The sequence below is a fragment of the Pantherophis guttatus genome, chromosome 10 (genome assembly GCF_059756535.1).
Source record: "Pantherophis guttatus breed Tessera chromosome 10, ASM5975653v1, whole genome shotgun sequence".
In the NCBI taxonomy this organism is placed as follows: Eukaryota; Metazoa; Chordata; class Lepidosauria; order Squamata; family Colubridae; genus Pantherophis; species Pantherophis guttatus.
This window is the reverse complement of record NC_142072.1, coordinates 12592261-12729332: the sequence shown is the minus strand read 5'-3', so window position 1 is coordinate 12729332 and position 137072 is coordinate 12592261. Positions and strand designations below refer to the sequence as shown.

At 42.6% G+C, this 137072-nt stretch overlaps 2 protein-coding genes and 2 non-coding genes across 49 annotated transcripts; all 4 read right to left on the bottom strand.

Annotated features, from left to right (window-relative positions):
• Positions 1-23893: 23893 nt before the first annotated feature.
• PUM1 (pumilio RNA binding family member 1) lies at positions 23894-81180 on the bottom strand. Of its 46 annotated transcripts, none has more exons than XM_034413700.3 (23): positions 80942-81161; positions 73167-73540; positions 63571-63639; positions 51839-51947; positions 50157-50335; positions 49006-49172; positions 48581-48637; positions 47357-47627; positions 45405-45498; positions 44538-44654; positions 42915-43063; positions 41454-41592; positions 41204-41347; positions 39044-39334; positions 36252-36488; positions 34428-34695; positions 32822-32951; positions 31998-32132; positions 30972-31109; positions 29564-29689; positions 28578-28699; positions 26979-27171; positions 23894-25717 (listed from the first exon to the last, which is right to left on the bottom strand). In XM_034413700.3, the coding sequence occupies exons 2-23, from the start codon at positions 73527-73529 to the stop codon at positions 25586-25588; spliced, it is 3630 nt and encodes a 1209-aa protein (XP_034269591.1). In that variant the 5' UTR covers positions 73530-73540; positions 80942-81161; the 3' UTR covers positions 23894-25585. The 46 variants fall into 46 exon arrangements, with proteins under 46 accessions (XP_034269591.1, XP_034269594.1, XP_034269595.1 ...); XM_034413703.3 differs by having other exon boundaries at positions 32004-32132; XM_034413704.3 differs by having other exon boundaries at positions 44538-44642.
• On the bottom strand, positions 42019-42104 carry LOC117663534 (small nucleolar RNA SNORD103/SNORD85). The gene has a single exon (XR_004590729.1). It is a non-coding gene; the product is annotated as a small nucleolar RNA SNORD103/SNORD85 (small nucleolar RNA).
• LOC117663535 (small nucleolar RNA SNORD103/SNORD85) lies at positions 45147-45235 on the bottom strand. Its single transcript, XR_004590730.1, has one exon. It is a non-coding gene; the product is annotated as a small nucleolar RNA SNORD103/SNORD85 (small nucleolar RNA).
• Positions 81181-92697: 11517 nt separating the features above from the next.
• NKAIN1 (sodium/potassium transporting ATPase interacting 1) lies at positions 92698-132218 on the bottom strand. The gene is made up of 7 exons (XM_034413716.3): positions 131114-132218; positions 108096-108233; positions 106313-106393; positions 102377-102574; positions 101158-101218; positions 96089-96170; positions 92698-93352 (listed from the first exon to the last, which is right to left on the bottom strand). The coding sequence occupies exons 1-7, from the start codon at positions 131165-131167 to the stop codon at positions 93343-93345; spliced, it is 624 nt and encodes a 207-aa protein (XP_034269607.1). The 5' UTR covers positions 131168-132218; the 3' UTR covers positions 92698-93342.
• Between the last annotated feature and the right edge of the window lie 4854 nt (positions 132219-137072).

Genomic DNA, 137072 nt, shown 5'->3' with positions numbered 1-137072 from the left:
CATAAAATAAAATATACTAGGGATTCGAACCGCCAAACTTCTGACCTTTCTGATCAGTAACAGAGTTGGAAGGGACCTTGGAGGTCATCTAGTCCAACCCCACCTTGCTCACGCAGGAGACCTATATATGCTTATACTCTTTTATACATTTTATAACTTTCATCCTGTTTATGATGTTACTTTCCCCACGTTCTTTTGCAATTATATTTGTATTTTGGTCTGTGACCGCAAATAAAAAGTTATTATACTGTATATATACTTTTATCCATGTTTATACTTTTATCTGTTATCTTATATATGCTTGGCAAAATAAATAAAATAAAATAAAATAAAATATACTAGGGATTCGAACCACTGAATTGTTGACCTTTCTGATCAGTAACAGTAACAGTTGGAAGGGACTTTAGAGGTCATCTAGTCCAACTCTCCCTGCTCACTCAGGAGACCTATATATGCTTATACTCTTTTATACATTTTATAACCTTTATCCATGTTTATACTTTTATCTGTTATCTTATATATGCTTGGCAAAATAAATAAAATAAAATAAAATATACTAGGGATTCGAACCGCCGAACTTCTGACCTTTCTGATCAGTAACAGAGTTGGAAGGGACCTTGGAGGTCATCTTGTTCCACCAACCCCCTGCTCACGCAGGAGACCTACGGATTCGAACCGCCAACCTTTCTGATCGACAAACTCAGCGTCTTGGCCACTGAGCCACCTAGCCAAAAAAAACACTTCCCAGTTTTGTGTGATTTAGGAGGAGCCCTTGACTTATGACCACAATCGAGCCCAGCGTTTCTGTTGCTAAGCGAGACGTTTGTTCGGTGGGGTTTTTTGCCCCGTTTGGTAAAAGTTGTCCAGGTTAGTGACAGGCTTGTTAAGTCAATCGAGCTTTCCCCGCTGACTTGGCTTGTCAGGAGGTCGGGATGCTGCAAGCGTCATAACTATGAATCAGTTGCATGATCAAAATTCAGACTCTTGGCAATTGATTCATATTTATGACGATTATTGCAGTGTCCTGACCTTCTGACTGATGCTGCAGTGTTCCTAAGTGTGAAAAAGGGTCATAAGACTGTTTTTTCCCCGTGCTGTGATAACTTTGAACGGTTACTAAATGAAGGGTTGTAAGTCGAGGACTACCTATATTGGAATAGATTGGAAGATGCCAAGGGATAAAGAGGAGACTTCCTGCTGCAGCTCTTCAGATCCACCCCGCAAGTGCCAAGTATTCCTTTGGGGGAGACTCCGATTGCTACTGGGGAATTTAGCACTACAATTGGAACCGTGTTCAACTTTGGGGTCTGATATTTGCTAGGAAGTGTTTCCAACACTGAGGTCTATGAGTACTTTAAAGCAGGGGTGTCAAACTCAAGGCCCGGGGGCCAGATCCGGCCCATAGGGTGCTTAGATCTAGTCAATGGGACCACCCTGGAAACAGCGAAGGATTGTGCACGCAATCCTCCCAAGCTCTATTTTCACGGGCAGAGGGTTGCAGGAGGCCGTCGCAGCCTAAAACAGAGCTCGAGAGCCCGTTTTCGCTGGCAGAGTGCTCAGGCCACCAAAGGTGTCCCTGACATGCGTGAGGTTGAACTGGCCACGCCCACCCTGGCCATGCCCACCCCGGCCCCCCGAGGTCAAACAGAACCCTGATGCGGCCCTCAATGAAATCGAGTTTGACACAGTGGTGGGATTCAACATTTTTTACTACCGGTTCTGTGGGCGTGGCTTGGTGAGGGTGGCATGGCTTGGTGGGCATGGCAGAGAAAGGATACTGTAAAATCTCCATTCCCACCCCACTCCAAGGGGAGGATACTGCAAAATCCCCATTTCCTTCTCATGAACTGGGACTTGGGAGGCAGAGAATAGATGGGGGTGGGGCCAGTCAGAGGTGCTATTTACCGGTTTTCCAAACTACTCATAATTTCCGCTACCGGTTCTCCAGATCTGGTCAGAACCTGGTGAATGCTACCTCTGGTTTCACACCCCTGCTTTAAAGGAATATCTGCTTCTAATTCACAGAAGGGCTTTTGCCATCATGTAATTTTTTTTTTTTTAATTTGATTTATATGCCGCCCTTCTCCGGAGACTCAGGGCGGCTTACAATGCACTCATCCTTTTGTATATTTATACAAAGTCAGCTTATTGCCCCCACAACTGGGTCCTCAATTTACCTACCTTAGAAAAGATGGAAGACTGAGTCAACCTTGAGCCTTGGCGAAATTCGAACCTGCAGTAATTGCAGGCAGCTGTTCTTAATAACAGGGTGCTTTAGACCACTGTACTACCAAGGCCCTTTATGTCCCAGGAATTGGGGATGGTGGAGGAAAGGAAGAAACTGGCCATTTTGAGACCCAATTCTCACTGTTTTTAATGCCAGAATGGTGGAAACGATGACTGGTGGAATCCGATTCTAGAATCAAAGAGGAAGCAATCCATCCACTTGTGATCCTAATCGCATCTCCTTTCTTCTTACAGCTTTTCAGTGGTTGACTATTGATGGAGCTCATCCTTGGAAGAAAAGGCTCAGTGGGTCTTTATTCCCAAGCAGGTTGATGGAGTGGGACTGGATGTCGGTTCAATCTGTACCAGACTGGGGCTTGAAGTGGTCCTAGCTGCTTCTCCTTCTCTTTGGAAGAACTAACAGGCTTAACGGCTATTGGTAGACTGTGATTTTTGGGGAAGGAACCTGATGCGTTGGGATGGGTTTCCTGTCTGTCTGTCTTGGTCTGGCAACTGCCAGGTGGAATGGACACTAACGGAGTCTTTAAGAGTGGGGTAAAAGTGACTGGTAGTTCCTCCCAGTTAGTCTTATGAAGTGGACCTAAGTATCTCCCTCCGTACACTTGACTGTTGCTGGGTTCCTTGGGTGGTAATGGAATCTGCTTTGACTGGGAGGAATGTGAAGACTGCTCAGGATGAGAATCTGTCTCGTTCATCTTTTCTTGCGTGGAAGTTGGAATGGCAACAGATGGATACTGTATTAGAAAGGAAGAACCCAGTGATGGTTCCAGGACAGGCTGCTCCCAAGTGGCCTCGTGAAGAGGGCCTGGGTACCTCCCCTTCTCCTTCTTAGAACTTCCAGATTGATTTATATTGGATGAGCTTTGTTCCAGAGGGACAGATCCAGAGATCTTTGAGTTCATATCATACAATGTTTTGGGCGCTTTCTCCTCTTCTTTCTGATAGCCAGAGGTTGATGTAAGCACTGGGGGAAAAGCATCTGGAAGGGAGGTGTTCAAGAGTGGTTGCTCCCAGATTTGTTCGTGAAGAGGACCTGGATAATTTCCTTTCTTCTTCTTCTTTGAGTTTTCTTCTTTTCCTGAGGAATCTGGTGGCCTTTGGCCCAAGCCAGAAGTTACTGACTTTTGCTCCTTTTGACAAATCCAAGGAGGAATAACAATTGGTGACACCAATTCTGGAGAGAAAGCATCCGATGGTTGGTTCCAGACAGGCTCGTGAAGAGGGCTTATCTGTTTGTTCATCCAGTCCTGACATCTCTGCTGTGCCATGACTCCTGGAGTCCATTCTGGACTGGGAAAGTCCAAAGGGACTTCAGAAAGTTGCTGTTCCCAAACAGCTTCATGGAGCGGACCTGGCTCTTTAGCAATCCGTGTTGGATTCCCACGGGGTGGAAAAATTACTGAAGGAACATGTTCTAGGGAGTTAGAATCCAACGATGGTTTCTCCCAGACAGGTTCATGAAGAGCTCCCAGATTTCTGTTCATCCCCTGCCTGACAGCTTCCAAAAAGAATGATTGCAGGTGGTGTCTAATGAAGATGGGTGAATCCCCCTAATAATGTATAGCAAGGTCTTCAGCAGCCTTCATCTCTCTTTTTTTCTCCATTCTGGCAACTCAGCTATGGAATCATCTCAGCTGTGGAATCATCTTCTAACAATCATTGTGTGTCTCACCTTCAAATGGTTACATCGTGTGAGCAGTATGATTAGTGCAGTTTGGACATCTCTGGGTTTTTGTTGTTGCTGTTGTTGGTACTGGTTTTATTGTTGCATGGGAAGCTGTGTCATCCTTGGGATGAAGGCCTTTGTTATGGTGCAAGATGACCAATGAGCAGAAATTACAGCACATCTAGTTTTTAAACTAAGAAGCTAATAGATCCTGGGTGATCACCATTTTCCTTGACTTCCTTCCTTTGGGAGCCACGATAACTATATCTGATGTGGTGGTTCTGAACCTATTTCATATAGTTGACATTTGTTTCTGATCCATGGTAAGATGCACTGTTTCTTGTAGAACTGGTAGCATATTGACTCCCTTCTGCAAAGCGGTACCTCAAAAGGAAGGAAGAGGTATGCAGGTACTTCGTTGATAGTGCTCAGAGATGCACATTAAACACGTGAAGCACAAAAATAGCAATAGCAGTAGCACTTAGACTTATATACTGCTTCACAGTACTTTACAGCCCCTCTCTAAGCGGTTTACAGAGTTAGCATATTGCCCCCAACAATCTGAGTCCTCATTCTGCCCACCTCGGAAGGATGGAAGGTTGACCTTGAGCCGGTGAGATTCGATCTGCTGAACTGCAGTTAGCAGTCAGCTGAAATAGCCTGTAGTACTGCACTCTAACCACTGTGCCACCTCGGCTCTATCATGCATTTAGCCAGAAGCAATGTTGCACCATTGCATTTTGCATCCTTTCTATTAACTTTACCTTTGAAGCACATCAGGGGTGTCAAACTCAATTTCATTGAGGGCCGCATCAGGGCTGTGGTTGACCTCAGGGAGCCGGGTGGGCGTGGTTGACTGGGTGGGTGTGGCCAACTGGGTGAGCATGACCAGCTTGACACCACTCACTGGGCATGGCCGACTGGGTGGGCGTAGCCAGCTTGACACCACTCCCCAAACTGCTGGCATGTTTCCTCTTCACACTGGGTAGACCGGGCTGAAGCCACACTCGCCCGATGTTTCATCTTTGCATTGGGTAGACTGGGCCAAAGCGACATGGGTAGACTGGGCTGAGGCAATGCAGGACGGCCCCTTACATTTTCCAGGACGGCCCCACAGGCCAGATCCGACCACATCATGGGACAGATCCGGCCCGCGGGCCTTATGTTTGACCCCCCGACTTACATAGTTAATGCAATGACTTCCATCAGAATGGTTTGCAAGCCAATGTAGGTAATACTGTGTTTCCCTGAAAATAAGACCGGGTCTTAAATTAATTTTTGCTCCAAAAGATGCATTAGGGCCGTGATGGCGAACCTATGGCATGCGTGCCACAGGTGGCACACGGAGCCATATTGGTGGGCACGCGAGTGTTGCCCTAGCTCAGCTCCAGCACGCATGTGGGCACTGGCCAACTGATTTTCAGGCCTTCCGGTCCCACCAGAAGTCGGGAAACTGGCTGTTTCTGGCCTCCGAAGGGCCTCCTGGGGGATGAGTAAGGCTGTTTTTGCCATCCCCAGGCTCTTAGAAAGCTTCTGGAGCCTGGGGAGGGCGAAAAACAGGCCTACCGGGCCCACCAGGCCATCACGTTCCAAAAGCAGGGGGAAGCGTGGGGGGGTCACGTGCACATGTGTGGGAGGGTGGGGCGCATTGAATTATGGATGTGGGCACCCGCACCCGCGACCCCCCCCCACTCCACCCGCTTTTGACACGTGACAGCAAAAAGGTTAGCCATCACTGCATTAGGGCTTATTTTCTGGTTAGGTCTTATTTTGGGGGAAGTATGGTACTAAGTGCATCCATCTGGCTGACAATCTTAACGGGCTTATTTTGGGGAGGGTTGGGCTTATATTACAAGCATTCTGAAAAATCATGCTAGGACTTATTTTCCGGTTGGGTCTTATTTTTGGGAAAACAGGGTATTAAAAGGAACAGAACCAAGCATTTGAAGAAAAGGACACATTCGGTACTTGGGAATGCTGTTTTTTAATGAGACCTGGTGGAACTGATAGAACTTGTTCTAGAAGGGAAGAGACCTCATCACACATTCTTCTAGCCAGCTAATAGGAAATACCTGTTTCTCCCACTTCAAAGTCTCAGAGGAGTCCATTCTAGAAAAAGAAGGACCTAATGATTTTAATCCCAGGCAGGCTCATGGAGAGCTCCTGGATGCCTATTCAGTCTGTACCAGACCGGTGCCTGAAGAGGGCCTGTCTTCATTTCTTTCTGAGAGCCATCCTCTTTAATAGCTATAGAGGAATTTTGCTTTGGAAAGGAGGAGCCCGGCCCAGTGAGAGACTTTTCCTGCCTCTGAAACTTCTTCTGACCATGGACAGGTGGAATAGATGCTAAAGGAGTTGCAAGGAAGACGGGAGAACCCATAGTTATTTTCCTTAAGGCAGTCTCGGGAAGAGAAGTTATGTGTTGCTCCTTCCCTTTGGGAAAGCTGCTTGATTCAACAGCCCCTGGAGAAGTCTGCTTTGATTGGGAGGAATCCAATGGCTGCCCCCAGAAAGAATCTTTTTCCCCTTCCTTCTGAAAGGTAACGGCCAAAGCCGTCGACGGTGGGATCTGTGCTTGAGAAGAATCTAGTGGTGGTTGCTTCCAAACAGTCTCTTGGAGAAGGACTGGAGGACTCTCCTTTTCTTTGACAGATTTTACAGGTGTAAATGACGTTTGTCCTGACAAGACAAGGCCCAAGGGTGATTGGCCCCCCAAGCCCTGGACAGCATCGGACCCTCTCTCTCTCACCTTCTGAGAGCTACCTGGTGATAAATTCCCTGATGGCTTCGATTCTGCAGGTCCGGAATCCAGTGTTGGTGGTTTCCAAACAGGTTCAGAAAGAGGGCTTGAAGGTTTCTCTTTATAACTTTCAAGCGTGGTGGCTCCTGAGAACGATTGTCCTGATGAAACATGGCCCAACGGCTGGTACAAAGTTTCTCTTGGCTTCTCCGTCTCCTTCTGAAAGCTACATGACGGCACAGATACTTGTTGCTCATTGACAGGCTCATGTAATGGACTTATCAGTTTGTCCATCCACTTTTGACATCTGTCCTGTGCTATGGCCAGTGATGGAGTACTCTCTTCTGGCTTGGAAGATTCCAAGGGGATTCCATGAAGCTGTTTCTCCCTACCATCCTCACGAAGAGGGTCTGGTTTTTTGTCAAATTCCAGGTGGCCATGAGTAGGAATCGGAGTCAATGATGGGATGTCCCAGTCAGCTTCATGAAGTGGACCTGACTTTTTGCTCATCCCCTTCCCACCTACCAGGGAGAGCAACAAGTGAGAGAACTTCTTTTAACTGATGTGGCCCTTCCAGGACTTGGGTAGTAAAATAGCCCACTTGAAGAGATCTGTCTCTGGAGTTATTGCGACTTCTTAAATGACGTTTTCATCAATTGCCAACATGGTGATGTTATATGATTGAAGATGATGTGGGTTGGATTTGGGCAACCCCAGTTTTTCTTCACCTTGGTCATTATTGCATGATAGATGTGTCATCATGGGAGAAGGAGGGCTACTTGGTAGTCTTTTGTTATGATGTAGCATGTCCATCTAGCTTGCAATGGGAAGGCTTGAGGACCATACCATTTAGGAGACTCCGGAACTATTTGCCCTGGGAATTCTGGTAACAGCATCTGAAACTATGGGTGATGTCATATGGGTAAAAACCAATCATGTCCAAAGATTGCCAACATCATTCTTCATAGCACTGAGAGAATATTGACCAACTGTGCGATGCAATGGACAAAACACATATGTACACACATGTACACACACAGAGGAAAGCAGTACTTTCTCTCACTTCACTGATGTCTACAAGTCCTGTATACTGTAGGATATTCATAGGGGGAAAAGCACCACTGTATTGCTTGCTTCATTTGAAAAAGAATATCTTTGGGTTAGTTCCACACTTGATATCTGTCCTTTGAGTATGGAGATTACTTTATAATAAGCAACTTATACATAAAAGGTAAAGGTTCCCCTCGCACATATGTGCTAGTCGTTCCCGACTCTAGGAGGCGATGCTCATCTCCGTTTCAAAGTTGAAGAGCCAACTCTGTCCAAAGACGTCTCCGTGGTCATGTGGCCGGCATGACTCAACGCCAAAGGCGCACGGAACGCTGTTACCTTCCCACCAAAGATGGCCCCTATTTTTCGACTTGCATTTTTTACCTGCTTTCGAGCTGCTAGGTTGGCAGAAGCTGGGACAAGGAACGGGAGCTCACCCCATTACGCAGCACTAGGGATTCGAACCGCCGAACTGCCGACCTTTTGATCGACAAGCTCAGCATCTTAACCACTGAGCCACCATGTCCCTTAACATATACATAGGTGTCCCTTTAAAGAAACCCACTCATAGACTTTGGATGCCTAGGATGATTAATGAACTTGAATCAATTTCACCATAAGTACCTAATATTTGTATATGAAAGGTTGGGTTGCACTTCAAATTTTGAAGAAACTGACTCTGATTTCGAAGAAGAGGCTACAGAACCACCCACGGAATGTCAGCCTCAGGAGACACAAAGCCAAGAATCACATGGGCTGATCAAAACCAGGCACTACCTGGACAGTTGGAGCCATCAGATGAGGATGACTAAGGCCTCCCAACCTTCTCACCTGGTGACTAGAGAGGTGAACAGAGCAGAGATGTTCCATGAGACTCCTTGCCAAGCAAAGGAGTACGTCAACAGCATGCCCTGCCCACCAACATCAGAAATTAAGAGTAAATCTCTTGATTAAAGAAATCAAAACTTGCTGCAGTTTGATTTAAGAGGCAGCCCTGGTCCATGTTCCTCTGTTGGAAACAGCCATCTGATCTCCAGTGCTTGCATCATGTTCTTGTGGATTCTACTGATGAAACTCTGACCATTCCCTGACCCGGCTCTCAGTACCTTGAACTGATTTTGCAGCATTCTTCTGCATCTTCTTGTTTAAAAGCTAACCATTCAGGCCAGCATCTGTCAGAGACTCTGTTTTGGTTTGCATACTTAAGATGTTATCTCTTTGACCTTGAGTAAACTGTGAACTACCATAGCAACTGTGTGTGAGTTAGTATTTGAAATCAGAAGCAGGGCATGGGCAACCTGAGAAAGGATTGGTACCCTTTTTCCATCTGGGGAAGAAACATCCTTTGCCTCTTTGTGAGGGAGTTGTAGTGACTTTGTGATGTCATGGGTGGGTGGAGCCAAATTCTTCAAATCTCTTCTGGTTTTTAGTTGCCATGGGCACCTTTGTTCTTTATAAAGCTTGTTGGCCATTTTGGCCAAAAGACAACTGCAATTTGTATAGGCATGATTACTACATTACATTTTAAAGATATTTTGGGTTTTCCGTTTCATTTGGTTTTGCCACTGGTTTTGAAATCCCAGAGGTGACGTCGAACTGTCTGGAGCTAAAGGAAGCATTCAGATGAAGTACAGGATCACTAATACTTCCGTTGGGTTGGTTTGAAAGGAATCTCTAGTTGGATTGTTTCTGCAAGAACCCAGAAGCGCATCTTATTCCTTCTCTGGATTGGTTGTCCTTTGTATCAGTCCTGGAACACTTAGGTTTATCCAGAAGAAATAATTGATAAAATCAGATTAGTCATTGGAGAACATACCGATGCATCTAATTATCTAAATTAATAGTTCATCCATTTCAAACACAATTTCCACACTATCGTTTTTATATAAAGCATTTGCTTTTTTGCTGTGTTTATATTTAGTTAGAACCTAGGAAGCGGACTTCTCTTGAAGTGGACAATTGGTCCATTTAGCTGAGTATTGTTCATGTGTCTGGAAGAACATTCAATTCAATCCAGACACAAAATTCAAAGGCGATTTAATCAACTCTCTACTTTTGAACCGAATTGTCAGACTGAATTGGATTTGAATGAATTTGACTTGTCTAGCAAAATCAAGCAACTCTGAATTAATTGGAGGATTCACCAGGCACTGGCAGAGTTTACTTTTTTTTCCCCAATTCCAATGGCTGATTTGAACACAATTAATTCCATTTGATGATTCAAATTAGTTTGAGTCAATTGACTTGACTCCGCAAATAAAATTGTCTCCTTGACTTGACTCATTGGATCGACAGGACAAATGGAATCTTAAGGGATTGGTAGATTTGCAACTGTCCACGTTGATTTTCCAGGATTTCAGAGAGAGAGATCTTTTTCATGCTCTCTTTGGACATGCTAGGTTTGAACCTGGAGCCTTCTGAAAACTTTTCGAGTTATAGAAATAATCTTGTGGGAGGAATTGGGCATCGAGATTTCTACAGGCAACTTCTCTTGTGAGATTTGCCAGGAAGGAGATAATGCCTGACGTTACAGTTTGCCTTAAGGGATATATATGATAATATTCAATGGTCTGGTCATATTCTTAACACATTGAGGGATTTTTAATCTTTAAAATTATGTTACCTTTTCTATCACACTAAGAAGAACATGTTTCTTCCAATCTATTGAGATCAGCTTTTATAGAATAGAATCACAGTGTTGGAAAAGACCTTTTAGTAATAATTTATTTCTGGAACTCTGCACTTTGATATGGCTCAAGGGCTAATCCATAAAAAAAAAAAATTAAAAAAATTAATTAGAGACCTTGGAGGTCTTCTAGTCGAACCTTCTGCCCATGGCAGGAGACATTATTTAATCCCAGACAAGTGGTTGTCCAATCTTTTCTTGAAAACCTCCAGCGATGTTGCACCCGTACCTCCAAGTGGCAAGCTGTTCTATTGATTATTGGTTCTCACTGTCAAAAAATTTCTCCTTAGTTCCAGGTTGGATCTCTCTTTGATGAGCATCCATCCGTTACTTCTTGACCTACCCTCAGGTGCTTTGGAGAATAAGCTGACCCCAACTTTCTCTGGGTGAGAGCCCCTCAAGTATCGGAAGACAACTTTGTCACTGCGTTATTTTATTTACCAGCTGAGCTCATTATTTCTGGACTATCAGACTTTTCGTACCTTGCCAAGAATTGTTATCAGTAAGCTACGTGTTTCCGTATCCGCCCACATTCTTCACTTGCTTCACACTCTTTCCTTTGTTCTCTTGCCACGGTGCCGGTTGCTGGAAAGCAACTGGCCCGAATTACTTTCAAAAATGTAGCAATTAATTTTCTTAGTTAGTGAGGTGTTTTATTTTCTTTATAACAAATAAATGAGTTTTATTAGAGAACTTTTCTTCGTGTTTCTTTTTCAGAATATTGCAAACAAGGAGGAGCCACGATCCATCTCCTCTAAACCAGGGTGATTTTTCCCAGAGCCAAACATGGGATTAATAAATGCCCTGACAAACTTTCATGTCACCCCTAAACCTTCTCTTCATTAGGCTAGACATACCTAGTTCCCTTAACTGTTCATTGTATGATTTAGCTTCCAGACCCCTATCATTTTGCTTACTCTTCTCTACTCTCTTTCTGGGGCAGTATGGCTGGCAGTGTAGACATTTTTAAAAGAAATGTATGCTTGCAGTGTGAAGTTTGTTCTTCACAGATTGCTTGTAATCTAATAAACATACCCTGTTTCCCCAAAAATAAGACCCAACTGGAAAATAAGGCCTAGCATGATTTTTCAGGATGCTCATAATATAAGCCCGACCCCAAAAATAAGCCCAGTTAAGATTGTCAGCAGATGGAGGTGTTTAGTACTGTATTTCCCACAAAATAAGACCTAACCAGAAAATAAGCCATAATGTTTCTTTTGGAGCAAAAATTAATATAAGACTCAGTCTTAATTTGGGGAAAACAAGCAAGGCTAATGAACGTGAGAGAACAAAAAAAGTCAAGCCTCAGTTATGTTCCCTTTTTTTTTAATTGAAGCCAATTAAAACAATTGATGGAATTCTCTGAAGGAGACGTATCTCATGGGAAAAGTCTGACTTTTCTCCCCAAAATTTCCAGCAGTTCCCCAATGGCATAGTCATTGATAGTATTCTTTTAAACAAGTAGACGTTCAATGACCATGATTCCCTAGAAGATTCATAGAGAGGGATTCGGCCACTCTGAGACCATAGCCAGAAGACGGAGTTGATGTTTCTCCATTTTTCCTAGCTTGACCAGGAGAAACTTGGCAAATTGACCTGTCGGTCTGTTGTACTCCAGCATTTGGCAGAATCATCACTACTGGAGTTTACAGAAGGTGAATGGAGACCAAGGATGATTCCTCAGTCTCCTCCCTTTTTGAGAGTTGCTGGCTGTGACCGGTTGAGTAGAAGGCAATTGCTCCTCGTTGTGAGAGTCTTTCTCCCACTCCCTTTGAAAGTTGACAGCTGGAACAGCCACCACTGGATTCTGCACTAGTAAGGAAGAGTCTAAAGGTGGTTGCTCCCAAATGGGCTCATGAAGAGGTCCTAGGTGATGTCTTTTCTTATGGCTTTCAGGTGCAGTGATTCCTGGTGACGGTTGATTCAGGAGAACAAGGCCAAAAGGCTTTTGGTTCAAATTATTAATAGATGCTGGTTCTTTCTTCTGTCCTTTCTGACAACTTGGTAGCGACATAACTACAGGTAGAAATGGTTTCGAAGACGAAGATTCTAACGGTATATTCCAGATCGGTTCATGGAGAGGACCTTGATAATCCCGTTTCCTGTTTTTTGAGCTTCCAAATGAAGTAACCCCTGACAAAGTTTGTCCTGAGACCACTGGTGGTGGAGGTGGTAGAGGTGGAGGTGGTGGAGGAGGCAATGGTGGTGCCAAGCCAACCTTGCAGAATGTATCTGGTCGTTTCTTCTTCTCCAGATGACCACTGCGCAATGGGATAAATAGTTCTGGAGAAGAGGGATGCACTGTTGGCTGATCCAAGGCGCTCTCAGGCCTAGGATTTTTCATGTTGTCCATCCACCTCTGACATTTGCATTGTGCCTCGATCACTGGGGGGATCCAATCTCGTTTGGAAGGGTTCAAAGGGAGTCCAGGAGGCTGTTGCTCCAAAACAGCCTCGTGAAGAGCACCCGGCTCCTTGTCACTTTGGGTTGGATTGCCATGAGTTGAAAGAACCTCTGGCGAATCACATTCCAAGGACGAAGAGCTGAGTGAAGCTTGTTCCCAGGCCGGCACAGGAAAAAAAACTGTTTTTTTGCTCATTTCCTGCTGCTAGTTTCCAGAGAGAGAGTGACAGTTGGTAGTATCTCTTGTGGGTAGGTAATACTCACTGACAATCTCCATCAAGCTTATGAGCTGACCTGATCTGCCTCTTAATTCTTTCAAGAGTGGGTTTTAGAATAGAACACCTGCTGGAGAATCTGCTGAGATTTAGCGTGGCTTCCTATCCAGGATTTGTATCACTCGCTACCATGTTGATGTTGTATGAGTGTGGCTGATAATGAGATAGAGTTGGACATCTCAATTTTTTTTTGCTGACTCTGGTCATTGTTGCATGGATATATGCGTTGTCATGGGTGCTGGAGGAGTCATCATCCTCCTCCTCCATCACTGATGAGCAGGAACCATAGCAATTACAGTGATAATAATTGGTTACTGATGAGATGGTCCCTGTTTTCCCTTGACTTTCTTGTGTGGGGAGCCGTGGTAATTAGTACTAGAAAAAGGGTCCCTGGATAGGTTTACCAATAGTTAACTATAGGAGGTGATTCGTTCAAGAAACAATATTACTTGTGAAATGCGTGTTTTGATTGGCTCACTGAAGAGTGCATTTGATCGAAAGAGTATAGATGTCAGCACTTCAACCTGCATTTACTCTAGTGCTGACATAAGAAGGAGAAGCGAAGGCGTCTGGAAAGGGACGTTTGACTTTTCACCTACTTATTTTCCCTGGAGATAATATCCCCTAGGAGATGAGATGGGAGGGGGGAAATTCCTTTGAGCTGGAGTAGATTAGGGGTAGAGTGACTTGGAAGATGGCCAATGAGTGCAGGGGAGTGGGGAACGGAAAGGGAGGGTTTTGGGGGCTGGAAGTCAGTGTTGGCTTCGTTTGGAGTCAGGTTAGAATGTCGTGCTTAATAAATAGGAGTTTTTTCTTCAAAGACTTTGTTTGAAATGCAATTTATTTGAGACAGCCTCGAAACTTGACAATATGCATAGTATATTCTTCATGCTCTTATGAAATCATGGAGTTGGAAAAGGCCTTATAATTCAAATTTTCACCCAAGCAAGAATTTCAGTTTAAAGCATATCCGGCCAGATAAGCTTCCAACACCACAGAGGGAAATTTTAATCAATACGGGAAGTTCATCCCCTGTATTCACTGTCCAATAGTTCTTTTTACTGTAGTTAGATTTCCCCCCCTCCTAATATTCAACGAGACTCTACCTTCCGGTTGCTTGAAATAAGGATCCTGTGTCCCGCATTCTGCATTCTTCAGGTTCTCCTGTGTGACTTCTATTTAGCTACAATATTTGCAGAGTGTTATTAGCCCTCTCACACCAGTGGTGGGATTCAAAATTTTTTACTACCAGTTCTGTGGGTGTGGCATGGCTTGGTGGGCGTGGCATGGCTTGGTGGGCATGGCTTGGTGGGCGTGGCAGGGGGAGGATACTGTAAAATCTCCATTCCCTCCCCACTCCAGAGGAAAGATACTGTAAAATCTCCATTCCCTCCCCACTCCAGGGGAAAGATACTGTAAAATCTCCATTCCCTCCCCATTCCAGAGGAAGGATACTGTAAAATCCCCATTTCCTCCTGATCAGCTGGGACTCAGGAGGCAGAGGGCGGGGCCGGACTCGGGAGGATGGGGGCGGGGCCGGTCAGAGGTGGTATTTACCGGTTTTCCGAACTACTCAAAATTTCCTCTACTGGTTCTCCAGAACTGCTCAGAACCTGCTGAAACCCACCTCTGTCTCACACCCCACCTCCAGTCATCTTCTCTTAAGACTAAAGGACCTTGGTTCCTTCAGCCTTTCCTTGTTAAATTTATTTTCCATCTCCTTTACTACTGTATCTTCATTACTCTTTTTTGCACCTTCTCCAGTTTCTCCCCAAATCTCTCTCAAAATGAGTGTCCGGAAATAGAGACAATATTTAAGCTAGAGTCTGACCAAAGCAAAATAACAGGGAAACTATTAATTCCCACAACTGTGAAACTATACTTTTATTGAAACCATCCAAAATTGCATTATTATTATTATTATTTTTGCAGCTATGCCTCACAACTGACACATATTCAGCTAGTAATCAAATACAACTATGAGATTCTTTGCATAAGTTTTTTTCCTGTATACCAACCATCTATGCTTAAATGGAAAGTGGAAAAAAAGTTCGTGCATAGGCATTATTGTACGGAATTCTGCTCAACACTTGTTGGAGGACATCTGAAATATATCTGATATAGAACACTGGTGCATTTAGTCACTATTGCTTGTATTTCAGATAAGAAGAATATTACTGAACCTTGGTGAAATTGCTGAATATTCAACAACTGATGCACATGCTCTGCAAATGAGCTGCTACCCAGCACATAGGAAGCTGCACTCTAACAAGGCAAACTCTTATGAGAGTTCTACATTGAATGGTAAGCCCTCTCCATCAGAGGTGGTATTCAGCTGGTTCAGACCGGTTAGCCCGAACTGGTAGCAGAAATTGTGGGCCGCCCACCCACCCCAGCTCTCTGCCGTCCTATTTAGGCATATTTTGAAGCCGCGCGCATGGGTGCAAGCCATGCGCACAAGTAAAGCCCATGCGTGGAACACCGTGTGCATCAGAGTGGGTTTCAGCAGGTTCTGACCAGTTCTGGAGAACCGGTAGCGGAAATTTTGAGTAGTTCGGAGAACCGGTAGCAAAAATTCTGACTGGCCCCACCCCCATCTATTCTCTGCCTCCCAAGTCCCAGATGATCAGGAAGAAATGGGGATTTTGCAGTATCCTTCCCCTGGAGTGGGGTGGGAATGGAGATTTTACAGTTTCCTTCCCCTGCCATGCCCACCAAGCCATGCCACGCCCGCCAAGCCACACCCACAGAACCGGTAGTAAAAAAATTTGAAACCCACCACTGGTGTGCATGCACACATACTCACATTTGCAAGTCTCTGCTCTCCATGTTTTCAGAAGTATGTTCTCCTGCTAAAGCTGGTGTCTTCTGCTACAAAGAATATATTTCACCACTAAGTTACAGAGATTGCTTTGGGGGAAACCTTTAATAGCCAGTGGGTATTTGACTTCCCAAAAAAAGACCCAATTTACTATGTTGTGGTTGGAGATTAGCAAGCCTGCATTCGAGATCCGAGGGCTGCCATGGAGCGTGGTCTCTCGTCCGTCACTCCAGCTTCTACCGGGGACATAAAAGGAGCCCCCAAATTGGCATCTCCCAGGCAACGGTGATGTTGCCAGCTAATCCTTTCAACCCAGAAGTGCCTTGATAACTTCTGACATGAGTGCAATTTACCGAGTTTCTTAAATTTGCAAGCTATCTAATGGGACAGCGAGAATCCTTAATACTTTTCAAGGCTGTATCATCTTGGAAAAGTAGTGGCAATGCTACATGTTCATCGTTGTGATCATGCTAGTTTCTGTGACAGTCTACTTATTACACAGAGAAATCTGCTTCAAGCACTACTGTTGTGGTCCCCCAGGAGCCCGCAGAGCTGGCGGCGGAGTCGGACAGTGAGGCGGCTGGGGAGGAACATGGGCCAGTCCTGGAGTCTGGGGAAGGCCTGGATGAGAGCTCTGCGTTGGAGGCAGAGATGGGGCCAGGGCCATCTGGGAGTGATGCGTGGACGCCAGAGCCTCCAGAGTTGGACAGCAAAGAGACAGAGGAACAGGAGCAGCCTGTTCCTAGTGCGTGCATGCGCAGAGCTGCCAGAAGGCATGAACAGTTAAAACAAAAGGGACAACTCGGGAGTAAGGCATGGAGATGATTGGCCTCTCCCATAAGGCTTAAAAGAGGAGCAAAGGCACATGGGCACTTTGCAGGAAAGCAACGTTGTTAATTCTGTTCCCAGTCGGCATCTCTGTTTGGTTCTGGAATCCGTGTGGCTTTGCCAAGTAGGTCTTTGGCAGAGTGTCAAGGGAGATAAAGATTGGTGATTATCCCGAATGGCTTCTCCCAACTAATTGGGACTCAGCTGTGAATGCACGTAATTCACAGCTGTTGCAATAAAAGAGATTTTTGGGACTACTCGTGTGTTTTAATGACTCAGGAAGCCTAGGTCACAACAACTACACAGTAGAGTTCTTATGGTGATTTTAACTGTTAAAATATGATAGAAACCTTGGGGATGAAACCTTGGTGGTACAGGGGTTTAAGGCACCCTGTTATTAAGCTTATTAAGACCAGCTGCCTGCAATTACTGCAGGGTTCGAATCTCGCCAAGGCTCAAGGTTGACTCAGCCTTCCATCCTTTCTAAGGTAGGTAAATTGAGGACCCAGTTTGTGGGGGCAATAAGCAGACTTTGTATAAATATACAAAAGTATGAAGGCTATTGCTGAGCACATTGTAAGCCGCCCTGAGTCTTCGGAGAAGGGCGGCATATAAATTAAATTAAATTAAAAAAAAAAAAGTTACCAATCTCATAAAAGTGGAACGAAAAATATGAGTGGTGGAGGAAAAATAAGAAAACAAGCCAAGTCACTGCTTCGGTAACTTCATTTTTTTTTTTTTTACCAAAACAGGCCCAGATGTAATGGCTACTGGTAATATTGGAAGGAGTAAGAGAACTCACGGCAAGTGATTACAATGAGGCTTTTGAGAAAGGCCTTATTGTATCTAGATTCTCTTTTTGACAGAGATGGCTACCAATGGACACCATTTTAAGGAAAGAGGATTCCAATCATTCCCAGAGAGTCTCATGGAGGGGACCTAAGGGTCTTCCCCCTACTTCTTGACCTTTACCAGGTATGATGCCTACAGATGATGCCCGTTCTAGGCAGGGGGAGCCTATTGGCAGTCGGCCCCATATAGGCTCATGGAGATTGCCAAGATGACTTCTACAACGTGGAATGGTCACCGAAGTAGTGTGTTGAGGTTGGGAGGTATCAGGCACAGACAGTGGATCTAGCTGGCCCTGCCCCTTCTTGTGACCATTATCTGGTTGAATTGGCTCAGGTGGAGTCTGCAGGAAGAGGGAAGAGCCCAATGGTGGTTGATCCCAGAGAGGCTCATGCAGAGGTCCTAAATGTCTCTTCATCCCTTTCTGGCAGCTGTGAGGTGCAATAGTCACTGATGGTGACTGTTCGTGTTGAGAAGAACTTGATGCATCAATGGGATCTGGTTGCCTTTCTGTCCTCTTCTGATAGAGGAGATTTGGAAAGTTCAGTGGTGATGGAACTCGTTGCAGGAGGTAGGAAACAAATGGCATTCGACACCATACGGGCTCGTGGAGAGGGGTAAAATGCTGCCTCTTCCCTTTTTCATGATTGCCAGATGCAACAGCCACTGGTGGAGTTTGATCTGGGAAAGTGGAGGAGCCCAATGACTGTTGGGTCAAAGTAGGTCCATAAATATGACTCAGATGACTTGGCCTTATCTTCTGATAGTTGTCAGATTCAATGGGTTCTGGTGGTGTCTGGAATAGAAAGGTCTCCAACGGTGGCTGATTCCAAACAGGTTCATGAAGTGGGCCTAACGATCTCATTACACTCTTCTTGGAGGTCCTTGGATCAGCTACTTCTGTGGGGGTTTTCCCTGGAAAGGAGGCAGCTGATGGCTGTTGCTTCACGCTAGGATCGTGAAGATACAACGGTCCGTCTTTCTCTTTATGAGAACTGTCAAATTCAATAGGTACTGCAGGGGTCTGCAAGAAGAGAGAGGTGCCCAAAGGTGGCTGTTCCCAGACGGGCTCATGGAGGGGACCTAGACATCTATTCATCCATTTCCTACACTTGCGTGGAGGAATGACCACAGGTGGAGTCGGTTCTATCTCAATGGAATTCACTGGCAGTTGGTCCAAGATGGGCTCATGGAGAAGACCTGGTTCTTTGTCAATCCCCAGATGATAGCCATGAGGAGGAACAATTACTGATGGAATCTTTTCTACAGAGGGAGAGTCCAATGAGGGTTGTTTCCAGACAGGTTCATGGAGAGGGCTTGCTTCATTGGTTATTCCATTCTGATATTTGTCATAGGGATTTGCCATGGATGTTGTCTCTTCTGGGTGGGAGGAGCCCAGCAACCATTACCCCCAGCTAGTCTCATGAAGAAAGCCCATCTATCTTTCTCTCCATGGTGCTGGATGTGTGGTGGAATGGCCACTGGTGGAGATGTTTGCTGAGATTAATTTCTTGCAGTTTCCTGTTAAAACTTCGCAGCCTGGGCCTGCATGGTGAAGTTGCATGAATGGGGTTGATGAGTTGATAGATTGGACATCCCAGACTTTTGTTGCCATTAATCATTATTGCATGGCTAGATGTGTCATCATGGGGGATGGAGAGTAGCCCTTTCCTATGATGCAACAGCCCCAGTTGCAATGTATGGCTGTGAAAGTTGGACCACAAGAAAGGTTGAGTGCCAAAGAATTGAGACCTTTGATCTATGGTGCTGCAGAAGACTCGTGCGAGTCCCTTGGACTGCAAGGCGATCAAACCGGTCAGTTCTAGAGGAGATCAACCCTGACTGCTCTTTAGAAGGCCAGGTCCTGAAGATGAAACTCAAATATTTTGGCTATCTAATGAGAAGGAAGGCCTCACCGGAGAAGAGCTTAATGCTGGGAACGATTGAGGGCAAAAGAAGAATGGGACGGCAGAGAACGAGGTGGATGGATGGAGTCACTGAAGCAGTAGGCGTGAGCTTAAATGGACTCCAGAGGATGGTAAAGGACAGGAAGGCCTGGAGGAACATTGTCCATGGGGTCGCGATGGATCAGACACGACTTCGCAACTAACATCATCATCATAGAGGACCCGTGGTGGTTATTATTTTGCCCTGGCTTGGCTTGCTTGTACTGAGAGCAACTGCTTCTTCTTTATATGCAGTTCCTGAAGCCATTTGTGATGTCATGTGAGTGTGAGAGATTTGCAGTGCCATGGTAACTGAGCCATCCTTTGTGGCATAATTTTCTATAAAAACTAAAGTAATATAGCGTGTTTTTTTTTCTCTTGCACTCTGCTGATATATTTAGATCAGGAAAAGGCTTACAAATCTCTAAAGCCAATTAAAGATAACCAGCATGATCTCCCTGCCAGAGATTTTCAAAATGTTTCCTAGGTAATTAAAAAAAAAAACCTAGAATCCGAATGTCATTCATTAAGAAACTTCCCATCTCATCTGGAACACAGGTCTTGCTTGGCTGGTCAATGGCTTCTTGCTCTACCCTTCACTGGACTTGTAGACATCATCTCTATGCTCAAGACTAGATAAACGTAGAATTAGAAAAATGGTTAAAATTTGGGAGAGAAACTACAAACTGACTATAGCCGTGGCCTATAAAGAATATCTTTACAAAATGTTTTATAGGTGGCTTTTTTTTTTTTTAATTTGATTTATATGCCGCCCTTCTCCGGAGACTCAGGGCGGCTTACAGTGCGTTAAGCAATAGCCTTCATACTTTTGCATATTTATACAAAGTCAGCTTATTGCCCCCACAAACTGGGTCCTCATTTAACCTACCTTAGAAAGGATGGAAGGCTGAGTCAACCTTGAGCCTTGGAGAGATTCGAACCAGCAGTAAATTGCAGGCAGCTGTGTTAATAACAGGGTGCTTTAAACCACTGTAGTACCAAGGCTCTTTTGCCACCAGCAAGATTGGCCAAGATGTACAAGAACTCCCCCACCAATTGTTGGAAATGTAACCAGACTCCAGGAACATACTACCACATGTGGTGGACATGTAAGAAAGCAAGAAGTTATTGGGAGAAAATTCATAATTGGTTAGATATGATAATTAAGCAACGTATTGAGTTCAAACCAGAAACGTGCCTTTTAGATATACTGTCAGAAAGTTATGACAAAACAACCATTTACTTAGTGTTACATATATTGACGGCAGCTAGAGTTATATATACTAAATTTTGGAAAAATGTGAACACTCCATCGGATGATGACATACTGTATTTTTCGGAGTATAAGATGCTCCGGACTATAAGACGCACCTACCTTTTTTGGTGAGGAAAACAATCTGCCTCTGCCTCCCAGGAATTATGCCTTGTTGGAGCAAACAGCAAACAGCCTGCTTTACTTTCATTTTCGTTTTCAGCATAGCTTGATTGGCACAAGAAAAAAAAAATCTGCTCCAGCAATTTATCTCCTTGCAGCAAGCAGCAGAGGCCCATGCAAAACAGCTGAGAGCAAAACAGCTGAGAGTCGGGAGGCCGATCCAATCAACTTATGCTAATTAGGATGTGCTGAAGCTGAACGGAGCTATTCTTCTTGCTGTTTGCTGCAAGGAGATAAATTGCTGGGAGGCAGAGGCCAAAGGGTGGGGGCCAGTGGGTGGGCAAGGCTACATTCAGTGTATAAGATGCACCTAAATGCGGAAACAATTGAAGAATCCCAAGATATCGCTGTATATAAATAGAGGCAAAATGTGCAGTTGAGTATTACATATAAAATGAATTTAACTTAATTTCCACACACTCTAAACCAGGGGTCTGCAACCTTAAACACTCAAAGAGCCATTTGGACCCATTTCCCACAGAAAAGAAAATACTGTGAACCACAAAACCTGGGTGGGCGTGGCCAATTCCACATCACTCACTTCCACCAATCACATGACACCCCCCCTAGCCACGCCTACCCAGCCGGTCATTAGGGCAAAGAACCGATTGTTAGAAAACATCAGGAACCACAAAACCCTTTTGACAACTCACTCTCCCTCCCTCCCTCCCCCCCCCTCTCCCCCTCCTCCGTATCTCTGTCTCTCTGTCTCTGTCTCTCTCCCTCTCTCTGTCTCTGCCCTGGCCGCTTCTCCATCTACCACCATCGCCCTTACCTTCTCAGGCCAGGCAAAGAGTGACTGGGAGGGGAGGGCGAGGGGCGGGGCCAGCCAGTGGTGGGATCACCCGACAGGGAGCCACAGCAGAGGGCCCAAAGAGCCGCATGCGGCTCCAGAGCCACAGGTTGCTGACACCCACTCTAAACACTTATTAATATTTGTGAGTGTCAACAAGCATTGACACCCACAAGAGTTTTAAACACATCAGGAATTTTTAACTCTGGTTTGTTGAGTAAGCCACAGCAGCTACCGGTAGAATCAACAATAAACACCATGTCATACACCACCAATTTCGAATCAATGATTGGCTTAATGTATGAGATTAATGTGATTTATCATGATTCATCAGTCAAATTAGAATACACCAGGGATAGGTCATACATTTCCCTTTTTTGGCTGTGTTGTTGTTGTACGTGTTCAAACAACATACTTAATCAGATCATTGCGCATTTTGACAAACTTTAGGTTGGTTACTTTTAATCTTGGTTATTGTTGGGGATGGCTTAGTACATTGTGTGAACACCATCAATCCAATCCTGAAAAACCAAGCTCTAGTCTAATACATCTTCATTATTTTGAGAAGGTATTGCACATTTTCTTAACTCAGCTTTATTGCAACCCCCCTTGGAATATATAAAACAGGTTGCAGCTCCCTCAAGTGGCCTAAATTGGACACATAGAATCCACAACTGTGTTTCTCTAAAATGCACATTGAACAAAGTCCAAAATGCTGTACTTTAGACTTTTTACAATGAGGTAAAAAAAAAACATATTGTTGAAAAAAAGCTAATTATTGTGAGTCTATGGGTCAATTAATTGCTATTCACTTTTTAAAATATGTTAACTAGCAAGTCTTCAAATATATAAGAATTGATGCCCTCTCCTAGTCACAGGGAATTTTAGTTAAGATTGTACATAAACTTCCTTTTAAAACCATTTCTGGGTTCCATGACAGTTGCAGTCCTATCCTTGTGAGTAGACACCACTGAACTAAATAGGATTTACTTTTGAGCAGACCTAAGTCAGGTTCCTATACGGTTTGGATTTGACTTAACATTACTGTCTGTTCAAAAAAATAATAATCATGGTTTATTAACTGTATTTCAAGTATTTCTGCCCATATTCAGAAGACAGCCTCGTAAGGAAAAGTATTAAGAGATATATTTGGTTAATTAAAGGAACCCTATACCATAAGACGCGGTGGCTCAGTGACTAAGGCGCTGAGCTTGTCAATCGAATGGCCGGCAGTTCAGCAGTTCGAATCCCTAATGCCGCATAACGGGGTGAGCTCCCATTCCTTGCCCCAGCTTCTGCCAATCTAGCAGTTTGAAAGCACGTAAAAAATGCAAGTAGAAAAATAGGGACCACCTTTGGTGGGAAGATAACAGCGTTCCATCCGCTTTAGGCGTTTAGTCATGCCAGCCACATGACCACGGAGACGTCTTCGGACAGCGCTGGCTCTTCGGCTTTGAAACGGAAATGAGCACCGTCCCCTAGAGTCGGGAACGACTAGCGCATATGTGCAAGGGGAATCTTTACCTTTACCTATCACCATAAGAAACAAGATAATACCGTTCTCTCTCACTGGAATTAAGACTGATGGTTTAAATGAAGTTCTCTATATTAATATATCATCTTGGTCTTTTCTGCCTAGAACCATCTTCAGCAAAAAAACAAAAACAAAATTTGCCATTCATTATGTAACCATCATGCAATCACAAGAACTTTCCCTGCATCTGAGTACTTCCCCTCATCCATTTTCTTTTAAATACTCCACTCTGGACTTAAACCTCTGTACAAAACTTCTTTGAATGCTTAGCAATAAAACCAATATATAAATTCAGTGGATGGACCCATATATGACATTAATCCATATTCTGAATTATTTTGAGACGGAATATTCATTGTAACCTGCAAACTTAATTTATGGCTTCAGGTTACGGGTAAATCCAGCTAACGGTGTTTTAAGACTATAAGCCATAGTCTTAAAGCAACAGAAGCATCAGAATACTAACCCCCCCCCAAAAAAACCCCTCCAAAAATACAACCATTTCTTCAAAAGCACTGCATAAGCACATTGTGAAATCCGGGGGGAAAAAGACAGTCAGTCAAGTTAGAATATTTTGTCCTGGTGCACTATATTGAAAATACTCAAACGAAACACAAATCCAGATTCCAAAGTTCTGTATTTTTCAAAATAAAGATCACACATTGTTTAGAGACAATCTACACAAGAGTTACAAAAAATAGTTGCCCAGGCATAAGCATACACAGGTTTGTTAATTATACACATATGGTTACAAGTGTGCTCGCAAAAAGGTTCATTGGAAATATACACAAGGCTCTGTAAATGTACACCGTGTAGTGTTACAATTCTATATTCAAACAAGGAAAATTGACAGTATGTTACATTCACTTACAAGTAGACAAAATGCAAAATACAGTTTATCTTCTGTACAAAAAGGCAAAGTGATTTCACACTTTACAAGGTGAGAGAGGGACTCTGATTGAAAAGGAATTAAGGGGTGTGTTTTTATTTTATTTTTTTACTGCCACAAAATAAGTAAAACATTGCTTTTCTTTTTTCAAAGAGTCAAATAAACACTATTTTTTAACTGAATCGTTTGTGTGTAACATTTAGAAAGGATTGCTACTCTCTTGACTAGGTGACAAATAAAAAAAAAAAAAAACCCAAGCATTTTTCCTTTTAAACATTAACCAGGCTGTATAAAGAGAACATTTCTTTCCAAAGAAAAAAATTTACTTCTGGTTGAAATTACAATTTACAATATACAACACTATATGCTACGACCATAAAAGGGGTGAATATACACTGAAATGCACAGGTTTTGCTAATTTATTTTCTTACCAAAAATGGGTTTATGTTGATTCAAACTTCTCCACATTTACATTACAGAGGTTTACAAATGTACAATTGTACAATCAAAAGTATGTTCCACTACTAGGGTACATTATAGATACAGATTAGACATCAAAACAAGAAAATACTACAAATTTTTATATATGCAAAGTCTACACCAAGTATACACTATATATTTATAGAAGCAAGACCAAAGTTGAATTGGATTCTTTTCTACATGCTAAATAATTAAAAAAAATTGCCTCTGTGTTAACAGAAGAACTGTAGTAGGGCAGTAACCACACACCAACCAGCTATTTAAAAAAAACTCTTGGTGTGTATGTTTTCTCCCCAAAGTTGACTGCTAAGCTCAATTCTTTAGCACTTAGTACTATGAAAAAGGAATTTTTTAAAAGTCTGTGAAACTTAAAAACTTACCTTAAATTGAAGCTTTAGCAAACTGATTTTTTTTTTTTTATTTATAAACAGTGTTAAATGCAGATCTGCGCAATTTAACTAAAACTTCTCCTTGAGTGTGGACTAAAAGAGAACAAAACGGTTGTTTCCAAAAAGCTCTCCTGTAAGGTAGAGGAGTTAAAAACGGTTTTTTTTTTTTTAAATTTCATATTAGCCACTTTGAAAGTTTCCATATTTGAAATAGTTACATCAGTGAACAAAAATGTGGCTTTCCATGTACATTTGTTGCCTATGTACAAGAATTCTATACACCACTGAAACAGCAGGGCAATTTAAAAAAATAATTAGTACATGTTATGCAGGATAAAATTAAAGAAATTTACAAAGGGGATTTTTTTTTCCTCCCTTCCCCTCCCAGCTTTTTTCTGTTTAAATTTGTTGACTAGTTTTATTTTGTCGTTCTCGTAATATCTATATGTTGAGCAACCATGAATATTTTTCAAAGTATATATTAGAGCTTGACAGGTTGCTGGTTGTGAATTCCAGGTACTATGGTCACAAATTCTCTTCCGCAGCTCAGTGTTTCAGATGATGCCATTTGGTGGTCCACAAATAGGCCCAAGGTCAACCCCGTTCTTCATGTAATACTTCTCCAGCTTGGCCAAGATGTGTTTCCCGTACGTGTATTTGCGGAGAGTGGCAATGTGAGGTCGGATCTAGGGGATGAGGGTAGAGGAATTTAAGCACAAGTGGTTCACAAGTACACTCACACAAGTACACTATGACTGCTGAATTACATAGGATCAGGGTTATCATCCTGGATTACACAAGTGATCCTGAAATAAATAGTCTGACAAGAGATAAATCAAGCTGCCACAGAGTGGATTTAATAGCAATAGCACTTAGACTTATACACCGCTTCACAGTGCTTTTACAGCCTTCTCTAAGTGGTTTACAGACTCAGCATATTGCCCCCAACAATCTGGGTCCTCATTTTACTCACCTCGGAAGGATGGAAGGCTGAGTCAACCTTGAGCCTGTTGAGATTTGAACTGCCAAATTGCAGGCAGCCGACAGTCAGCAGAAGTAGCCTGCAGTACTGCACTCTAACCACTGCGCCACCACGGCTAATGCAAACTTTGAACTAGGCAATGAATGGCAACAGCCATTTCTAGCTTCATACAGACAGTGCCATGATCTGTTGTAAGAGTGAATTCAGAGACCAATGAAACTAAGCCAAATTGGATCTTGGAAACTTGGTTGAACTGGCAGGTGCAAAATGGAGGTGCCAAGTTCTGACTAGCCAGTATTAGGGAGACACATCTGCATGCAATGATTTATACTTCCTCTGAAGTTTTCCCATGTGTTTCCAATCCCTGTAATGATCTGGGATCCTCCCAAATAATGCATTTTAATGTGTGTCATCCAATCCCTTGGTAGTCATCATCGTTGTGAATTAAACTAGTGGTCCCCAACCTTTCTGGCTTGGCTGGGGTGGGGAAGAATAGTTGCATGTGAGCGGCAGGTGTGCACGTTCACACTAGTGGAGCTGTGTGTGTGCGCGCTCACCCGCTGCTTGTGTAGCCCTGTTCCAAATGGGTGGCAACCCAGGGGTTGGGGATCCCTGCATTACACGATATTCACTTGCATTCTGATCCCTCTTCATGATATTCAGTATTATAAACTGAATAATGCAAAACCAGCACATATGATTCATTTAAACAGTATTTGTATTTTAGTAGGGAAAGCAGATTCCCCCCGCCCCCACCCCCAAAACCCATCATTCAAGATGCTATCCTATAACAAAAACACAGAGGTAGCTTTGACACAGCTTCTGTTGTTCTGATAAGCAACTCTGAAGGGGGAGTGGCATCTTTCAGGTCTTTGGGTAGTACCTCCAAGAAATGGCTTTCCGTGGTTTTTGCTTTGGCTGTATTCCAACCAAATAGAACAGGCAAATCCAGGCCATCGACTCACCTTGTGCATCACAATCTTCCTTTGGGCTGGCTCTGCCACATCAATCATTTTCTGTACCACGTAATTGGCATACTGATCTTTCATCATGGTGTATAAGGCACTGTGAGGGCCATCGTTCATAGTACACACCTCATCAATCAGCATGGCTCGTTCAGTGCGGGAGGCATGCGTGACGCATTTCTCCACGACATTGCTGTAGCAAATTAGAAAGGGTACCAGTTATTTGCTGGCATCCCAACAGGCATCCATATCAATGGATTTTGCAAAGTATTTCACGCATCTCCAAGTGTGGATATGCACATCCACAGAGGAAAGAGTCATAAAACATTTGAACTCTTTTCTCCTTGTTACATAAGAATGCAGACTGGGAAATTGAAATAAATGGTCAGGACTGAGTTTTGGCTTGAGACTGAGAGGCAGTGTCCTCTATAAGCAAGGTTCAAAATAGGCTCACTAATGCTGGCTAACTGATATCAAGAGCAACTAGAAATAATGCACAGATATTATCTAAAGGTAAAGGTTCCCCTTGCACATATGGGCTCATTGTTCCCGACTCTAGGGGGCAGTGCTCATCTCTGTTTCAAAGCCGAAGAGCCAGCATTGTCCAAAGACATCTCCGTGGTCCTGTGGCCGGCATAACTAAACGCCAAAGGCACACAGAACACTGTTACCTACCCACCAAAGATGGTCCCTATTTTTCTACTTGCATTTTTTACATGCTTTCGAATTGCTAGGTTGGCAGAAGCTGGGACAGGTGACAGGATCTCACCCCATTATGCGGCACTAGGGATTCGAACTGCTGAACTGCTGACCTTATGATTGACAAGCTCAGCACCTTAGCCACTGAGCCACCACATCCCTTAGATACTACCTACATTCATCTCAAAAACAACTGCTTTACAACATAGCATGTCCCCATCTCTAACTTCTTCATTTACCTTTAAAAGGTATCCTGAATTGACAAATATAAAATAGTTGGTTAGACTAGAATGAAGATTATGTTTCTAAATACACTCTGAACACTGCTTCATATCAACAGCAAAATTGCTCATAGATATTCTTAGTTCCTGAAGGAGTAACAACTTCATCCTTCTCTAGTATTCTACATTACACTACACAGAAGCTGCCCCCAGCTGGAATTAGATAATACTTTGGTCCTGATTTGGAGGGACGTGTTGGTGCAAACATTCTTTACTTCCACAGATTTGAATTATGTTCCATACAAGGGCAGTACTGGATAAAACTAAGCAACACAACACCAAGAGATAACCTAATCTTTCATCTTGGTCTGTTCCGTGACTGCATTTGAACTCCACTCATGCAGAATTCATGATTCCAGTACCATTTAGCTTCTCCCCAACTTCCCAATGCCACATTCTGCCTTATGTAACTGTGCCCACTAAAGAGATCTGAAAATACATTTGCGGGATGGGAGCAAAACTAATAAATGTTTTATCATTACGAGGCATTCTGATGCTTTATTTTGAAGCTGTAGCTTTTCTGTCCATATATGAAGAACAGAAGCTTTTCCCATTTCAGGTTTTTTTTTCCCTACAGCTAATTATTTAGAAATAGACAGAAAAGGAATGATGATGATACCTGGCAAATTTGTGCTGACTCAGTACAAGCACGTTGCCTCTAATTTCTGCCACGATCTTGCTTTTATCTTCAGGTCGCCCATGTTCAAGTACATGTTGGATAACATAGTTCCCATATTGATCCTGTTTGGGTAGACAAACAGGAGATTTAAGTCTTAAAACCCTTTTTATGTTAAATATCCTTAAAACGCAATTGCGATTACGCAGTACTGTGTAATAAGCTGGGCTGTAATCAAATCAACTAATTACAATTTTCACTTCTGAAATGGAATGCCAAAACCATTGCCTTCTCATTGAATTCTTTCTGTGTCAAATGTGTATCCCAACTTTCATTCAGGAACTTAACACAATGTATACAATGCTTGTGCCTATTTTTCCCCACAAAAGCCTGAGAGGTAGATTGGTGGGTTGAATAGGATACCCAGTTGCTACGTTTCCTACTGCTAGTCTAACACCTTTAATAGTATAAGTCAATGTTTCTCAGCCTTGGGCTACAATTCACAGAATTCTCCAGCCAGCTATGCTATGCTGGCTGGGGAATTCTGGAAGTTGAAATCTACACATTTTATAAGTTGCCATGGTTGAGAAACTCTGGTATGCATTTGATCCTTGTTTAGCTACCACAATTGGGATCGACAACTAAGAAAGTGAAATCACTACTACGCTCATGATCTTACTTCAGCATTCCTTTGCTTTACAGACCTGCTAAGGTCATACATGCAAGTATTGGTCATCAAGTAACTTTTTCATTACTATTGCAAACTGTGATTGGTCACTAAGCAAGGCAGTCGCTAAGCAAGGGCTACCCAGACCCTGTATTTTCTGCCCTTCTCCAATCTGGTTATCTTCTGGAGGTGGGGAGTTAAACTCTCAAGATTTGCCCACCCAGCATCGTCATCACTGAGAATTTTGAAAGCCGATCACCTATCCGGAGAACATCCCAATACCAGAAGTCTGTGCAATTTCATGTATGATTTGACAGATTACCTGCACAAGCTGTTCTGTGTGTTGATGAAGCTCTTCCAGGATAGGGAGGGTCTGTTCAGGTAGACAGTGTTCAAGGATCCTCTGAATGACCCGGCAGCCATAGGGATGGGTTGACAAGGCAAACACCTGAGTTCAACAGACAGAGGTGAGGACAGGGTAAAAATCCTTATTCAGAACAGCCTAAATTTAAAACAAACAAACAAAAAAAACAACAACAGGCAATGTAGCATGTCAAATATTTTTTTTAATACTCGCTCGTTTATCACTCACTGCCAGGCTCCAAAAACTGTGAAACTGAATTCTTTGTACATTTTAAAACTTGATGTTAAGATAGATGGTGACATGGTGCAGTTGGAAGAAAAATGGTCATTTTGAGCTTTCAAAGCGTCATCTTGAACTACCTTGTTTTCCTGCAGTTCTGGAAAAGAGAAGGTAGCCTTGGCCTACTGCATGCTGGATTATGTGAACACGGCAATGCTTTTTAGCTTTCTGCACATGACTTCTTGGCTCTTCTCATGCGCAGGGCCCTAAAATCCTGCTGAAGGATTCAAATACTTTTTTTTTTTTTAAACTGGCTGTTCGTTTTAGAGAGATATCTATCCCCATAGGATACTTTGACTTTCCATCCCTTCTTAAAACTTAGCTCATTTTTATGATTTTTGCTTTTCAGCTCTTTAATTTCAGTTTGAGTGCATACACAATTTGCTCAGTGACTTTGGGAAAATATTTGGAATTTAGACAATGCAAGGCAGAAACGTGGAGATGCACTTCCATATCCACACACATATAGGCCTGAAGAAATTTTCCATCTTTCATTGCTCTTTGCCTCTCCCAACACTTTCCCAGTTACTCTGTATGAAACAATATACATATATTGGTGGAAAAACAATGGTAATAGCATCCCCAGTTAGAAATGGGGGGGGGCGCTATTGGAGAGCAGCAGACAAGGGGCACAGATCAGGTCACTAAGTGTAACTTTTCAAGGGAACAAAGCAGAGGTGGGTTTCAACAGGTTCTGACCAGTTCTGGAGAACCGGTAGCGGAAATTTTGAGTAGTTCGGAGAACCGGTAGTAAAAATTCTGACTGGCCCCGCCCCCACCTATTCCCTGCCTCCCAAGTCCCAGCTGATCGGGAGGAAATGGGGATTTTACAGTATCCTTCCCCTGCCACACCCACCAAGACACACCCACCAAGACACACCCACAGAACCGGTGGTAAAAAAATTTGAAACCCACCACTGAAACAAAGCATTTAAATGATCTGGTAACCTGATCATCATCCTGCCATTTAACTAAAGATAGAGTACCCAAAATTAACTCCTTCTGCCCTGCTGTTTTACATCAATTTCCCCGCCTCCTAATGTCTGTGTACATTCTCCGTCAAATATGCACACAAACACCTTCTTACCTGCCCCTTAAATGCATCAATTATAAACTGCAAGGATTGTGGCTGCACACATTCAATGCATTTTTGCACAACATGATTTCCATTCTGGTCTTTTACACATTTCAAGACGTGGCCATCCAGTTCTCGGACCATCTCGTTCTATGGAAGAAGGGACAGAGAAACAAAGAGAAAGCACCACCAGAACCACAGACAACAAGTACTGTTAAACAACCAGGCCTTAAGAATCAGCTAAGATGATCCTTCATCCTAAACTCCCAAGCACTGATCCAGCAAGATACTCATGGATCTTGGGCAAAATGAAGCTGCCTTCTCCCATCTCCTGTTTCTGATCACCAGGAACTGAATCACAACAAATTAAAATCCAACATGGTTTTGGAAATGACATGATATTGCTCTGGTCAGCCAAGTGTTTGGTTCATAAATATTTCAAAATTTCAAGCTCAAAACGGGATGGTTTCAAACTCTTCTGGAATGGTCAGAAGTGCATCCAAACTGCAGTCTTGAGCTTGGAACAGAGTGTTTCAAAATTCAGGGTGTTTTTTGAGTTCAAAACATTTTGCAGAGGCCTATTATTTGATCTTTTTTTTTTAAAAAAAGAAAAGAACCATCTGCGCTTGCCGATCGCAAGAGTAGATTTTGCTGAATGGGGTTGTGGGCACGTGGGCCTCAAAAGACGAATGTCCCAACTGCAGCTCCTCCTAGCTAGCAATCACCATTCCTCCCCCCACCCCCCAAGTAAAAGGCAGAACAAAGACTGCAAAGGACCTTTTATTGTTTTCTTCACGACCTTTATGGCCAACATGATCTGGGGAAGCATACACACAAGCATCCCCTTGCCCACCAACACCTAGTCTTGCGCTCCCCAAAAGTCTTTCGCTATTTGCACACGTACACAGGTTACAGAATAGATCACAATCACAAACCACTAAAAGGAGAAAAGAAAATCACAAAGACAAAGCTTAATTGAAAATGAAAGGAAACACTGACATGTAACATCAAGAGATAAAATTAAAATGGGAAACTTACAATTACCTGCTGGTCTGGGGGAATAAACTCAAGAGCCTTTTGTATAACTCGGCAGCCGTACATCTGCAAAGCCAGGGAAAGGACATGGCCACGGATACGTTCTGCTAAGGCCAGCTTCTGTTCTAGGCTGCCAAACTAAAAGCAATGACAAAGAGTTACAAGACATATGTCAGAGTTTATTAAAACACATCAGAGCAGGTTAAAAAGATAAAGGTTCCCCTCCCACATATGTGCAAGTCGTTCCCGACTCTAGGGGGCAGTGCTCATCTCCGTTTCAAAGTCGAAGAGCCAGCACTGTCCAAAGACGTCTCCGTGGTCATGTGACCAGCATTACTAAATGCCAAAGGCGCACGGAATGCTGTTATCTTCCCACCAAAGGTGGTTCCTATTTTTCTACTTGCATTTTTTACCTGCTTTCGAACTGCTAGATTGGCGGAAGCTGGGACAAGGAACAGGAGCTCACCCTGTTACATGGCACTAGGGATTCGAACCGCTGAACTGCCGACCTTTCAATCGACAAGCTCCGCTTCTTAGCCACTGAGCCACTGCCTCCCTTCTCAGAGCAGGTTAAAACCCAGAGCAGGTTAATTTATAGTGTTTCTAAATGGCCAAAATTTTGCAAAGACTGCCACAGGAAGTTTCTGCATTCCCACATGAGATTTCACAAAGTGACATCATCATGACTGCATGAGATTAGGGGTGGGAAGGAAACAGTGATGTTCACCTGAAAAGTTTGCCAGCTCCTGAATCATTCCGCTTAATTTGCAGCTCAGCCAAATGGAAACAATACCTTCTCTGAAAATAGCACTGTAAACAGAACTCACCTCAAAAAATTTCTGGATTACATAATTTCCAAACACATCAACCATCAGCTGATAGGCTGCCTGTAGGATTTCATTGAAGACAAGCTGTCTTTCAGCTGGGGTGGCACGTTCCAGTTTAAGCTGGATAAACCTGGAGAGGGTACAATTAAACAAGGAATTTGCATGGCTGATGTTGTTGTATTTTTTTTGAAACTTGAAATTATGGAAGTAAGATAACTGCCTAGCCTGACATAAACCAAATAAAATAACAGGACTGAGATTTTTCTACTAGATTAATTTACCCATTACCCTCCAGCCAGCAATTCCCTATTGATTTTAACTCAAAATAAGCATAAATCCAATGATACCAATTACTGCCAGCATGCTGAAGCATATAAACCTTTTTATATAAAAATAACCCTTCCTGTCTTTGCCTCAGGACAGCTCCTTGAACAAGAGCTTTTAGAAACAAGTTGCTCCTAGAATTGGAAGGCTTTCCTTTATGGCAGAGGTCTTCAAACTTGGCAGCTTTAAAACTTGTGGACTTCAACTCCCAGAATTCTCCAGCCAGCATAGCCAAGTTTGAAGACCTCTGCCAATGCTGGCTGGAGAATTCTGGGAGTTGAAGTCCACAAGTCTTAAAGCTGCCAAGTTTGAAGACCTCTGCTCTATGAAAATGAGCTAAAAACTCTTGTGAAGATTTTAAAGTTGCTTTAAGAATTTCATTTTTTTGGCAATCTTTCGGACAATTTTATGCAGTTTCTACTGCCAGTCCATTCTACTGTCCTATTCCTTAAAGAAACAATTTCTAAACATTGATAGGAATGGACTGTCTCAGCCATATGCCAATCTTGAAGGCCTTCAATGATCTCCCCAGGTCTTCAAAATCCAAACTGTATTTTTAACGTGAAAAGAGGATGAAACATGCAATTGTATCAGCCACATTTTAGCCAGCTGGGGTGTCCTTGGGTCAGTTTTTTTAGCCCTAGGAAGAACGCAATGGCAAACCACTTCTGGAAAAAAATTGCCAAGAATAGTATGGATTTGTCGATGTAGTTGCCAGGAATGAAGACTGACTCAAAGAGACCAAAACAAAAACCTCCCCAATAGGAATATAGGCTAATCTGATTGTCAGCGTTCCAATAATGCACCCATAGAAAGCAGAATTCTGAGGCAGTAGATTCCTCAAAGAACAATTTATTGGATACATCATATTGGCACAACTGGTGGAAAACTGACTCTGAAAGTTCCCGCGGTTTTTACCTAATTAAAAATTGAAAGTTTCCCCTTCCCCCCAAGTCATTGTCTAATAGAGGTGCTGGCCGGCTGCTTGGTTACTCCACTCCTCCTCTCCCCATCCATCTGTTGGGATGTCCTTGGTTCCCACAGGAAAACCTTTTGTTTTGACTACAAACCCCAACTACCTATTTTCCTCCTTCTCCTGCCTTGTGGCAACCCTCAGATGGCCTCAGCCAGGTTCGATTCAGGGTTGACACCGATTTTGCAGGGCTCCATCATGTCCTGCAGAATGCTACTCAAACACTATGCTTGGCCCGGGAAAAAAAAACACAAAATCCCCGCACTCTTTTTCTATAAAAGTTCTCCTCTGCTCGTTCTCCCCACTCGCCTTGATCCATGTTGATCCTGGGAAAATTCCATAATGTGACCAGCAATCTCTCTCAACTGCAGGTTTGGGTACCGGTTATTACGGAAGTCTTCGAGCAGCCTGCTGCGGCCGGAGGGCATGACATCGGACATCCCATAGCGCAAACGCGAGGACGGGAAGAGGGTGCTGCTGGGACTGAAGAGACTGGAAGCGCTGCTTGCACTCCGGTACTTGGCTTCAGCTCCAGGGGCAGCAGAGATGTAACGGCCACTTCCATTTGTGAGACCGCCTGCAAGGATTTTTTTTTTTTAAATTAAGGTAGTTTACGTGGCTAATAAGAATGCTTCAAGCTGAAAACACATGGAGTCATTTTCCCCAGGCTGGAACTGAAGTGGGACAGACTTTTAACTAAAAAAAAAATTTGCATGTGATCATTCAGTGGTTGATTTTAGCCATGAAGGCAAGCTGTGGTTTCTATATCCTTTGAACCTTCGTCCCTTTCTTTACCGGCACTACAGAGATGATTAGTTAGTTTCTATCATCATCGACGTCTTTTAACGACCCCATAATCCCTTGTGGGGTGGAGTCTGAGCAATTGAATGGAGCTAGCAGAATGTTTTAATAGCGGGATGCCCTTCCTGGCGCCAATGCAGAGTTTTGTTCAGCAGATATATTCTCAGTGTGCCCAAAGAAAGAAATATCTGCCTCTACGTAGGATCGAACTCACAGCCTCCTGATTGTGAGGCGATTTCTATATCCGGCTTTAAAAGTCTCCAATGAAGGAGGGCTAAAATGAGCCAGCCCTCTCCCCACAAGAAAGCACCACCAGAGAAAACCAAGCTCCTAACACACCTTTGCTGCCATAAAATGAGCTTTACACAAGTAATTTTAGCAGATGAGTAGTTTTTATTTTCTCAGAAAAACCATAATCAGGACCTATCACTTAGCAACAGCGTAACTTTGCTGCTTAAAAAAAAAAGCTGCTAGAGTTTTAAGCTTAATAGTATGCAAACACATAAATTCTACTTCGACTGCCACTGGTGATACTTCTTTATTGGAACACCTTACGTATTATCCTATTCTTCTCCATCTTTCTATTTGCTAGCATATGGCCTTGGAAAAGCATTCTGTGCAGATTCCCTAGAAGATGTGCCTCGATCAATATACCCAGCCACAATCTGGGTGTGAAATTACGTTATCTATAACCTACAGGTGTGCAACCCTATCAAAAGCCTGGATCCAGCACACTTTTGGATATACAGCCATTCTGTTTCCTGGGATGCCATCATCTTTCAGACCAAGAAAAAAGGCTGGGGTCAAAAGCCAGTAAGGAAAAAAGCTCCTGGCTAACAAGACTAAAAGGATAACAATTTAAGGACCTTGCATTCACAAAAGGAATATTGCCTAATATCGGGATTCTGCTGGTAATTCTGGCTGAGACAAACAAAAAGCAGCTTTATAAGGATTACAGCTCCTTTTTAAGATAGAAGTCTTCTGAACTTCTTTAACTGGGCAAAGCAGGGTTTCAAATCATGCTAGGCCCACAAAACAGTTTTGCAGAGCAGGGGTTTCAAGAAGGAAGGTTCCTAGCCAGTTCAGATTTAGGACTTTTGAGGCCCTGCCACATCTGCAGGAATATCTAACCAAGCAATATAAGTCATTTAGCATGTAACAGTAGATAAATGGTATCCTTCCAATATTTTGAATTAGCTGTCCTATGCTGTCAGTCAAACCATCTGGAGGACAGCAAGCTTCCTGCAAGCAGTGGGCCAGATGGGAAACAACGAGCAGCTGCAGCTTCAACCAAGATGCCAATTTAACCTGTGAGAACAGTGGTGTCCTTACCAAGGTTTAAGCTTGAAGAGGAGCCATGAGAAGACAAAGATGGTGGGGGAGTCTGAGAATGGCCAGGTCCTTGACTAGGCAAAGGCATGCCTACCGGACCCGGTGAAGAGGAAAATCCAAGGCCATTATAAAAGCTATGTCCTATAGGAGTCAAATTGCTGGATGTCCTCTTGTAGAGATCAGTGCTGCCTGTGAGGGAATCTCTGCGAGAACCGCTGCCTGTGTTGGAATTGGCAACTGAAAGAGAAAGGAAAGGAGGTGAGGAGTGAAAGGTTTCATCAGTTAAGGAAAGGAGGATCCTGAGAAGGAGGAATACCACTGGGTCTAGTTATCAAAGCAAAACTGAAAGATTGAGAATTATCTCCAAAGGCTACTAGAATTCTTTCTAATTAACAGAAACAGGCATGCCAAGGTGGTGTCCAAACTTCAGCATTCTCCATATTAAATAATTTTAAAAAATATATTTTTTTAATCTAAAAAACTCTGAAATCAAAATTTTGCAAAATCTTGTTGGAATGACAGCATCCTGTTTTACACATCATTTTAATTTTCTCACCTGAGGGATCAAATTACTGAAAAGGATACGGCATTTCTCTGAGATTTTCATTTTCCCTGAGAAATACTTTCTGCCTTTCTCAGCAATTTAGACAACTGAGTGAGATATGGCACTGAGATTCAGAGTGCGTAACAAAATTTACTGGGAAACCTTGGGTTGGTCACAATTTTAATATAATACTTTAGAAGTGTTTAAATAGAATAGGGAAGACCACAAAAAAAAAAAAAAAAGCTAGGCATATGCAAACAAATAAACATAGCAATAAATAGTGCCGTCGGCCAAACAATGTCGACTGGCGGCCCCCAGGGGGAGAGCCTTCTCTGTGGGGGCACCTACTATCTGGAACGAGCTCCCCCCCGAGATACGGAGGATTCCGGATCTGCGTACCTTCCGTCGCACGCTTAAGACGTTCCTATTCCAGCAAGCCGGCCTGACCTAAACTTCTCCTCTTTTAAATGGGAATTTTAAATTTGGTTTTAAATTATTGGGGTTTTAAATATGGTTCAGCCAAATTTATTTAACTTGTTTTATTTCTATTTTAAATTTTGTATTTATATGTTTTATTCATGGCTGTTCACCGCCCTGAGTCCTTCGGGAGTAGGGCGGTATACAAATTTAATAAAATGAAATGAAAAAAATGAAATGAAATATTCCTTCATATATAGTTATCAATGAACTGAAATATGGGCTTTGTTAACACATCCATTAAGTCATATTTATTTGTCATATTTAACAACCACCAACCTCGCTCACTAGGGATTTATGTGGTTGGTTTGATAGGGTTGTGTTGTGTGAACTCAATTCTTGAGATACCTGAGAAAACTGTGGCTTTAGTACAATGTGTAAGCCAGGGTCATGCCCTAAAGCAGCGGCCTCCAATCTTTTGGACACCAGGGACTGGTTCCATGGAGAGAAGTTTTTCTCGTGGACCAGAGGGGGTGTGGTTTTGCATGCTGCCTGTAGATGGGGCTTCGCTTGTTTGTGCGGCTCGGTTTCTGGCATGCCGCAGCCTGGTACTGGTCCCTGGATCAAGGGTTGGGGACCTCTGTCCCATTAGAATAACAGAGTTAGAAGGGACTCTGGAGGTCTTCTAGTCCAACCCCCTGCTTAAGCAGGAAATCCTATACCTGTGATAGCGAACCTATGGAACGCGTGCCCGAGATGGAAGAAGAGCCATCTTTCCAGGCACACGAGCTGCCGACCAACTCACCTGCAGCTGTGCATGTGCGCAATTCAGGGAACCCAGCTGGTCTTCGAAGCTCTCCTGCACATGAGTGCACATTTGCGCATGCGTGCGACGGTACTTGCGTGCAGCACGTGTATGCAGATAGCATTCGTACACGTGCATTGCATGTGCAAAAACTGCACGCACGCGCAAATGGTGCAATTGCACACGTAGCGCATGGGGGAGCGTGCAAAAGCCGCACACATGTGCAGATGGTGCAGTTGCACATGCAGCACATGTGGGAGGGGCCACACGTTAGCACGGATAGCACGCGTGCACCCAAAGCGCGTTTGGCACTCAGTGAGTAAAAGGTTCGCCACCACTGCCCTATAACACTTCAGACAAATGGTTATCCAATCTCTTCTTAAATACTTCCAGTGTTGGAGCATTCGCAACTTCTGGAGGCCAGTTGTTCCACGGATTAATTGTTCTACCTGTCAAACTACCATACCCTAAAGCCATGATGGCAAACCTGTGGCACGCGTAGCCATGTCTGTGGGCACCCAAGCATTGCACTAGTTCAGCTCCAGCGCGCATGCGTGCACTAGCCAACTGATTTTCGGGCCTTCCGGGCCCACCACAAGTCAGGAAACGGGCTGTTTCCGGCCTCTGGAGGGCCTCCAAGGGGGTGGGGAAGGCTGTTTTCGCCCTCCCCAGGCTCCTAGAAAACCTCTGGAGCCTGGGGAGGGCAAAAAAAAAATGGGCCTACTGAGCCATCACGTGCCAAAAGCAGGGGGACCATAGGGGGTTGTGCGCGCATGCACGGGGGGCGGGGCACATTGAATTATGGGTGTGGACACGCATGTGCGCGACCTCCCCACCCTCACCCCGCTTTTGGCACGCAACAGCAAAAAGGTTAGCCATCACTGCCCTAAAGGATCTTTGCTGGATCTATTCAGAACTGGGAGTTTTATTCAGAACTGACCTACATCAACTTCCTTATTCCCTCCTACAGTGGCAAGACATCAATGCCCATTGTTCCTTCACTTCGGGAGAGCTGCTGCTCCCTACCTGCTGTTCCGAAGCCTCCCAGCGCAGACCCCAGGGTAGCACCAAGGGAACTGCTGCTCCCAAAGCCGAGGGAAGTGTTGGCAGGTTGGGCAGAGCCCTGAGAAAAGAGCGAGCTGCTCTGCGAATTGCTAGTTAGGGAATTGTTGCCGTAAAAGGAGCTGGAGGCCAAGTTGCTGGTGGGCTGTTGCTGCGGCTGAGGCTGTTGAGTCCCGAGAGGTCGAAATGGTCCACTGGTCGTTCCTGCGAGGCCACCAGCAGCACCGTTTGCTGAAGCTGCAGCAGCTGCAACCGCTATCAAAGAGAAAGAAAGGAGGGGTCAAGTCAAAGAATGGGAAACCTCACACAGCTTGAATCAATACAGCATTTAATTTGCAGAATGCTATCTAACCAAATTCATTTCCAGGAAAGGCCATCGCTATCATTTTTATGTAGCATTTGGACCAGTAATTCTTAAACTGTTGGGAGAACAGGATTAGTGTATCACCCTGGCAAATCAAATTAAACTATGGCAAGTTGCCATGATATCAAAGCAGCTTTCCACATAACAGTCCCTGCCCTCCTCTCTTTTCTATTGAGTTTGTAAATAGAAAAGCACTTCTGCTGCTGGGGCACTTAAATTTAAGGTGATTTAAGGTTCCCCTCGCACATATGAGCTAGTCGTTCCCGACTCTAGGGGGTGGTGCTCATCTCCATTTCAAAGCCGAAGAGCCAGCGCTGTCCAAAGACGTCTTCGTGGTCATGTGGCCGGCATGACTAAATGCCAAAGGCGCATGGAACGCTCTTACCATCCCACCAAAGGTGGTCTCTATTTTTCTACTTGCATTTTTTTACGTGCTTTCGAACTGATAGGTTGGCAGAAGCTGGGACAAGTAACGGGAGCTCACCCTGTTACATGGCATTAGGGATTCGAACCGCTGAACTGCCGACCTTTCGATCGACAAGCTCAGCATCTTCGCCACTGAGCCACCGTGTCCCTTACTTTAGAATTTACTTACATGGAAACTAGGAATTGTGCTTTAAACAAACTCTAGCTGGCTAAAACAAAGCATAAAACAGTTCCCTGGTTGATATATAATATTAAGCCACAGTAGGAAAGATTAACATAACGTGATTTGCAAACCTGCCTTCCCTCGTTATCTTAGCGTTCTGTACAAATCTAGCCACGATTGTGTGTTCAAGAAACACTCAATTTTTTTCAATTAAAAAAATCCTAGCTAAGTATGTATGAATACAGCCAATTCAAGCTTGGAAGACGGCACATTCAGCACTTAAACTAGAATTCCTGCTTTATGTGTTACAACCTAAGATTCATGTACACTGAAACTAAATGCTGGTTCGGTGTGCACGAGAGAATTAGCAGCGAAGGATGCCTGGGCCCAGTTCGCTACATGGGGATGGCACCTTTTTGCTCACAAATAGGCTAGGCAGGACTTCTTTTCCGTATTGAAAAATATATTTCATGTTTTCTCTGGATTTGAAGTCGTATACAACCATTGATGTTCCCTCTGGATTTTGATACCCATTGTAGCTACCGTGTTTCCCTGAAAATAAGACCGTCTTTTTTTTCCCCTCCAAAAGAGGCATTAGGTCTTATTTTAGGGGGATGTCTTCCACTGTCTCACCTCGAAGAGGAGGCGGCAACGACAGCCCCACCCAGCAAGAGCCCATGTGGCTTCAGGAAAGGCCTCTGACAGTGAAATGGAGGCCGAGGGGCACCACGCGCGTCAATCCGGAGCTTGTTCCTACGCTGCAGAGGCCTTTTCTGAAGGCCTCTTAATGGTGAAACGGAGGCCGGGGGCAATGCACGCAAGCAACGGCAAGTGGGCACAGAAGAAGTGGGACGGCAAGGCGAGGCAGGTGTCGGGGCATAGGAGGCCTGGCTGCAACTGTCCTAAGGTAAGAAGGGCAGCTCCACCCCCACCCATCCCCGTCCCCGCCCTAGCTTGATTTTTACCCGTGCGCCTCGCCTCACTTCGTGCAACCAGGTGCAAAGGAGTGGGTGGGGCTTATATCGGACCCACATGTAAAAATCAAGCTAGGTCTTATTTTTGGGATAGGTCTTATTTTCAAGGAAACACAGTAACAGTTTCATAAAGCTGCTAAAAATTACTATGCATCCAATCGCTGTGCTCCCACAGAGAGTATCTAAGCAAGACTTGCCTGCTTGTGCAGCTGAGGAACTGATGATGACAGGAGCAGGAGCTACCAGCCGTACCGGAGCTCCAAGGCCATTCCTTGCCCCTGTATTCACCACAAGAGCACCTGTTTGGTCATAATAGGCAGCAGGAGCCAGGACTGGATAACCTACGAAGACAGATGAGACCGTTATAAGGAGTCAACTTTACAATGCTGTTTTTTGGGTTGCCCCGCTCTGAACCCCTCTGGTCTTCTGGAAATCCTAAGCTCCTACCTGGCATTCCTGCTGCCAGCCCCTGTCCGAAAGCAAGAGCTGAATTCACTGCTGCTGCAGCCACTAAAGGATCCGTCTGCTGGCCCTGTTGGTTCTGATTTGGGGTCAAAGGGCGCTGGCTGGCTCCTCCCCGGAGAACCTTGGAGAAAAAGCAAATAGGTATCAGGTATCAGCACCATCACATGGAGTTTCCTTTATGGAGCATTTGTAGCCCGAAATGATACCATTGATAGGTATACGAGGATTTTCATGGCTGAGTATAATTAACTGAATTTAATACTCGTCATTATCCATAATTAGTCTTAATGGATTGCTGCAAGAAATACAAGGAATACATATAAATTCATGGGTACCACAATGAGATTCTGTCCCATTTTATTTCAGTCTTACTAATAGTGAGCCATTATGACAACAATTTGTAACTTTTTTATATATATAGGAACTTATAAAAATACATACTTAAGTAAATTATTTGGAGAACAACTGTCAATAATATATCCATGTACACTGGGCAGAAAAGAAATGGTAAACTCTTAACGTAAAAGCAATGCATTGTTTAAGAAGGTCCAGCTCAGCTTCTCTGAGTCCATAACAAGATTCTCATTACTGAACAATGTTCTCAGTGAGGGCAAGAGTGTCATCACTGCCAGACCTTTTGAGTTCAATGACTTGGAAAAATAAATTAAACTGTGTTTCCTTATCCTCAAGTGGTGGAAACCACACTAACAAATGATTATTCTGTTGCAATCAAATATATTATACTCTTCTGCCAATCCCTGTGCCAAAATCTAGACAGATAATCTATTTTGAGGATAGATATGCATATCTTTATCCAGGATATGAGATCTGATTGATAGAATATACTAAACCATCCATCATGATTAACAAACCCCAACAGGGGAGTTCCTACAATACACTACATCAAAACCACATTATGGCTTAATGTGATACTGGAATCTGATTAAGAACTGCCTGTAAATGAGAACTTTTGCAAATGTTTGCGGCCACATTTCCATCGCTCTTCTCTGCCTCCCCTCCTCTTGTGCACACACCAATGAGATTCTTTCTCATAATCAAAGACCAACACGCAAATGCCATTGATTAGTTTCGGCCTTGGAACTACTTATTAAACCGTCTGCTACCACTGCAAACTTGGCTCCAATAGGAGACTGCTCAGCGGGAAACTTAGAAAGAGATCACCACCAGTGGTGGTGAAATTCAGCCGGATCTATCCGGATTGCGCGATCTGGTAGCGGCGGCAGCGGGAGGCTCCGCCCACCCGCCCGGACGTCATCACGTCCCTTTTTTACCCTCTGTGCATGCGTGGAGGAGACACACGTGAGCTGACACTTGCGAGCCTATAGGGAAAGGTAAGTGAATTTCACCCCTGATCACCACCAACCAGATCATACCTACCTATTATAAGAGGGAATGTGCTGTCTCTGAGGCAATGCCTCTTACCTGCTGTTGCCCTTGTTGGGTCTGCTGAGAGGTCTGTTGATTGGAGGAGTTTGTGGCAGCGGCGGCGGCGGCTTGTTGCTGGAAAAGACTGGCGGGATATACTCCCCAGGGAGCTACTCCATAATATTGATGAGGGACAACGGCAGGCCCTAAAACAGCGACAAAGGACTGGCTTTATCTTTTACTAGTAGCATCACAGGGGATTTGTAGTTCAAAATAATCTGCCATTAACTGAACAAGAGAAACGAAGAGCTACATACCTTAAGAGGAACCCCATCTGGCCCAAGGGGAGGGGGGGATGAAGGAGGGATCCCTGCCACATGCCCAATTTACTAAATTTTTTCTGTTTTAGGCAAAAATAGTTCTTGATTTACAACAGTTCGTTCAGCGACCATCCAACGTTACAATGGCACTGGAAAAAAGTGACTCGTGACCTTTTCTCCCACTTTTGACCATATTTCATGGGTTACGTGATAAAAAAATTCAGACGCTTGACAACTGACTTGTATTTACGACGGTTGCAGTGTGACCTGGGCTCGGGCGATCATCTCTTGTGACCTTCTGGCAAGCAAAGCCAATGGGGAAGCCAGATTCAGTGAACAACCTTTGTCACTAACAACTGCGGCGATTCACTTAACAACCGTGGCAAGAAAGGCCGTAAAATGGAACCCCCCCCAAAAATCGCTTAGCGAATGTCTCCCTTAGCGACAGAAATGTTGGCCTCAATTGTGGTCGTTAAGTCATGGACTACCTGTAATTGTACCTTATCACCCCAGAACAGGGGGTAAACACTTAAACACTCAAAAGAGCCATTTCGCACAGAAAAGAAAACACCGGGAGCCACAAAAACCTTCCCATGCGTGACTATTTCTTGAACGGCCACAAAACTAGCATTAAATGTTCCGTTTTCTTCTGAAACTTTTCTTTTCTTGGATTTATCCATGGTTGGCCTATCGGGGGTTGAAAAGCTCAATAAATGGCATGCCGGTGGGTGTCGCACATTGGCGGTTGTGAAGCATATTTTGAGTGACAGGGAGCCACAGCAGACGGGTGAAAGAGCCACATGCGGCTCCAGAGCTGCAGGTTGCTGACCCCTGACCCAAAACAAGTACTTGCTTATTTATTGGCAGATATATTTCACTTGAGATGCTTATACTTTCAAGCCCAGAATCAGGAATACAAACCAAGTGCTCTAACTTCTCATGGGTCTGGACAAGCTAAACAACGTACTTGGATCAAGTTTTGTTTCCCTGCTGTTCTCCTTCCCCACCCTCTACAACCTGCTGTTCTGAAATCCAATGCAGGGAAAGTCTCTGGAGACTCTCAGTCATCCACGCCATGGTTGTCCCGAAGGTGCTTTTTCAAGAGGCAACTGAATTTTCTGTTTTGTTTTTGTTTTTCTCTGAGAACTGAAGAAGCTTCTTGGATGAGAAGCGAAACGGCTTGGAAGAAAAACAGTGCAAAGGGAAGGCAGCAAGCTGGGAAAGATACTGTGACCCAAGATACACAGCTGCTTCTGTGAGGCATAAGGAAAATGGTCCCTTGGAGCCTCAAGTATTTGGGGGGGCGGGGGAAAGGGGAGGGCTTCTGTCCCAGAGTGAAGAGCATTTTGAAGCAACTCACCTAAAGTCGCAGCTGCTGCAAGTCCTGCTGCGTAGGGATCCGTTCCTGGTGGAGCAGCGCTGATGATGTAAGGGTTGGGCACAAAGGCAGCAGGGGCTAAACCTGCTGAAAACATACCTGTCAGTGAAAACAAACCCCACTGAACAATTTCCGCAGGGTCTGTGTGTGTGTGTGTGTGTGTGTGTGTGTGTGTGTGTGTGTGTGTCTGTGCACATGAGAGCAACCTATCTCTGATCAAACAGAGCAAAGGGTTCAAGGCGTTAAGACAAGACTCTTAAAATCTACAGAGATCTTCCGTTAAGAAATCTACTGCTCGCTTTGATTTAGTATATAACAGCTTAAACTTTAAATTGTGGGGGTTTTTTATCCATGTTTTAAATAATTACATAGGGCATTTTATCCACGTTTGATTTTGGGAACAGCTCTATCACACACTCTCACACACACACACACACACACACACGTAAGACATATATTCTTCTGTTTGCCTTCAGTCTTATTTAAATGACTGGCAGTTCTTGTGCAAACATTATGCGAGGCTATTTCAGGAGGAAAAGGAGGCAGGAGAATGTGTTTCTCGGTTAAATCTCTTAAGTAACTTAATTCCTGTCTGGCTCAGAGGCAATGAGTCCTTCCAATAAAAGTTCTCATTATAGACTCTCAGTCTCAGTGAGGGCAAGAGCATCATCACTGCCAGACACAATAAAGGTAAAGGATATAAAAATCCTCTGAAAATCACATAATCATTTCTGTTTTATCCTCGCAGTCTTTTTTTTAATCCTCGCATCCCTAGAGTTACTTAACAAAGGGATGAATGGAGGAGAGAAGGCGATCAGATTTTCACCCATTCAAGACCTGAAGGCTTACCTATGTGAGGCTGATGGGCAGCTGCTAATGCGTATTGCTGTTGTTGGGCTGCTGTCAGTTGCTGGACAGCGAGTGCATTCGGTCTTTGGAACAGCTGAGAAATAAGCAATTAAAAAAAAAAAGACATTAATTTCACAACTTATACTCCGATGCTCTTAATACCAGAAGGTCATTGAACCTAGAACTTTCTGCCCATAATACTACCGTGTTTCCCCGAAAATACGACTTACTTAGAAAATAAGTCCTAGCTTGATTTTTACACGTGTGCCCAATATAAGCCCTACCCCCAAAATAAACCCTAATTAAGACCCCTCCCACTCCTAGGTAGGGTGCACAGGTAAAAATTAAGCTCGGATGGGGATGGGGTGGTAGAGCTGCCCTACTACTTACCTTCGGATAGTTGCAGCCAGGCCTTGTACACCTCAGCCCATTTCTTTTGGTGCAGCCAGCAAGGCTTTCCTGGAAGCCTCTGTAGCCAATAACAGAGCTCCGGATCGATCCGGAGCTCTGTTATAGGCTACAGACCCCTTCAAGAAAGCCTTGCTGCATGAAGAAGTTCCTGAAAGCTTCTGATAGCAAAAAAGAGGCCGGGGGCAACGCGCGCAAGTGAGGTGAGTCAGTGGACAACATCCCCCCTAAAAAGGAAGACCTGGTGCCTTTTTGGTGGCAAAATAAAAAAATAAGACCAGGTCTTATTTTCAGGGAAACACGGTATCCCTCTGATAGATAAAGGTAGTCTTTGTTTAGCGATTGCCTCGTACAGCAACTATTCGCAGTGATGAAAATGTAACTCTGCGACCAATCCTCACATTTGACTTTTGCAGGTCTATAAAGCAAAGGATAGTTGAAGATAATTTTGCTTAGTGACAATTTCGCTTAACAATTAGGCCACTGGTCCCAATTGTGGTTAATAAATGAGACCCGCCTGTCTTTTATAATAGGGAGGGATAACCTGGGACCCTGCAGATTCTGTTAAATGGCAATTCTTTCGATGCCTAAAACTTGTCATTCTGGTTAAGGTTAATGGAAGCTCCCCTTTTACTCCCTCGTTTTACTCTCTTTTTAGCCATCTTCTTCTTTTTCCAATTTCAAACTAACTACTATGTGGGTGATAACTCAGTTCGCTGTTAGCAAACATTAAAGATAAAGATAAAGATTCCCCTCGCACATATGTGCTAGTCGTTCCTGACTCTAGGGGGCAGTGCTCATCTTCGTTTCAAAGCCGAAGAGCCAGCGCTGTCCAAAGAAGTCTCCATGGTCATGTGGCCGGCATGACTAAACACCAAAGGCACACAGAACGCTGTTACCTTCCCATCAAAGGTGATCCCTATTTTTCTACTTGCATTTTTTATGTGCTTTCGAACTGCTAGGTTGGCAGAAGTAGTAAGCATTAGGATGCATTTATTTGTCAAAATTTCCCTAAAAGGTACTTGCATTATTGCCACAATAATGCTGCACATCACATAGGGCCAGAACAGACTCACTGTAACAGCAGAATGACACAATCGGCTGTAGAGAAAGCTTTATAATAAAGTATTCACTAAGCTTATGTTTTTTGGCTATAAAACAGTGTTGACGCCCATTTCTTAAATTAATTCCATACCCCAAATGCTTATAACCTATATATTATTTCCACCCCCTCTCTCTTCCTCTCTCCCTCCCTCTCTCTGTTTTATATGATAGATATTTCATATCTCATCTTTATAGCAGCAGACAGGCTTGAAATGCAGGTGTCCAGAGTAGAAGAAAAACGTATGGAAGAAAAAAGGTTAGGGAAACCCAACTGTTTAATCCACATCCAAAAAAAAAAATCAAAAAAAAAAATCATAGTCATGAGTACACCGAGCTATTTCCACTAAATGGGGATTGTGTGTATATGTGCAAATCCACTGAAGTAAGGTGGGGAGGTTGAAAAAGGCATCTGGGTCGATAAATGCAGTAGTACTACCTACCTGTTGTTGTGAATTGTAATCAAATAAGCCCACAGTTGCCGCAGCAGAATCCACAGGTACTTGGGTGCCAGAGTAATCAAACTGAAGTGGCTCCATGCCAACATGCTCCATGGGATCCAGAGGAACACTCTGGGACTCCATGTTAGAGAAATCCTCCACGGGCTTGGCACCATTAGTATTAGCTAACTGGGCTAAGCTCTCTGATCCATTCTGGTTTGGCCCTAAAAGATCCACATCATTGGCAGAGTTCTGGCAGTTTCCTGGTGTCCTGCTGAAAAAGAAAGGGAAAGGGGTGTTTTCAGTTTGGTCCTACATATTTCCTTATACACTTAATTTAATTAGAGCTCCATAGGAACATGCGCACTTATGTGTTACAACGCTCTGTCTTTAAGCTCTGTTATCCTCTGAAATGGCTTCTCTTCTTTCGTATTACAAACGTCTTTAACTCAGACGTGATACCATATTGGAATTCTCTCCCAGGATAATTTTATTAGTCACAATAAAACCTGAAGGCAATGTAATAAGGTCTTTCAAAATTATCTTGCTCAATTAACGATCCAATGATGCAGCCTGCTGCTGTGTGATCTCCCAAGAGAACAAAGGAAAGAACAGCCTAAGAACCATAATTGCCAGGATTCTCAATCCTAGCTTACAAGGGAAAAACCTATCTGGCCCCTTCTACTAAACCAGTGATGGCGAACTTTTTTTCCCTTGGGAGCCAAAAGTGCGCGTGCAACAACGCACACACACGTGCTGACACCCATAATGCAATGCCTCCTGCAGGCCCCACCTCCTGTGCATGGACGCAACCCCCCCACGCATGCGTAAGCAACCCCCATTTTGGTGCTAGCAGGCCTCCCAGAACCAAATGTATGGTATTTTTGTATGGTATTTCATGGTCATGTGGCCAGCACGACTACATGCTGTGGCAGACGGAACGCCATTACTTTCCCACCAAAGTGGTACTTATTTATCTACTCGCATTTGCCTGCTTTCAAAGTGCTAGGTGGGCGGGAAATGGGCCAAGTAACGGGAGCTCGCTCTTGTTGGAACACAGTTCCCGTCTCAAACCTGGGCAGTCAGCTTTCCAGCTGACAAGCTCAGCGTCTTTTACTTGCTGAGCCATTACACCCTCTAGTAATTTTGTAATACAATACAAACTTTCCTCAAACTGGACATATTTGGCTACGTTTCTATGTAACACTGAACTATGTGCATACGTACCCTCTCCTTCTGGAAGAAGGAATTGGGAGAAGCACTCCAGTTCTTTTTCCTGGTTTGCTGTTCATCAATGAAAACAACTTTAAATTAGGATTTTTATTTATTGATCACATTTATATGGCTGCCCATCTCACATGAAACAACTCTGGACAGCTATGTAAACTTCCATTTTCTGATAAAGCCAGCCAAAAAGCCAGGTCTTCTAACCAGTTTGCTTAACAACTGATTAGAATTTATTCTAATCCACAAATTCCTTGTATGATGAGTAACCAGCCAAGAACCGAGCAAATTAGGCTGGAATATGTCTTGGCAGAAGAAAAGAGTACAGAAATCAGAGGTTCCTTTCTCCTCAGAGAATATTAACTATGATTTGTCATGATGAACTGCTACCCTGCCCAGCGCAAAATCACAAATGGAAACTTATGTACCTAAAATCTTTTGCATCCGCATCGATTCCATTTTGCACAGGCAAACCATTAGCCTTGTCCATTACGTCTCCCTCTTCCTTCAAATCACCTAATTTATCGCCATCAAATGTACCCTTATTTTTCTTGTCTCCTTTATCATTGTCATCATTCTCTGCATCCCTTGGCCCCTGGGTAAAGCACAGAGGGTTGTTAAATTCTCCATAAACCGTATTAGAAAATTCAATTGTTAACAATTTGGAAAAAATTCTACGTCAATAATCTGCATAGCATTTAAGTTTAACCACCGTTTTAATTCAGTTCTATTTAATTTTACCTTATGTGAACAGAATTTTGGGGGGTATTAAGACGATGATCAACTCAAAATTGTTCCAAATCAGGGTGGATAAAAATTGATTTAAAAAAAATAAATAATTTTTTTTAAAAAATTCAATTTAAAAAAATTATTTTTTTTAAAAAAAATGGTTTTTTAAATTTAAATTGGATTTTTTAAATTTAAATCGGATTTTTTTAATTGATTTTTTTTTAATAAAATGCTTTTGGAGTACAAATCTATCTAAAGATATTTTTCTATTTAAGATACATTAATAATTTAGTTTATTCAGCATGAAATGGGGCTTAGTTACTGGTATATAGCATGAGGCTGTATATTCTGTAAATCTACCAAATATTTACATTTTTGGTAAACTCGTTCAATAAATCCAAGCTCTGCAAGCTAAATAGGAAACCATCATTTGGTTTGCAAATAATATTACAGATTCTAACTACCAGCAATAATGAGTCCTTACGTTTAAAGAGCACCTGTCATTTCAGATCCATCATGGCAGCGCCTGTTAACAGGCATCCACTCACCTGCTGCCTGCTACGTCCCTCACCTTGTTGTATCACTGCCACATCATCAGCAGTCCCACATTAAAGTGAATGGGACTGTCAGTGAGTCAACAGCGGGTCAGAGGAGGAGCCGCTGTGGGACAGAGATGACAGTTGCTTTTTAAAAATTATGATTAAATCGAGTTGATTTAAATCAAGCCTTTTTACTAGTGATTTAAATCATGTTTTAAATCCACCCTGTTCCAAATACAGTGACACTGGATCAAGTACATCCCAAATAGATAACTGTGGTTCAGAAATAGAAAGGCCACAGTATTACTTACAAATCCTCCTTTTCTGAGGCAGGAGTCCCCAGGGGATGAACTCAACACATATTCTACCATGCTAACGCCAAGCCCACCACTTTCCGATCGTGGAGACAGCACTGAATTAACTTCATTATTCACGTGAAAACCTTGACCAGGTCTTCTCTGAACCATGATTGGTTGGGAAACAGAATGATCTGCAACAAAAATAACCACAATAGTCACAATTTCTCAAAAGGGAAATTTATTACCAGCAAAATATTTGGGGTCTGCAACGTATGATTATTTCCCACCTTATTCTGCATGCCCCATTATCTACTCATTAATTTTATCAATTTCGGTCCATTTATGAAAAGAATTGAAATTGTGATGGGGATTCTAAATGAAGTGTTGTAAGTGATGAAATAAGATAAATAATTAATGTTACAATAAGAAATCAGGAATTAAGGATGGAGGTGATATTGTTTAAGTTAAAGGGTTTTAATATAAAAATTGAACAGGATGAAGTATGCTGTTTATAAGTAAGATAATTAATTGAAGTTATGTTAAGAATTGGGACGTGAAGGGCGGATGGTAATATTGTTTATACACTATGTATTAAGAAGAGATCAAGATAAAATAAAAAAGTAGAGAAAAAAGAATATTATGACAGAAACTGAAATATGTAAATTGTATTTGGAAAAATCAAAAAGAAGATTGGAATAGATTATAAAATATATATAATTATGCTATAAATTGTATAAGATGCGACCCGATCAATACTCTGTTCATAAAATATGTATGTAAAAGGAAATTTTTTTAATAAAACTTGTTTTTTTTTAAAAAAAAAATAATTTTATCAATTTCACCTTTTTTCTTCTAAAAGTCACTAAGGATAAATGTTCAATTAAAACTACTTACTAAAATTTAGCATGAAACCTAAGGACAGGGAGACATTGTCCTATAGAGTAAAAAGTTGAGAGCAACACTAATATTCATCTATGACAAACATTCCACATCTGTTTCATGTAAAATAATACAGGAAAAGATTTACTGTTTATTTAAAGCAGAGACGGGAAGGAGCTAAACTTTTCCCTCTTGGCAGAATGTTCCAGAGCCAGGTGCTGCTATCAACAGTACCCATCAACCTTGGCTCTCCATCAATCTTGGCTCTTGAGGGCCTCTAGCATTGATGTTAAATGATCATCAGCCTCAAATAAAAGAACAGGCTGTTTCAGATATCCTAGTCATAAATTATTTAGGGCTTTCATAGTCACAACCAGCACTCTGAATTGTGGCTGAAATAAACTGGAAGCAATATACTGTTCCAAGGTGGTGCAATGTAATCTTTGAAATGCATTCCAGATAAAAATACCATCCCATGTACAAAGGTTTTTTTTCAATCTGCCTTTAAGGAATTTTAGTCTTTTAACAGCGCAAAGAAATTAACGCCATCCCTCGATGGCCACAGTCGGCCCCGACTTCCTTTTCCACTTCCTTAAAAAGTGTACCCAAGATAATTCACTATCCTGTATTATTCCCTTAACCAATAAAATTATACTTAGTTTTACAATAATTGGATGTTATGGACCATTTTAAAATACTTTTAACTAAACCTTCTACAGTATTTTAGGGAAACAAGAGGAAGAGAAGACTAGTTGTAAAAGAGAAATAGCACCGATTGTCCAGAATTATTTACAATCACGGTAATTTCAAAATACCTGATGTCCCCCAAGCGCTGTCTCTCCACTGATCACCCAAAAATATTCCTTTTGGTCCATCTTTGCTTGAATCGTCAGATTCCCAAAATTTTTTCCCTGGCAAAAGCTGCTGTAAAGGAAAAGCAGAAATATTGTTATGTTAAAAAGGACATGGGACATTAGGAGAAAGATAGAAGCTTTAAAATAATAGCTAGTTCTCATCTCTCTGTTGCTCTTCCTCATGTAACTAACACTTAGAGCAGATTTCCTAAGTATGTTAGGACTGCAACTTCTTCCCAGAAAAGTGTGCTTGTTGGGACTTCTGAAGTTGCCCTCTCAACGCAACTGGAGGGTATGGGGGTCAGGTATATCTGCCATTCGGTATTTCAAAGCAAGGTAAAGTGGGGAGGGGGGGGGTGTTGGAAGAGTCATCCTAAAATTAGGAAGACCTAATTTTAAACAGAAAAAAAACCATCATTACATGATAAAGAGTTCGCTTAGTGACCGTTCAAAGATACAACGGTACTGGAAAAAGCTACATGACCATCTTTCACATTGATGACCATTGCCACATCCCCGTTGATCACGTGATCAAAATTGAGATGCTTGGCAATTGGCTCACATTGATGACAGTTGCAGTGTCATGTGATCTCCTGCAACCTTCTGCCAAACGAAGTCAATGGGGAAGCCATTGTTGTTTTTACTAATTTAACAACTGCAGGGCTTTGCTTAACAACTGTAGCAAGAAAGGTCTTAAAACTCACTTAACAAATGTCTTAAACAACATACATTTTGGGCTCAACTGTGGGCGTAAATTGAGGACTACCTCTACTATTCCCTTCCTACAAGGAAGGGGGCAGCAATACTCCTTTGGATTACAAAGAGAAGGCAGACACTCTTGAGCAACATGTCCAATAAATCACCAAAATAATTCATTTTGTGGGGCAGGTCTAGGTCAGGGCACAGCAGATCTGGCAAAATCTTTTGCTTCACCTTTTGCAAAAGTTTCGATGACTGATAGGCTTTAATTAGGCAATAATAAAGTAAGGCAGAGCTGGGTGGAACAAAGTTGAAAAGTAGGGGAGAGAGGTGCAATTAGGAAACTCTTCAACAACAACAACAACAATAACAAAAACAGTTATGGCGCAGTGAGGAAATGCTTTCTAAAAGGGAACTTATAAATAAATCTACCATTAGCAGTATGGCAGAATTCCTCATAAGGATATACAAGTAATTTGAGTCCAAAGAGTCATGTTTACATGCCAGTATTTACATATATTAATGACATGATTATATAACTACGTACTCGTACTGGAATGAACAATTAAAAGGCCAAACACAGCTATGATGCAGGAAACGGTAAAGTTTAAAGCAACATGGAATTTCTCAATATCTCACCTACCCTGACAGCTGCCTTCTTTCTCTTACTCCCTGGCCACATTCAAGTCCCCATTTAGCACAGGGATGTCAAACTCAAGGCCGGGGGGGAAGGGGGGGAAACGGGGGGGGGCAGATCTGGCCTGCGGGGTGCTTAGATCTGGCCCTGGAAATAGCGAACAACCTGCCTGCAGTGCCTCTGCTAGCAAAAATGGAGCTCAGGAGGACTACACACGGCCCTCTCGGGCTCTGTTTTCCCTGTCAGAGGGTTTCAGGAGGCCATCACAGATGGAAACGAAGCTTGGGAGTCCGTTTTCACTGGCAAAGCGCTCGGGCCACCAAAGGCGCCCCTGACATGAGTAACATTGAGCTGGCCACCCATCCACCCCCTCCGACGTCAAACATAATCCTGATGCGGCCCTCAGTGAAATTGAGTTTGACAAACATGGTTTAGCAGCTTACAATAAACCACAAAAGCTCTCATTCCTAGTAACTAACATGAAACTATATTATTTTATTTCAGACCTGTTAGCATATTAAATCAAGGTGGAAGAATGGAATGAAGAGTGCAATGAACCTTACCTATTTAGGATTACTGTGACGCATTAATCTGTGTTTTGGAGCAATGCAATATATCAACTTTGTTGTTAGGATTCATCCAAGGAAACAGGACTAAAACAAACTATGACTCAATGCGTAGTTTGTGCATTATGAACCCAACAAATTTCTCACATTCTAGGGACTGAGAAACTAAGAGAATGTGGAAACCATTCCTGTCGCTTATTTGAAATTTTATAAGTAATTAAACATGGCACATAATATTATACTGTGGAGTCTTCCCATTCAGGAGGTTGGCCAACCATGTGACATTTCATGATTGGCCAGTCCATTTATCCCATAAACCTTCCATCTTTCCCCTCCCATTATTTAGCATTATGGAGGTACAAGGCACAAGTCCACATGGCATGTCTTGTTTTTGCTTTAGTTTCTTTCTTAAGCTTTTTGTATTTCTTTTTACATTTTGCAAAACCTGGGACTTCACTGAGCTTTTTGGGACCTTGTTCTTGTTATTCAGGGTCCCTGTTTTGGGTGCAATAATGCCGCATGAATGTGCTTTAGAAAGACTGATGACTATGGTAATGAAGACTCATTATTCTACCTCCCTGGCACACAGACACACCAGTCCTATCTAATGCAGGTCCTCCTAAACAGGAGTAACCACCATAGAATGTTTTTCCAGTAGGCTGGCTGGGGAATTCTGGGAGTTGAAGTCTTCACACCTCTAAGCCACCGAGGTTAAGTAACATTGATCTAAGAATTTGGTGGGGCAGAGTGAGGGATGGAATAGCATACTATGGTGATACTGAAAGCCAAGTATTCAGGGATTATGTAGCAATTCAGATGTATGAGCAGTGTCTTTTACCGAGTATCAGCATAAATTATACATTTATGAAATGTAATTTATGTATCAGTCAAAGTTTAAAACCTGAACGTAGTGAACGTAGGTGTATGGATTTTTTAAATTTTTTTTTAGATTTTCTAATCCTGTCTTTTTTATTTTTACAAGTAATTCAAAGTGGCAAACCTACTTAATGTTCCTTCCTCCTCCTATTTTCCCCACAATAACAACCTCATCAGGTAGGTTGGGTTGGTCTGAGAGAGAGTGACTGGCCCAAAGTCACTCAACCGGCTTTCATGCCTAAGGCGGGATGAGACCACAGTCTCCTGCTTTCTAGACTGGTGCCTTAACCACTAGATCAAAGTGCCTTGGGGATAAGTCTACATGATTATGAGAAACAGGATTTGTTACTACCAATTTTATGTTTTTTTCCTGGTTGGTTAATAAATTTCAGTTGATGAGATCACTTTTTCATTTTAAACTGTAGATTTATTTAAAGCCACCATTCATTAAATACTTTTTTTTCATAAACACCCTTTTTAAAATTAAAAAAAAAAGATCACTATCACTATCCTAATTTACTAATAGAACCCCTGTAGCAGGGGTATCAAACTCGATTTCATTGAGGGCTGCATCAGGGTTATGTTTGACCTTGGGGGGGGTGGGGGCGCAGCTTGACGTCACTCGTGTCAGTGGTGCCTGTGGTGGCCCGAGTGATCTGCCAGAGAAAACGGGCTCCCAAGCTCCATTTTTGGCTGCAATGGCCTCCTGCAACCCTTTGCCAGCGAAAACGGAGCTCGGGAGAGCCGCACGCAGCCCTCCTGAGCTCCGTTTTTGCTAGCAGAGGCACCGTGGACTGGTCCTTCACTGTTTCAAGAGCGGCCACGCGGGCCAGATCTAAGCACCACGCAGGCCAGATCTGGCCAGTGGGCCTTGAGTTTGACACCCCTGCTTTATAGTCTTCTTCAGAGGACCAAGAAGTTTCACTTATATGGTTCTTGGTGCCTGGATGCTTATTCCTGTGCAAAGAAGGATCTTTGTCCCAAGAGTTTTACACTTTACCAGTTATATTAATGAAGACTATAGTTAAAATGTTTTACACAGACTTGCCAGAATAGTTTGTAAATGAAGCTTGCTGATGGTAAATCCCATTCTTATAATCTTTTGAGAGAGACAGTTTGTTTGGCAAACAGAAAAACAGCTTTGACTTGTAATCCAGATAAAATGTCTATTCTTTTTGCCCTATTGTGTTCTCAAATGTTCTCATTAAGTAAACTTGCTTTATTGTTATTAATATTTAGGATCTTACAAAGGTCAACATCAAAGCTTCATTTATTCACCTGCATGTGAAGAAACCAAGCCAGCCAATTAAAGCTCTATAATACAATCCTTCAGATCTTTTGGGTTCTCAGTTCTAAATGAAGATATTGTTAGTATAGCCCTTTAAGCTTACAATTTGCTTGTATTTATATATTTGTGTTTATAAATTAATAAATACTTGTATTTATACTTGTATTTATTTGTGAAATATTCATATATTTATAAAAAGAGCCAAGACCCGTTTTTCTTCTTTCCACCATTTCTTATTTATTTTGATAATAGTTTTTATATACAAGGAAGCTGAGTGTTTACCCTCACTTTCAGCCTAAGGAATAAAATATGTCCTCAACTTTATTGATGAGGGCAACACCCCGAATCTCAGGATGCTTTTGGCTCAATTTTTAATATAGTTTGCATACTGTTTCACATTGTCCCACCTACATTTTTAAAAAAGTCCAATAATAGTAACAAACAAGCAAAGTGGAAATGAAGTTAACATTAGTTAGACTAATTTTTGAGACACAGAATCGTATAGCATAAAACAGAATTGACACCTGCAAGTTCCTCTCTAGAGACAGGGCTTAGACCCTGATGGCAAACCTGTGGCACGCCTAGCCATATCGGTGGGCATGCGAGCTCAGCTCTGGCACGCACGCTGATTTTCGGGCCTTCTGGGCCTAACAGAAGTAGGGAAACAGGCTATTTCCTGCCTCTGGAGGACCTCGGGGAGGGGGAAGGAGGCCCGTTTTTCTCTCTCCCCAGCCTCCAGAGCCTTTCTAGGAGTCTGGGGAGGGCGAAAACGGCCTTCCCCACAGCCTGAAAAAGGCCCATTTGCCAACTTCTGGTCCCACACCAGAAGTTGACAAATGGGCCGTTTCTGGCTTCCGGGGGGGTGGTGTTTCACCCTCCCCAGACTCCTAGAAAGGCTCTGGAGGCTGGGGACATCAAAAAATGGGACCTCTGGTCCCACCGGAAGTTGGCAAATGGGCCGTTTCTGGCCTCTGGAGGGCCTCCGGGGGAATGGAGAAGGTCATTTTTGCCCTCCCCAGACTCCAAGGAATGCTCTGGAGGCTGGGGAGAGCAAAAAACAAGCCTACAGTGCCATTGCTTGCCAGGAACGGGGAGGGCGAGAGGGGGGTCACGCACACATGCGTGAGGGCAGGGCACATAGAATTATGGGTGCGGACACACACGCACACGACCCCCCCCCTCGCTCCTGGCACGCGATGGCAAAAAGGTTAGCCATCACTGACTTAGACTGTAGGTAGTCCTTGCTTAACAACCGTGATTGAGATTGGAAACTCCATCACTAGACATAACACTGGACAATCCCAGTGGCTATCATTAAGCAAATCCCAGCATGGTCACATCACCTGATTGCTGTTTGCAAGCTTCCGCTGCCTTCCCAATTGATTTTGGTTGTACAAGCTGGCAGTGAAGATTGAAAATGGCAATCACATGACCAAGGCACTAAAACCTGCAACTGTTCTACTTTCAAGCGAGTTAGCCAAGTGCCCAAATCACAATCATGTGATCAAGAGAATGCTGCAATACTTGTAACTACAAGGATTATAAGCCTCCACATTCAGTACTGTTGTAACTTCAAATGGTTGCTGAACAAGTGGTTGTTAAACGAGGACCATCTGTATTCAATCATACAATTTATTTGTGTGGATAGCACCACGATTTACACTAACAGCAATCTCAGTTCTTTGAATGCCAGTCATATGAAGCCAAAATAGCTCCAGCAACATGAGGGAAGTTAGCAGGCACAGATGAACAGATGAGATAAAAAAAAAATTGCAATAATGAAAACCTAAGGCTGTTTAGGATATGGAATTACCAGACCACCAAATAGAGAGTGCGCCATACTTCAACATTTTGTAATCTTTCTGCTTTCCAGTTAAAAAAAAACCAACTTAACTCTCATAGGAGAATGCACAATGTGGTTTTAGTGAACTTACTGAAGACTTCACCTTAAGACAATTTTTGCAAGAACGAAGTTACTAAATTGCTAATAACTCCAGATTCTTGGTTTTCTATGCAAACAGATTAATTAAATTTAATTAATCCAAACTTCAAATACCGAAGAGGAAATGGCCTGAAAAAAATAAAACACACTCGCAATGGCTATTATTTTCCTCTCTGTACTGGCAAAATGCCTGAACAAACCACAAATATGAGAGCTTTTTATTGCCATTTTTGCCTGTACAATTTATGCTTGGAAAAATAAATATGGGTAGAATCTTCACAAATACTGCAAATGGGTAGGACGGTCTCACCACTAGATTGGCCCAAGTCACCAATCACCCACAACCTCTGACTGATTAAAGCAGGGGTCTCCAACCTTGGCAACTTTAAGACTTGTGGACTTCAACTCCCAGCTTTGCTGGCTGAGGAATTCTGGGAGTTGAAGTCCACAAGTCTTAAAGTTGCCAAGGTTGGAGACCCCTGGATTAAAGTGTTTCAAAACCAGAAGACATCTAAGGTAAATTCCAAGGTTTAATTAAATAAACTGCTACTGAAACTGTGGAAATTTGTGGGTTGCCATGAATAAACTGCACTCTACTGCAGATAAATTAATATGTACCTATCTTGGTACATCTGACTCGTGTCACTGCCAAACCTATTAAAAATGAGCCTTGCGCCCAATTACAAGTCAGAATCATGATTGAGATCATGTTTGAGGAATCATGGCATTTCTGGCAGCAACAAGCCATAAATCCCATTCAGTTGATATTTTACGCTTTTCAACTTCCAGATGTGTAGGACTACCTCTCCCAGTATCCTTCTGAGCATTTAATTTTTGGTTTGCAAAATTGGAGAGTTAAGATTAGGGCTATTTACTTATAAAAATAAACTGTGTTCTCCAATATTCTGCCTGACTCTTGATGCAAACCTGACTTCTGCTTTCATTCAGAACTTTCTCTGTTATCATTTTAGTCCACGCAACCTAATATATTTTCCTTCACAAGTTCACCAAGTAGTCCTCACAACAGCCCTTATTATTACAATAAATTCTGTGCTCATCATTTCCCGTATTGGAAAGATTTTCTTGGAGATCCACATGACCAGATTTTAAGGTGGGGTGAGTAGAAATGTTTGGGAAGGGGGTGAGGGGGAGTAATAAGGGCTCCTGTGATGAGGAATTTCTTCAGTAATTAGTAACTTGAAAACTCTTGAACACATTCTTTTATCAGAGAAAGAAAGATAACTGCCTTCCATGCACCACCACCCCCCCAAAAAAAAGCCCTTTTCTTCTACCATGTCTTAAGGAACAGTTCATCATGCAGCCATAAACTACAGAAACTGACTGAAGGTCAGACCTGCTGGTGCTAGGCATAACTGTCTCTTATCAGCATTTAACTTTGTTTTTACAGGGCAAGGCATATAAAGAGTCTGGGTGGAGATGCCTCAAAGGAAAGCCAATCCTTTATCTGTTACTTAGGATAAGGAAGCCTCTCCCTAATTCAGTCTCCCAATATGGCCCAGACTGCTTTAAAAAAACAAAGTAGGAATAAATAAAAATAAAGTCTGCAGAGAAGCAGATTGAACCCACTTCCACTTAACACTGTACTGATCAAAAGTCTACCTTATCCAGTTGAATCCAAAAGCAAATAGATTTAATGGCCAACTTTCTACCTAGTATACAGCAGCTGTCTTTGGATTTCATGTAGCGTCAAAAAGGGGACGTGATGACATCCGGGCGGGTGGGCGGAGCCTCCCGTAGCCACCACTATCGGTTTGCCGGAACCTGATAGAACCGGCTGAATACCACCACTGGTCTGTAGCTAGAAGTTACTAACTTTGGAAATCCTTGAAACCTGTTATACTCTTCAAAAAAAGTGGTTATGAAAAAACTTGTTTAATTCTGCTATTAGCGGAACAAATCATATAGAAATTTTAAAAATTAGTTTTTTAAAGTTATTTAAAAAATAAAAATGGGATTATCCTTTGAAATAAGGGTGTCTTGATATGAACAGAATACTGAATTTGAGGCTGACCATATATTTTTTTTTTAACCCCAACCCTGGATCGTCCTGTGATCATCCAAGAAGGGTATACTGTAGACCATAAATATAGAACTAATTATAGTGGCAAACAAACTTCAATGATAAGTCAATATTTAGTGGAAGCAGGAGCAACTTCTGACATCCTGCCAGCTTCCCTATTGACTTTGCTTGTGGGAAGCTGGAAGGGAGCATTGGAAGTCACCATCATGTGGCTGCAGAGATGCTGCAACGCCACAACTTTGCCCATAAAACTGGTCTGAGCATCGTGGATATTTCAAGTAATATTGACAGTCTCTGTGGCAATCATGAGGAGAGGGCACTCAAAGCTGATTTAGCTGGACTTTGGCTGGTTTCCCTTGAGAGGTTGCTATAAGGGAGTCTGTTAACTTCTGCTAATAACTCCAATGAACATGCTTTATTCCATATAATAAAACCAAATGACGCTATTTAGTTCAGTGATAGTGAACCTTTTCGGCGCCGAGTGCCCAAACCAGAACGCGTGTGCATCAGAGGTGGTATTCAGCAGGTTCTGATCAGTTCTGGAGAATCGGTAGCGGAAATTTTGAGTAGTTCGGAGAACCAGTAAATACCACCTCTGACTGGCCCCTCCCTCATCTATTCTCTGCTTCCCGAGTCCCAGCTGATCGGGAGGAAATGGGGACTTTGCAGTAACCTTCCCCGGAGTGGGGAGGGAATGGAGATTTTACAGTATCCTTCCCCTGCCACGCCCACCAAGCCACGCCCACAGAACTGGTAGTAAAAAAAATTGAATCCCACCACTGGCGTGCATGTGCGCACACCTGAGCGCTGGAAATCTGAAGACCAGCTGGCCAGTGCGTGCGTGCTTGTTTTTTGGCCGTTTTGGGCCATTTTTCAGGCTGTTTTTCAGACCATTTTCAGGCCAACAACGAGCCTGAAAAACGGCGTTTTTGGGATGTTTTCCAGCGCTCCAGTGCCCACAAAGACCAGCTGGCCGGCGCATACATGCCGGAAACCAGAAGAACAGCTGGCAACAGCGCATGTGCCCACAGAGAGGACTCTGTGTCCCACGTCTGGCACGTGTGCCATAGGTTAACCATGACGGATTTAGTTTGTTTATTTGTATCCCTGCTTTATTATTATTTGTACACTAGATCAAACCATAGCACCACTTAATGATAAAACCCCTCTTCCTCACTGCCTTGATTCTCTTTTCCAAGGATTTACGCCCGCTGAATTTTTCACACAGCAAAACAACAAGAGATTTAGGAGGACTCAAAGGAAAGGTTTAAATAAGAAAGTCTTCTTTTTCCAAAACCATTCATCTAGAAAGGAATAGCTACCCTGTGATATATATTTCTGGCATCTATATATCCATGTTCAATTTCTTACTTTTTCATTTCACACATGAACAAACCAGTAGACAATAAGGGGAGGGGGGCTTTTCTCTTTTCTATTCCTTTCTCTTTTCTATTCCCTTAATATCTGAAAAAGCCACTACTAGGTTCAGGTATATAATACTGAGCTGAACAGGTTTGATACAATAAAAGGCACCTTTTTAAAAATACTCATACTTGGAATTAAGAATATATGCATGAACACAGCTAGTCCTACCCAATCTGGCTACTTCCAAATATTTTGAACTAAAACTCCAATTAGCTCCTCAAAGCAGGACCAACAGTCAGAGATGGCAGAGGTTACAGTCTAAAACAGCAATCCTCAATCTTTCCGACTCCATGGACCAGCAAGTGGTGACAGAGGGGAGGGTTTCGCACAACCTAGCTCTTAAAAAGGTAAAGGTAAAGGTTCCCCTTACACATATGTGCTAGTCGTTCCTGACTCTAGGGGACGATGCTCATCTCCGTTTCAAAGCCGAAGAGCCAGCGCTGTCCGAAGACATCTCCATAATCATGACCAAATGCTAAAGGCGCACGGAACGCTGTTACCTTCCCACCAAAGCTGGTCCCTATTTTTCTACTTGCGTTTTTTACGTGCTTTTGAACTGCTAGGTTGGCAGAAACTGGGACAAGTAATGGGAGCTCACCCCATTATGCGGCATTAGGGATTCGAACTGCTGAACTGGCGACCTTCTGATCGACAAGCTCAGTGTCTTAGCCACTGAGCCACCATGTTCCATAGCTCTTGTGCATGCACAAATGAAGTTTTGCATGCTCGCCCATCCCTTGCTCAGGCCAGTTCACAACGGGACACAGATTGGTACAGGTCCACAGTCTGGGGGTTGGGGAACCCCTAGTCTAAAACATTTGAAGAAACCCAGGCTAGACTGGGATAAAAAAGTGGCATTAATTTAACAGTTCACGCACATGTACAATTTGCTTAACTATAGTTTACTGAATAAACTATAAACAACTGGCTAAGTTCATTCACAACAGGTTATGACATAAAGTTGGACTTACTAATGCCTCTGTCTGCATTCAAAACCAAACAATAAAGAATATCATTTAGTTTTACAGCCAGCAATATCTTCACAGCATCACACAACCTACTATGAAGAATTAAAAATAAATAGGAAAGCTATTCTATAAGGTCATAAATGTAGTTTTGTAAATATGCAGTCCTTTTACGGAAAGGGGAAAAAAATGTAACATTTGCATGGCTGGCACATTGAAATGGGTGAGCCGCTATAAACATACCTTTCAAATTGCCAAGTATTTAAGTACAGAAATGTCAAACACCTTAGGGGGCTATTTACTCAAGCAAGATTTGAGCAGCTGAACACAATCGTTAAATAAGGACGGCTTAACCAAATCCCTTATAATGAACGTACTTGTATTTGAGGAGCCCCAGAGACAGAAGACATCACACCTATTTTATCTGAATGTCAATAGTATAAGAAAGAGAGAAATCAGTAACTTGGACTGCACGTCAGATGAATGCCCTATTGGGATTCTTATATTAAAACCAGTGGTGAAATCTGAACTGGTTTGCCACCGGTTCGCTGGCCACGCATGCGCACTATGCGCACCAAAAGGAGGCTTGGGAAGGTAAGTAGAGTAGCGAGGGGGGAGGGGATCATCTGTGCCGCACAATTTAGATTCACTAGAAAGCAGGATTTCCTGCTTTCTAGAGATTTTAAATCGCGCAGCCCAGCTGATCGTCGGAAATGCTGGTTGGTAGGAACTGGTAGCTTTTTTTTACTACCGGTTCGCTCAAACCGGTAGTTTTTATCACTACCGGTTCTCCTGAACCGGTGCGAACCGGTAGCATTTCACCACTGATTAAAACAATAGGTTCATGTGCAGTCAGAACCCCAAAATTACATATAACAGGGCTTTTTACTTGAACAAAACAGTACAGCTGAGAACTGCATATGTGGTTCTAATTTGAGGTAAATTGTAAGGTGACATGGAAATTTGATTTGCATTTTCTTTTATAGTACTTATTTCTTTTATTCTATTTTTAATTTATTTTAATTATTATTCTGTGTTTTATATTCTGTATTCTGCTTTGGTCTAATGGCTAATCAATAAAGTATTACTAATACAAAATCTGGCAAAAGAGAATATTCCTATAAGCAGTGCAAGAGCTTCATCTCTAGTTCCATCTCTAAAATGAAGCCTAAATCAGGTCATTTGTCATATGGCGACAAGGAAGAGCACTGGCTTTACTGGAGGAAGATCAAGAGAATAAAACCACCTACTTACCTCCCCCATCGCCCTTCCTTCCAAAGCAAGTGCTTGAAAATCATGATTTAATTCATCCATGGATCGAACCTATTACAGAGGCAAGAGAAACGTAGGTAAGAGAAACTGAAAACTAGAAGATAATAAAGCAGAGTTTTAAGCAACTGGAACATAATCATTTGTATTTAACTTGCATAAAAGTATATTTAAAATTACAGCTGCAAAAACAAAAACAAGTGTTTGGTGATCAGTTAAGGTAAACAAAACATTTAGACTTACTGAAACAGAGAGGTGATTAGCCAACATAAAGGAAAATGCATCTGAAACTAATATAACTAAACAAAACATTCACATTTATAAAATATGTATATTTCTTTTAAGTTCACAAATCCCAAAATTTTCTTGAAAAATAGAAAGAATAGAAACTTATGACTGCACTTAAAGAGATGCAGGATCACATTTAGTAATTAGAAAACCATGATTATCAACTGTACTAATTTTTTCTTATATGAAATTATATCTAATGAAATCTCTCCTGCATTTCAGTTAAAAAGAGACAACATGGTTGTCTGCTTTCCCTCTATAAGCTGCCTTCTGAACTGGTAGCAATGGATATGCATTATTGTTGTGTCACTGAAAGAATTATGCCTAAAAATATACAAAGTCCATATGACTAATGAAACTGTTTACACTCATGACAAAACATCCTTATCAATGTTAGTAGCATTACACAAAGTTTACAGTAATTGTATCTATGCCTCAGCAGTCTGTGGAACTCACAAGTGGAAACATCCAAAATTTCCTCACATTTTTCCTCATATAAATAGGCAAATAAATTAACTTGGGTGTCAAGAATTACTCTAATCTTACTTAAAAACAGCTTCGGATTCATGCTAAAACAAATAGACTAACTATGAAATTCATATGACATTAAAGATGTCCTGATTGTCTTAGATAACATCAAATTTCACACTTGTAGTTATTTCCTCCTCAGGCGCATACATATATTAATATAACTTTTGTGTTTCTGGGTGCTACCTTCAATCAGTCTTGATTCAGAGCTGACTACATGAACATGTCCATGTAGTTTCTCACAACCATTTCAGAAATCGCCTACTATACAATACCATAATAATCTAACAACTAGAGCAATAGATCCAAAGAGCTATTTGCTCATTTATTCTGACTGACATCAGAATAGTAAGAGATTGTGCAACTTGGTATTCTTTAAATTCTTCCAATACAGATACCGGTAGTACGGTAGTCCTGGACTTACGACCAGTTGCTTAGCAAATGTTCAAAGTTATGATCTACCTGAAAAAAGGGGCATTTCGGGGCATTCCAAAGTTCCGCAGTCATGTGGCTGCATTTTAGACGCCCAGCAACACAGCATTATAGCCATTTGCAGCGTCCTGTGGTCACCACAAGAGTGCTTTTATTGCCATTTTTGACGCCATTACTTCCAAATTTATGTGGCTGTTGGACACAGCTTTGCCTGAAACATGATATCCAATTGTGTTGAACAACAGCCACATAAAAAGTCATAAATTCACAACTGTCACAATTTCCCACGGTAACAGGCAGGCTCAATTACTGTACAAGTAGTCCTCGACTTACGACCACAGTTGAGCAGGGGTGAAATCCAGCAGGTTCTGACAGGTTCTGGAGAACTGGTAGCAGAAATTTTGAGTAGTTCGGAGAACCAACAAATACCACCTCTGGCTGACCCGAGTAGGGTGGGAATGAAGATTTTGCAGTATCCTTCCCCCAGGAGTGGGGAGGAAATGGGGATTTTGCAGTATCCTTCCCCTGGAGTGGGGTGGGAATGGAGATTTTGAAGTATCCTTCTCCTGCCACGCCCACCAAGCCACGCCCACAGAACTGGTAGTAAAAAAATTTGGATATCACCACTGCAGTTGAGCCCAACATTAACAATGCTAAGCGAGACATTTATTAAGTGACTTTTGCCCCATTTTACGACCTTTCCTGCCTCAGCTGTGCAGTGAATCCCTGCAGTTGATAGGTTAGTAACCCTGTTATTAAGTGAATCTGGCTCCCTCACTGACTTTGCTTGTAAGAAGGTCGCAAAAGGGGATCACGTGACCTCAGGCCTCTGCAGCTGTCGAAAACATGAACCAGTTGCCAAGGATCTGAATTTTGATCACGTGATCATGGGGAAGTTGCAACGGTTGTAACTGAAAAACAGTCGTAAGTCACTTTTTTCAGTGCCACTGCAACTTTGAACGGTCACTAAACCAACTGTTGTAACTCGAAGACTAGCTCTATGCTCTATCCCTGAATAGGGCTAGTGATAGTACCCAATTTTAAGGATTACAGTTCTGATATTTCACTCAAGACAACTGAGAGATAATTCCCAAATCACTTTCAAACAATAGCTATTCTCCAAAACACCTGAGGGCAGGAGAAGAAGCAATGGGTGGAAACTAATCAAGGAGAGAAGCAACTTAGAGCTAAGGAGAAATTTCCTGACTGTTAGAGCAATTTCTGTACTTTTCAGAGTATAAGACGCACATTTTCCCCCCTAAAAGAAGGTGGAGATGTTGGTGCATCTTATACACCGAATCCAGCCATTTTTGGCCTCCCTAAACCCCACCCCGGGCGTCCCATTTTTGCCAAAAACAGGCCAATTTTTCACAAAAATGGGGGGCGCAGAGGGCTTGGGGGGCCTGCAGAGTGCTCCTGGGGGCTGGGGAAGGACAAAAACTGGATGCACGGAGCAAAAACCTTTTTTTTTCTTGTTTTGCTATTTAAAATCTTGGTGCATTTTATACTCCGGTGCGTCTTAACAGTCCGAAAAATAGGGTAATCAGTGGAACTACTTGCCTCCAGAAGTTGTGAATGCTCCAACACTGGAAGTTTTTAACAAGATGTTGGATAACCATTTGTCTGAAGTGATATTGGGTTTCTTGCCTAAGCAGGGGGTTGGACTAGAAGACCTCCAAGGTCCCTTCCAACTCTGTTATTCTATTCTATTTAATTCTACACAGCTGCAATGTCCTTCTGGGATAAACAACAGAGGGAAAAAGAGGCTTAAACAGAACCACAGCAAACAGGACAGGAGGCCTCCCCATCCATGTTCTGTGTGCTTCATTGTCTAATCTAGTTCTATTTAAGGGTATAATTTTTTTTAAAAAAAACCTGACATAAAATATGATTCATTATTTTCCTCTTTCCTTTGTCAAGGGGCTGCTAAATTATAAGTATTAGCACAAGCTTGCTCATTATTTTATATTGCTAGTGCTAATCAAAATATTGTTATCATTCTTGTTTTTGAGATTAGTACTAAATAATTGGGGCAAAATTATGTTATCCGTACAACGGCTTAAGCCTTTGTTATACTATTTTTTTAAAAAACACTATCAGCATATATAACTTTCTCAACGCAAAAATGAAAGAAATCAAAATTGGTAAATGTTTCAAATTTATGCCAGGCCATTCAACTTCTCTATACTTTTAAGAGGATTTTGAAAAACAAAACAAAAATCAACCCTCAATACAATTTTAAGTCCAATTGTATATATGTCCAATTTTATATGGTAAATCTTATGTGCAAAGTACTAGTATATTATCTTCAGGCTGCTGATTTCAGCAATGGTCAGTGGAAGTTTTTATTAACTGATTAAGCTCCCAGCTACACAATTAGATAGAACACTTGTTGAAGACTTGTATGATTGATCATTAATTAAAAGAATATTACAGCTATAAACATTGAGATCAACCAAAATGTAAAATGCTGCTTATGAAAGCTGGAAGTTACTAAACTGTTGGATGGCAACAGTTAAATATCTGCCAAAAGAGAATTAGGAAACTACAAAAAAAAAAAAAAAAAAAAAAGCTGAAAAAAATTATTTAGTTTTGTGTGAAAAGCAAAAACGTGTGTCTCATAAACTTTTCTCAGAAAAATCAGAGACGGGGAGACAAATAATGAGAAAAAGAAAGTACTGTAAATTAAAAATTAACAAAGCTCAAATATTGCCTCCAAATTCGCCAATTCTCTACCCAGACAATTGAAAAACATCATTTTTTTTTATAAAAGATCCCACAGCACTGGGATAATCAGTTGACTTTGTGCCTATTTACTGATTCTTGGGCTTGTTAATTTTTACATCATGCCTATTTGGGGGTCGGGGGTTTCTGATGAAGACATCACAGCCTTATTCGTGCAGGATCTCTCTCTCTCTCTCTCAGCCCAACATACTTCACAAGGTTGTTGTTCTTGAGAAAATAGGAGAAGGGCAACATGTTGGATATGTTTGCCACCTTGACTTAGTTGTAAAAAATAATATTGTGTGTGTCTGTGTATAAAATATAAATTTAAATATGTCAGGCCTAGATTATCCACTGTAACTGTCTCCTAACAGCTGTTCCTGATCCCTCTCCGTTCCATGATTCTAGTACATAGTCCTCGACCTGTGTTCACAATTGAGCCCAACATTTCTGTTGTTAAGTGAGACATTTATTGAGTTTTGCCCCATCTTCTTGCCACCGTTGTTAAATGAATCACTGCAGTTGATAAGTTAATGAGCCGGCTGTTAAATGAACTTGGTCTTGCTTTGTCAGAAGGTAGCAAAAGTTGATTATTATGACCTTGGGACACAGCAACAGTCATAAATATGAACCAGTGGCCAAGCATCCAAATTTTGATCATGATTGTGGGCATGTTGCAAAAGTCGTAACTGTGAAAAACTGTCACACATATTTCAGTGCCGTTGTAACTTTGAATGATCACTAAATGAACTGTTGTAAGTTGAGGACTACCTGTACAGAACAGTGACGTTTTGACTCTGTTGGACCTTCCACATCAGTTTCACAATTTCCTGGTACTTGTGTTTACAGGCCTCTAATCACATAATCCCTTCCGTCTTCATGTTTTGGTTCCTCATGCCACTGTCACTGTCTCCGGATTCTGAGTCTTTAAGGGGCATGATCCGTAACTCTGCAACCATCCCCTTTCCCTCTGAGAAATGATGTTCTGAAATCGTTTTCTCTTTTATTTGATTAGGGAATTAGTGTACATTCTGGTTGTTTCACCCTAATTGTTTTTAGCAGAAAGTTGTAGGTTGCATCTGTTTTAAATATATTCAGTCCTACCCCAGAGTAGTTAAAAAATCACTGTGTGGTTATTTTATTACGAACGAAATAACTAAGCTTATTTTATTATTTATTAATATGATTGTATTGCATTGTTGCATTCTTTTGTTGACTCTTTGTGTCTTCATATTTGTCCAATAGATTCTGGGCATATTTTTATTGGATTAATTCGCAATTACTCTTTTCTACCATATGTTGGTAAAGGCATTTATTAAATCCTTACCCTTGTCCTCTTTATTGTCCTGCCTGTGCTGACAGGATGTAGAAAACTTTTTTGTCTTAAATTTTGTAAGCTTAACAGAATCTTTCCCAATCTAGTATCTTTTAGGAATGCTGACCCATAATTCCCATCTAGTCAGTAAGGTAATTAGTGAATGAGTAAGAGCTCCGGACCTTTTGTTTAGATTCCAGTGTCCTTCCACATAATCAATTGGATTTAACTGAGCTGACATACATAGGGCTGCATTATGAAACTTAAAAAAAAACAAAAACATTTTCCTCTTCCACTGTGAATCTATGCTACGGATTTATCCTCATCTAAATTATGGCACAGCTATCAGACACGAAATAAAATGAAGAACATATGAAAAATGATTGAAGGAACTGAGTATGTCCAGTTTAATGAAAAGGAGAACTAGGGGAGACATGATAGCAGTCTTCCAATATCTCAGGGGCTGCAACAAAGAAGAGGGAGTCAAGCTCTTCTCCAAAGCACCTGAGGGCAAGACAAGAAGCAATGGATAGAAACTAATCAAGGAGAGAAGCATCTTAGAACTAAGGAGAAATTTCCTGACAGTTAGAACAATTACCGTATTTTTCGGAGTATAAGACACACTTTTTCTCCCCTAGAAGAGGGTGGAAATGTTGATGCGTCTTATACACCGAATACAGCCATTTTTGGCCTCCCGAAGCCCCGCCTCGCTCATCCCATTTTTGTGAAAAATGGGACCGTTTTTCACAAAAACGGGGCGTGCAGAGGGTTTGGGAGGCCTGGAGAGTGCTCCCAGGGAGGGCAAAAACTTTTTTTTTCTTATTTACCTCTTCGAAATCTTGGTGCATCTTATAGTCTGAAAAATACGGTAATCAGTGGAACAACTTGCCTCCAGAAGTTGTGAATGCTCCAACACTGGAAGTTTTTAACAAGATGTTGGTTAATCATTTGTCTGAAGTGGTGTAGGGTTTCCTGCCTAAGCAGGGGGCTGGACTAGAAGACCTCCAAGGTCCCTTCCAACTCTGTTATTGTATTTCTATTTCTAAAAACTGGTTTAGGAACAAAACAACTGGCTATCCTTAACAGGGTATAGAATGACTTTACATATCATAAGTAATTTCAGAAGGACCATATCTTAAAAAAAATAATAATTTCCATATTCTATACACAATGCACCCAGATAAAATAGCTGATGACATATCCAATCTTAAGAAGTTTAATTTGTGTACTGTTCGAGGATGCAGAAAAATACTGGCTTTAAATAAGTAAAGGTTATATGAATTTCCACATCAGGCTTTTTTTTTTTTAATTTAGTATCTTTCATGAAAATGTAACTGTGTTTCATAAACACTTGCAACATTTTTTTTGTTTCTAACCCATCTTGAGGAAAGGAAACCCGAGTGGCACCTTGGTACTTGCTTTGAAACTCATCGAATTTGGTACTCAATGCATTCTGATGCGAAAATTTTGTCTCGGTACTCAACGCGCAAGCTAGAACTTGTCAGTGGCGGCTGCCTTCTTGTGACTCACTACCTTATTCCTTACGGGAAAAATCTGTTTGATACTCACTTTTTAGTACTCATCGTGCCTCAATTTACTCAATTTACATTGAGTAACAAGGTACCACTGTATTCTACAATTCAGGAGATAAGACACTTCAGTTATAACGGATTCCTACATTTAAAGCAACCAGATCATAATGTAGATGATTTTCCAATTTGATCCTCAAACCAGGAGTTTCATTCATAAGCACAGCCAAATACTATGAGAAATTAATATTTTTAAGTTATTAGAAAATCCTGAAAAAAGGCTAGTATGAAAGGCCTTGCATGATCTATAGCACTGATGGCCAACCTTTTTGTCATCGTGTGCTGAAAGTGCGCACGTGCCGACACCCATAATGCAATGTGTGTGCGACATCCCCCGTGCCCCTCACCCCCCTGCACATGCGTGCACGACCCTCCCACGCTCCCACCACCCCGCATATGCAGACGCAACCCCCCCATGCCCCATTTTGGTCCTAGTAGGCCTCCCTGCAGCCTCCTAGGACCAAAAATGGGCTGCCGGGGGGGGGGGGGGGGCTACTAGGACCAAAACTCCCGTGAATGCACATGTGACCCCCCCCCATGCATGTCTGCGTGTCTCCTGTATGTGCCCCGCCCTCCAGCACATTCCGGAAATCAGCTGGCCAGCTGGAGGCATGTGAGTATGTGCGCATGCGCAGTGGAGCTGAGCTGGGCGATGACTCACGTGCCCACAGAGAGGGCTCTGCGTGCCACCTGTGCAAGCATGCCATGGTTCGCCATCACGGATCTATAGGAAGAACCAGCCTAAGGACAGGAAAGTCCTCCCAAAGGAGGACAAGCAGAAAAGCAAACCATGCGTATTTTGTGACATATACTATTATCTAAACAGTATTGTGCCACATGCTAGATAATAGTTTTATTTCAGCTCATCAAAATTTTGGTTGAGGTCATGCATAAAGGTTTATCCTATTAAGAATCTTGCTAATTCCCAAGCTCTTAAAGAGACAGCAGATTATCTCGTGGCTTTTATCCTTTTTTAGAAAGTGTGTCAGGTCTCTCCTCTTTCATCTGCCATTCTCAGCTGCTGCCATGTTAACTTTACCAATCATGTATGAATTTTAATGACGCTTCGGAAACAATTACTTCAGCATGTTAATTGTCACTGTCGTTCAATATGGAATACATTTTTTAAAAATAACATTGTTTCAAAGTAATGTGCTAATTGAAGTCTTCCACGAGAAGAGCCTCACATGGTAGGAATCTAAGCAGTACAGAAGTCTGAGAAGAAATTATCAAGTTAGCAGTTTGAAATCTGGATATGAAGAGTGAATTATATATACATGATTCCTGCTACAAAAAATACTGAGAAATCGACTACTACTATTTCATAGACATTCTAAAAATAATTGCACAATTCATTTTCGCAAGAAGACAGCAATGATTTATTATGCATATGCCCTTTATGTATAAGATTAAACCCAGAGAGTAAATTTCATCAAGAGAAAATGTATTTCTCAAAACATGGCTACACTTCACAGGTTCTTTTTTACTCTTTGTCAACTTTTAAAGGGAGTGACTGGTTCCTAGAAGGATAAAAATGTTAAGAATTGGACATTCAACTCTAATCCAAACTTCATATTCTTAGAGACTGAATCTGTTTAAGATCATTAGCTTAAGAAGGCTTTTTTTTTAAAAAAAAAAAAAATATGTTTAATGAGATTGGTTTCAAATGTTCACTTTTAAACAAGCTAAGAATACCAACATGCTAAAAAAAGGAACTGAAAGTTGTGAAAATCATTATCTTTAAATTAACATCAACACATAAAAAATAAAAACAGTCCCACCCTGTCTTCTAAATCCCCATTACTCCTCACAGCCTTCTATATATGAATACAATATAGTGAATTGCTACACAGCATTCCAAGCACATAGAACAAAGGCATATAGCAGCAGCTATTTCCTGCCTACATTATAAATCACCACGACCACCCCTTCTTCCATTTGGCTCAAAAGAAAAGAGCTGGTGGAAACACACTCCCATTTCAATGGCTTTTGACAGATGATTCAGGGAATATAATTACTGTATCCATATAATTTAGTTTCTGAAGCAATATACAAAAAGCACATACAAAAAGAATGGCTTTGCTTGGGTGACCAAATTGCTGTTTTAAATTTAATTTGAAAGATAAATTTTTAAAATCCCCTGGTTATTGGATAAGTAATAAAATTCAGCTGACTTAAAAAATATTTACTAGCAGCGGGAGGAGGGCGGAGTGAAATGAATGTCCAAGGAATCTTTGGTTTTTAGTTATGCTTCCCCAGTCCCATTAGATATGGGACTGACGAGCAGCAAACTATAAACATTCCACCAATATAAAACATTAAGCCATTTTGCCAGTGATGCTTTTAAAGAACTTTCATAAACGTATCAAATAGATTAAACAATAGCAGCACATCTGAAAAGGAAAGAAAAGGATGAGGAAAAGAAGAAAGCATCGGACACACACACACACACAAACCCCAATTTTGATACAAAAAGCAAATTAAACAAGCTTAAAACAATGGAATATTCTGATTTGAATCCAAAGGCATTTGGAATCTCGCGCTGCTGTACCCCGAGCAAAAGAATTTCAGTTTGGAAATGCAAGAAGCAAGAGAAGGAAACATGATCAATTAGATAAACAGAAATTTCATAACATTCACTGCATGCAGCTACCAAAAGGCCCGCTTAGCTCATTTGTTCAGTTCTGAAATATTTAACTTTTTACCTGATGTTCAGCATGAATGTTATCCCCAGTAGGCCACCGATGTTTGCTGTTATTATAGCTGCCTCCACCACTTCCGCCTCCCCCAAGCTGCTCACCATGCTGCCTCTGAAAGAAGTAATCCACCATTGCGTCGTCCTGGGAGCGACCTGCAACCCCTATGGATCCAGGAACAGGGCTGGAGTGGGTCCCTGCTGCAAGGGCTTGATTTGCAGCTGGCTGTGTCTGAGCCTGGGACCCTGTTCCAGATGTCAAAACAACAGGCATGTTGGGATTAGCTGTATCTTGACTGTGCTGTTTCAGGTGGGGGCTGAAAGAGTCCTGCCAGAGCACTGCTTTTCTCTTCAAAACACATGCAACGCTCATTCCACCAGTACCTGAGGGAAGACAAGTTCAAAACACTAATTAAATTGAGTCTCCCATTTCCAAAACTCACCGCTAAATACAGAATGGCCATATCAAAGAATCCTAAAATAAAGTCCCACCCGTATCATTATACTAGCTCAGCGATCCCCAAACTTTTGGGCACCAGAGACCAGTTCCGTGGAGAGAGGTTTTTCCACGGACCAGAGGCAGGGGTGGTAATCGCTTACCTTCACTACCGGTTCACAAATGTGAGCGCAGGCGTGCTTGATTTGCTCGCACGCGCCACCTCTGCGCATGCGCGGGGCCTTCCGTGCATGCGCAGTGTGTCAAAAACATGGATAAATGGGATGTGATTACGTCCGGGCGGGTGGGTGGAGCCACCCACGGCCGCCGCTACCGGTTCGCTCGAACCGGATAGAACCAGCTGAATATCACCACTGACAGGAGGGGGCGTGGTTTTGTGTGCTGCCTGCATCCTATAGATGGGGTTCACTTGTTTGCGTGGCCCGGTTTCTGGCATAACACAGCCTGGTGCCAATCCGTTGACCGGGGGTTAGGGACCCCTGCACTAGCTTACTTTTTCACAAGGCATTCTTGAAAGTGTACCATAGCAAACATTACTGGATGAATGCATGTATCCCCTAAATTCCTGGATGAGAAATAATTTTGGCTGCTTACATGTACACAGATTTATCTGAAATAAAATCAAGCTGACATTAGACCCACACACCATGCTAAGCCATGGTGCAACTTTGGCCATACAAATAAATTGGAATTTTAAAAAAAAATTCAGAACACACCTGGTTTCTTTTTACATGCGCATCAGACACTGTGATATAAAATGCCTGACTACTAAAACCACCCAGGGTTTGTAGCTGGCTTCTAAGAACCAGAATTTTTAAACTACATGTTTTATATAGAAAATAATGTAGCACCACATTAAAAAATAATTTTAATTAAAAACAGGGCAAGGTTATAGTGTTCCATGATATTCCTCCTACTGTTGTCCACGAGATAAAGAAGTGATTATACAAATTTAAAACTTGCTCCAATTTGCATATGCACCATTAACATTGGTGTGGCAAAGAAGTGTGTATTTTCAAGGCTAAGTCATGCCTGGACTTTCATGAGCAAATAGAGCAAATAAAGGAACACAATTATTAACTACATTTGAGGTTATTCACATTTCAATGTGATTTAAATAAGGTGTTAATATATTTTTAGTCTTGTAATGAATTTCTCCCTTTTGTTACATTAGAAATTGCAGAATTATTTTTTTTTAAAGGGAGGGGTGTGTTGTCCATCAGAGGAAAAACTATTTGAAGAGGTTCAGGGGGAAAAATCAGCACACACAAAGCTGAAATGTAAAAGGGATTCTTAGTTCCCCTACATTTGGAAGCGCCACGGATAAAGTATTCCCCTTACACACCCCTCACTACTACAGTGTGGTACCAGCAACTGCTTTTCATTTTAAGTAAGATATAGTTCCTAGTTTAGTTGGAATTCACGAAAAATGTGATCATGGCTCATTTTCGCTAACCAAGAATTAAAGCGCAAATTTAAGGAAGAAAATATGGTTTCTTTAAAACTGGAAGTAAATCTTCCTCTTTGGATGCAAAAGAATAATAGAGAGCACATTCTAAGGATTCAAACACGTGTGAGGATAAAGAGATTGAACGACACAATATTCACAAGCAAAAGTGCTAAAGGTGTATTTGTATGAAACGGTCTTTACTCCTGTTTCCATACACTAATACTTTTCACACATCTATCATCTCAAAGAGGAAAAAAAAAAGAGAGAATTCGGTATGGCAGCTTAATCAACCTATATTTGGATACCAACATTACAAAGCTTCCAGTTTTGCTATTTATATAAATATAGTAACAACGATTTATTAACAAAGTATGGTCAAATGAAAGTATTTATGTAAATGAAATTATTTCAATCTGCATTCATTAAGTATAACTGATTTTTTTTATTATTTTTTTATTATTTTTTTGTTATTTGGAGCTATAGCTCCAAAACCAAACAATGGATTTTTCAAGTATGAAAACATTCTCCAGTTTAGAGTTGCTGCTCATCCTACAGTGATGGCAAAGAAGTTGCATTATAATTGACAATTTTTTTAAATTAACAGATAAATGAAATACATATGTTGGCTTTCTACTCTTCAGACTAGCTTAAGCAGGAAAAATGTGTTTCAATGTAACAAAACAATGAAAAAGAAAAGTAACAAAGCCACGAGGCAGATACCGCAATCTCTAAATTTAGACACTCACTGAAATCAGAACTACTGTACTCTAATCAGTTTTTTGAAGCATAGCCAGCCAAATTGTCCTTGGGAAGGAAAGCCACAAAGTAAGTACTTCTACTACAGGCCTACAACTGAAGTAGTAAAGAATGGGAGCGAGGGAGTTTCCTAAGCGGAGCAAAGAGGGAAAATTTGGAAAGCATATTGAGAAATTCCATTTCTTAAAATTATTTGGTATATGAATAACAGTAAATAAATCATGCAACCAGCATGTATGCCGTTAATCAAATAAGAGCTGCACTTATTTTGTTCAGGTGAACTGTTCCTCTGAAACATAGTTGAACTTCAGGATATTCCACTGAGCTAAGGTGTGCATTATTACAACATGAAACTTTTCGTGGCCCAGGAGTCTGAGCATTTTCCAGAAGATGGCTCTGTGCTTGGTCTGACAAGCCACAGGAGAGCTGCAATCAACAGATTTCATGATTTCAATAAAATCTGGGGAAGCATCTTCACAACCCGTAAGATGCCACAATTCTTGCCACTGTATAGGGATATTACAATGGAATGACATACCTTTCTGATTTTCCAAAGCAGGGGTCTCCACCCTTGACAACTTTAAGTCTGGAGGACTTCAACTCCCAGAATTCCCCCGATAGTCATGCTGGTTAGGGAATTCTGGGAGTTGAAGTCCTCCAGGCTTAAAGTTGCCAAGGGTGGAGACCCCTGTTTTAAAGGACATGTCAATGAAATGCACTCTGTGAAACATAGGGAGATTCAGGCAATCAATAGTAGACACGGTGACTATATGAGACATTCAGAATCCATGGCAGGTTATCTTACATGCCAGTTCCTACTGAACAATATTGTGAGAAGTAACAGTAACAGAGTTGGAAGGGACCTTGGAGGTCATCTAGTCCAACCGCCGCCCCCCCCCCAGCTCATGCAGGAGACCTATTCTAGGGATTCAAACCACCAACCTTTCTGATCGACAAGCTCAGCATCTTAGCCACTGAGCCACCTAGGGAGCCGCAGTGAGAGAACCACTCATTACATTTCCACTCGGTTAAGTTTCCTAAATCCATCAAGTTGAACGAAATGGTCTTTGGTCTGATTCATCAGAATTATTATTTTCTTATATAATAGAGGAAATCCTACAATTCCATATCACTAGCAGGATTATCAAAAATTGTCATCCCTCGCCAATAACCGATTGGCCCATTCGACATGCCATTCACTGAAGCAATAAGAAAAAATAAAGTAAGCAGTTGCATAGAATTTCTAGAGCTTTCAGGAGGGATTTGATCCTTAGTTTGTTTCCATTGATATCCTCAGAGAGTTAGCAGAATCTAGAGCACCTTTGGCTAAAAAGGAAAAAAAGAACTAATGTAAAAGGAAAATTGTTAGTGGGTTGTTGTTTTTTTGCAAGGCTAAATTGGGGTATAAGCTGTTATGCATCAGTTGTTTCTCTGCTGTATTTAGTGATAACAAGCTATTTGTTATTTGTCTTAATCTTTGTTATAAATTTAAATGCTGTGAATGGCTTTGTCAACCTTTTAGATCAAAAGTGAGTGATGTACATGGGCCTGGGAAGCTTATCCTGCAATTCTTTTTAAAAAAATAATTTAAGAGGTTTTGAGATAATAATAATAAAAAAAAGTCAATATATTTTGCACTGCACTGCATTCAAGATTTTTGTGTTGCATTAATGCTCCTTGTCAATCCACCTGTCTCAAGATATAAAGGCAAATCCATATGACAAAAGACCATCTTACTACAATAGTAGCAGCAACAATGAGGTCGATTGGTGGAAAACAACATCATCAATTCTTTCAGTGAGAGACTGCATATATTGAAAATGTTAAGGGTAAAAGTGTTATTTTTCTATATTCAAAATTCAAAGAAAAGCCTATGGCATTGTAACAATTCTTAACTACTGAAATAAAACACTTTCATCATCCAGGCCCAAGTCAATAAATAGTGCTTGAGGAAAATAATAATACTGGTGCGTATGTTTCTGTACATTTTCCCCTGTAAGTCCATTTCTTGTATAGATGTTTGCGTAGTATCCGTTCTATTCATGACCATGGAAAAGAAAGTGTCCCATGCAATGTCACTCCTGCATTGTTGCTTGCAAAATTGTTAAGAAAACTAACTGTATTGTGTCTTCCGGAGAACTCAAGAATACCATGCAATGGTTAGAATGTTAGTTAGAAACACTGGAGCTTAGATCAGCTCAGAACCTCAGAAGATCTAAGGTGAGACATTTGCCCTTAGTCAACACCTATCTATCACACAGGACCACAACTAAGATGACAACAAAAGACTCTATAGGCTGCGGGAGCTATATGGAAAAAGGGTAGGCTAAACTATGATGAAGGAGTTAGTCACTTTCTCCTCAGAATCTTAGCAAGCATCAGTACTACCAACAGTCATTCAGCAATAGATTTTTATCTGCCATCCGCAAGGCATCCCAAAATGAGTAAGACTGACAAGTTTTGAAAGGCAAATGGGGAACAGTATCATAGGAAAATTAAGTGTAAAATTTTTGTATCACCGCATGGAAACAGGTGACACTGAGCCTGATCATTCAGGCAATTGAGAAGTGAACCCCATATCACATCTGGGGGGGGGGTTGTTGTTCATTTAGCCCATTTCTTTACCCCCCTCGTTTACAAGAAGACATTATAAAACACCTTGTATTTACTTTGTATTACAGAATTATCAAGATGCTTAATGGAATTAAATGTCTTGGAAAATTCTAGAACCTACCTAGATAAGATTCACCTGTCATGGTGTACATTTGACTAGAATGTCAAGAATGCTGTTGCCTAGAAATCAGAGGAATGGTTTAAACTCTATAGTTCAACAAAAATGCAAAACTTTCCTCAAACAGGCATTCTAAAACTGACAGATTACAATTCCCATCTACCCTAAATTAGCTTGTTAAGAACTGAAGACAAAAAGCCCATCTAGGGTTTATCAACTATCCCTTATCAAAAGTCCATTGCCACTAGGAGAAAATAGCACACTAAACTTCTACTACTTTCATTTTTCACGCAACAAAAATATTTACGTTAAAGTCCTGGTGTACAATTTGAAACACATTGTTTTAAGAATATTACAACTCAGTATGTTCAGGTCTCATGATCACCACTGCCTTTTTAATTTCCCTACTTTGAGCCCCTAAATTGTTTTTGGTTTTGATTCAGTTTCTGGTGAGATTTATTTCTAGTTACCATAGAGTTTGTTAATGTACTTTTCAATAAAAAGTTATGCCTGCTACAAATTACCCAGTGTTAAGATGGAACGGAAATTAAAACATGATCACAAAAACCGATGGTGTATTAATATTTTGCTGAACAAACCAAATCTGTCTGGATTCACACAGGCCAAATCTAAATAAATCACTTTGCAGCTGAGCACAATGTGAAGCTACACATAGCGTACATATAAGCACACATATGTATGTGCACTCATCTGTGTGTGTATATATGTGAACAGTTTGAAATAAACTCAAAAATCAGTTTGGTAAAGAAGAAAACTGCCTAAATAGAACATTTAAATGTAAAACTATACTTTGAAAGTCCCATGCAAGAAAATATTTTTTAAATACCTCTAGTCTAAATACCTGTAATTTAAACTTATCTTATTAAGCCATCAAAACTCTTTAGTGCAAAACCTGAAATCAGCTGTTTCCCCTCAAACTGCCTTCAAATTATACAACCTAAAAACACTGGGTGAGAACCCAAAATAGTGGACTGATATAGGACATAATTCCCCACACACAAACATGGGGAGTAATACAGTGGCCAATCACTATCAGTAAACATGTACAGAATCAGGCTACATTGTTAAAATTGTTGCCGAAATGCAATCTAAACAACTGAAAACTAACAAATCACACAAGTGTGTCCTGTTCAAACAAACATTTGATAAGTACAACAGGACCGACTCCTGGATATGTACTGACTGCACGGTAAAATACTGCTATGCCACAAATTCACACACTATAACAATAGGCCACCGGGTTCTCTCTTCCATAACTGCTTTGTTTCCAAACTGTTTGGCCAAAACTAACTTGAAGCTGGAACAGCCGAAGGCCTAAGAGAAGAGAAGAGAACAGCCTCCTGTTGCTGGCTTCCTTACGGACCAAAACATAAATTTTTTAAAAAGTTATGTAAGCGAAGCCAAGAAAGAAAAACCTTTATTTTCCTCCCCACCTCCTCTTCAATTAGGGGGAAAAAAAATAATAAACTCAAGAGCACTTTTTTTTTTAATTTGCCTTGTTAATCCTAAACATTACTTAAGTCAAAAAGCAACCCCAATTATACATCCCTACCAAAGCGGCACAGCTTTGAATGCAAGGCAACAAAAAGGGTTGAATTCTTAAAAGAGACCACTCCATCCAGCCCAAAGCTTCATTGATGACACCCAATACACCCCACCCCCCCACCCCAAAAAAAACCAGATAAAACTTTCCCCTAAGAGCTTGGGCAGAAGAAGTCACGTACTCCATTTCCTGCATATACGTGTTAATTAGGCATCACCTACCCGCCTTCCCCATCCTAGTTATTTTCCCTTGTCTTACTTTCCTCTCCCCCCCCACCCCACGCCCCACAACCCCACTTTCCTTTCAAAACCACGATGGAGTTGGATGAAGCCCGGGAAAGCCCCCCCCCCCCACTCCCACTCGAGAAATCACCAAGCTGCCTTCCTGGCTGTTTGGAAAGAAGTATCTAAAAGGCCAACCAAGCGCTCCTCCTCCTTTCTCCCAAAAGAAAAGCGCCGGGGAAGGAAAGTGGGGGGGGGGAGGAAAAATAAAATAAAGCCAAGCCGCAGTTGGGGGAGCCTAAGGAAACCCCCCCCTTTTTTTTTCTTTTCTTAGGGTCGTCTGAACGGCCTCCCCTTGTCCCCCAAAAGAAGCGGCTCGCCTTTCTTCTCCCCTTCCTGGGAACAACAATAGAGGCCTTGCTCGGACTCGAAAACATGTACCAGGAACAAGCGCGAGGAAGAGCCTCGGCAAGAATTGCCCGCCCAGGGCCGCCTTTCGGAGGGCCCTCGCCGCCTCGGCCGAAGCCCTAACCCCAATACGGTTCCACCATCGGGCCTCCTGGGGTCCGGAGTCCCGTTCTAACCCACTTCGGTCCGGATACTCACGGGCGGAACGGTAGGATGAAGACGGATCTCAACGGCCCCCCCCTCCCCCCGGCCTCTAGCTCTGGCTGCCGCTCCCCCTGCCTTTCACTTCAACAACATGGCGGCGCACTGGGGACTCGGGGAGGCGCGCTGCATTCTGGGAAGTTGAGGCTGGAGCGCGAGAGAAGCTCGGGCGCCGCGGAGTTTCACCCACGGCGTGGCGGCGGGATCCGGGGAAGCCAAGAAAGAAAGGGAGGGGAAAGGAAAAGAAGGGAAAGGGAAGGGGAGGGCCTTTCGGGCAGGGTTTGTTCCCACCCAAGAGAGAAGTTGCATTGGATCTCCGTGCATTCTGCACAGGGGCAATAAAATGCCCATTGGGCACTTGCCAAGAGGGTTGGTTTTTTGGGGGGGGGGCTGAGTGAATGACCCATTGGAGTTAACAGACGCGGGTTAACAAGAACGTTGCATTCACAAATGCAGTGATCCAGCGCAGGAGAGAGGGGGAGGGAAAAAAGCTGATCCCCCTATTGCAGACAATACGTTGCAATCACCTGGCCTGGCTAGGTGGCTCAGTGGCTAAGACACTGAGCTTGTCGATCAGAAAGGTCGGCAGTTCGGCGGGTCAAATCCCTAGTACAGGTCTCACTGAGTGAGCAGTGGGTTGGACTAGATGACCTCCAAGGTCCCTTCCAACTCTGTTACTTTACTGTTACCGGTGCCTGCGCTGCAAACTAAACCCGCCTGCCGTCGGTGGTCCGAGCGAGTTGTGGGGAACCCCAGGGGCCAAACGAAAAGGAAAGGAGACGGAGTGGGGCAGCTTGGCTCGACAGGCAGAAACCCGAGAGGGTAAACTCTCTCTCTCTCTCTCTCTCTGCCCGCAAGATTGCCCGCAAGATACGGGCAAGGCTTGGAAGCTTTGATGACCATAATTGCACTTGGGGAAAAGAAAAAAAAAAAAATTCACTCAGTGTTTTTTCAAACTTAGCAACTTTTAAAGGCGTGCGCACTTCCAACTCACAGAATTCCCCAGTTAGCATCCTGGTTTAAAGTCCAAATAGTATGGATCAAGTAGGGTGGGCGCATTCAGGTCCTCCTAGCAAGATTGTGGAGTGATTCACGACTGAGGTCCTGTTCTTCCAGTCAGTTGTGAGCTTTATATACATACCCTTTTTCCCCAAAAACAAGACATCCCATGATGATAAGCCCAATCGGGCTTTTGAATGCATGCGTTAAAATAAGCCCCCCCCCCCCGAAAATAAGCCCTCCCTGAAAATATTTAAACACATGTGCAGCCGGTCCCCACCATTTCCTCTGGTTAGGGTTAGGGAGACAGCTGGAAATCAGGTAAGATGGCAAGAGGAGCCTTGCCTCTTGCTCCACGACCCCAAAATAATAAGACCTCCCCAAAAATAAGGCCAAGTGGGTTCAAAAAAAATATAAGACAGGGGCTTATTTTCGGGGAAACACGGTATATAGTTTTGTGTTTGGAACCTGCACAGTATCGTGAAAGAATTAGGCAGCTTCAATGACATAAATACAGTATCCCTAACAAGTTGGCTACCACTACATGATACATCTAAAAATTAAACCAATGTTAGTCTTTTGTCCAAAGCCAGCTGCTTGGCTTCTAACAGGTTATAATAAACCTAGTTAAAGGTGTCATGTCACCCGAGCCATACCAGTGGAAAACACTAACTATTTTATTAACGAAAACTGCTCCAACTTCTCTCCTTGCCTATAAACACCCCACCAACACAATTGTTCTTTCACCCACAGAAGGCCATTCCATATTCTTGGCAGCAGAGGAAATCCGCTCAACCCAATTTCGCTCCCTCACCAGTTGAGACATGTTTCAGAATAGCAAGCACAAGATGGCACCATTCTCACAAGATGGAGTTGAACATGGTGGGAAAATGCCCAGTTTCTCCTGAGGCCTGAAGGGTGCAGAGTTGCTACTTTTACTCGGTAAACCAGTGTGATCTTATTCAATTTCCTCCAACTTTATGCCAGTTTCCTGCTTTGCAAATATGGACTTGACATCCATACACATCTTGTCAATCACTTTTTTTTAATGAGAAAGATTTGCTAAATGCCCATCCAAATCAAGCTTCCAGATCCTCCTCCTGCAAACTTTCTTACCTGAAAGATAGGACGGTGCTCACTTGATTTACCTTAAGAATCACAGATTAAAACGAAGGGTGAATACAGGTAACAAATTAGTAACCTGTGCTTTCTAAAAAACCTTTCCTACAGAAACGGAACACAGTAGCGCTTTCCAATGAATATTAGACAATATTAGCAAGGGAGAATTTTTTTTTTAAATTTGATTTATATGCTGCCCTTCTCCGGAGACTCAGGGCGGCTTACAATGCGTTAAGCAATAGCCTTCATACTTTGGTATATTTATACAAAGTCAGCTTATTGCCCCCACAAACTGGGTCCTCATTTAACCTACCTTAGGATGGAAGGCTGAGTTAACCTTGAGCCTGGTAAGATTCGAACCTGCAGTAATTGCAGGCAGCTGTGTTAATAACGGTGCTTTAAACCACTGTACTACCAAGAATTGTGACTAGGTCTTTTCAAAGCAAAGCTCAAACTCCCCAGATATATAACAGTATTTCCAAAAACTATGCTTTTAAAAGAACTGCAGACCCAATACATCTACATAATCCAGATTGAAGTAAATTTATTACAGATAAGGACTGGGATATAAACCAGCCTTGTGTGAACTTATATTGTGGTTTGTCAACTGTGTTTGTTTTTGTTTAGTCCAGTGTTTCTCAACCTTGGTAACTTGAAGATGGGTGGACTTCAACTCCCAGAATCCCCCAGCCAGCGCTGCTGGCTGGGGGATTCTGGGAGTTGAAGTCCACCCATCTTCAAGCTACCAAGGTTGAGAAACACTGGTTTAGTGTATTCAGTGGACGGATTTTATTGTGCTTTATTCCATGCGTTACTAGGATAACATGCTGTGTGAACAGGCATCTCTATCCAATATACAAGATTCGGCTTCCAGTGCCACAATACGCATCTGTAATTTAAAAAAAAAGAAAGAAAGAAAGTAGGCGGTGCGGAGTTACACAAAGAAAAGTCCCTCTGGAAACCTCTTCGTTATAAATACAGATGATCGACTTTGTGGACTCCATGTCCCGCCTTGCATTGCTTTTCCAGGATATGAAAGGTGCACCCATTCCATTGCCCCTGTGCATTCTGGGACTCGTAGTTCCTGCAAGTATACGTCGTCGTTAAAGGAACCGTTCCTTTGAAATCCGGCGACGAGGAACAATGCAGGAAGAGGAAATCACCAGGTTGAAAGGAAAAAGGAAGGATTTAATAAAAAAAAAAAAGCCACTCTTAATAAGGTTTCTGGATTCTTTACCGCTCTGGCAATTTTATTATTAGCCCTTGATATTTATAGAGTATCAGCCCAGCAACAGAAATATATACCCATTATAACTCTGCAGAATTTTGGAACATCGTAATTCTATGGCTCGACAGCAAATCGAAGTTACGAAGTTTGTTTTAAATGAAAGCATGGAATCAATTATATTTTATTTGAAATAAAGAGCTATCAATAAAATAAGAAATAAATGGAAATAAAGAAATAAAAGAATTTGTTACTTAGGATCTAGAAAACACTGACAGAATATGTATGATTTAATTTTTTAAGTAGCGTGTTTGGACATGGAAAACGACATACATACCACAGCCCATTGGCTGTAGTTCTCTTTTTATTGTCCAGAGTGTTGAGTATAAAAGATTATCTTTTGATTTCAGACTTTGGACGTATTCTCATGATGTACAAAGCCACAAATGTCTTGTGTGTTGTTCTGAGGCCAGAGAACTGGATTAATGGTAAGAATAGTGTGCAGGCACTGCTGCTTTCATTTTACATAGATTTACAAACCTAACCTAAGCCACTTTGGGGCTTTATAGAGAAAGGTTCCTCAAATTTATTTTATTTATTTATTTATTCAGTGTATATAGCCACCCATTTCATTTCCATGACCCTGGGTGGCTTATGATGAAAACATATCATAATTCCAAGGACTTATCCAAACATATCCAAGGACCCAAAATAATAAAGCAACCGTACAAACAATGTAAAATGTTTAAAAACAATTTAAAGCCATATAATATAGTCACCAGAAAAGGACAGTCATTCAAGAACACCTGTCATTTCAGGGGCTCATACTGCTCTCTAATCCCCAGGTGAGATGGCAAAGACAGATCTTCACGCTCTTCCGGAAAGCCATCAAGGTTAGGGTCAACCTGATCTCATGGTCAGCAGCTGCCATGTAAATCCCATCAAGCCAGTTTAGCTTAATGTTTCAGACTCTGCCCTCCGCAAATCAAACCCTTGACTTCTCAAGTGCTTACCACTGCTGTTTCTACTTCCAACTCCATTAAAGGCAATTTGAAAATAAGAGATTTTGTTGGCCGATGATGAAGTTGCAAAGCCAATAGTAAGAAGCAGTAGGGAAATCCAATTTTTTTAAACTACTGGTTCTGTGGGCGTGGCTTGGTGGGTGTGGCAGGGGAAGGATACTGCAAAATCTCCATTCCCACTCCACTCCAGAGGAAGGATGCTACAAAATCCCCATTCCCTTCCCACTCCTGGGGGAAGGATATTGCAAAATCTCCATTCCCACCCCATTCTGGGGCCAGCTAGAGGTGGCATTTGCCGATTCTCCAAACTACTTAAAATTTCCGCTACTGGTTCTCCAGAACCTGTCAGAACCTGCTGGATTTCACCCCTGGTAAGAAGTAAAAAAAAATATTGTCCAGCTCCCAGTATATCATCTTCTACTACTACTACAAATTACTTATTCCAACTCCATGCGAGAGGAAAAAATAAATTGTTGCACACATGCACACAAACACACATCTGTGTTCTTTTTTTCCACATTGTGCTTATTCCTCCGATTTGTGGATTTGTTTCTCTGATTTGTAGATCCCATCAGAGGGAACTTCAGATCTATTCAACTTGTGTGGTACAGTGCTGAAGTGTTATACACCCAATTTTAAATCGACTCTTAGCTGAACTGTTCAATGCACTAGCATTAGCTCTTCATGAGTGAAGGCAAATATACAGTATGTGTCCCAGGATAATGTTGCAGAATCCAATCTGGGTCGCTCACCGGGACCAGAGGTTTAGTCTTCCGAGCTTTTGTTAGAAATTCCCCAAGGATGGATTCCAGCACGAGTCTAGAAGCTTGGAAGATATAACCCGTGGTCCCAGGGGATCACTGAGATCACCAGACTGGATCCTGAGACTCTTAGCTCTTCCCTTTTTCTCAATCCAACTTGCCTTACAGGGTTTGTACCTGTTGTTTCTTGTCTGGTTTCAACCCCAAACAAATCCAGAGTGTACTTTGAACCTAAAGTAAAGTACACAGAACAAATTCTCAAAGTGAACAGGGCAAATTCTCAAAGTACCTATCTTGAATGGGCTTTCAAGATTAGCAGTGCTTATGATGAATTATTTAGATGAGAGACGGACCCTCCCTCCAGATAGTTATGGCATGGATCACACAGGGATTGGCCATGGAATAGGCCGGCTGGCGATGGTGGGCACTGAAGCCAAAATTATACAGAGGGCATTAATTTTCCTTGCTAAAATAGAGGAACTAACAACCTTTTTGTTATGTTTTGTTATGGATTGCACCAGTAGAGGCTAAATCAATTTCGTTGTATATATGTACAATGACAATAAAGATTATTATTCTTTTATTCATTAAACATGAAACTCACTCAACTGAACATTTAAAAATGTATCATAAATACCATTGACTGGTGCTAATGGTTAATAATAAGTTGCTGCCAGCGTTCTAGGTATCAACCAAGTATCTTCTTAAAATATATGATGTTCTGAGTAGGGTAGTTTTTTGCAGTTTCGCTGGTGTTATTGCAGGAAGCTGCCATTTCTTGATGTGTTTTGTAAAATTCTTGGACATGGTACCAAGTGGCCAGATGACAATGGGTATCTCTGTTACATGTTTCATCCATAGCTGTGTAGTTTCAATGGCCAGGTCGTGATATTTCATGATTTTTATTATTTTTTTTATTTTATTATTATTATTATTATTATTATTATTATTATTATTATTATTATTATTATTATTATTATTACCGTGTTTCCCCCAAATTATATTTTTTGAACCCCGAAATAAGTGCTTGGCCTTATTTTCGCTGAGGTCTTATTATTTTGGGACACGTGGAGTAAGACAGGGCTCCTCTTGACATCTTACCTGATTTCCAGCTCTGTCTCCCTAACCCTAACCAGAGGAAATGGTGGGGACCGGCTGTGCATAGGTTTAAATATTTTTGGGGAGGTCTTATTTTCCAGGGGGGCTTATTTTAGCGCATACACACAAAAGCCCAATTGGGCTTATTATCCGGGGAGGTCTTATTTTTTGAGAAACAGGGTATTATTATTTTATTATTATTATTTGTTGTTGTTGTTGTTGTTATTGTTGTTGTTGTTGTTGTTGTTATTATTATTATTATTATTATTATTATCCTTTGATGAAAGAAACATACTGAACTCCAGCATATCTTCTAGAGATCAGTATGGCTCTCGGCTACCAAAAAGTTATTCCTCCCTAATTTATGGTATGAATTAAACTGTTTGTATGATATAAAGAAAACTATTATGGTTTATTCCAGATACCATAATTTAGACCACTGTGTGGCCCCAGTTTATCAGCTAATCAGCACAATGACACAATTCATCAGTTAATTGATTAAGAATTTTCCTCATATGCCTTACGAAGGAACGTTTCGAGCTATCACAGAGGAAACACTTCCACTTGCTTCTGAATAGACAAAGAGAAGATTACATAGCTAAAGTCAAAAGGCTGCCTACATCTACCTCTTTCACCTTTTCTTCTCCGTTAAATTCCCATGTAGGGATCTTCTCATATTAGACTGTTCAGAAAAAGGGGGAAATAGGTGCAGAAAGCTATATTTTGCCATTATTATATTGTGATTTCTATGTCAAAATTAGCTTGCACACTCTAAGCACTTAAAACAGGGGTCGAGTTTTTCAACTCTGTACAATATTAAATATTTGTGGTTGGGTGCCATGTTGGGCAAGTGGAGAAACTTGCAAATTGTTCTACCCAGATGCAAAGATTGAATAGGATAAAGCATCTTGTTCCTCAAAGATTGAGTAGGATAAGCACCTTGAGTAAGATCAGCATCTTGTTCCTCAAAGGTCGTGTAAGATAAAGCATCAAGAAAGAGGATGCTTCCAGTTGCTGTGTCAGGGAATGTCTTTATTTTTCAGTCCACCATATAATCGTACATTACCTTTTTCAATGCTTAGGAAGTTTTCAATGCTGGGAATTGAAGTCCCCACATCTTAAAAGCTGACAAGTTTGAGAAACTGCACTCAGCACTGTTCTATCAAGGAGGCACCCTGTACCCTGTGAAGACTTATTCCAACAGAATATTTCTGCAAGAATATTGCACCAGAGATATTTAAGGCAGGGGTCAGCAACCTGTGGCTCTGGAGTCACATGTGGCTCTTTTCACCCCTCTGCTGTGGCTCCCTGTCACTCAAAATATGCATCACAACCGCCAATGTGTGACACCCGCCAGCACGTGATTTATTGAGCTTTTCAACCCCTGGTAGGCCAACCATGGATAAATCCAAGAAAAGAAAAGTTTCAGAAGAGAACAAAACGTTTAATTCAACTACATATGCTAGTTTTGTGGCTGCTCAAGAAATAGTCAGGCACGGAAAGGGTTTTGTGGCTCCTGGTGTTTTCTTTTCTGTGGGAAACCGGTCCAAATGGCTCTTTTGAGTGTTTAAGGTTGCAGACCCCTGATTTAAAGAAACAGGAAGAATCTGACAAAACAGATCTGACGTTCTATTTGTTTGAGAAATTTCAAGCAGCTTTTCAACAATCCACAGGAAATCTGGCAGACAGCCATCCCAATAGGTACATTTTATTTTATATACAGGTAGTCCTCGATTTACAACGGTTCGTTTAGTGACCGTTCAAATTACATCATCACTGAAAAAAGTGACTTACGACCATTTTTCACACTTACGACCGTTGCAGCATCCCCATGGTCAGGCGATCAAAATTCAGATGCCTGGCAACTGGTTCATATTTATGACAGTTGCAAATGTTCTGGGGTGATGGGGATCAGCTTTTGCGACCGTGTAACAAGCAAAGTCAATGGGCAAACCAGACTCACCTAATCACCGTGTTACTAACTTAACACTTGCAGTGATTCACTTAACAACTGGGGCAAGAAAGGTTGTAAAATGGGGCAAATGTCTCGCTTAATGACAGAAACTTTGGGCTCAATTGTGGTTGTAAGTGGAGGACTACCTGTATATCCCACCTTTCCACCAACAGAGCATACAGAGCTCCCCCTTCCCCCCACTTTTCCCCCCATGAAAGCCCTGCTGAGTAGATGAGAGACAGTAATAGGTCCACGTTATCCAGGAGGATCCAAGATTAAGGCTGGACTTCATGTTTAGAAGACACTGAAAAGCAGGTGCAGATGGCAGTTCAGCATAATGTTATGCTTATGCAGTCTGGCACATCAGTGAGAGTCAGGGACACCATTTCAGAGAAAGCTTTTAAGAAGGTTAGAGTAGGGATGGGGAATTTCTGACCATGCTGATGCCAAAAATGCCCCCTACTATTTTTCCCCTATGGCCACGCTAATGGCTTCCATGGTACTTCAGAAATAGCAGGGCCTCCGGAAAATAGCATTCCTTATCGTTGGTACAGAAACAGCAGAAAGACTTCGTACACCATCTTTTAATCTATTCACAGTAGTGGCCAAAATTGTGGAAACCCAACATCTTCTTAAAAACTTCCAGTGTTGGAGCATTCGCAACTTCTGAAGGCAAGTTGTTCCACTGATTAACTGTTCTAACAGTCAGGAAATCTCTTAGTTCTAATTTGCTTCTCTCCTTGATTAGTTTCCATCCATTGCTTCTTGTTCTACCCTCAGGGACTTTGGAGAATAGCTTGACTCCCTCTTCTTTGGGGCAGCCCCTGAGATATTGGAAGACTGCTATCATGTCTCCCCTAGTCCTTCTTTTCATTAAACTAGACATACCCAGTTCCTGCAACCGTTCTTCATATGTTTTAGCCTCCAGTCCCCTAATCATCTTTGTTGCTCTTCTCTGCACTCTTTCTAAAGTCTCAACATCTTTTTAACATCATGGCGACCAAAACTGAATGCAATATTCCAAGTGTGGCCTTTTACAACCGTGTTGCTCACTTAACTGCGGCAAGAAAAGTCGTACAATGGGTCAAAATTCATTTAAAACTATCACTCAGCAACGGAAATTTTGGGCTCAATTGTGGCCATAAGTTTAGGACATACCTGCATTAGGGTTGCCAACATAGGCCTTGTGGAAGAGTCAGAATGAAGCAAGGCCACAAGTTTCTTCATTTCCACTTTCGGAAGGGAAAGGCTGGGGAATTCTGGGAGTTAAAAGCCCACGTTGAAAAATACTGATTTAAAATCAGTGCTTTTAAATTTAAAATTAAAAAGGATAATAGTTCTACAAGGGAGAGGGGATAAAAATGGAAGACTGGTTTGCAAGGACGTACTTGGCTTTTGCTAGTGAAGTTAGAAACAAGTGGGACCCATCCTGTGATCGCCATGGTATGGATATGGAATCTCAGATTACAACAGGGTCTCTCAACCTTGGTACCGTATTTTTCAGAGTATAAGACGCACCTTTTTCCCCCCTAAAAGAAGCTGAAAATTTGGGTGCATTATATACTCTGAATGTAGTTTTTTTCGAAGCTTTTTTTCAGCCCTAACGAGGCGCTAACGAGGCACTAGCAAGCCCTCCACTCTCCACTGTGCTTTAACAATGCACTAGCAAGTGAAGCAATCGACTGTCAGCTCTTCTTTAAAAGCTTTTTTTCAGCCCTAACTAGGCGATAACAGAGTGAAGCAATCTCCCCATGCTTTGCCTGCTTTTCTCATTGCTGCTTCCTCTCAGCTGTGCCTTAGAAGCTGTTTTTTTATCCCCAAGCAGGGGATAAAAAACCAGCAAACTAATGTCCTGAAGCTGACCAGACGAAGGACGCTAGCCAGATGAATACCTGTTAGGCAGATTTTTTTTTTCCTATTTTCCTCCCCAAAAACTAAGCTGTGTCTTATACTCCGGTGTGTCTTATACTCCAAAAAATATGGTAGTTTGAAGATGTATGGACTTCAACTCCCAGATGCCCTCAGCCAGCATGCTGGCTGGGGAATTCTGGGAGTTGAAGTCCATACATCCCGAAGTTATCAAGGTTGAGAAACACTGGATTAGAATCTGCAGTGTAGAGTAGCCATGGGTTCTTAGGCCATCCACCACACATCTAAAAGATGCTCATCCCCATTAAAATATTATTTTTTGACACAGAAAGTGTCAAAATTTCATGTATCCATACATTCTGCAAGACTTCATGTGGAAATCATAAGATTTCCAGTGCTTCTTTGCAAGATCTCAGGACATCTTGCAGAATGTTATGGGAGCTCTTCTGGCAGAGCCTGAAGACTAAACAAGGTTGCCTGCTTGTCATCACTGATCTCATGACCCTTCAACCACAGGAGGCTTACACAGGTGTGTAGGAAAGACTCGAAGCCCCTTTACAAAAGAAATCCCAAAGAGATACACAAAAACGGTTTGTACACCGATCTTCACCCATCATACCTCCCCTTCCTAAGAACACCGTTTTCCATCTCTAGAATCAAGAAGTTATCATCTCACGCTTTTAGTGGAAGAGAGGTGGTGTCCTCTGAAGAAAAATAAACCATGCATGCCCAAATAGACCTCCATTTGACGGGCTCCATTTTATTTCTGACTACGGATATGTTTAACTGGTGTTCTTTAACTGATGTTTTGATTACCGTATTTTACGGAGTATAAGACGCTCCGGACTATAAGATGCACCTACCTTTTTTGGGGAGGAAAACAAGAAAAAAAAATCTGCTTCTGCCTCCCAGCAATTTTACTCCTTGTAGCAAACAGCCCGTTTCAGTTTCCACTTCAGCACAGTCTGATTAGCACAAGCAGCTGATTGTCAGTTGGATCAGCCTCCCAACCATCAGCTGTTTCAGGCTGCATGGATTACCATAACCTATTGCCATGTCTGTGCGCCCCATTTTCTGCCTCCGCATCCCATTTTCAGCCTCCGCATGCCCTGTTTTCGGCCTCTGTGCACCCCATTTTCCGCCCGTTGCGGGGGGGGGGGGGATTGGAATGGGCAATAGGCAGTGGCAATCCCTGAAGCCTGAAACAGATGATGGTAGGGAGGCGGATCCAACTGACAATCAGCTGCTTGTGCTAATCAGACTGTGCTGAAGTGGAAACTGAAATGAGCTGTTTGCTGCACGGAGGCAAATTGCTGGGAGGCAGAGGCCAAAGGGTGGGGGCCAGTGGGTGGGCTTGGCTACATTCAGTGTGTAAGACGCACCCAAATTTTCACCCTCTTTTAAGGGGAGAGGGAAGTACGTCTTATACTCCGAAAAATATGGTAGGTTTTTCAGGGGTTCCTCTCAGAGCCTACATTATATCAGCCCCCCTACTTTTTTCCTCACTTTTGTCTGCCTTTTCTCTCCCTTCCTCTTAACCTGAAAGCTGAGTTGGAAGAAAAAATTCTGGCTGTACATCAGAAATGGAATGCTTCTGAAGTCGATTTGGAGGCAACCATGCGATCTCTAGTTTCAAAGACGAAGCAGCTTAAAAAATATTCACTAAAGGATGGAGCACATGTTACAGATTTCAGACCCTAGTCAACTTTCCTTTCCATTACCCACCTTTTATTTCATGTTCCATTCATTTTATTCCTTTACTCCTTTTCGTTATTGCAAAATATTGCAACCTACAGATTAACGCGCTGAAAGTCATTTGCTCAGACAAGAAGCGTCCCAGAATTATTATTATTTTTTTTAGAAAAACCAACCAACAAAAGAAAAATCTGACCCCCCCCCCCAAAAAAGAAAAAAGGATCTCGCTTAGAAAAGGATTCTCCTCATCTTGGGAGACAAAGAATTAGATCCCAGGTTTGAAGGATTGACCAGTGTGAACCAGTGACAGTACACAGCTTGGCCAGTAGGTGGAGTCCTGAGCTTGTTTTGGCTCCGAGGTCTTTTTTTAAGCAGAAACTTTTAGATCTGGAGAAACAGTGCTGGTCAAAGTTTCCCCAATGGGTTCATGATTCTTGCTTAGGTACCAAACGAAAGGCATTAACGGATGAGAAGGACAAGATGGAGTCACCGGCGTAGTTGTCCCTCCGGGAACACCAAATCTCCAGCAGAACTGACAACGGCCTTGAAAATGCTTTTGCCCTACTCCATTTATCTTGGTGGCTTGGCTTGGCGTTGTTATTGTTGTTTGCAAACGTCCCCAAAGGCTTGTTCACTGTAGGTAGGCAAGGAAGCAATTATCCAGAGCTAAAAAAGAACAACAGAAAATCAGTGACATAAGATTATACCTCCATGTTGCAACATATCATTCTTCGGAGGCAATTGGAGAAACACAGATTGGTCTCAAAATGAACAAAAGGGAGGCAAAGACAAACCAGAAACTACTCAGTCTAATAATATTCATATGTTCCAAAACAAGGGCAAAGGAAAAAAACACAGAGGGATATAGGTGAGAATTCCATTTGAAACTTTTACCTGAACTCCAGATAATTTTTCATCTCTACCACTAAATGCAGTCTTTCTCAACGTTGTCAAGTTTAAGATGTGTGGGCTTCAACTCCCAGAATTCCCCAGCAAGCAATACTGGTGGACTTCAACTCCCCAGCCAGCAGCTGTGTGGACTTCAACTCCCAGAATTCCCCAGCCAACAATGTTGATGGACTTCAACTGGCTGGGGAATTCTGGGAGTTGAAGTCCACACATCTTAAAACTTGACAGCATTGAGAAATGCTGCACTAGAGAAAATGATGTCCCCAAATTCTGAGCCATGCCAGAGTTTACTACCACTTTTTTTGACAAACGCACCAACAGTGGTTGATTGCAGACCTGACGCTAAGCCACGGTGTGGTCTTGTTTCGGCCTAGCTTACTGTCTTAACTCAGCCCAATGTTTGCTTTTTCAACTAATTATCGTTTCCTGAGATATGTAAAACCCAACCATCTTGGGTGAGGGGAAATGGGGAATAAAAATAGGCTTCCCTCTCCACACGCTGAACAGACCCTTCCCAATTTCTTCCCGCTCTGTAAGGAATGGGAAATCTGTGATGTCACCACCCATACTTTTCAGCCTGTTCTCAGCCCCTCTTCACCTTAGGATGCCGGAATTCAGCAGCAGTTCATAGGCAGTTTTATGATCTGCAGGTTGTGCTTGATGGCAAGGGATCTTAATATAAATAATACCTCATAGAACATAGAATAATAGGGTTCAAAGGGACCTTGGAGGTCATCTAGGCTCTAGTCTAGCCCTTGGCAGGAGTTCCTATACCATTCCTTTTTAAAAAAAAAAAAAAAAAATTAAACAAATTTGAACATTTCATCTCCCATTAAACAGTGTGTCGTCTGGGTACAAATATCTCTGCGCAATCAGAATTTACGGTATTCATTACATTGATATTAATTCTCTAATCTTACAATCATAATAACCATAATAAACCTATTCACTTCTCCCTCTTAACATACCTTCTAATAAGAATATAATAGTAGCATTAAACACAATAGTCTTAACAATCATATTTGTAAGAATCATCATATTGTTTACATCTCTATCTTAACGTATTTTCTGTATTTCACTAATCTCCATTTATTTTTAACTATCTATACTATTCCTGACGAACAGCTGTCCAGTCTCTTTCTTGAAAACTTCCACTGATGGAGCCCCTCAAAAGTCCAGAAGTAAGCTGTTCCACTGATTGTACTCACTGTCAGGAAATTTCTCCTTAATTATAGGTTGTAGCTCTCTTTAATGACCTTCTACCCATTACGGCTTTCCCAGCCCTCAGGTGCTTTGAAGAGGGAGTTAACTCCCTCTTCTCTATGACAACCCCTCAAGTACTGGAAGACTGCTATCCTATCACCCCTAGTCTAGGGGGACAGCTAGGGTGCAATGGGTTAATGGTGCTGGAACTTCTGGCCAGAAATGGTCTGCACTCTGGCCGTTCGAACCTGGCTCTGCGAGACAGGGTGAGCTCCTACCGCTCGCTCCCCAGCTCCCAGCCACCCAGCAGTTCGAAAGCATGCAATATTGCAAGTAGATAAAAGAGTACCACTTCAGTGGGAAAAACCTAGCTGCGTTCATGTGTGGAACAAGCGAAAGCCGGTCCTGGACCTGGCCCGATGTGAGGCAACGTAATGCAACATGAGGCGAGACGAACAGAGGAACACAGGAAGAGCCAGCAACCCGAGTACCCCTAGTCATTATTCTCTAACCATTGATGAAATAATTCCCATATCATATAATATTCAGTGGAAGCACTGACTCACCCCCTCACCTTCTTCTGAGACATTTGCCAAGCTCCCATTCCTTGTGCAGGCTCAGCTGCCTCTTATCTGACTATTGTCTAGTCTGTAGCCTTTCCTCTTGTCTCCCAAGGTCACTCCCCCATGCACATCTACTCATAAAGGCATGGTTCAATCTTTTCTCCATTTCTGGAGAGAGTCAGAGCAAATGCAGGAACACTGCACCATTTGGGAAGAGAAGCCAATGTAGGAGATGACCAGGCTGAGCCTGAGGAAGGAGTCAAATGTGTCATCAGTCTCGAATCCTTTCATTCCCACAAGAGCTCTAAGTCCAGTCCACCTTGAATTCCATCGACTCTTATCTACTGCCAATTTGCTTTGACCGTTAGTAGTTCGATTCTTGTAGAGAGCTTAAGTCAAGGTTGACTCAGCCTTCCATCCTTCCGAGGTGAGTAAAATGAGGACCCAGATTGTTGGGGCAATAGACTGACTCTGTAAACCGCTTAGAGAAGGCTGTAAAAGCACTATGAAGCTTTTATAAGGTATATAAGTCTAAGTGCTATTGCTAAGTGCTATTAAGCTTGCAATAAACCCTTATATACATTTGAACTGCCTGGATCTTTTCTGAGCTTGATAGCCACTGCCCCACACTGTATGTGGTTAGGGAAAGGGAAGGAAGACTACTTCCCTGTAGTTCTTCCAAAGGCCTGATGGGGAAGCTAGGTCTCAATTTATCAAAGCCACTTACGTGTATAAAGGCTGCAACTGCAGATGTGACATCTTTTGTGGTGCCTGGTAGCCGTAGGAATCAAACCCTCCAATAAAATCAACTGTGGAGTGAAAAGACAAGAGGGAGATTGTTCTGGCAAGCAGCTAGAAAATGTAGTGGCCATTATCTTACTCAAAAGTAGTCATTTAAAGACAATTGCAATAAAACATCCAGGTCCCAGCATGTAGGCTGGGGAATTCTGAGAATTCTTAAAATTACCAAATTTGGAAAACATTGTAGTAAAAGAACCAGAGATGTCCTTAAGTTGCCAAGGCAGATATTCATGAAGGCCAAGTGCTTATTTCGGGGTTCAAAAAAATATAAGACAGGGTCTTATTTTCGGGGAAACACGGTATCATGGACGTATTTTCGTTACAGATGTATTTGTATTTTAATATTTTAAATTTTAATAAAGGTTTTTTGAAAATTAAAAAAAAACTTGTTGCAAAGTTTCTGCTAGGCTTTTAATGAGCTGGTTCGGCTTGCTAACTGAAGGCAATCTATGGAACTTACTTCTGTGAAAGTTACCTATACGGTACCGAAAAGGACCAGGGACTCTGGTCTGAGGAAGTGCGGTATGCCTGCCGTTCATTTTTTTTTTCATGGCATCCAATTAGATATCCCTGATTTATTTATTTAGTGAAATTTGCATTCCGTTCTGCTCCAGAGGCTCCAAGTGGCTGACATCCAAGTCATAAAACCATATGACGACAACTAATGTAGCCATAATGAAAAGCTAAAAATAACAGAGCGTAAGTCAGAGTTTACAAAAACCATCTCACTCCTAATCTCTAGAGCCTTCTTAGAGTCAGCTGAGCCATTGGTTCTTTTGCAAAAGGACAGCAGTGTTGGGTCCCATGCAGGGGTGGGCTTCAGATTCTTTAGCAACGGGTTCGTTGCCCTGTTGCTGGGTGGGCGTGGCCTGGGTGGGCGTGGCCTAGTCGGCTGCCTGCACCACAGCAGGGGGTGGGGGGTGTTTCGCCCTCCCCAGGCTCCAAAGGCTTTTCTTGAGCCTCTGGGAGGGCGAAAACTGCTTCCCCCGGGATCCAGAGGCCAGAAACAGGCCAATTTCTAGACTTCTGGGAGGCCTGTTTTTCGGCCTCCCCAGGCTCCATGGGTTTTCCTCGAGCCTCCGGGAGAGCAAAAACAGCTTCCCCTGGGGTCCGGAGGCCCTCAGGAGGCCAGAAACAGACCCGTGTCCAGACTTCTGGAACCTCTGGTAGGCCTATTTTTTGCCCTCCCAGACCCTCCGTGCAGCCCCTGCACTTACCTAGAATGATGAACGGGCTGTGTGGAGACTCCTGGGAGGGGTGGGGTGTGGTGGCATTTGGGGTTTCACCGAATCCCAACGATCCTTGGCTAGAGGATTGCCCGAACCCTGCCGAACCCCCAGGAGCCCACCCCTGGTCCCATGGAACTGGGGGAAGATTTTTTTTTTTAAATTTGATTTATATGCCGCCCTTCTCCGGAGACTCAGGGCGGCTTACAATGCGTTAAGCAATACAAAGTCCACTCATTTAGTGAAAGTTGACTACAAAGTCAACTTTGTAGTCTGCGTGCCACCTGTGGCATGCGTGCTACAGGTTTGCCATCACGGTCCTATACCATTTCAGACAAAGTCCACTCATTTAGTGAAAAGTCTTCCTGGCCCATCATCCTTTAACTGGCCAAGGAGGGGAACCCAACGTCTCCCCACGGGGTTAAATGAAAGTGGAAGTCTGATGAATAGCTGATCCTGGAATCTATGCTTAAAGATCTTAAAAGCATAAATAAAGGGAAAGCATCCAATCTTACTCCATTTACCTAGTGGTAAATGAGATATTTTATCTATCAAAACTAGCAAAAGAAGCCCCGTTGATACTTTCCACCCATCTCGTTGTCATTCTGCATTATCTAAGCTTTTCAAATATGCTTTTAATGTATTTTCCATATTAAATTTGCTGCAGCCAGGGCTGCCTTCTCATCTTTTTAATGGAGTGTCTTATTAGCTCTGAAAATAAATCAATGAATGTCAAAAACCAAAGCTCTCGCTCTCTCAAAACCCATGGGGGATGGGGAGAGAGAAAGAGGGAAGGAACACGAGGACCAGTTTTGGCCCACAGAGCTGGAAGAGACAGCGTGCTAATGCTTATAATTTGCCTCCCATGAATAGGTCTTTTCATGTGTAAAGCTTATTAATAAAGTTCATTGGTATCAAATCACACAGCGCCTATGCCATTAGGAGCCCCTGCCGGGATTCAAATATATAAGAGCCGCTTCTCGCATTAAGTTAGAAGTCCCTTATTTCACACCAAGATTTTAATTTTCCACTATGCTATTGGAACTTTTGTCAAACCATATCATCAGCCTCTGGCTGGCAGGACAATCTTTCTGGAAAAAAAATGGCTTAGGATTCAAGATAACATCCCAAAGGTGCTTTTTCCAGTTTTTCTCCTATGAAAACATTTTGCTTCTCATTCATGAAGCTTCTTCAGTTCTTGAAGAAGCTTCTTGGGTGAGAAGCAAAACATTTTCATGCTAACACATAATTCTATCATGTATTAATAGAACTCTATTAACTCTAATTGTTATTAGAATTATATAACTTGTCAAATGTAAATATGAATATTATTTTGCTTGTATTAAAATGTGATTAGAAAGGAGATTTTTTAAAAAAACATAACGGCATAACTAAAAATTAGAAAGGGGATAAACAATGGAAGATTATAATTTAATTTAAATGTGTGTATTACTATTAAAACTACCGGTATATAAGTTTGTTAAATACAACAAATAGGATTATTACTATTTTACTTGTAGTAAAAGGAGTGACATTTAGAATTTGTAGATTGGTATAAAAATAACATACTGAAATATCGAATAATCAAAGAATGAAAGATTATAATTTAACAAAATATGTGTACTATTACTAAAATTTTATAAGATTGCCAACTGTGTTAAATATGAAGAATATTGTTCTACTGATACAAAATGTAAGACACTCTGGGATCACACTGCTCCCACAATGAGGGGACCTAAATAGGGAAGTGATAGTGATATGCCAAGAGGAGAAAACTGAAACATATGCTATAAACCAGAAGAACTCAAGATTGTGTAACCAGAAAACTGTTAAAATAGGAGTTAAGCTTATGGGAAATGGGCAAAGCCGGTATCTGGCTGAGCCTCACCATAGGCCAATTTTGTTCCCTTCTACAAACCAAAAAAACAACAGGAGTAAAGGCTTAAAACTGAAGGGGGATTAGTTTGTTAAATTCATTTGAGAAGGTTGTTTGGGATAAGTCTATCAAAAGGATATAAGAAGTGACAGTGAACAGGTTTGGACTGGCCAGTTTGGGAAAACTGGAAAGCAGAAGTGCCAAATAATCCTGCCTTGATTCTGTTTGTCCTGAGAAGAGGCAGAGAGGAATTCGGAGAAGTTTTCAAGATTGATGTTTGGATAGGCCAAGGCCAGGAAATATACACAGCAAGGGAATCCAGGAATGTTCCTTTATTTTTGAAGATATACGAAGACAATTTTGGAAAGCCCTTGAGTTTTTCTCGGTTTGTTTTTTTTTTAATCAAATAAAAACAAAGCCGTGTTATTTTGAGGGTTTTTTTCCCCACACTTTCCACTTTCCATGGGGGATTTGCTGTTTCTCCTTCCTTAATGGTTCATCTATTCCAGAGGTGGGTTTCAGCAGGTTCTGATCAGTTCTGGAGAACCGGTAGCGGAAATTTTGAGTAGTTCAGAGAACCGGTAAATACCACCTCTGACTGGCCCCACCCCCATCTATTCTCTGCCTCCCAAGTCCCAGCTGATCAGGAGGAAATGGGGATTTTGCAGTAACCTTCCCCTAGAACAGGGAGGGGATGGAGATTTGACAGTATCCTTCCCCTGCCATGCCCATCAAGCCACACCCACCAATCCATGCCACGCCCACCAAGCCACACCCACAGAACCGGTGGTAAAAAAATTTGAAACCCACCACTGATCTATTCGTTCACCAAGCTCATCTCTACATCCCTTTACAGATACCAAATATTCAGCATTGCAAGGCCAAGAAGAATGATCAGATCTGGGAAACCTTATAATACTGACATCCTAAATTGTAATTAATATTGATAGAATACATCTTATTTGCAATGGGGGTAAATTATCTAAACAAAACATAGGGTGTCAAAAATCTTCAGTGAATATTGTGTAAATATTATTGTATTGAAACAATATCATACACAGATAGTCTTCAACGTATGACCACAATTAGGCTCAACATTTATGTTGCAAAACGAGACATTTGTAAAATGAGTTTCGCCCCATTTTGCAACCTTTCTTGTCACAGTTGTTAAGTGAGTCATTGCAGTTGTTAAGTTAGTATCACGGTTGCTAAGGGAATCTGGCTTCGCCATGAACTCTGCTTGACAGGTCACAAAAAGTGATCCCATGACCCCAGATCACTGCAAGCATCACAAATATGAGTCAGTTGCCAAAGATCTGAACTTTGATGACATGAACATGGGGGTGCTGCAATAGTTGTAAGTGTGAAAAATGGTCATAAGTCACTTTTTAAAGTGCTATTATAACTTTGAACAATCACTAAATGAACTGCTGTAGGTCAAGGACTACCTGTATTAAGATTTACATAAACTTATTTTGCCTTTTAATAACCCCGTAATCCCTTGCATTGGGGTGGAGTCAGGGCAACTGAATGGAGCTGAGTATTTACTGGCCTGATGCCCTTCCTGTTGCCAATGCAGAGTTCACAGCAGATATATACTCATTGTGCCCAGAGAGAGAAATATCTGCTACTACCTAGGATCGAACTCACAGCCTCCTGACTGTGAGGCAAGAGCTCCACCTCTAGGCCATTGCATTACTCATTTACATAAACTTATATAAACACATAATAAGAAAGGGAAAAAAAGAGAGAAAAAGAAGGGCAATCTTTACGCAGCAGGAAGTGGAATATTAAACATTTCTTTGATCTCTTCTCAAGTCACTTGTGCGTCATTCTAATATTTCAAGCAGGGGCAACACTCCTACTTTTTCAAGGGGATAACTGGATACTTACAGCTGTCTTCCTCCTCCATAAACATTTTGCTGACATAGCAGGCGTAAACAAATCCGAATAGCTTCAAAGTACATGTTTGGAAAAGAGAGATACATGAATTAATGATTTGAAAGCAAAGAAATGTACTGATTATTATCACACCAGGATTCAACCATTTAAACTGAAGAGGGAAAAGCTCCAGCAGCCAAGTTTATTTCTCCCATTACTTGCCTCAGCTCCTGGCCACCTGGCAGGTGGAAAGCATGCAAATGTGAGTAGATAAATAGGTACCACTTCGGTGGGAAGGAAATAGCATTCGGTGTGCCTTTGGCATATAACCATGCTGGCCACATGACTATGAAAACAGTCTTCGGACAACGATGGTTCCCTCAGCCAAGAAATGGAGAGGAGCAACATGTCCTAAAGTCACACGACTGACAGGGAAACCTTTACTTTTAGTCTTACAATAAAGTAGAATTAGCTCATCTGGTTGTGTTCCAGAGGTGGGTTTCAGCAGATTCTGACCAGTTCTGGAGAACCGGTAGTAAAAATTCTGACTGGCCCCGCCCCCATCTATTCTCTGCCTCCTGAGTCCCAGCTGATCGGGAGGAAATGGGGTTTTTGCAGTAACCTTCCCCTGGAGTGTGGTGGGAATGGAGATTTTACAGTATCCTTCCCCTGCCACGCTCACCAAACGACACCCACCAAGCCATTTTTTATTTTATTTTACTCACATTTATATGCCGCCCTTCTCCCAAAGGACTCAGGGCGGCTCACAACAATAAAACACAAGACAATAAATTAATGCTAAAACAGTCCAATTACAAAATTAAAAATCCCAACAATTAAAACTAAAAAACTCCCAGCGGATCAAGAGATTTGCTGGAAAAGCCATGTCTTCAGGCCAGTGCAGAAAAAGCGGAGGTCGGGGGCCGTCCGGAGCCCAGCGGGTAATTCATTCCAGAGGGTCAGTGCAGCCACAGAGAACGCCCTCATCCTAGGTGCCACCAGCTGACATTGTCCGGCCGATGGCACCCGGAGGAGGGCAGCCCTATGTGAACGCACAGGGCGGTGGGAGGCCGGTAGGAGGTGGTCCTGCAAGTTTTCGTTCATATGGGTGTGAATTCTGCAGCAAAAACTAACCATAGAATTCTTCAGTGCCTCTGTTTTGTTTTGTTTTTTAGAAGTGATGGAGAGGCCAACCCAAACAAGAAGAGATACTGTTATACCACTTACTTACCGCAAGGAATATCTGCATTGCACTGCTCACCACCTCAATATATTGATAATCGAGCAAGCATCCAGTTACTGTGATGACGTGATGGTCTTCTAAGGCCAGGTTGGAGTTGATCACAGGGGTCACCAGGCAACCAGGACCGTTCTCCATCCACCAAGAGCGATGCAATGATGTGTTAAAGGTCATGATGAAGTCTCGATCCTGCAGAAATGGGAGAAAGATGAACTCAACAGCGATGTTTGGACCACTACAAAGAGGGAGAATATATACCGTATTTTTCGGACTATAAGACGCACCGCACTATAAGACGTGCCTAAATTTACAGGAGGAAAACAAGAAAAAAAATAGCTTTGGGGTTCCATGCATTGGATTTTCACCCTCCCAGGCCCCCAGAAGCACTCTGCAGTGCTCCGCACAGCTCATTTTCACCAAAAACGGGTGCATTTTGGCAAAAATGGGCTGTGCGGAGCACTGCAGAGTGTTTCTGTGGGTCTGGGAGGGCGAAAACGCAAAGTGCGGAGGGTTCTGGAGGCCAAAAACGCCTGTATTCAGTCTATAAGATGCACCTAAATTTTCACCTACTTTTAGGGGGGGGGAGGGTGTGTCTTATACAAAAAATACAGTACATATTGATAATCCCTTTGAGGTAAGCCATGCTATGCAAAGAGAAGAGAAATGGTCATCAGAAGCAATGACATCTAGGGTGATGGAGTGTTAAAATTGGGAAGTTGATGGGCAAAGCATCACAGTACAAACCAAAGGAACACAGTGTGCATTCTGATACTCCCATCTACTATCTGTCAATTTTGAACCCTGCAGAGGCCACTGATTTGATGAGTTCATAAATACTGACTTTTGCTGCACATCATAGTTTAGGTAGGTCAATCAAGATTTTCACATAATACTTTCCATTAAGATAATAAATGAGTAGACTCCATAAGCAGCCTTACCCCCTTATCCATGCCACAACAGTAGTGGTCAGTTTTAGTGCCTTCTGTGCCAGCCAGAATTTCTAATTTGTAGAGTACTTTGTAAGTTGACACAGTATTGATCTTATCCAACTACTAGGAGGTGCATACAATGCACCCATAATTCTTGCTCTTTGGAGAATGACAAATTAGATAAATTAGAAGCCAGCTATCTTATAATTCCCCCACTATTTCCTGTCCTCCAACTATCAAGACACCAGAAAATACAGAGTCAGCAAAGACCCCCTTTTGGGCCCTCTTCCAGCCTGATTGCCTCTGATCAATATGTTTAGCTAAAGAAGAAAAGAATTCTGCAAAGGGATTTAGTCTTCCTCCTTAATTTTTGAATCGAAAGGAGATTATGAAGCAAGTCGAGAGTTGAAAATTCTTCGTACAATAGTCCAGTCAAAAACTTTATTTACACCTGGCTGGAAAGGATTCACATTTATTTTTGAGGGAATGGGTGGTGGGGTGCGGCATTGTCTTTATGACCTCACAGAATTAGTCAGGGATTCTTTTTCCAGGTTGGCATGGAGGGTCTTTGGGGAGGTTTGTGTATGTGTGTGTGTATGTGTGTGTGTTTGCATGTGCAGGCTGCTTTAGATGCATATTCTTTCTGAAAGCTTGCCTTACCTTATTTGCACTGTTTTTCGTTAAGAAGCCATGAAGACAGGGGTGAAATCCAGCAGGTTCTGACAAGTTCTGGAGAACCGGTAGCAGAAATTTTGAGTAGTTCGGAGAACCAACAAATACCACCTCTGGCTGGCCCCAGAGTGGGGTGGGGTGGGAATGGAGATTTTGCAATATCCTTCCTGCAGGAGTGGGGAGGGAATGGGGATTTTGCAGTATCCTTCCCCTGGAGTGGGGAGGGAATGGGGATTTTGCAGTATCCTTCCCCTGCCACGCCCACCAAGCTATGTCCACAGAACCGGTAGTAAAAAAAATTGGATTTCACCACTGCATGAAGGCCTTGGAAAATATATTCTAGCACCTATAGTTGGGCAAGCCATGGGGTATTTTCTGTGGCTTTCTCGGCAAGCAAAAGTTGGATTTTAACGAAGAAAGATGGGAAGATCGTTGAAGCTTTTCAACTTTGGTGGTGGAGAAGACTGTCGCCCAATTCTTCCTTACCCATGAGGCATTCTTGCAAATACGTTTTCCTCCTTGAAATGAACATACACTCCTCTTTACCCATGCCGCCACAAAAGAGAAAAACTCCAGACAGCTGCATTCTGGTTTCTTTATGGGTTTGAGAAGTTGGACCTGGAAACTCTGCATTCATATTTCTCATTCACCTCTAATTCAAACTTTAAAAGACATGAATGAGATTGTTGTGTCATCCTCTGCCCATGGAAGATGACAGGACATACTGCTCTAGCCCTGAAACTGGTTCAATACATATTGGACTTCAACATTTCTGGTTATTATAAACTTCTCCACAGAATTAGATGGCATAGTCTTTGTTTAAATAATAATGATAACGATGGCAATAACAATGCCAGAAAAATAAACAATGATTTTTTTAAAAAGCTGGGCTTGGAATAAAACAACCTTAGCAATTTTTAAGATGTGTGGACTTCATTTCCCAGAATTCTGGGAGCTGACGTCCATATATCTTAAAGTTGCTAAGGTTGAGAAACCATAGAAGAGCAGGCTGAAATGGAAGGCGGAGTTAAATGGGTCATCAGTTTGGAGTCGATGAATTGCAACAAGAGAGCCAAGTCCAGCTCCCTTCCCCATGAATTCATTGACCCTTATCTAGCACCAACTTTGCTTTGACCATTAGTTGACTAGATTCTTGTAAATAGATAACTGTTCTGTGCTTTGAACTTGACAAATGCTCCTGGTTATTTGCGCCTGACAGATACAATTTAATACTAATTAGAAGAGGCATTCCCCCTGGTCAATGGTGAAATTCAAAAATTTTTTACTACGGGTTCTGTGGGCGTGGCTTGGTGGGCATTGCAGGGGAAGGATACTGCAAAATCTCCATTCCAATCCCACTCCAGGGAAAGGATACTGCAAAATCTCCATTCCCTCCCCACTCCTGGGGGAAGGATACTGCAAAATCCCCATTCCCTCCCCACTCCTAGGGGAAGGATACTGCAAAATCTCCATTCCTACCCCACTCTGGGGCCAGCCAGAGGTGGTATTTGCCAGTTCTCCAAACTACTCAAAATTTCCACTACCGGTTCTCCAGAACCTGTCAAACCTGCTGGATTTCACCCCTGCTCCTGGTCCACCATAAACAGGCAGCAACGTCTTTCCTAAAATGACATACGAGATCCATGAATCTATAACCCTGATAAAAGTGTGGTTTGAATTCACAATGATGATCTCCTTGGAACCTGATTTAATCAGTGAACAGTATCCGGATGAGACACACACACACACACTCCCAATGCATTTATACTGCTCCAGTAAAAATACAGCCTGATTTGTCTTCCTTCCCTCCCAGCCCCCCATCTTCCCTTGTGGATCAGCCCATCTGTTTACAAAACAGAGCGGTTTCTGTCAACGTGCTCTGTGAGCACTGCATTTCAAACAGAGATTTGTCTTTACTTGCAAAACCTGTGCATGCCATAAAAGAGAAATGCCCCAGTGAGAGAAGGGGGTGGGTGGGGAAACCCTCACACAGCCTGAACACCTGGAGAGGCCAAACCCTCATTTATTTATAACACAGAGCAACACAGCAAGACTCCCAGTGGTCTCCCAGTATCGTGCCAAATTGGACCTGCAATGTCAGCACTGGAAGAAGTTGCCGGGGGGGGGGGAACGAGAGACGGGACGGATTGGGTTAGACTTAATTTGAAAGAAACATGGAAGCATTTACAACCTGCGATCTTCTCCTGAATTCTTAATCTCTATCCCAAGGAGCAATTGCTGCTGGAAAGGTGATGGATGGGAAGCTGTTGGGTGGACCGATGGCTCGAGAAGGGCAAGTTCTGGGTGTGATTAGAGAGGTAATTACCTGTGAAAGGTGTCCGACTTCCAGGTAAAAACAGATGATAAATGCATTCCAACCAACCCAGACAATGAGCCACACAGCATACTAGTGAGGGAGAGAAAGAGGCAGGTTGAAGACGTACAATGGGGAAAAAAAACTATTAAAACAATTGGAGATAGATGCTTGTTTTCTATCGTTCTTACCCTAAATATATCCAGCTGCAGAAAAACAACACATATTGAAGATTTAAACTTAAGAATCTGAACGAAGATTCCTAAAACAAGTAGACCTTTTTAATCATTAAAACCTAACTTCCAAAATCAGAGTGGGTTTGTGCATTACACTAAGCCGTGATTTGCTTTATTATTCTATTTATTGATTAAATTTATTTGTTGCCCATCTCGCCACGAGGCAACTCGGGGTAGCTTTACTATCAACACAATATTGCAATATCCCCAGTCATTCTGCACTCTACGTTAAGGTTATGGATACTACTGGTTCATGTTAGGTTCCTACTTAATACCTAATTTTTTTTACAACTAGTATTACAACTAGTCATAAAATCATCTCTTGACTGTTCTCTTGAGGGGGCTCTAAAAACACCGTTTATCCAGGTTGTCTATCCAGGTTTTTAATGTCAATTATTTTATTTTTGATTAGAGTGGCGTTGTGGCCTAGTGGTGATGATGCTCGCCTCCCACTTGGAAGGTTGAAAGTTCAATCCTAGGTAGCTGCTGATGTTTCTCTCCTAGAACACAAAGAAAAAACATCTGCTGCGAACTCTGGATAGGCATCAGGAAGAGCATCTGGCCAGTAAATGCTCAGCTCCATCCAATTGCCCCAACTCTGAATACGGACTACAAGTAAAGGTAAAAGTTTCCCTATCAATCATGCCCGACTCTAGGGTACGGTGCTCATCTCCATTTTTTGGCCGAGGGAGCCAGCATTGTCTGAAGACAATTTCCGTGGTCATGTGGCCAACATGGCTATATGGCAAAGGCACATGGAACGCTGTTACCTTCCCACCGAAGTGGTACCTATTAATCACCTTGCATTTGCATGCTTTCCAACCTCTAGGTGTGTGGGAGCTGGGGCAAGTAATGGGAGCTCGCCCATTGCACAGAGTTCGGGTCTCAAACCCAGCCTGTCAGCTCTCCAGCTTAGCATTTTTAATCACTGAGCTATTGATTGCAGAGTCATAAAAAGGGAGCTTTAATTGTTTTAATTTTGATTGAAATGTATCTGATTGGAAGTCTTAATTTTATGCATTCACGGTCCTAAAAACTGGCAGCATAAATACAACAGTAAACAAAACAAATAAAATGTTAAAAAGTTATGATATTTATATACTGTGTTTCCCCAAAAATAAGACCCTGTCTTATATTTTTTTGAACCCGAAATAAGCACTTGACCTTATTTTCGGGGAGGAGGTCTTATTATATTGGGCCGTGTGGAGCAAGACAGAGCTCCTCTTGCTGTTTACCTAATATTTTTGGGGAGGGCTTATGTTCAGGGGAGGGCTTATTTTTGGGGAAGGGTTTATTTTTGGGGGAAGACTTATTATCCAGGGAGATATTATTTTCAGGGAGTAGTTACTTACCAGGCACATCTAAATTATATTAAAGTAACCAAAATATCTTTACAATCCCTAAGGCACATCACAATTTTTGAGAACCCTCAATGTTTGGAAGTGGAAAGCTGAAAAAATTTGACACGCCCTAATTTATACCAAGCAACAATCCAACATATTTCACTATTTTGATAAAAGAAGCAAAAAAAAACCCAGAGAGTAGGATATTATACTTACCAGCATGAGGTATCTGGATCTGTACTGAAGGGTGCCAAAAATACCCAGGATGACGGCCATAATGTGTAAAAAATTGGCCAGGATCGGCAACCATTGATAACCCAGGAAGTCAAATATCTGTCTCTCCAGGGCTGCAACCTACAAGAGACCATAAAGGCAGACAAAGAATTCTTCATTGCACAGTGTTACACAGAATAAGAAAGCAGCAAAGTCTACCACAGAATTAATAAGAAACCCTATGGGCTATTAGTCACAACCAACAGAGATGTTGGCGTGATTCATTGGCTGCTGTCAAAGAAATATATTCCAAAACAGGGGGGGATTTATGGGGGATCCATCGCAAGGCAAAGAAAAGGATGTTTGCACTGGCAAATGGCACAGGTGGAAATGAGCACAAATGAGCGGATGCTTCAATTACCAAGAGGAGGAAAAGAAGATAGTTGTCCCCAAAGTGGTAAACCTGGGTATGTCCCCAGGAGCTTGTTCCTTTGAATCCAAGAGTCTGTAAGAGATTCTTAGTCATCCATGTCATGGTTGTCCCGAAGGTGCTTTTTTCAGGAGGCAACTGGACTTTTTTGTTTTTTTCTTTTGAAGATGTTTCGCTTCTTGTCCAAGAAGCTTCTTCAGCTCTGATAGGATAGTGGAGAACGGAAGGATTTATACTCCTTGCAGACAGCTGGACATTTGCATCCTTTTTGAGGGTCCTTGAAGCACTTGAAGGTTTATCTGTGTCCTCAGGGTCGCCTACAGGAACCAGGAGCACTCCTCAGGTGACCCTGAGGACACAGATAAACCTCCAAGTGCTTCAAGGACCCTCTAAAAGGAGGCAAATGACCAGCTGTCTGCAAGGAGTATAAATCCTTCCATTCCCCACTACCATCCAGTCAGAGCTGAAGAAGCTTCTTAGATGAGACAAAAGAGGGATTCCCCTAGATTATTTGGGAGGCTAGTTCTCTCCAAAGCTTTCATTAGAAATTGAAAACAAGGCTGAATCCTTGAATCCAGGCCAACATTTCACTGCAAGCCTCTGAAATTAACCACACCTGTCAGCGGGGATCCTGTCTCCACACTTCCTTCCTTCCCCTCCATACTTTAAGTCTGACAACCCTCATAAATCATTTTTGCAGGTGACTTAGCCTTCTAGATTAGGCTAATTGGGTTCTTAACAGCCCTACTGAACACCAAGTCCTTTGAAGTTAAGAGTCAGTGTGTTTCCTTGGTGGACCTTCCATTTCCCTGCGATGAGATCAGCCATGAATCATGTAGTCCACCTCTGGGGCCTAGGGTTAAAAAAAAGCTGGCAATTAATCTCTGACACCATTAAAATGGTCTGCCACAGTATAGCTTTCCACAACTGTTGCTCTTGGAGTACAGCTCCCATTGTTAGGTGGCTCTGTGGGGATTGGGCCTAGTGAGAGTTAGCATCCAACACATCTGGTAAACTGCAGTTTCAGCACATCTGAAGGAGGCCCCGGAATAGTGAACATGGTCAGATTAATCATGATAATGAAATACTATGCCAGTTCCAAGCCAGGACCTGCTTCTGCTTACAGTAACAGAAAATAATCATTATTACAGGCAGTATTCAAAGAGTTGTGAGATATGTAGCAGATTGGGTACAAGTCTCATCCAACTGAGATTGGGCCGCCCCCACCCGTGCCGACATAGGAAGCATGCTGAGGGCTCCATCGGTCAGGGTATTCCAGCTGCCAGGGTCCAGAAGAGCCTTCTCTGCCGTTGCACCTACCCTTTGGACAGGGGTGGGCTCCAAAAATTTTAGCAAGGGTTCTCTGCCTGGTTGCTGGGTGGGCGTGGCCATGGTGGGTGTGGCCATGTCAGCCTCATGCACCATGACGGAGGGGTCGTTTTTGCCCTCCCCAGGCTCCGGAGGCTTTCCTCGAGCCTCCGGGAGGGCGAAAATAGCCTCCCCAGGCTCCGGAGGCCCTCTAGAGGCCGGAAATGGACTTCCAGAACTTCCAGTAGGCCCGTTTTTCACCCTCCCCGAGCCTCTGCGCATGCCCTGTACTTACTTGCATCCAAAACGGGCCGCATGGGGACTCAGGGGAGGGGCAGGGTGGGGCGGGGCCAGCCAGGAGTGGGATTTAGGGGTTCTCCGAACTGCACAGAATCTTAGCTAGAGGTTCTCCCGAACCCCTGCAAATCCCCAGTAGTCCACCCCTGCCTTTGGAACATCTTGCACCCTGGAGTGAGGTCAGCTTCCACCCTCCTAACCTTTCGTAAAAATGTGGCTCTGCCAATTGGCCTGGAGCTTCAATGGGGAAATTTCACATTGGTGATGGTTGATAGTTAATAACAGATCTCACCTCCCCTTCTCAACCTACTCCGTCCCTCCCCATCTTTTAATTAGGATTGAGTATTTATTTATTTTTTAATTTGATTTATATGCCGCCCTTCTCCGAAGACTCAGGGTGGCTTACAATGTGCTCAGCAATAGTATTGGTATTTTATAGTTATAGTTTTTATAGTTTATTTTATACTTATAACTATATAGTTATAGTTATAGTTTTTATAGTTATTTTATAGTATTGTTTACAGTATTGTATACTTTTAACTTTTTAATATTGTATTGTAAGCTACCGACAGATACTCTATGGTAAGATGGGTGGCCAATACATTTAATAAATAAATTAAAAAGGGAATGTGAGATTCAGAAAGTAATAAAATATTAGCAACTCCAGATAACAGTTAGCTTCCTTGTCAACTCTGCAACAGAGAGTACAGGCAACTGCGTAACTTGATTTCTCATCGCTTGAAAACTGGCAGTTGCATATATAAATACAACCTTGTGAGATATAGCAATAGCACTTAGACTTATATACCACTTCACAGTGCTTTACAGCCCTCTCTAAGCGGTTTACAGTCAGCCTATTGCCCACAACAATCTGGGTCCTCATTTTACCCACCTCGGAAGGATGGAAGGCTGAGTCAACCTTGAGCCTGGTGAGATTCGAACTGCCAAATTGCAGGCAGCCGACAGTCAGCAGAAGTAGCCTGCAGTACTTCACTCTAACCACTGCGCCACCACAGCTCTGATATACTATCAGAACAAGGCTTTGTTTCTAAGGTGCTATCTCTGGTGAGCTGGATCTAAAGATTCCCTTCCTCTAACAACAGACTTTGTCTCCTTGAAGGATCTCCCATCTAACCCACCAGTCTGTTTAATGTATAGTAGCGCTTCTCTTGATTTTGGTTCAATATAAAATGCAAAACTAATTATTATGGTTTATGGCTTGCTTGTTGAATTCCTAGTTTAAAGCATCCTCCTGCCTTAGGGACGATTGAAGAATTGCTTTTGCTGTTATTGCTGGGAGATGATGGATGTTGTTATCACATGGAGAGCACTGACTCAGAAAGGTTCATATGGTATTTGAATTGTTCTTAAGCCTTAAGTATGTCTTCATCGGCTTTGTGAAGAACCAGCTTTGCAGAAAGAAAGTATTAAATCCGATCCCTAATACTGTATCTTTAGATAGATACTGAAAAATCACCAAGATCCATGAAAGCCACTAACAATCAAGACCTTGGAGACAGTTCATCTGGCTACTCTATATTTAACTAACCCTTTGTGCAACATTAGATCCCTTTATCTCCCATGTGACTACTAGAGCTCAGCACCAAAACAACCTTGAGATTAATTGCATCCCAATGGGCCATTATCCTTGAACTGTGTGATTTCATTTGCTATATGCCTTGGGCTCGGTGGAGATCTCATTTAATTAAACTGCACCAGAAGTAACATTTCTGAACCAGTGAAACTTCTGGTACCACCCCAGAAAGTCCACGTGTAATCTTGGGTTCTTGAGCCCTCTTATTTGTGAGAGTAGTATTAACCATCAATTTTCTAGGAGTTTTGGGAAACATATCTACAAGGGAGGGAGGGAGGGAAGAGGACTGTGAATCCTCAATTAGAGATAAGGCTGCAAGGCAAGAACACGTATAGAGAGTGAGATACCATCTGTATATTTGATAACGCCTTGAATCTCTCTTCAGATCTATGCCATTGGAGAAGTTCAACAAGAGCTTGTTCCAACCAGGTGCTTCCAAGGCGGACTTCAGCTCCTATCGCCTCCCAAGGGAACAAAGCCAACATCCAAACCGGCTAACAGATAACTAGCCTAGAACCCTTTAAGAGTCTGGAAAAAAAAATAATAATTGCAAGCTTGATTGCAAAACAAATTGCTGCAGATGAGCACCTGTTAATTTTGTTATTACGCATAACAATCTTCTGCTAGAAAGCATTCTGCCTGCACATTTGGCATTGCCACTACCAGGCTACTGTGTATCTTGATGAGAAGGCACAAGCTGATAGCTTAATTGGCTTTAAATGAAGATGACTGTCTGTCCTGATTATAGCTTTCTTTAGTAACAGCAGTTAAATTGCTGACAATTAGGTTTCACTTAAATTGCAGGTGAAGATATTTGTGCAGGAATGGTAATATTGCCCTCATAATAACAGAATGGCTGCCCATCAAGCTATGGAAAAGCAACGGTGCTTCCTTTTTGACACTAGATAGCTCCCCAATAATCTATCCAGAGATACAAAGCTTTTTTGCATCCTTGACTCTGTCTGCTTCCAAAAATCTATTTCATTATATTTTATTCAATCGCTCCCAATACAAAGCAAATGGAGACAGAAAGCTGGAGGACGAAGAACACCAAGATGCAATTGTCTTCTTCTGGCCCTCTTGTTGCAAACTGAATAAAGGAAGCAGCCAGTTGGGGGCTTTGGCCCAGGCCAGGGGTCGGCAACCTTAAACACTCAAAAAGCCACAAGGGTCCTAACTGGAAGCCCCCATTCAATTCTGGAGGCGACCAGAAGTCCAATTCCCCCACCATAGAGTCTCCTCCTAGCGTGGCATCCTTTTTCCTCTACCTGTCCTAACCGAAAGCCCTATCTATTGTGGAGCCAACCAGCAACAGGGAGCCGCAGCAGAGGGATGAAAGAGCCACATGCGGCTCCAGAGCCACGGGTTGCTGACCCCTGGCCCAGGCCAATGTGGGGAATACAGAATCTCATCAATTGCAAATTATAAAATGCAAGGTGGATGAAGGGAGGGCTCAATTAATTCAATGGCCTGGGATCATGCAATACAATGCGCGTGTTTGCACAATGTAGTTTGACCATGGTTTATTCCAGGGGGTCTCCAAATTTGGCAACTTGGCAAGACCCATCCTGGCTGGGGAATTCTGGGAGTTGAAGTCCACAAGTTGCCAAGGTTGGGGACCCTTGTTTTATTCAATTAACCCAAACTTTTGGGCATAGAATATTTCACCCTCTTTGAGAATAGGCATAGTGTGTTCAGACAATATGTCAGTAAAAGAGTCCAAAATAGGGACACAGGTTATTACAATTGTAACCTTAATTACAATGTGTATGACTAATGTATTGTGTTAACCCAAGCCATTGGGTTAGTTCAGGATTTGGCAAATTTAAAAAAAAATAGATTAATGCAGGAACCAACTTGAGTGTTGTATACACTCAGCCAGTAAGGAAGACTGCAACCAGATTGCTCTATGCTCACTTCAAGATCTCTATTCCATATTTCAGAGGCTGAAGCTGCAGGTTTAAGCCCAATTCTAATATAGTGTTCTACTGAACAGTGGTGGAATTCAAATTTTTTTACTACCGGTTCTGTGAGCGTGGCTTGGTGGGCGTGGCAGGGGAAGGATACTGCAAAATCTCCATTCCCTCCCTACTGCTGGGGCCAGCCAGAGGTGGTATTTGCCAGTTCTCCAAACTACTGAAAATTTCCGCTACCAGTTCTCCAGAACCTGTCAGAACTTGCTGAATAGCATCCCTGCTACTGGATAACTCTGCCCAATCTCTGTGGTGGGGGCCACATATTAGGCTCAATTATGATACAGTTTCATCTATAAACCCAGACATTATGTCGGAATTGAAGCTGGCAAGTTCTGACCAGCAAGACTGGGACCAGCATTCTGGAACCAGCAAGACTGTTATGTCAGTACAGAAAAAAATAGATCGCACCAAACAATCCATTATGATGAAGGATGGAAGGGGGGAAAAACTCAAGATTTCAATCTTGGAACAAACACATCTATAATTAGATTCTTAGGCCCTATAGAAGACAATATATCTGCAATAAGAGCAACTTATCCAGTATAGCTTTGCTTTTAATGTTTCTGTGAAAGCTCTTGGATACAGTTGGAGTGTTTAAAGAGAATTATTGCAATGCCTTGAGTGTTCTTCTGGCACTTTTGGCTTCATGGTTATGTGTGCACCAGACCAATCAGGCTGTTTTAAAATTGTGATTGGCTAAGCCAAGATTTTTTTGGTTATTGCAAGGCTATTATTCAGAGAATAGAATGAAGAGAAGTTCCTCATCTCATGCCATGTTGGTCAACTTCCTGGTTGCAAAAAAGGCAAAGTATAAATATAGTGACTTAGGTTACACAACCCTTCAAAGAAATAGCTGCTCTTTATGATCACGACAAATCGGCAACATCGAAACCAAGATGCCCAAGACTGCGTTCCTTGACTTCCTCCTTCCTAAATTAAAATGGAATGGGGACCAAACTGAATACTTTATTTGACCAAGTGTGATTAGACACACAAGAAATTTGTCTCAAAAGCTCTCAATATACATGCAAGGCAACAGAGTAATAATAATCATAATAATGATACCAATAAGAGGGGTTAGTGAAGAAGATGGGGGGAAAAGGGATAATATTGGTAAGGCCACACTTGGAATACTGCATCCAGTTTTGGTCGCCATGATTTAAAAAAGATGTTGAGACTCTAGAAAGAGTGCAGAGAAGAGCAACAAAGATGATTAGGGGACTGGAGGCTAAAACATATGAAGAACGGTTGCAGGAACTGGGTATGTCTAGTTTAATGAAAAGAAGGACTAGGGGAGACATGATAGCAGCATTCCAATATCTCAGGGGCTGCCCCAAAGAAGAGGGAGTCAAGCTCTTCTCCAAAGCACCTGAGGGCAGGACAAGAAGCAATGGGTGGAAACTAATCAAGGAGAGAAACAAATTAGAACTAAGAGATTTCCTGACGGTTAGAACAGTTAATCAGTGGAACAACTTGCCTTCAGAAGTTGCAAATGCGCCAACACTGGAAGTTTTTAAGAAGATGTTGGGTTTCCACAATTTTGGCCACTACTGTGAATAGATTAAAAGATGGTGTACGAAGTCTTTCTGCTGTTTCTGTACCAACGATAAGGAATGCCATTTTCCGGAGGTCCTGCTATTTCTAAACTACCATGGAAGCCATTAGTGTGGCCATAGGGAAAAAATAGTAGGGGGCATTTTTGGCATCAGCATGGTCAGAAATTCCTCATCCCTACTCTAACCTTAAAAGCTTTCTCTGAACGGTGGAAACTAATCAAGGAGAGAAGCAGCCTAGAACTAAGGAGAAATTTCCTGACAGTGAGAACAATTAATCAGTGGAACAACTTGCCTCCAAGAAGTTGTAGATGCTCCAACACTGGAAGTTTTTAAGAGGAGGTTGGATAACCATTTGTCTGAAGTGGTGTAGGGTTTCCTGCCTAAGCAGGGGCTTGGACTAGAAGACCTCCAAGGTCCCTTCCAACTCTGTTATTCTATTCTATTTTATTATGCAATTATCAAATCTCACAAAAATCTGTTCTCACGCTCCGAAGTCAGAATTCCATCTTTCCAAAAATACAAATGTATCACAAAGATTTTATTCGTATTACGCTGGACTAAATTTTGCTTAAGGAAAAATAGTGAGGCATCATAAGAAGCGCTCGCAGTAAAACACAATCTCTACTCCAAAAGGCTTAGTTAGAAAATTTTTCTTTTAGTAGTGTCTTTGACTTGTTCTTGCTCTCTCCCATACAAGAATGACAGCCATTTATAGAGATGACTCAGCACCACCTCATTCTTTAGGTAGCTTAAGTTACGTACCAAAAAAACACGGATGCATACAAAGAAGAGACGTAAAACACAACTGCCCTTACAATTTGGACTTTAAAAAGGATATAAAGCCCTCTATGCTTTCAGCTAAAGTGTCAGACCCTTGCCTTTTAAACTCACAGGAATGGAATTGCATGTTTAAATGTCAGGGTCGAACTTCAACCTTCTCATAAAAAGCAAGTGACCACAAATTTTTGTTATTTCAAATAATTCTCACCTATACAGGAGTGGCCAAAATTGTGGAAACGTTTTGGGGAAAGTGTATTTTTGAGGTTTGATAGCTAATAACACCACTTTTGGGGGTGTGTGGTCAAGATAATCATATTCCACTCCTGGAATGGCCTGGGAATAGCCCGGAGCTTAACCCAATTGAAAATCTATGGAGCCAACTAAAGAAACTTGTTAGTCAGAAGCGACCCAGCAATAAAACCCAGTTAATAGAAGCCATCATTCAATCTTGGTTTCACATTAGAACAGCTGCAGAACTCAAAGACTTGGTTCACTCCATGGGAAGACGTTGTAAGGCCGTAATTCATGCTTTAATAAAATGGTAATAAAACCATGTATTTTTCTACGTTTCACTTTTCTTCTTTATATTGTAACTGCTATTCTAATAGCAAATCCTTCATAAAAGTTATTGCATTACATCCTTGATTCAATTATCTTTCCATTGATATACAATTTTACAATACTACTCCAAACAAAAGTGGTGTTATTAGCTAGTTTTAGAAAATATACTTTTCCCTAAAGGTTTCCACAATTTTGGCCGCTACTGTAGATGCAAATTTTGGGGCAACTACTAAATACAAAATCCCATTTATTTATTTATTTATTTATTTAAGGGCACAGGGCTGGGTTGACATCCTGTTGCCTAGTCTAACGTAACATTAATAAAATTGCAAGACGCTACATTTCTTTGGGATTAACTTAATAGGTGCTAGGTTACCACTGGGAGCAGTGTTTGCCATGAGATCAATATTGACCCCAAGGATCAATGCGATTATCCAAGGGATCGATAAATGGCCTACGGTCAAAAGGTGGGTCAGTAAATGTCAGGGAGTCAACAAGTGATTGATGAATGATGGAAGGTTGATTGGGGATCAATTAATCTTTCCAGGTCTCTGTAGAGCTCCATGCTAGTCCTTGGTCCTGAAGGGGAGGTAATTAGTGGTGAGACAGTGTTACCCAGGTTGGATGGTCAGTAGCAAGAACAGCCTTGAGTTGTATCTATTCATTATTATTTGTGGTACTATTAATTAAACTTGGTACTTATTAAATTATTTCCACATGTTTGGAGGTCGATGTTGTGATCCACCAGCAGCCTGTGGAGCTGGCAGCGGAATCGGACAGTGAGGAGGCTGAGGAGGAACATGGGCCAGTCCTGGAGTTAGGGGAAGGCCCAGACGAGGGCTCTGCATCGAAGGCAGAGATGGGGCCAGGGCCATCTGGGAGCGATGCACAGAGTCTGGAGCCTCCAGAGGCGGATAGCAGAGAGGCAGAGGAACAGGAGGAGCCTGTTCCTAGTGCATGTATGCGAAGATCTGCCAGAAGGCAAGAGCAGCTTAAGCAAAAAGGACAACTTGGGAGTAAGGCCAGGAGATGATTGGCCCCTTCCAGAAGGCTTAAAAGAGCAACAATGGCTCTTGGGATCTTTGTAGGAAAGCAACATTGCTACATTTGTTTCTTGTCGGGTCTCTTGCTTCTGAACTTTGTGGGATTTTGCCAAGAAAAGCCTTTGGCAGGGTGCCAAAGAAGACAAAGGTTTGTGATAAGGCTGAAGGACTGTTTATGAAGGATTTGTTTCGGAATTAATTTGGACTAAGCTGAGAATGAAGTAATTCTCAGCTGTTCTAATAAGATATGTTTGTTTAGGACTGATTGTGTCTGGTAATAACTACTTGGGTCTAGGCCACAACTGTCGATGAACAATCTGAATCTTCATGAAGGGTTGTTGATGAACTGAAAAGTATGGGGAGCCCTTGGTTGAGATGCAACAAATTAGAAGAAGCAGAACCTTATAATTGCACCAATGATCCTTTGTCACTTTTTTTTTTGAAATGGGAAGGCTTTGAGAAGGATCAACATTTCCTCTTTCTTTTCTGTATTTTCTTATTTCCCTTTCAATATATTTTTCAGCCCATCAAATCACTTCTGTTCTTGCAAAGACATTTTTTAATTCCTTTCCCAAAAACATATGTATCATCCTACTAGCCTTTTGGCTTTATTTTACTCTAGTAAAAAAAAAATTGCCAGGAGGAACAGCTCTTTATTATTTCCAATATATCAAATCTTTTCTTAAATTGTGATTTGTTCAGTCTAGTTTCACAAAGGGTTTGGTCTACACAACAGCCAGAGGCAATATAAGGCAATTTTTCCCCCCTGTCTTTCATAGTATAACTTAAAAGAAAATGAAAAGTCTTAAGCTTTTGAGATCTGTTTTAATGCCCTTTTTTCTCTTGACAACTGATTATGTCATAATTATGAGATTTCAGCTGCTTTATATATTCTTCTAGAATTTGGTACTTTGCATTAAAACAGTTCGTAATTAACTTTTTCAGTGAATGGGATTCACTGCTGTTTTTTTTAAATTGGAATGATTATTATGGACAGCTCAGGTCACTAGTGTCCTTGAGGGTCTTTTTAAAGAAAGTAATCATTCTTGGGACCAGTCCTCTCATTAGACACAGTGAAGCTCTTACCTAAACAAACAAACTTTAGGAAGCTGCAGCAAGATTCTGAGAAGAGGAGGAGATGTGGGGCAGCATAGCCTGGATCCCTAGTTAACCTGCCGTCTTTATCTTCAGTGGGGAGTGACTTGTATATTCTACTCATTGCTCTAGCCCTATTATGAGCTCAGTCATAATGTGGTTTTGGCTAACATATTCTATGAGCACAATGGATAGGATAGGATAGGATAGGATAGGATAGGATAGGATAGGATAGGATAGGATAGGATAGGATAGGATAAAGGGAGTGAAGAGTGGAAGGGGAAGAGGAGAGGAAAGGGAAGGAGGAGAGAAGAAGGAGAGGGGAGGAGAGGAAAGGAAATGGGGAGGGGAGGAGAGGAGAGGGGGAGGAGAGGAGGAGGGGAGGGGGGGAGAAGAGGGGGAGGAGAAGAGAGGAGAGGAGGAGGAGAGCAGAGGAGAAGGAGGGGAGAGGAGAAGGAAAGGAGAGGGAGAGGGAGAGGAGAGGAGAGGAGAGGAGAGGAGAGGAGAGGAGGAAATGATTTTATTTGGCAAAGTGTGATTAGACACACAAAGAATTTGTCTCCGGTGCAAGCTCTCAGTATACACACAAAGCAACAGGATCATCATCATTATCATCATCACCACCACACCAATAAGAGGGAGGAGTAAATAAGATAATGAGGATAACTGATAGTACTACAGCCATACTACATGAGTAAATACCTAAACATTAGACATTAAGGTCTATAAACCATTGTTCATAGCTTCATACGAGGGAGGCAAGTTGAGGACCCATGGCCAAGTGGCCTTCAAGTCCATTTTTGATTTTTTTTTCTTTTTCTTTTTGCAAGCATACAGCTTTGTCCGACCACAATGATCTGAAAGTAAATGGGATTATTTCCAATCAGATTGAGCCAGTTCAGTGTGACTGCTCTATAGTCAATACCAGAACAGAGTTGGCACGGTCAAAACAAAACTCTAAAAAATGTCCTCCTGAAACCATGATCTTGCCCACACATGCCAGTCCCAGCCATTATCTATCACTTTACCCATTACCCTCCTCGAAGAGTCTTCTGCTCTCCATCACCCAAAGCTTGCTTATGTCAACCTTGGACTGCTATGCAAGTCCTGCCGATTGTGCTTGTCCTCAATAAAGCATGCTTAAGCAAGCCATAATGTAGAGTGTTATGGGCAGTAGTGGGATTCAAATCCCACTTTGCTATTGGTAGCACGCAGCGCTTCTGCGCATGTGCAGAAGCTTCTGCACATGCGCAGAGCATTTTTGATGACGTTTGGGCAGGTGGGCGGAGACTCTCACCGCCGCTGCTACAGATTCGCCCGAACCGGGGCGAACCGGTAGAAACCCACCACTGGTTATGGGTGAACTTAAGACCTTCAGTTGAAATAGCTGAGGCGGCTCTTTTCAGGATTGCAAAACTCTGGTACCCAGCAAAGAAAGAAATGCCACAACTTTTCCAACCCAAATGCCATTTGTCAGCTCCAAACATGATTTCCATAGCAACAGTGCAAATGTGGAAGCATTCCATAATTATTAGGGAGAGGGGCTAGGCAGTATAAACAGTGACTGCAGTAGATTACATGCCTATTACGAATAGTTGCGGTTCCTGAGCACTAGTAATTATACCTAATTGTGCATTTAATTGTGTAATTGAAAACTCACATATAGAAGAATAAAGAGTTGCCTTCCTCTCCCTTCCTCTCCTCCTGCCACAAGCGAGGAGGCAAAGCTACTAATTCACAATCTCTTGACCAATCCATCCACTTTCACACAAGAGTCTTCCACGAGATTCACCAATACAGGTATGGTACCCACAAATGCAGGTGATGTGGTATGGAGAAAGATGCTACTCAGTTTTTTGGGAATTTTGATGGAAAAGTGGAAACGGGAATGGTTTTACCAGTTCACTCCAGTAACGATAGATAAGCTCGTTTGATATGAATGGATTCAACAATTGTTCAAGGATGATGCTACCACATATTACACCAATAAGCACGAGGGGGAATATCATTCCAGGCAGGTTAGGCTGTTAGGATGTTCTTCTTTTAAAAGCACTGCCGATAATTGCATTTTTTTTTTTTGGATAGAACTGGATGTAATTTGAAAAATCATCCCTTTTGTCATTTTTGTGCAGGAAAAATCCCCACAAAAACCCCCCACGTTTTATTAATCAATCAAACATCAATTTGATTTTTAAAGGACATTATGTTTGTCAGGTTTCAATGTCATCTCAAATAAATTGCACTCCGAAACAATTAATCTTTGCTGAAATATTCCATTTATTGAGTACGACAGATCTGGCCCCGAATTCCTTGTAGCCGATACTAACCCTCTGACCCCCAAACCCTTCCCTTTCCGTTCCCCAATTCTCATCTCCTCATTGGCCATCTTCCAAGTCAGTCTCCCCAGCTTCTGATCTCAACCCACAGGAATGTCCCCCCTCCCATCCCATCTCCAAGGGGATATTATCTACAGAGAAAATAAGTAGGTGAAAAGTCAAGCCTTGTCTCCTCCTTTTTATGGCAGCATCAGAATGCTGACAATGTTAATATTAAAGGCTCCTCTATCTATAAAGCCTTTGTAAATGGCCCATACGCAATTGAACTTAAGGTATTTGATTACAGTTTATCAAATCCAAACTTTACTTGGAAAAGCGTTCTATTGAAACATTCTCAAGCATCTTAACATCCTATTTCATTTTATGTCATACGGATCTTAAATAAGCCACACAAAACTATTGCTTATTAATTTTAATATGTGCAGCTATCTGCCCCTTAGGATAGTACGCTCCTCCCAAATTACGGTCATTACTACTTTGAGTTTAAATTAGATCGATACTGTATTCCTTCCAGTTGTCCAATTTCAACTGATCTTATCCATGTAGGACCACTCTGAATGGTCCTACAAGGGAGAAGGTCTCTGTGTAAAGTCTTTATTTTCACAGCCTTCTTTTTCTGCATAACTTCTTGGAAGATCCCGTAACTGTGCAGAATCATGATGTCAGCTGACATTCCAGGACTTGTAGAAAAAGAGGTTTGTGTGGCTGGAAACATACTGGGGTTTTGTTTTTGTTTTTTTTAAATAAAAGAGAAACTGATGGGCAAATTCTACCAATGCCATCTTGTACATTTAATAATGTATTATTCACAATGTGAATTTTCTCAAATTCTTTTTTCCTTAAAACCCACTCAAAGGTAAAATGAAAGGGAGTGAGGAATGTAATCCAGACCCTAAATCCGTGATGGCGAACCTATGACACGCGTGCCAGAGGTGGCACACAGAGCCCTCTCTGTGGGCACGCGTGCTGTCGCCAGCTGCTCTTCTGGCTTCTGGCACACGCATGTGTGCTAGCCAGCTGGTCTGCGCGCACGCTGGAGCGCCGGAAACCCAAAGACCAATGGCCGGTGCGCATGCACCAACTGATGCAAGCCACCTGGTCTTCAGGTGTCCGGCATTCTGGCATGCATGAACAACAGCTGGCCGGCACACATGCGCATGCCAGAAATCCAAAAACCAGGTGCTGGTGTGCACATGCGCACTGCCCAGCTGGTCTTTGGCTTTCTGATGCACGCAAGCGCACTCGTTCCAATTTGGGCACTTGGTGCCAAAAAGGTTCGCCATCGCTGCCCTAAATCATGATCTCCAAACTTGGCAATTTTAAGACTTGTGGACTTCAACTCCCAGAATTCCTCAACTAGCTATGCTAGATGATAGCTGAGGAATTCTGGGAGTTGAAGTCCACAAGTCTTAAAGTAGCCAAGTTTGGAGACCCCGGTCTAGATGAATGACTTCATAGGAGAGGTGTCCTGTTAAAAGCAAACCAGCATCTAATTCATGCATAGGCTACATCAATTTTTTTCTTAATCATAGCAAATTCCACATGTGTAGACTACCAGAATACTCAGAAATGGTTTTACTACTTGGACATCATCCATATGCCAGGAAGTTGCCACAGATAGGAAATATGATACTAGGTTGTCAAGATATGACAGTCATGTATCAGTCACCAAAAATCAGGATCAAAAGCAATAACAACAAATTCTGGAACAAGTTTTCCAGTCTATTAATAATTCTTTTTTATGTCAGCATGATGCCCTCTTGGCTACAGAAAGACTGATATTCAGGGAAATGAGATCACAATTAATATATGATTGGGCAAATGCTCCACATTAATGCATATTTTGTTTATTCATGATTTACTGAGTAAACCACAATCGGCTGGCATACTAAATCATAATGTACGATTTACAAATCACAGATTCTGGTTTTGTACAAGACATTAAGCCAAACCCAAATAAACCACACTGCAGCTTCGGGCAATACAGTACACAAACCACTGTTGTACTGCTCTTTGATCAGTATTTGGCCAACTCGTCATTCCTAGCACTATTTAAATAACACACACAGTATTTAAAAGCAGAGAAGACAAGGTCTGTTCTCCATGTTAGCCAGTATTAAAAAAAAATATCCATTAGAGTTAGGTGCGGTAGCTTAATTCCAGCTATCAGAACTAGCACAAAAAGGAAGAGATGCTTAGGAATAATAATGAAGGAAAACCCAATAAAGATTATGTTACAGTAGTCTAGCTAACAAAAGCATTTAATGAGAGCTGTCACGTCTTGGTTGAGCAGAAAAGTCCATAGCCTATTTACAAGATAGATGGTGCAATCTGCAAATGATTTCATTACACAACAGGCAGTTAACCTATGAAATTCATTAACACCAGACACCCTGATGGCCAGAGATTTAGAGACTTTTAAATGGACAGCAGACAAATGAGTAGATGATCAAGCAATCCATTACTACTCATTTTGATGGCTGCATGCTACCCACAGAATCAGAATATTCCTCCCAGTGCCAGCTGCAAGGGAGTGACACTGGGAGACAGCTATTGTCCTCTCCTCTCCTTTTCCTGTTTCTCAGATGCATCTTGCCACCCAGGGTGCAGTGGTGGGTTTCCAAATTTTTTACCACCGGTTCTGGGGGTGTGGCTTGGTGGGCATGGCAGGGGAAGGATACTGTAAAATCTCCATTCCCTCCCCATTCCAGGGGAAGGTTACTGCAAAATCCCCATTTCCTCCTGATCAGCTGGGACTTGGGAGGCAGAGAATAGATGGGGGCGGGGCCAGTCAGAAGTGGTATTTACCGGTTTTCCAAACTACTCAAAATTTCCGCTACCGGTTCTCCAGAACTGGTCAGAACCTGCTGAAACCCACCTCTACCAGGGTGCAATCAGAGACTGCTACACTAAAGGGGGTCCATGTTTGGTCTCAGAATGCCCAGAGAGATTCTCAGTCATCCAGTTGTCCCAAAGGGTGCTTTTTCCAGAGGCAACTGGATTTTCTTTTGTTTTTCCTTGGAAGATGTTTTGCTTCTCACCCAAGAAACTTCTTCAATTCTCAGAAGATACTCCTCATGCTGTTACCCAACAGCACCAAGAGCAGGGATGTCGATTTCATTGAAGACCACATAAGGGTTGTGTTTGACCTAGGTGGTGTGTGTGGCCGGGGTGGGCGTGGCCAGCTCAAAGTCACTCATCGAGGCTCTGTTTTTGGCTACAATGGCCCTCCCAGGCTCCATTTTCAACCGTGATGGCCTCCTGCAGCCACAGTCAGGGGCACCTGTGGTGGCCCGAGCACTTTGCCAGCAAAAATGGGCTCCCGGGTTCCGTTTCCAGCTGCGGCGGCCTCCTGCAACCCTCTTCCAGCAAAAACAGAGCTTGCAAGGGCCACATGTGGCCCTCCTGAGCTCTGTTTTCGCTGGCACAAGCACCGTGGGCCAGTCCCTCACTGTTTCCAGGGTGGCCCCGCGAGCCAGATCTAAGCACCCCGTGGGCCAGATCTGGCCCGCAGGCCTTGAGTTTGACACCCCTGACAATCAGAAACCTTCAAATGCAACCTGGGAACATTTGTGTAAACTTCTTACAATTCACCCCAAAGTCATGCAGGCAAAACAACACCCTGTCTACCCTGCCTTCTATGAGGCCCCAAAAGTCTCAAATAGAAGAATGAGTCAACCGATGAGTCAGAGAGGAGGGCTCACGTTAAGAGACAGATCCAGTTATCAAGCAGAGTTGACATCCTGTGGATGCGGGGCTGTGCTGATAAACAGGGGAGGGGGGGTTGCAAAAGGAGCTGTTAAAAACACAGCAGTGGAATCCATTCCTCCCACGGTACTTGTGAGAGAGCAGCCTGAAGCCTATAAACAGCAGACATAACCAACCCTTTATGGAGTTGCACAGTCAATCATGGGTTGCGGAGCTGTGACAGCTGTGGGCAAACAGTGGAAATGAGCTGGACACACAGGTCACACACTAAGTCAAAATGACTTGCTTGTTGCTGACTTAATGAGAGGGTGAGTAACTTCTTGGTTGTCCGAATACCACACAGGATATGCTGGTGATGTAATATGAGTAGGGTTGTGTGATGTACAAGGGAAGAGAAGGAGGGGGTGGGTGTGCGATGAGAGTGGGATTCATTTACTTAGCAATAGCAATAGCACTTAGACTTATATACCGCTTCATAGTGCTTTTTACAGCCCTCTCTAAGCGGTTTACAGAGTCAGCCTCTTGCCCCCAACAATCTGGGTCCTCATTTTACCCACTTCGGAAGGATGGAAGGCTGAGTCAAGCTTGAGCCTACTGAGATTTGAACTGCCAAATTTCAGGCAGCCGGCAGTCAGCAGAAGTAGCCTGCAGTACTGCACTCTAGCCACTTTGCCATCAAGGCCTACTTAACTGTGTTAGGTGTATTTTGGACATAAATTCCACTAGGCATGGACTCAAAGGGATTGAATCAAAGTCCCAATCAGTGGTGGGTTCCTCCCGGTTCGGTCCGGTTCGGCCGAGCCGGTAGCAGTGACAATATGACGTCACCGAACCGGTTCTCCCCCCCGCCCTCCCACCCCCCCACCCCCCCACGTTATTCTTACCTTTTATTTGGTCCCACCCCCAATCTATTGCTGCCTCCTGAGTCCCAGCTGATGACTAGAGGGAAAAAAACTGTTTAAACTCTTGCCGGGGGGCTTCAAAGGGCCGTCCTACAGCTGATCAGTGTTAAAAGCAAACAAATGAGTCGGGTTGTAAGTGCGAGGACTGGTCGTAAGTGTGAGGACCTTCCAGAAATGACTCTGACCAGCTAGCCACGCCCACCTAGTCACATGACCTCCAAGCCCTACCCGCAAAATAAGCCACGCCCACAGAACCGGTAGTAAAAAAATTTAGAACCCACCCCTGGTCCCAATCCCTTGCGGACTACAGGCTGACTCCTTAAAACCTCTCTTGTTTTGCAGATCCAACCATTTGTGGTTTATTCTGAAAATCCCTGGTCCCAATCCCTTGCGGACTACAGGCTGACTCCTTAAAACCTCTCTTGTTTTGCAGACCCAACCATTTGTGGTTTATTCTGAAAATCCCTGGTCCCAATCCCTTGCGGACTACAGGCTGACTCCTTAAAACCTCTCTTGTTTTGCAGACCCAACCATTTGTGGTTTATTCTGAAAATCCCTGGTCCCAATCCCTTGCGGACTACAGGCTGACTCCTTAAAACCTCTCTTGTTTTGCAGACCCAACCATTTGTGGTTTATTCTGAAAATCCCTGGTCCCAATCCCTTGCGGACTACAGGCTGACCCCTTAAAACCTCTCTTGTTTTGCAGATCCAACCATTTGTGGTTTATTCTGAAAATCCCTGGTCCCAATCCCTTGCGGACTACAGGCTGACTCCTTAAAACCTCTCTTGTTTTGCAGACCCAACCATTTGTGGTTTATTCTGAAAATTAAGGGAAGTGTAATGTGTAAATCTCAAACTTCTCTGGCCATCAGAGTTGGAGGACAGGCAGCATTGGGGGTGTAGAAGAAAGAAAGCTGTTTTGTGCCTTGCTTGCTGTTTTTTTTTTTCTTCTCCAAAACCATCTGGTTGACGGCTGTAGAAAAACTGGGTGTTAGGATGACAGGCTGCTCACTGAGACAAACACACATCCCCATCAAGTCCATGGCCGGCTGTGGCCATTTACTTGTAGCTGGTTCCTGGGAACAAAGCCAACCTGCATTGGTTCACTGAAGCATACCGTCGGGAAAAAAAAAGAAGAAGAAAAACATGGCAAGGAAGAGAATGTATTTTCTCAACCTTGCCAACCTGAATTTAAAACGGTTAAAAGCCGAACCCGGAGAGAACGACTGCATAAAACATGAGTTGCCTAACAGTCACTTCACCCTATTAAGAACCCTTGAAAGGGTGGACAGAACAACGTTGCATTTTAAAGCATCTCTCGTAATACAAAAGGTCTTCTATCATTTGCATTCTGCCTGTCTGTCATCTCTGGACCTGCTTCGGGGTGCATGATATGCAGGGTTCCCACAGCCTTTGTTTCCCAAATCCTTGGATATGGCCGTCCATTCGGAGCCCTTTCAAAAGTTACTGCTGAATTGGTATTTTGGAATACAGTGGGTTAAAAACCTCTAAGACAAAGGAAAGTGAAACAAAATAACTATAATTCGTTCTTTTAATTTTAGTTAGATTCAATCCTGTTTGTCCTGATTCAACCTTTTCTTTCTTTCTTTTTTTTTTTTTTTGAGTGCAAATCCTAAGGCCAAGTGTAGGTTGAAAGATGTTGTCAAGACTGACAGGAAAAAAGAATAAAAGAGGGTTCACGATGGGCCAGGCAAAGAATGTCATGTACATTGTCTCATCGTTGTGCAAATGATGTACAGCATGTCATTGTGTCAGTTACAAACTATATGTCATTTGCATGGCATCACGATATTGTACATGCTATGTCACTAGGCCTGATAACAAATGCCTACGGATACATATTAATAAAAGTTTGCCTGATATCTCCACATTATCCAGATCCACAAAACATACAAAGGAAAAAGCTAAAACTTTCAAATCGCAATAGCAACGTGCTAAGCCAACCCATCTACTACGAGTTAGCCTGTTGCGTGGACTGGGTTAGAGATTGGAACAACAACAGCAGCAGCATAACAATTTATGCATCCTAAGAGAGCAATTTCCAAAGACTATAGAAATCCATGGACTCCAGATGCAATTCTGATACTACAACATATTGAAGAGATGAGGCAATTATGGAGTGGCATCAGACACTCAGGGTTTGATTCTGATTTGCAAAGCATGTACAGGATAGGTTCACACATTATTGTCTGTAGAGATTCTCAGTCATCCAGGTCATGGTTGTCCCAAAGGTGCTTTTTTCAGGAGGCAACTGGACTTTCTTGTTTTTTCTTTTGAAGATGTTTCGCTTCTCATCCAAGAAGCTTCTTCAGCTCTAACAGGATAGTGGGGAATGGAAGGGTTTATATTCCTTGCAGACAGCTGGTCATTTGCATCCTTTTAGAGGGTCCTTGAAACACTTGGAGGTTTATCTGTGTCCTCAGGGTCACCTGAATAGTGCAAATGGTTTCTGTAGGTGACCCTGAGGACACAGATAAACCTCCAAGTGCTTCAAGGACCCTCTAAAAGGATGCAAATGACCAGCTGTCTGCAAGGAATATAAATCCTTCCGTTCTCCACTATCCTATCAGAGCTGAAGAAGCTTCTTGGATGAGAAGCGAAACGTCTTCAAAAGAAAGAACAAGAAAGTCCAGTTGCCTCCTGAAAAAAGCACCTTTGGGTTCACACATTATGTTAACTTGTAATGTGCTTAGATTAATTTAATTTAATATTTCATCTGAACCAGTGGTGAAATCCAATTATTTTTACTACCGGTTCTGTGGGTGTGGCTTTGGTGGGTGTGGCAGGGAAGGATACTGTAAAATCTCCATTCCCACTCTACTCCAGGAGAAGGATACTGCAAAATCTCCATTCCCACCCCACTCTGGGGCCAGCCAGAGGTGGTATTTGCCAGTTCTCCGAAGTACTCAAAATTTCCACTACCGGTTCTCTAGAACCTGCTGGATTTCATCCCTGATCTGAACCCATCAACTGTATAGCAATGACTCCGAATATTTTAAAAAATGGCTTACATTGAATCAACGACTAACCCAACTACTCAATGATGACTATTCTGGCCCGTGAGCATACAAGGATGTCATATACATAGTGCTGTCATAACATAAGACAAGTTAAATGAATTTTGCCAGTGTTATTATTACGTATGAGATGATATTGTGGTTTTCAATGATCATCATCATATTCTTGACTAGGAAGAGCTCGGCATAATTTATGCCTACTCTACCTGGAAACAATGAGTATTGAACCCAGGTCCACCAACAGGCAAAATACATTTTCAACCACTGAGCTATGGTCCTGTGTTGTGCACTCAACCCAGTGATTTTTTTTTTCCAATGGACATTCAAGTATACAGTTATAAGTAGTCACTGGACATTTTACCTCCATGGACACATACAGGGATGGTGGCAACAGCATCCAGACCACAAAGAAATTGGGAAGATCATTCATTCCACATGCTAAGCTAAAATGATGGGAAATGGCTACGTTGGAGCTTTATCAAACATAGAGAATTACTCTACGAGAGCACTAATTTTCACCATTCGTACGGTGGGTGAGCTAATCATCTCTACTTTCTTCAAAGCGACACCAAAGCTATGCCCCAAATGCTCCCGTATGGAATTAAGAGTTCCATTATGTTCTCTTTCATGCTAGCCTGTTACAAAAATAAAACTGGAAAGTTAGAAACACGACCCTAACAAAGCAGGAAAGAACTTTTATGGCAACTTTTATGCCATAAGAATAGCACTCTGCTGTAACAGTAGACCTGTTTATTGCTCTTGTGAGCTTATTATAAATTTCTTCTCAGGACATTAAGTACAAAATGACCGATACGATGCCATTCTAATCTGCATTCTTTTAAAAAAAATGCAAAAGCAAAAAAACCACTTTGGCAGAACCCTCAGCGTCAAAGTAAAAATTTCCTGTAAAGAGAAAGATCAGTTATACTCGTCCTCTTCAACCACAGCATCCTGAACCACTTCTCATAAAAGCTAAAAACAGCTCCAGCACCTGCATCTCGAAAAAGACAATCACGTATTTTACCCTTCCCCTCCCCCGTGCTAGTTTTCTCTTAGGCTGAACTTCATTGGAGATCTTCAGCTGGTGATCAGCTGCGCAAAAAAACACACCCCAGGCTAAGATCTCCCAGCTCTTAGCAGCTTACAATATAAAATTCAACTCAAGGTGGTAAGGAAGAGATGAGGGTCAGAGATAAAGCTCAGAAAAATAGGCAGATTTCTTCGCTGTAAAACATACTCACACATTCTTTCTTCACCTGTGGAATTCTGGTGGCTTCTTATTACTAGAAAACAGCATCTCCTTATGATCATGTGTGTGTGGTTTTTTTTAATCAGATAGTCCTCGACTTACAATCACAATTGAGCCCAACATTTCTGTTGCTAAGTGAAACATTTATTAAATGAGTTTTGCCTTATTTTACTACCTTTCTTGCCGCAGTTGGTTAAGTGAATCCTGGCAGCCGTAAAAGTTAGTAACATGGTTGTTAAATGAATCTGGCTGCCACCCCCCACCCCCGTTGACTTTGCGGGTCAGAAGGGCAAAAGGGGATCGCATGATGCCCCGGGATACTGCAACCGTCATAAATATGAACGAGTGGATCCGCATTCCGAATCTTGCTCCTGTGTGCTGCAAGGATGGTTTAAATGTGACAAATGGCCCTAAAGTCCCTTTTTTTTACACCCTGTGCGGTTGTAACTTTGAACCCGTCACTAAACGAACTGTTGTCAGTCTAAGGACTATCTGGATTTTCTTTCTTTCTCTCGGGTACCCAGAAGAACGTCCATGGTTACCGGGTTTCATTTCTTCCCCTTCGGTTCCTGATCGAAATTTGGTTTTCTGACCGATCAATCAATCAATCAATCAAAACAGGGCGGGGCCGAAAGACCGGGCAGTTTTCTCTCTCTCTCTCTCTCTCTCTGAGCCCAAACGGGCCATTCCTGCATCCCGATGACCTTCCGTCATTGGCGAACCCAGCCACGGAGTTCGCCCAACTCCGTCGGAAGCCGGGAAAGGAAGAGAAGAGGAGGGAGGGAAGGAAGGAGGGAGGGAGGGACGCCACAGTCCCGGCGAAGAGATTTAAAGTTTGAGCCGGATGGAAGGGAAGCTTTGCCCGGCCGCCCAAGCACCGTCCCGGCGCCTCTTATGAAGGTGCTTCTCTCTCCCCCACCTTTCTCCCCTCCACCCCCCCACCACCACAAAGGAGCCCCGGTCCCCCCATTCTCCACAAAGGGCTGGGCGGGGGGGAGGCTTCCCCTTCCCCCCCCCATCCCGGCATCCTTTCCCCTCTTTTCGGGATCTCCGGCCAAAGCGGGGCTGGACAAGCAAGGTCACCCCACCCTCCGCCCTCTCCATCCATCCATCCATCCATCCATCCATCCATCCATCCTCTGGCTCACCAGTTGCAAGGAGCAGAAGCCGACCAGCGTGCAGCGTCCGTTGCATCTGCCCATGATCGCCGGGTGAGTCCGGGAAAGAGAAGAAGAAAAAAAAAAGAAAAGAAAAAAAGCAAGCCTCCTCTTCGCCGTTACCGTCGGGAAAGAGCGCCGCGCCTCCCGTTGCCAGTGACAACAACAACCCCGGGCTCAGAGGGCATCCGAAAGCGGCAGAGCCGGCGGCGGCGGCGGCGGCGGCTGCAGCATCCGCACCGGCCGGCTCCTGTGTGCCATCGCTGGCCGGGCGCAAAGAAGCTGGCGCCTCGTCCTCGCCTTCCACCCGCACCGCCTTTTGTCTCTCCTGTCGCCGAACGACGCCAGGGGGGAAAAAGAGCGAGCGAGCAAAAGAGAAGCGAGGCGTCCTCCCCTCAAGGCGTTCTCTGCTGCTGCCCCCGCCGCGGCGTTGCTCAGCCCGAGGGGAAGCGGCAGCCCGGCTCCATTGTACGGTGCTTCGCTCCCCGCCTGCGCTCAGCAAGCGGGCTCCGTCGTTTTTTCCCGGCTGAGAAGGAAGGCCGGTCGCTGAGGGGGGAAGGCGGGGGTCGTCGAGTCTAGCCCGGGCTTTGTCCCGCGGTTACATGCGGGGGGTGGGGGAGAGAAAAAAAAGCCTCTCCGCCGATCCCGCAGAAGCGCCTCTCTCAAAGCCTCCGCTCTATTGTTTTCTCCGCCTCCTCCTCCGCCGACACACCCACGGCGGGCGCTGCTCCGAGCGGGCGGGGGGAAAAAGAGAGAGAGAGAGAGACCCGACGCCGGCTTTGCATGGAGGGAAGGCGAAGCGTCACTCCACGAGACCAGCCCCGCAGAGCCTTGACCGGAGGCAGAAGAGACGAGTCCGCGCGGGAAAGGAGGGCGAGTGGGAAACAGCCCCCACACTCACACACACACACACACACACACACACACCACGTGGCTCTCCAGCTGCGCCCTGGGCGTGGTGGTGGTGGTGGGGGAGGGAGGGGGGAGAGGCGAGACCGCGAGCCCCCCCCCCGCCCCGCCTTTGCCTTGGGCTGTCCAGTCACGGAGACGGACGGCGCGGAGCGAGGGGTTGGGCCTCCAGAGGCCACGCCCACACGCCCCCTTTCCCGGGCAGTTGTGAGTCCCTCAGGGCGCGGGAGAAGTTGGAGGATGGCAGAATTGGGGGAGTTGGTGGTGGGAGGGCGTGGGCGACGGGTCTTTTTTTTTTTTTTTTTTTTAATTTGATTTATATGCCGCCCTTCTCCGGAGACTCAGGGCGGCTTACAATGCGCTAAGCAATAGCCTTCATTCTTTTGTATATTTTATACAAAGTCAGCTTATTTCCCCCACAAACTGGGTCCTCAATTTACCTACCTTAGAAAGGATGGAAGGCTGAGTCAACCTTGAGCCTGGTGAGATTCGAACCTGCAGTAATTGCAGGCAGCTGGTCTTAATAACAGGGTGCTTTAGACCACTGTACTACCAAGGCTCTTCTCGACACAAAAACTGCAGCGGGTCGAGGGCACGTCTAAAACATTCCCCCCACCACCACCACCACACACACACCCCGACGCGTTTGTTATTTGCGAAGGCTGGATTTTGCCCACCTGCGCAATTGGATCCTCTGTGGGGATGAATAAGAGCCCTAGTGGTGCAGCAGACTAAAGTGCTGTTAAGTAGTATCAGCTGTCTGCAATTACTGCAAGTTCAAATCTCACCAGGCTCAAGGTTGACTCAGCCTTCCATCCTTTCTAAGGTAGGTAAATTGAGGACCCAGTTTGTGGGGGCAATAAGCTGACTTTGTATAAATATACAAAAGAATGAAGGCTATTGCTGAGCACATTGTAAGCCACCCTGAGTCTCCAGAGAAGGGCGGCATATACATCAAATTAAAATAAATAAATAAATAAATAAAATGAGGAACCAGATTGTTGGAGGCAATAGGCTGACTCTGTAAACCACTTAGAGAGGACTGTGAAGCGGTATATAAGTGCTATTGCTATTGTGGCATAAATCAGGGTTTACCAGTCTGTTGACCTATATGTTTTAGGGGTTTTGTTGCTACGATGTTTCCCCGAAAATAAGACCCTGTCTTATATTTTTTTTTGAACCCTGAAATAAGTGCTTGGCCTTATTGCCATGCGCTCAAAAGCCCGATTGGGCTTATTATCAGGGGATGTCTTATTTTGGGGGAAACAGGTTAGGTTCTAGTGTAAGAAAAACATTCTTCTGGTGCTTTCGAACTGAAGCCTATTTTGCTCAGAACAATTGCAATTCAGGCAGCCAATTTGGTGTAGTAATTGGGCTAACTTATTTAATTTGGTTTTAATTATGTTTCTAACTTTTGTATTTATGTATTTTATTTTGTGCCTGTTCACTGCCCTGAGTCCTTCAGGAGTAGGGCGGTATATAAATTTAATAAAACAAACAAACAAACAAATTTAATAAAACAAACAATTAAGGTAATGGCCTAGAAACCAGGAGATTGTGGATTCGAATCCTGTTTTAGGCATGAAAGCAGGTTGGGCAACTTTGGGCCAGTCCTTCTTTCTCAGCCTCATAGGGTTTTTGTGGGAAAAATAGGAGAAAGAAGGAACATGTATGTTCACCACAAGTAACTCACAAGTATGTATGTTCACACCACAATGAGTTACTGATAAAGTAATAAAGGCAGGATAAAAAGGTAAAGGTAAAGTTCCCCTCGCACATTGAATTGTTTCTCTTTTTTCAGGGCCACTATTAATTTTATTATATTTATTTGTAAAAGGTAAAGGTTCTCCTCGCACATATGTGCTAGTCGTACCTGACTCTAGGGGGCAGTGCTCATCTCCGTTTCAAAGCCGAAGAGCTAGCACTGTCCGAAGACGTCTCCGTGGTCATGTGGCCTGCATGACTCAATGCCAAAGGCGCATGGGACACTTACTGTACCTTCCCACCAAAGGTGGTCCCTCTTTTTCTACTTGCATTTTTTACGTGCTTTCGAACAGCTAGGTTGGCAGAAGCTAACCTAGCTTCTAGGTTAGAAAGGCAGGATAGAAATCTAATTAATAAATAAAACCCCCTTTTTCAGGATGGAAAGTCAAAACAGCTAAATAAACTATATGCCGAAACTGCTTCTCCCTTGCAGATAAAAAGAAACGTGACAAGATCTCCTGGAGTTAAACTTGTGGGTGGATGGATGGATGTGGAGAAATGAACCTCAGAATAACTCCCACGTTTCTCCAGGTCGTCCAGATGCATTAGCGCCATGTTTTCTTGCTCTGCACATCCAACATCGTAGCTGAATGATCAAAGATAGGCAATCCCCAACCATAGGGGAGAGAGGCTCTGGCAGACACACCTGATTCTTTCCTTGCTCTGCCAGGAAAGGAAGTCAGGTAAAAGCTGAATATTATGCTGAGTGGTGGTGTTTTGTTATGCAGAGTGGAGCTCCCTCATTAACTTTTAATGGTTAGGCCATTGATGGCGGTAATGGATGCATTGATGGAGAAAATGAACAGTTTGTGTTCTTAGCACATGGAAAGCAACGGACAGCCACCTACCTACCTGCGTGGAGTTGAAACTGGGTCACGCCCGTTGGAAACCTGAAAATCTGACTAAGCTTGAAAAGCCCCGAATCTAAAATTTCGTATGACGTGGATGATCTGATTTTCATGTGGCTTTAAGCATCAGTCGGTTTTGTGGGAAGCCCCCACCCCAGAAGAATGAAATATTTTGGGAAATATTAAAAAAGGCAGAATATTATATTTCCCCAAAGGGAGAAATGGAGAAATATGCTCTTAAAGACAGAAAGCATCCCCCCCTCTCAGTCTTTCTTAATAGCCCACAGCAAATGCCAGCACTTGAGGAGATAAAGAGCTTATTGAAAGAGGAAATCCAACTATCTAGATGGCTCTATTCATAAGCAAAGCAAATACTGCAGGCAGAAAATCCATTCAGGACAGGATATTTCAAAACTCCTTGCAGCAAAGTTTGACCACTAACAAAGACAGAATGGTAGGATTAGAACAAGCAGCCCCTCACCCAAGATCCAGCACAGGATGAAAGCCATGAGCCACAATAGGAATTGCCCAAAACCCTTTTAGAACACAATCTCCTTCATTGCACCAACCCTTCCCCCACCCACCAGAACAGTTCAAACTTCAAAGTCACAGAAAACTATAAAAATCCATCCACTCATTCAACCATTTGGTCAACTGCACCAGAACTACAAATCCTGATGCAGAGGTGGGTTTCAGCAGGTTCTGACCAGTGCTGGAGAACCGGTAGCAGAAATTTTGAGTAGTTCGGAGAACCGGTAAATACCACCTCTGTCTGGCCCCGCCCCCGTCTATTCTCTGCCTTCTGAATCCCAGCTGATCCAGAGGAAATGGGGATTTTGCAGTAACCTTCCCCTGCCACGCCCACCAAGCCATGCCACGCCCACCAAACCCCACCCACAGAACCAGTAATAAAAAAAATTTGAAACCCACCACTGCCCTGATGGTTCTGTTCATCAATACATGGACCATCTTTCAGGTTGAAATTTACTCCTCAATTGTTTTTATTGGGTATAACGATGGATTGTACAGCAATAGAGACTAAACTGTTTTTGAACTTAATATCAGCAGCTAGGCTGTTGGTAGCACAATACTGGAAGAAGGACTCATTGCCTACTATTGAAGAATGGACATTGAAAGTAGCGAATTTAGCAGAAATGGTGAAAATTTTAGCGTATCTGAAGGACTATACACAAGAAAGATACATTTCGGAATGGAGAAGATGGATTGATTATATTCAAAATAAGTAGCAGACAAGAAAATATCAAATAGCTTATGAATGAATGTTAAATTCTAGCCATAGTGGAGTTAAGGTTTCAGGGGGAGATTTGCTAGTCTAAGAATAAGTTAGGTTAATTTAGCTTATGATTGTTAATTGAAATGCCCTGTATTTTGCTCTGGGAAGTCTGGGGGGGAGGGGGGGATGGGAAGCAGGGTGGGGGTAGTGGGATTGGGGGGGGGATTTTCTTTGTAAAACTTTTCAATTAAAAAAAGAAAAGAAAAAATACATGGACCATCTTTCCAATCAGCCTCCATGTTGTTTCCAGCGTCTTTCTCCCAGCTTGGAATTTGAACCAGATGGATTTTCCCTCCCAACAGTTTTATTTTATTTCATGTAACTAAAGGCCAAATTTCAGGCCAGTTCAGAAACAGATAGGAAATGTCAAGTGGCTTTTAGAAACCCATGTAAAAGTAGGTGCTATCTGTGTATAAAAGAAGTCAAGGCAGCAGCTCTGACTACACAATCAAAGCCCTGTTGGGTTTTTTTTTTTTTTTGCATGCATTGTCCATGTAGCATTCATTAAAAGGACCTTGAGCTTGTCTGGAGGGAGAAGGAGGGGGAGCAGCTACTGTATAGCTTTTGTAGAAAGTTAGCACCCACCCCTCTCCTAGAAGAATGAAATATTTTAGGAAATATTTAAAAAGGCAGAATATTATATTTCCCCTAAAGGAGGAATGGAGAAACATGCTCTTGGAAAGCAGCCCCCACCTTTCTTAATAGCCCTCAGCAGATGTTAGAACTTAAGAGATAAAGTGATAGATGGCTCTATTCATAAGCATCCAAGATCAGGTGAAATCCAAAATTTTTCCCTACCGGTTCTATGGGCGTGGCTTGGTGGGTGTGGCAGAGGAAGAATATTGCAAAATCTCCATTCCCACCCCACTCCAGAGGAAGGATACTGCAAAATCTCCATCCCCTCTCCTCCTGGGGGAAGGATATTGCAAAATCTCCATTCCCACCCCACTCTGGGGCCACTCTGGTATTTGCTGATTCTCCGAACTACTCAAAATTTCTGCTACCGGTTCTCCAGAACCTGTTAGAACCTGCTGGATTTCACCCCTGCCCAAGATCCAACAAAGGTAGGATTAGCCTTCAGCCACAGTAGGAATTGCCCAATGCCCCTTCAATACATCAGCAGTAAAAAATTCAA

Bases quoted from the DNA above. Each gene is read 5' to 3' on its own strand.
- PUM1 (XM_034413700.3), bottom strand. From the start codon at position 73,529: ATGAGCGTTGCATGTGTTTTGAAGAGAAAAGCAGTGCTCTGGCAGGAC. The intron at 44,655-45,404 runs GTAAGCCTTCAG...TTTCACTGACAG, and splicing joins TGCCCATCAGCCTCACATAG to GTATGTTTTCAGCAGGTTTA. The intron at 34,696-36,251 runs GTAAGGACACCA...AAATCCTTGCAG, and splicing joins CTCTTCAAGCTTAAACCTTG to GCGGTCTCACAAATGGAAGT.
- NKAIN1 (XM_034413716.3), bottom strand. From the start codon at position 131,167: ATGGGCAGATGCAACGGACGCTGCACGCTGGTCGGCTTCTGCTCCTTG. The intron at 108,234-131,113 runs GTGAGCCAGAGG...GGTCTCTTGTAG, and splicing joins GCTTCTGCTCCTTGCAACTG to GTTGCAGCCCTGGAGAGACA. The intron at 101,219-102,376 runs GTAAGTAAGTGG...TGTACTTTGAAG, and splicing joins CAATGCAGATATTCCTTGCG to CTATTCGGATTTGTTTACGC.